This window comes from Amphiura filiformis, chromosome 4 (assembly GCF_039555335.1).
Source record: "Amphiura filiformis chromosome 4, Afil_fr2py, whole genome shotgun sequence".
In the NCBI taxonomy this organism is placed as follows: domain Eukaryota; kingdom Metazoa; phylum Echinodermata; class Ophiuroidea; order Amphilepidida; family Amphiuridae; genus Amphiura; species Amphiura filiformis.
The window spans coordinates 41,056,797-41,200,975 of record NC_092631.1 but is presented as its reverse complement, the minus strand read 5'-3'; the positions used below and the strand labels follow the sequence as shown (position 1 = coordinate 41,200,975).

General features: G+C 36.4%; 2 long non-coding RNA genes across 2 annotated transcripts; both read left to right on the top strand.

Moving 5' to 3' along the window:
• Positions 1-60,673: 60,673 nt before the first annotated feature.
• LOC140149834 (uncharacterized) lies at positions 60,674-112,512 on the top strand. Its single transcript, XR_011858747.1, has 4 exons — positions 60,674-60,781; positions 105,385-105,555; positions 111,682-111,799; positions 112,299-112,512. It is a non-coding gene; the product is annotated as an uncharacterized lncRNA (long non-coding RNA).
• Positions 112,513-114,319: 1,807 nt separating this feature from the next.
• On the top strand, positions 114,320-119,092 carry LOC140149833 (uncharacterized). Its single transcript, XR_011858746.1, has 3 exons — positions 114,320-114,418; positions 117,465-117,593; positions 118,902-119,092. It is a non-coding gene; the product is annotated as an uncharacterized lncRNA (long non-coding RNA).
• Positions 119,093-144,179: the final 25,087 nt, after the last annotated feature.

Here is a 144,179-nt window from a genome sequence, read left to right as displayed (position 1 = left end):
TCATCCCGAAACAAAGTAATACATAAGAAATCAATTTTTCGTGAGTGATGAAATAAAACATCAAAATTGTCATCACGAAACAAAGTAATACATGAGAAATCGTTTGTTTTAAAGCGTGATGAAATAAAACATCACGATTTTCATCACAAAACAAAGTAATAGGCCTACAAAAGAAATACATTTTTCAAGAGTGATTGAATAAAACATCACGATTTTCATCACGGAACAAAGTAATACATAAGACATCGTTTGTTTGATTGCAATCAACCGCGACAGTTCGTCTCACACACATAACAATGCACTGCGATCAAATAGGTTGATGACAACATTTGATTGAATGGACTGCACTGCGCCATGATTACGTGCACCGGTTCAAATCCTTTGTTTGGAGCCTATCAATAATTTCACGTACAGCCTCTATGCAAATTAGAGTTTACACACGCTGCAGCTGGGGTAATCGACCGAAGCTTGTTGCCGTTAGTGATCGAATGCATGAGCTTATTTGCTTTACTGAATCGATTTACTGGATTAATTTCCTGTTAACTGGGTTTAATGCCACAAAGGTCGAATCGCCTTTGCCATGGACCATGACTGCATCATGAAAATAATTTTACAGTGCATGTGTAAATAATGTGTGTAGTATGGCTAACATGATATTAAATACTAGCAAGTACACAGCCAGTTCAAACTTCCCACTTTTAACTACAAAAGATCAAATAGGGCGAGCTAGTGGCCAGAGGTTAACATGGTAACATGATAATGGAATGTGTGTGTACACTGCCATTAAAGGTGCACTAGTTATTATATTAACAGTCTTTAATAATGTTTTAACAGTCCATAAGCTATCTAATCATTGAATATTGTGTAAACAATGAGTTATAAAGGGGAAAGAAGAATAGTACTTCAATTTTTTAGTGGACATGACTACTATTAGTGCATTCTTGGAATATTGAATCTAATTTGAACTCAACCTTTGAATTAGGAACTCTATAAACAGTACCAATTAAAATGAGCTTTGTTTGAGCCAAGTTAATTTCTACCCACATAGCTTCAACAATATCATCATCAAACTTAGAAATATTATGTTTATAATTAATACCATTTTTAATATAACACACAATACCACCATATTGCATACTTGTCCTATCAAGCCTGCATAAATTATATCCCTCAATTATCACATGTTCATCATCTATCATTTAACCAAGTTTCGGTCGCACAAAATACATCAATATCATTATGGTGAAGAAAATAATTAAGATGATCTAATCTGTAACGAAGACTTTGAATATTGGGGTGTGCAAACCTTAAGGGATCTAAAATGAGCGTTTATTGCGTTTTGACAGTATTTTTGTGGGACATGAGAGCACCTCAGACCTATCGAATTGCATTCTGAATACGAAGCATGTCTTTCTGATATCAAATAATTTTCATTTTTTGAAAATAATATAATATAATACAAATTTTATGACAAATTATAAAAATGTGATATTTTTCAAATTTTTGATATATAACAGTCCTCGAAGTAAATTATATAAATCTAATGACATATTCTTAAAGTGTGTGTAGCAGGGAGGAAAAGCCGACGGTCAATTGAAAATTCTGTCCTTTCATATTGAAGATATGGATTTTTTCCCAAAAAGACCTAATTTGTTTTGGTGTTTTGGAAAAAAAATCCATATCTTCAATACGAAAGGTCAAAATTTTCAATTGATCGTCGGCTTTTCATCCCACCTACACACACTTTAAGCATAAATCATCAGATTTATAAAGTTTACTTCAAGTGCTGTTAAAGGAGGATTTCGTGATCCTATCATCCTCTTTTTATGACATTTTTCAGTAGATATCCACGAAAAAAGCTTATTTCCAAAATTTCAGTTGATTCCGATTTTGCGTTTGCGAGTTATGCATGATTATGTGTATTACACTGCTCCATAGACAATGTGTTGTAATTTCGTTCTGGTGCACCAGAACGAAATTCAAATTTAACGATATTTTTGCTAAACGAATTAATCTGCAAGAAATATTTGGTACATAAACATTATGTAGCCAGAGGTATCCAGTGGTGTAAAAATCTCAACTTTTTTGGGAAAAGTGGGGGATGAGGCTGTGGATCACGAAATGCCCTTTAAATATCAAAAATATCAACTTTTAATGATTTGCCATAAAATGTGTATTAAATTGCGAATTTCAAAAATCAAAATTATTTGATATCAGAATGACATTCTTCGTATTCAGAATGCAATTCGATATGTCTGATGTGCTCTAATGTCCCACAATAAATACTGTCCAAACGGTCATACCCCAGCCCTTAAACCCTTTCCAATAAAACAGTTGTGATCAATAAAAGTATCACCAAAAGGCAGCTCATTTAAACATGTACGAGCAAAGCATTGATCACACCACCATGTATTGGAATCATTTTCAATGTTAACACAAGAGACATGAAACTTCAAATCACAATGATCACAAGTTTTGGAACTTTGGTTTAGTGTAATATGCTTAAAACATTGACCACATGAAAGCTTTGGAGCTGCGATATTGACAGGTTTACATATATTTACAGGATTGGAGCAATTTTCACGAACAGTTTTTGGAACATTACTTACATCAAAATTATTGTTTGGTACATTATGATCATCAGAAGATACATCAGCTTTATCTATACTACTTTTGTTATCATTTATATTTGTATCACCAGTATTGCCTTTGTCAATGACATCAATCACACTTAAATGAGAAGAAAGCAGTGGACGATTATGATAATGTTGAGGAGTGACTTCAAGAGTAGTTACACTTGAGACAGGATGGTGAGATGAATGAATAGCATTGATGACATAAGAGTTAGTTGAGTCAATCATGTCATTGGCATTTGTACAATAGTATTCTTATTACTAGTACTACAGGGTGAGTCAAAAAAGTGCAATAGAGAAAATAATCCATTTTTATTTAAGAACCGAGTTGAATCTTTTTGGTTTTAAAACATTTTATAAATAACATATCCATTAGTGATCTTGTGTGAAACAAACAAGGAATTAGCATTTACCGTTTTGTTTTTATGACCCATTTAATAGCCATACCCAATTTTAATGTTTGTCCAAGAGACACCTTAAACTTGAATGTCAGCCCACTCTGTGTAAGGTAGATCTACCAAAAAACGTTGACAACGTAAAGAAAGCAGCAAGTTTAAAAAGCCCCACCTCGGCTCACTTTTTTTGAAACTTGGTCCCATTTGTAAAACGTACTGATTTCCTGGGACTGATTTAAACTTAATTATAATATTATCAACTTCAAATATTTCCAGATGTGTTATGTGTCTTTAATGTGCCGATGCGATATTAATTTGTAAGATGAGAAAGGTTATAATCTTGCTCTTGCATGGTAAGCCAACATCCTATATATGTTTTGTTTTATAATATTAATTTCATGATTAATGATCGAATTAAATGAATAACAAGTAGGCATATAATACCAGTCATGCTATTATTAAAACGTTATAACTTGTTGGAAACGCTGTATTTTGTTTTAAAAAAATAAAATAAAAACGCCGATTTTGCTGTTGATGTTCAAAATGGGACCAAGTTTCAAAAAGTGAGCCGAGGTGGGGCTTTTTAAACTTGCTGCTTTCTTTACGTTGTCAACGTTTTTTTGGTAGATTTCCTTTCTTTTTATGAATGAAGCCGAGTGGCTCCAAGCTTGAAAAGTCATCCGGTTACGAAGTACTCTATAAGACGAATAAAGCGAAAAATAGAAGTTTGAATAATATTATCCTTGATTTATGACAATAAAAAATACGAGTATATGTGGCTAGACCTATAACTAAAATGTACGTGATTCTTTGTAGCCCTGGGGCAATCTAGTTGGATATCCAAATTTCGCCGTTTGTGGTTCTTTGTAGCCCTGCAGGCAATCTAGTTGGATATCTCTATTGAGCGGCGGTTGTTGGCGGTCTTTCGCGGTTCGTGGTATTCCTTTATTCTTCAAGCCCTGTCCTCTATCGGGGCTAATTTATTGTTTAAGCTTGTTGGATATCCATATTTCGCGGTGTGTGGTTCTTTTTCGCTAGTTGGATTTCCAAATTTCGCCGTTTGTGGTTCTTTGTAGCCCTGCAGGCAATCTAGTTGGATATTTCTATTGAGGTGGTTGTTGTAGGTCTTTCGCGGTTTGTGGTTATAATTTTCCTTATCCTTCGAGCCTTGCCCTCTATCGAGGGCTAATTTATAGTTAAAACTTGTTGGACATCCATATTTCGCGGTGTGTGGTTCTTAATAGCCCTGCGGGGCAATCTAGTTGGATATTTCTATTGAGCGGCAGTTGTTGGCGGTTTTTCGCGGTTTGTGGTTTTAATTTGTAGGATATCCATATTTCAAGATTTGTGGTTCCTGAGTCCTGCGGGGCAATCTAGCTGGATATCCAAATTTCGCGGTTTGTGGTTCTTTGTAGCCCTGCGGGGGAATCTAGTTGGATATTGAATTTTCCCTTTAATTTCGGGCCGCCCCCTCCTCTACATCCTGAGGATGCTTTTCAATAATTTAAATTATACGGTGTCAAAATTACTATTACTTGGTATGATAATTTATCTTACCATGTTGACTTATATTGTTTGTTAAGGCAACTTTCGCGGTTCGTGGTTATAATCCCCTAATCCTTCAAGCTATGCCCTCTGTCGAGGGCTTATTTATAGTTAAAACTTGTTGGACATCCATATTTCGCGGTGTATGGTTCATTATAGCCCTGCGGGGCAATCTAGTTGGATATCCAAATTTCGCGGTTTGTGGTTCTGTGTAGCCCTGCGGGGCAATATAGTTGAATATTTCTATTGAGCAGCAGTTGTTGGCGGTTTTTCGCGGTTTGTGGTTTTAATTTGTAGGATATCCATATTTCAAGATTTGTGGTTCCTGAGTCCTGCGGGGCAATCTAGCTGGATATCCAAATTTCGCAGTTTGTGGTTCTTTGTAGCCCTGCGGGGCAATCTAGTTGGATATCCCTATTGAGCGGCGGTTGTCGGTGGTCTTGAGATTTAATTTTCCCTTTAATTTCGGGCCGCCCCTCCTCTACATCCGAGGATGCTTTTCAATAATCTAAATTATACGGTGTCAAAAATTACTATTCCTTGGTATGATCATTTATCTTACCATGTTGACTTATATTGTTTGTTAAGTCAATTGGACATGACAAAATATCCTGCTATGTAGACATTAATTTGTTGCTAAATTGACTCGGCATAATAATATATTTCGCGAAGACAACATCCATTTTTGGTATGTCGACTTAGCATGATAATTTATCTTGCCATGTTGACTTGTTTGTTCAGTTGTCTTGGCGAGATATTTTATATCGTCATGTTGACATAATGCTGGTAATAAGTCGACATGGCAAGATAATGATCTTGTCAAGTTGTGTCACATAGACGCTTCCGTACTATATATGCTTGATAAATGTTATTTTGGGTATTTTTTTTCCTGCTGGCCTCCCATACTAGCGGAACAATTTTCCACACCTACAGAGTGTTTGTAATCAACCTACCGGGACGGTATATGACAATTGTCATGTTCTACGATAGCTGAAGATGACAGAGAGTCAGGTCTCTGAATCGATTCAACAACCATTCATACATATCACAATCATGTTTTATTGTCCTATTATCATGCGAATTTGCCCGTGGTAGGACAAAATATATTTAAATGAGAATAACAATGAGTAACGTCGTATTGCATACCCTATAATACCTGATCTAGTTTCTTGTGTTATTCAGATTTCTTTTGACCCTTGATGGTGTTGTATCACACTATGCTGTGTTTTTAAATAGGCCCTTAACACAATAAACAATTTCCCTGAGAATCAAACAACTTGCTTTAATAAAAAAATAAAAAAATAAAAATATCACAATAGCACTGGATATTTAAAATTATGTTATCCTTGATTAATGACAATAAATTGTTTAATAAAACATTGAAAAAAAATCAGTTGGTCACCGGGTTTCGAACTCGGGATAGCGTATCTGAAGTCAAGCGCCCTAACCATTAGACCACGGGTCTCTGCTGTAAATTACTTTGTCGAAATACAGCATTTATTATATAAATGGATGCGTCGTCCGATAAGAACAAAAGAATTGTGAAAAACTTGATTTTTTGGCGAATGGGGCTCAGAATTTGTGTGTAGGGTATCCAGGAAACTGCTAGGAAATATTTGGAAGTGAATCTGAAAAAGTAGTGTGAAGGTGATAACCAGGTAGACCTGTAGCAGTGTCCAAAAATTCTGGATCAGTATGATTTGCAACTAATTTTCGCTATGAAATATGGAAGCAAAAATATTTGTTTATTACGAGCAATGATTGGCTGTAGGATTGGTGGCCCTTTTGGAATTAATGAGTTGTCACGATATTACACCTGGGACTGTAAATAACATTTAGCATGGTTTTAGATACATTTTGTACCCAGTGTTGAGATGATCCAACGCCGGGCGGCTAGGTTTGTGCTGAAAAGATACCATCACCGAGACAGCGTGACTTCCATGTTGCAAGAGCTTGAATGGGAGTCCCTCGAGAAACGACGCCAAGCAGCCAGCCTCATCATGATGTATAAAATCCACACCAATGCCATAGCCATCAATCCTGCTCAGTATGTAACACCTATGCTAGCAACCAATACCAGACAGTACCACCCTAGCAGATATCAAATAATACCAGCCCGCATCCAACTCTACCAGAATGCTTTCTTTCCACGCACCATAATCTGGTGGAATGCGCTCCCCGCATCACTGCTGACCTCTCCTTCGGTGGAGGCATTCAGGGGAGCTGTCACATCCTTCATCTAAGTGGGTCCGGTTTTTTACTTGCACGATGGCTGTCATCACCATGTATATATAAGCACCGCTGCACAATGGACTTTGCACCGCACCTGAGCATAAGTTACAATTCCTTGGCCGCACGTCCAAATGGATCCTGCCAAGTATCAACGTAGACGTAGACGTAACATCGAACAATAGAAGTCAAGTGTTTTAATGTTAGGTGTAAATATAGTCTCGCGGGAGCATCTGTTAGTCTTCTTTATCAGTCTTTTTTTTTTTAAACTTGCTGGTCACGGCTACCGCGTGACTCTAATGTGGAACAACTACCAGTTTCTTAAACCACATTGGCATTGAAATAAAAGTTCGCATTGGGAATGCCGATTTGCCTGATGTATTGAATAAAGTTTTGAGCAAGTTGCGTGGTGCCAGATCGATTGAGATGTAAGTTGTCTTTCCATGATGCAGTCATGGTCCATGGCAAAGGCGATTCGACCTTTGTGGCATTAAACCCAGTTAACAGGAAATTAATCCAATAAATCGATTCAGTAAAGCAAATAAGCTCATGCATTCGATCACTAACGGCAACAAGCTTCGGTCGATTACCCCAGCTGCAGCGTGTGTAAACTCTAATTTGCATAGAGGCTGTACGTGAAATTATTGATTGGCTCCAAACAAAGGATTTGAACCGGTGCACTTAATCATGGCGCAGTGCAGTCCATTCAATCAAATGTTGTCATCAACCTATTTGATCGCAGTGCATTGTTATGTGTGTGAGACGAACTGTCGCGGTTGATTGCAATCAAACAAACGATGTCTTTTGTATTACTTTGTTCCGTGATGAAAATCGTGATGTTTTATTCAATCACTCTTGAAAAATGTATTTCTTTTGTAGGCCTATTACTTTGTTTTGTGATGAAAATCGTGATGTTTTATTTCATCACGCTTTAAAACAAACGATTTCTCATGTATTACTTTGTTTCGTGATGACAATTTTGATGTTTTATTTCATCACTCACGAAAAATTGATTTCTTATGTATTACTTTGTTTCGGGATGAAAATCGTGATGTTTTATTTCATCATCACGCTCTAAAACAAACGATTTCTTATGCATTATATTTGTTTTGTGATGAAAATCGTGATGTTTTATTTCATCACGCTCTAAACAATAATTATAGTTACATGCATTTCAAGAAAAAAATCTTATTAAAACGGTAGGCCCTATGTTGTTTAGAAAAAAATGTAGAAAGTGATGATGGTGATGATGTCGATGATGATGATGATGATGATGATGATGATGATGATGATGATGATGATGATGTCTCCAAAAGTGTCCCGGTTTGTTTTTCTTGCCCTAAATCGTGCGTATCTATTAATAAGGCACTTCAATAATCAATAATCAGTCCGTGACGGCCTCCACTAACTAGCTACTAACTTGGGTTTATGGGCGCTGATATTTCATGTTCACTGTCACTTATTTATCAGAAAAGTGCGACCATTTGTCAATCACCTACAGTACCCAATTTCGGCATACTATATAAGAAACTCATCATGATGATTGCCAGAGAATAGTTAAAATGTAGCTTGTACCGTTTTTTGTGGCATCCTTCAGAAGTGAGCGGTCCGATACCAATATTTTCGGTCAAATCTCCATTCAATTAACACGGGGAGTTGGCTAGCTATGCCTTGCCCTCACTCATATTTTACAAAAGTGCGACTATTTCTGAACATCTAACCTAGCTGTAATTTTAGGTCATGTTAGAGAAATATATTTGCTAGAAGTTTGGAGAATACCTAACATATTGGCTGGTTATTTTTCACACAGTGATGTTAACTAGGCAGGTGCCCATTCTTCCAACGTAGATCATTTGTAGGGGTCACGCGTCAATGGTGAGAGCACTGTGTATTGTGTATAGGAAAACGGACAGTAACTGCAGTATGCGCGGGATGTTTTCCTGCGATGTTACCATTACATATATGTCCATTTGTGAATTGCACACAATTCATTTTAGTCTGGAATTATGTTCATTAATCCATATTTGATGTCCTATGTCTTTTTGAGCTGTTGAAGTTCAAGTTTCACTTGTTTTAGAATACAAATTAATTGGCACGCCATTTCCACACGCATAAGTTGTGTCTATACCGTTCGTTCCAAGATGAAGAATTACTGAAGTAGGTTGTTCCTCTTTAATAAAAAAAAAATAGGGCCAAGCTTGGTCCATAGGCTAACAGTACTGCCAGGGATACATACATACATGCATACATACATATTGAGCATTTATAAAGCGCTGCTACATTAAGAGCATAGTGATTGACAATACGCATGCGTCTTGACATGCGCCTTCCTGTAGATACTTCGATCAACTAGCTAAAGTCATTCAGGTCAAACCTCTCATACGAAGTTCCTGCCTAAAGAGGAACAGAAGACACCCGTACCTGAATTTGCCAATGCACATTTTGCCAACACATATAACATAATTGATATATTTTGAACGAGCACTGGTAATGTCATTATGATAATTAAATAAAACAATTTCAACAGAAAGCCTAACGTTCTTACCAAGCCTTTGTGTAATAACCCTGTTAGCAAATTCCCAAATAGGAATAGTCTTAAGGGGTTCTACACCCCTGGCCAATTTTGTGCCTATTTTTGCATTTTTCTCAAAAATTATAGCGCATTGGTGACAGGTAAGATATGTATGTTATAGGGGCAAAGACTACAACTCAAGGCAAGTAGTTATTGATTTATTAATCAAAAATTGGTTTTCCATCATTTTTGACTGTAACTCCACAACTGTTGTCTGTGCTGAAATCAAATTTCCAGTGCAGTAGTTGTAATCTTTGCCCCTATAATATACATATCTTACTTGTCACCAATGCGCTATAATTTTTGAGAAAATGCAAAAACAGGCACAAAAGCAGGGGTGTAGTACCACCTTAATACAATAAAAAAAAGAAGTGCTCTGGATGATTACTGGATTACAGCATTACAGGAATTGCACAAATTTGTATCTTCTTTCCCCATTTTACATAATAAAACTTTTGTAGGATAAAAGTTATGAATAATTTTCCAATTAAGTGAAATAAGTCTGGCCTCATTGGTACAAAATGGTATTGAACCCCAAATCTTTTCCCAATTAAAATTGTAATTGGGGAATCTTCTACACCAGTAGTTCATACAGATTGGTGGAACATAAGTCTTATTAACCATGGCATGTCTAAACATCTTCGAAGAACATACTTCTATAGGGACTGCATCAAAGACAATTGATTCAGTCCTAATTTGGTCTAGCATTGGTACATTCTTCCAATCATTTGGCATAGCATTGCAAAGAGCAAAGTACTGAAATAGAATGTTGCCAGTGCGCTGAATGCGGTGCCTAAAATACTCAAGTGAGTAGATTGAACCATCATCATCAAAAAGATCTTTTATAAGAATAAAGCCAGCATCAATCCAGTCTCTATAGAAAAGTGTTTTCTTGTTAGCAGTTACAGCATCATTGTTCCAAATATAAGAATATATCATTAGATTAATAAAATTTACTTCGAGGACAGTTATACAGCCTGTCTCAAAAAAAAATTGTGCCAGTGAAAAGCGCCCTCTCTGGCAAATAGAAAATACCGTTGTGACATAATGCTTACACCAACGTCAAGGGTGTAGTCTTAGCTCTCAAATACCATTTGTTCTGTTCAATTTGCTTGTTTTAATCTCGAGTTAAAGACGAAAGGGTAAAATCACAATTGTGCCACTTTTACTAGGGAAGAGGGCTTTACATGTAACAGTGATAGCATCAAGTTTATCAAGAGTTCCTCCGTGAAATCAAAAGAATGCATCAATTACACAATACAAAATGTTTTGACTGTTTTTACTGTTTTATCACGATGCAGGAATGATGATTCTCTTTTTCCATTTAATAAAAGATTAAAAGATAAATAAATATTTCACATTCTGCTGTAAAAATGAAATACATGTGCATGTCAATGATTTTATCATGGTAAATACTGTTCTCTTAGTCACTTAAGACATGTTAAATGAGACAAAAAATATTGCGCACTTATACATGTTATAGTTTAATGAACGCGCATTACATGTTGGGAGAGATATTAGACAAAATAATGCATCGTCTAATGCATGCGCCCCGTAAGGGGGAGTGCATTAGACGCATCAACATCAGCTATCTTTGATTTACATGTACAGCTCTCTTCCCTAGTAAAAGTGGCACAATTGTGATTTTACCCTTTCGTTGTTAAATAAACACATCTCGAAATTAGAACAAACAAATTGAACAGAACAAACGGCATTTGAGAGCTAAGACTGCGCCCGTTACGTCGATGTAAGCATTATGTCACAACGGTATTTTCTAATTGCCAAAGGGGACGTTTTTCACCTGCACAATTCTTTTTGAGACAGGCTGTATATCAAAAATGTGAAAAATATCAAATTTTAATAATTTGTTATACAATTTGTATTATATCTTGAATTTCAAAAAATTCAAAATATTTAATAACATAAAGACATTCGTCGTATTCAGAATGTAATTTGATATGTCTGATGTGCTCTCATGTCCCACAAAAATACTGTCGAAACGCTCAAAACGCTCATTCCAGATCCCTTAAGAACATTCATAGCAAGTACCTATGAGGACAAAAGCCGATGGCACTTCAACTGTAGTGATGATATGCTCAGGGCAAACCGGACATAAGGGCGGGACTAACTTTTTTGCCCACCGCGCGGATAATTTGAAGATGGCGTCAAAAAACCTGACAGTGGCTTGTTCAAGGAGAGAGAAATTGTTAGAGAATGTGGGAAAAAGGTCTTAACCCAATACAGATATTGTGGTATATTCTAAAAGAAAGGTTGCTGTGAAGCTCCTTATTGCAAAATCACAACAAAACTTACAGATAGAGTCCAGATTGTATGGCCAAGCCTATACAAGAATAAGGAACTTCTTGTGCCAGTAGTGGACGGTAACCGTTAACAGTGTGTTTTGAAGATGATCGTGGTGATTAACCGCCAAGGATACTATGACTTCAAATAAATTGGTTTAACATCTCTACTAATGTAACAAAATAACAAAAAAACTGAATATAGCCTAAACTGCATTGTGCAAGTTAAAATTTAAACACATTATAAATACCGGGGGACAGAACGAACGTTTTGCACACGATATATATCCTGATTCAAAATTATCCTGCGAAGACGATGACGTGCGTAATGTTATATCCTTGGCGTACAAAATCCTTGCAAAGATGATAATTTCCAAAGTGGTGCTGCTTTCACAATTCACAAACTTTTTTAGGAGACATGCTTTTCTCCGCACTGTCCAACTAACATTGCCAAATGTTTTGTTTATAAGAATATAATGATATTCCCTTTTCGGAATGAATACCACTTTATTGAAATCTCCTTCGTTATAGATGAGTTGACTTCTGACGTCAATGCCTGGCAGTATGCGCACGCATCATCACAATTTTCATGTTTTTGCCTGGCAGTATGTATGTGCATCATATTTTGTTCAGGGCTCGTATTTGTGACACGATCTGGTCCATGGGGGCCAAAGGCGGCAAATTTGAAACTGAGATAAAGGTCAAAATATGGAGCAACAAACAATAAAATACATAAGAAAATACATTTAGAACCAAGTAAGCTAGACCTTTGGTGTTTTCAGTAAATGATAGCCTATTGTATGTATAATGTAATAATTACAGTAACTCACTTTTTAAAAATGCCTCCTTTGGCCCCCATGGATCAGATCATGTCACATTTTTAAACCTCCCGCCCCATCACAATAAAGCTATTGAACAGTGTAGTGGTTGCATGGGGCTCACTCAAGCATATTGATATACTAGTTCCTTGCCTTTGTTGATAAACATTGAGGTCAACTCATCTATAGATTACTGGATGAATAGAACGTTATTGGCTGTGCAAATTGACTGGCTTTTTATGTAAACATCTAGTAAGTACCCCCTTTATTATGAGATAATAACTCAAAATCTATGCATTAGGGTGGGCCGAAAAACACTGAATTCTCTATATAGAGTTATACAGTAAAAAATAGCAAAAAAGTAGGGATTTTGTGAAAACCTATACTGCCTGGGTGAAACATGCTTCAATCTTACTGATATTTCAGCACAATACTAGTATGTACCCTAGTAAAATTATCCGAGAGTTCCAAGTCGATCCGAGAAAAAAAGGGTTTTTCGGCCCACCCTACTATGCATCCACATTTAAAACTGAAATAGCAAAAGGAAACCCAGTTGCCTTATTTTTCTTAATAGTCCAAAATGTGTTGCCTTTGAAAGAAAAAACGATGCCTATTCAAAAGTTGAAATTCCTAAAGCCATCGAAAATATTGCATTTTTTGCTAGAGTCGCCTGGTCGTCACTGGTCAGTCATGTAGAGAATAAATTGGTACACTGACTTAAGTAGCTTTTTAGTGCAACTTTTGAAAATGCATCTTTTACATGCAAGGAGTCACCATGATTTTGAGCTACCATGATTTTGAGCTATGCAAATGCACTATATGTTAGTAGGTCAGGATACACTAGGGACTTAACTATCAAAATACTAGTTCAACCTTGACCTACTAATATAATAAATTAGTTCAACTAGACCTACTAATGCTTACTAGGGACTCTACTAATATATTGGGGTGTTCTACTAATGGGCTCTACTATCAAAAACGATGTCAAGTACGACTATTTTTTTTTAATAGGGCATTCTGTACTAATGTTCGACTAGTTCAGCTGACTGAACTAGTCTGTGGAACTAGCCCAATTCTAGCCCGGTAGAAGTGGTCGAAGATATGGAAACTTACGTCTTATTGACCTTTTTTCCCAACCTTGTATTTTTTTAATAACTTACAAACCGTTTTAGCATGGTTAGAATTTGAAAAATAGATTTGGCCCCGTTTTTCGAGCCCTGTTTTCTACTACACACGGCATGATGAAGGTTTCCACGAATTCGGCAACCATGGCAGCCTCAACCATGCATGCACAAACCCACGGTCCATGATCATGACATTTGTGTTCCGATTTACAATCTCATTTCAAATTCTAACGGTTTGTAAGTTATTCAAAAACAAGCTTGGGAAAATGTCAATAAAACATACCTTTCCATTTCTTCGACCATTTCTAACGGGCTAGAATCGGGGCTAAAATGTCCATCTCAAGACGCTAGATGTGCTATGTCTACAGCTGCATCAGACTAGCTCTACTAGCTTTATTTGTCATAAGAGTCATGTCATGTGATCAAATGGGCGGTAAATTCAACTTTAGTACAACCCTTGGTACGGTCCACAACCATGATTCGTTCTACCAATTCGTAAAGCCAGAAAAGTTAGTTGGACCGACTTTTGCGGTGCAACTAATTTTCACTTATTAGTAAAGTACCATAATTTGGCATAGTTCGGCATGTCCGTACTAACAATTTCCCTCACTGCATGCTGTACTAGCCAAGCATACTAGATGGACGTTTAGTCCGACATTAAAAACTAGTTTACCAGGGGAAACTAGTGGTCCTACTAAACAAAAGCTTAGTTCAGCTTACATAATACGAGTTTTTGTTTTCAGTGTGGCTTATTAAAATTTGCAGAATTAACCTGGGGTTTAGAAAATATTTTTGCTATTTCAGTTTATTTAAATTTAAATTTGATGCATAGATTTTAAATTTCGTAATGGGGGGGGTATTACTTTTTGGTAGGTGTTTACTTCTCTTTGAAGTCGCATACATTACATACACATTACAAAAGCCTACAGCAACTTGCTTGGTAAAATATGTTAAGAAAATATCTTGCTTCTCTCATTTTTACCAAAAAAGTAAAACTGGAAAGTACTAGAAAACCACAGTTCTATTAAAAGGTCGTTCTCTTAGACATCATTAGAGTCATGTGGAAATTTCCAAAATATTAATAAATCCAACTGAGTTGTTATTTAATCAACTTAATTACATTAGAGGGGATTCTCATCTCTCATGATATAGTTTTAATGTTAACACACATAAATGATCAAATTAAATTACTCGGATACATCACATAACATACTGCAGTTACTGTCCGTTTTCCTATACATAATACACTGTGCTCTTTCCCATTGACGCGTGACCTCTACAAATAGCCTACGCTAAAAGTATGGGGATATGCCTAGTTAACGTCGCTATGTAAAAAATAACCGGCCAATATTAAAAGTACTCTTCTAAAGTTCTAGAAAATATAGTTTTGTAACATGTTCTAAATTTTTAGCTAATTTAGATGTTTGGAAATATTCGTACTTTGGTGTTTTAGTTAATGTTATAGGTAATAGTACATTGCCTAGTTAACGTCGCTGTGTGAAAAATAACCGGCCAATATTAAAAGTACTCTTCTAAAATTCTAGACAATATAGTTTTGTAACATGTCCTAAATTTTTAGCTAATTTAGATGTTTGGAAATATTCGTACTTTGGTGTTTTAGGAAGGAAAAAATATGAAGAAATTATTTCCAAACCGTGTTAAGTCTGCAAACCACCATGTTTCTCATTTTCAAGAACGCTGGTTAACAATAAGCACGTATTGTCTCATTTCGTAAACAAAGACCACACACAATTGTTCTCTAGCGCTCGCTTTATAATCGTTCACCCAACTGAAACTATAATCACAGCGCATTGCTCCACTGTACGTGTAAAAGCAGAAACATATGATGTGTGTATTTAACCAGAGAAGATATGATTTAATCAGTTGAGCTGTTTTCAATGAGTGTTATCTTGGTTTAATAGCTTTTAATGGGGTTTACGTCCTGCAAAGGTCGAATTGAATTCTAATGTAGACATGACTGCATCATGAGTCACTTGACTTTGTCGTTCAATTTCAATACCCGACACATGCATGACAACAATCGGTATCAAAGAAATCAAAATAAACATGAAATTGTTCACTTACGTATATAGACTCTTGGAAACGTAACAAATAATTTTAGTTCTGATTTCCTCCATTCGAACCTAATACCAGCCTGCCTCTGTTGCTCAGTTGGCTAGAGCGCGTGCTAGTATCACGAATCAGGTCAGATGCACTGGCTTTTTTCATTGATTATTAAACTAATGTTGCTCAAATATTACAAGTCAATTAACGATTGCAGAAATTCTCAATAAAAACATCGAATTAAGACTTTAATTTGAGTTAACGATCAATTAATGGGTTAGAGTAACAATGAGGTTGTAGTAAAATCTATAACCCAGAGATTCACCAGTTTCCAACATCGGCTCAGCGCCATTATTTGGGCTGCACCGTTTGTTGGCGAGACACAGTGTGGGTATCCTCTCATGCTCTGCACCGGCCAATGGCATCCACAGAGGGTGCATTCGGCGACTGTATGCAAAGCCAGAATCGAAGGGAGCAGCATGACATAGTGGTTAAGTTATTTGACTTTGATGCGCAACAGGTTACCAGTTCAGTTTCTGGCGGAGCCAAACTTTACATGATGCAGTCACGTCTACAGTAGAATTCACCTCGACCTTTGCAGGATTTAAACCCCATTAAAAGCTATTAAACCAAGATAACACTCATTGAAACAGCTCAACTGATTAAATCGGATCTTCTCTGGCTGTGCACATGTGTCTGTTTTATATGTGCGATATAGGCTAGCAATGAGCTGCTATAATACAGCTTCAGTTGGGTAACCGATTATAAAGGAAACGCAAGGAAACAATGGTAGTGGACCTTTGTTCACGAAATGAGACAATGGCCTGCTTTTTGTTAACCAGCATTCTTGAAAATGAGCAACATAATGATTGTTGACTTAACACGGTTTGGAAATAATTTCTTCATATCTTTGGTGTTATCTGTCGTTTACATATCCTTCCTAAAACACAAAAGTGCGACCCTTTGTCAATCACCTACAGTACCCAATTTCGGCATACTATATAAGAAACTCATCATGATGATTGCCAGAGAATAGTTTAAATGTAGCTTGTACCGTTTTTTGTGGCATCCTTCAGAAGTGAGCGGTCCGATACCAATATTTTCGGTCAAATCTCCATTCAATAAACACGGGGAGTTGGCTAGCTATGCCTTGCCCTCACTCATATTTGACAAAAGTGCGACTATTTCTGAACATCTAACCTAGCTGTAATTTTAGGTCATGTTAGAGAAATATATTTGCTAGAAGTTTGGAGAATAAGTTAAATATTGGCTGGTTATTTTTCACACAGTGATGTTAACTAGGCAAGTGCCCATTCTTCCAACATACATCATTTGTAGAGGTCACGCGTCAATGGTGAGAGCACTGTGTATTGTGTATAGGAAAACGGACAGTAACTGCAGTATGATAACAAAATTAGTACGTCCTCTCTCCATTACTGCATTGGAATTGTGGGGCAGGTGCAACGGAAGGCAAATACTTTACATCCAGTGACTTCCTATTATGGCAACTACCCTAGGTACCATAGGATAATGTTGTCTAAACACTGATTCGCCAGTGCTGGATGAATAAAAATGCTCAACACTTGCTTTTCTTGTCGAAGGCTTAAATATTAAAAACTTCTTTTTAATTCCTCTAAAACATATTTCCACTCGAACGCTTTGTTTTATTGAAACAGGTGATTGCTGTTGAATTTAAGATTGAAGCAGACTATGCTTTAATATCAGTTTCTATAATTATGAAAACCCGTTTTAAATGACTTGTTAGCCTTTTTATAGTTCAAATGACTAATTCGTCGTTTAAAGTTAATTCACGTGTTATCAGATATAGGCTACTTAACATATCTTTCAGCTATTATTAGTGTGATTTGCACTGAGTAATTTATTTTGACCATTTAACTTTGTTTACAATTAAAAGTTATTACATTAGAGATGGCAACCCCCGTGTCAAGTAATCGGTTTGTGTATAATGGCGTTTCTGGGAGAATCCTGTTTTGATCAGCAAATCGAATTCAATCATAATAATATATTTTTTGGATCTTGGAAATCCCTGTCAAGCTATAGTAAAGTGAATGTTACAGCGTTAGCTATTAATAGCTGGACTTTTTCAGTTTTACAAGTTTGCTATAAAATTGAAAAGCAAAAGGTTTTCCTGTCAGATTTCAATAAACATGATCTATGTGTGGATGTAGTGCAGCAAACGTGTTCACAAAGTTGAGGACTTGGAGTCAGTCAATTTAGAGTCATAACGAGGTTGATTTGTATATATTCAGCCACTGGACGAAGGAGATGTTGTGGATTATGCCAGAAGAGAATAGTCGTAACAAAGAGAGATATTTATTTTGGTCTTCGTCGTCATGCTGATAACTGACTCAATAAGCTTCTAAAATATGTTAAGGGTGGTTTTAACCCTGGCATTATAGATACTTTTGGGCTTTATAACTGCTAAATTATTGGTCTAAAGTATATTAAAGTATACATTGTTTGGAATGGCAAAGAGTTGATAAATCCATCTTTTGAGATCAAATTTGGGCCAAAACGCTCATTTTTGGAGATAATCCTCCCAAAACGGGTTTTGGCCTATTTTTCCGACCACGTTACAAAAAAAAAAAAAAAAATCGTGAGTATTTTAGTTTATTATTTTTTTTTAAACTAGATAAAAATATCTAAGACCAATTTTTTTCATTTTTTGAAACTAATAGTATTTTGTTTTTACTCAATAATTTTTTTGTTACGTGACCGAAAAATTTTGGCCAAAAGCTATTTTTTAAATTTTCTGCAAAAATGAGTAATTACCTCACAGATGAATTTTGCAAGTCTTCACCATTCTAAATAATTATGTATACTTTTATATACATTAGACCAAACATTTAGCAGTTATGAGTCCCAAAAGTATTCACAATGCCAGGTTTTAAACCACCCTTAACATATTTTACAAGTTTTCCAAGACCACCCCTAAAGTGGCAAGGAATTGAGTACTTTTCCTGAAAAGCTACGGGTGAATTGTGAAAGTAACGTCATTTTAATTGTCCTTACTGCCGAATGACTTATAATGGTATCCTTGTAAAATTTGAAAGGTGGAACTGGACAATATGTCCGAGAGACTTCCGGAACATTGAGTGCATCAGAAGTACATAATCATCAACAGAAGTAAATTGCTTGACTAGTAACATTCCTAAAAGCAGTGTATTTTATTGATTCTAAATCAGGACAAAAAATTGCTTGCTTGCACTTTACCGACCGACCCAACGAAGAAAATTATTACCGTAAACTCATTATATCATTTATTAACTGTCCATTCATGCATCAATGTTTCCAATAAATGTTGCGTCTTATGTCGGCAACTATGCAGTCGTTGTAATTGAATCCATTTCTATATTGAAGGTCTGAAGTGAAGTATTGATTTATCTTTTTTGGCCTCATTGTATATACCAGAATATTGTCAAAGTTGCTTTTCATTAAAGATTCATGAACATTTCAGAAATGGATAAGGTGCACTTGGCCTTGAGTCTTTACGGCTCGTAACACCAGAGACTCATCAAAGATAATGTTATTATCACATTATGGCTTAAAGTAAACTTACTTCTTCACAAGAGCTCTCCTCGACATCAAGAATAAATTGGCATTTGCATCACATCAATTACCACCTATCCTTAATGCAGTTTATTATGTTCACAAGACCTAACTCTAACAGACTAGGTCGTTTTTCTTAACCAACGTCTCCAACCATGACTGAAACCAGATAAGCGAACACATTTCACTAATGCCACCTGCACCTATGCATTGGGTTTGTTTATTTTTCTGCCGAAAGCAGTATGTATTCGAATTGGAACATGAAACACGACTATTGGGCGAAATAATGGCCGGATTGCCATGACAAATCATTCTGTCAAGTACATTTGGGCTACGTTTTCCATGTTGCCACGAAGTTCTTACAGTACAAAATGCTCAATAAGTCTGCATTTCGGGCTAATGAATTATGCATTAGAAAAAAAAAAATGGCAGGGACGGTCATAAATTCTTTATACGGGGTTGTAGTAAAATGTTTGCCTTGAAGAGTGATTATAAAAATGTTTGACTTGATTCTGGACTTTGAAAAGAATATAAAGCTTTGAATGTGTGAAGTTTTTATTGTTTTAAAGAAGTTAATCTGAAATAAGGTATCTGTGAAGGATTTTACGGATATTTAGAGGGCCTGCACCCCCCGTCTTACAAAAATGTCGAATTATTTTGTGAACGGTACCTAAATAGTTCAGCCTGATACGAATATTTAGGGGAGACCGGGGCAAAGTGGAACACGGGGCAAAGCGGAATCATCAGTCGGCTGCGGAGCAGGTGACTACAAGCTCCTATTTTTGGCTGCATCCTTTTTTGTACTTTGTGTACTTAACCCTCTATCTTTTTAACCAAATATCCCATAGAGTCGTGCGATATGTCAAACTTTTCCTCTGGTCATAAGGAACAAAAAAGTCAGTGGTCACATCTATGTAGGATCATTGGTTAATGAGATATAGTCACTTTTTTGTACTTTGTGTACTTAACCCTCTATCTTTTAACCAAATATCCCATAGAGTCGTGCGATATGTCAAACTTTTCCTCTGGTCATAAGGAACAAAAAAGTCAGTGGTCGCATCTCTGTAGGATCATTGGTTAATGAGATATAGTCACTTTTTCTACTTTCTGTACTTAACCCTCTATCTTTTAACCAAATATTCCACAGAGTCGTGCGATATGTCAAACTTTTCCTCTGGTCATAAGGAACAAAAAAGTCAGTGATCACATCTCTGTAGGATCATTGGTTAATGAGATATAGTAAATTTTTTCTACTTTCTGTACTTAACTCTCTATCTTTTTAACCAAATATCCCACAGAGTCGTGCGATATGTCAAACTTTTCCTCTGGTCATAAGGAACAAAAAGTCAGTGGTCACATCTCTGTAGGATCATTGGTTAATGAGATATAGTCACTTTTTTGTACTTTGTGTACTTAACCCTCTATCTTTTTAACCAAATATCCCACAGAGTCGTGCGATATGTCAAACTTTTCCTCTGGTCATAAGGAACAAAAAAGTCAGTGGTCACATCTCTGTAGGATCATTGGTTAATGAGATATAGTCACTTTTTTGTACTTTGTGTACTTAACCCTCTATCTTTTTAACCAAATATCCCACAGAGTCGTGCGATATGTCAAACTTTTCCTCTGGTCATAAGGAACAAAAAGTCAGTGGTCACATCTCTGTAGGATCATTGGTTAATGAGATATAGTCACTTTTTTCTACTTTGTGTACTTAACCTCTATCTTTTAACCAAATATCCCACAGAGTCGTGCGATATGTCAAACTTTTCCTCTGGCCATAAGGAACAAAGAAGTCAGCGGTGGCATATCTGTAGGATCATTGGTTAATGAGATAGAGTTACTTTTCCAATTTTGTGCATTTAACCCTCTATCTTTTTAACCAAATATTCTAGAGAGTCGTGCGATATGTCAAACTTTTCGTCTGGTCATAAGGAACAAAAATTCAGTGGTCGCGTATCTGTACGATCATTGGTTAATGAGATATAGTCACTTATTGTACTTTGTGCACTTAACTCTGTATCTTTTAATAAAATATCCTACAGAGTATCCAAATATTCTAGAGAGTCGTGCGATATGTCGAACTTTTCCTCCGGTCATAAGGAACAAAAAGGTTGATTGGCGCGAGGTTCATATTGGTGCGTATGCACCAAATATGTATCTTGTAAACCTTACGTTTTGCCTTGCTTGCTTCGTAATCCTGTTTGGGCTGGACAAAAATATGTTCCACTTTCCCCGATTCCACTTTCCCCGATCTCCCCTAGGTACGGTAATATTCGTCTTAAGCTTACTGATTTTCTTTATTTTATTACTAGTATATTGTGAAAAACCATGTAGCTGTGGTGTTAGCTCAATATGCTAGGAAAATATTATAACCGATGACCCCATGTTGAATTTGGCTAAATCAGCTGTATTTTTGCTGATAAAATAGCACGTACTCGATCGACATCCGCCATCTTGTATTTAAAATGCCTAGCAACTGTCACTCAAACTTACGATGTGTCAACTGCCGTTCACTTTTATACAGGGATTGAATACGAGTGTCACGGCCGGGGTTTAGTGTGCATTCAAATCCTTACTAGCCGTCGGAAATGATTGCAAATTACACATTTGTAATCATTTTGACCACAAAATATGATGTGAAACACAGGTAAGCAATGAGAACAAGTCCTACATTTGAAATTTGTAGCTTACTACAACCTGAGACTAGCATTGACTAGTCTCAGCTGCATGTACTCATCTGAATTCCTACTGACTGAAGACAGCCTGAAGACATAATCATAATTCATATACATGTCAGATGTATAATTGTATTGGCAAATATCCACAAAAGCGTTCATTATCAATTTATTTTGATAAATTGTCACATTTTATGCCATGTATTATATTCTTAAAACTAACCGGTGGATTTGCGAACAATTTGTCGCAATAAATGACGTTCGCGGTGAAACGGTGGGCCAAAATGGGTTATATTTGGTAATATGCACACGAATGGTCAAATTAATAGAAAAATACCTGTGATAAATTTATCTGTACACATTGTCGCACTCCGAGTGACGTATGGTATATTTGCAACCCTGTGGTGGATTTGCGAACAATTTGTCGACATAAATAACGTTCGTGGAGAAACGGTCGCCCAAAATGCATTATTTTTGGTAATATGCAGACGAATGGCCAAATTAATAGAAAAATACCTGTGATAAATTTATCTGTACAAATTGTCGCACTCCGAGTGACATATGGTATATTTGCAACCCTGCTGTGGATTTGCGAACAATTTGTTGACATAAATGACGCTTGCGGAGAAATTATTAGAAAAAAGCTTTTATTTTGCCTAGGCCTGTCCTCCATGCTAGGCAGGGTCTTAGGCAGGATCAGAAGGTTTGGGGGTGTAAATTTAAAAAACTGGGTGTGTAAATTTAAAATTTATGTACAAAGTGGGCAAAAACTGGGTGTGTATATTCCTGCATTAAATACATCAGAATTATTACCATTGCAAGATGGCTTAAATAAAGCTAGTTCACCACGTAAACTTGTATGGCTCAAAATTCGGACCGCTCGCCATTAAGTTTACTGTCATTGCGTATTTTGAAATTGTTGACGTTTTAATGATCCCCGATTTCCGGTTGATTATTTTAGCTGTGTCACGTCACGCGCATGACGCTGGTGGTAACCAGCCTAGCCTAACTTCAGTAAAAAAAAATACGATCGCCGATATCGATGTGATGGATGTGATGTGGGACTTGCATAGGATTACACAGAGATATTTCGTGCCAAAATTTGACCATTTGTAGGCAAGTTGGCCTTACTTTGTCTGCGTTGTGTGAAAAGGACAGTCTTAAGTAAGTATACGTGCAACGCTTTTGATGTTTTGGGAGACAGTGAGGGATCCGAAACAGCGGGTGGCGGAGCTTATTCTTGACTGTTTAATATTCATTCAATACGCTGCCTTACGGTAATAGTCTTATACGATGGACAGATAGTATCAGTTTGTGAATGAGGACATCGTATAAGTTCCTTGTACTAGGCTTAAAGCTAGCATTTCAAGTATCTCTTATGGCAAATAACAGATGGTGCCCGCTGGAATCTCTTGAGGCATTGTCTTTTTTAAAGACATTTCTTGTTTGTCTTTAGTTCACATGGTTCAAAGTTGCGACATTATTTGTGTGCGGGTAGGGTGTGTGTTGGGGTGTGTATGTGGGGGTGGGGTGTGTGTGTGTTCTGAGTTGCATTTCAAAAGGTTCATTCATCCGATGAAATTCCACCACAACTTTCAAAATATGGTGCAAAAGTACACCATAAAAAACCAAATTATTTCGAAGATTATCATAGGGTTTCAGCAGTATATGGCGGTATACAACTGTCACGCGTTTTGGACGACCTGGGGTGAAAGGAAAGTTAACCCGGGCCATATGATGAGTGTCGCCCCTGGTGGGGAATTTTTTTTTTAATTCTTTACTCCTGCATCTTTCATTTGATAGGAAAAGCGCCCAAAACATAAATATGACCAAAAGGTCAGTAAGAAATGCTGCTCAGTAAGAAAGATAGACGCTTGCAGGCTGGACTACATACTGCAACAAAATTCGTGTAAATGTGTATGACTTGCTGTGCTGTTATTCTGGTGTAGGTTGGTAGGTTGGCTTGACTTTCAAGGGGCAAAATTTGACAAGAATTGTTAAAAATCAGTTCAAAATAACGAGAGAGTGCATACGCGACAGTTTAACATTGGTCTTCATAAGATAAGGGTGTGCTGGGGTTGTTTAACTCTTACATAACTTTTCCAAGTGACATCCAGTCCAAAATTGTTATCTATATCTACAGTGTTTTGCTTTCATATTTATCCAAAAGTCCGGTGAAAATACCACACCGGGTTATCTGATTTTATGCATTTTGAGCGGCCATTTTGAAATTTCAAGGTCAATGCAACCATTTGGATTTTTAAAGTTTTTTCCACTTACATGTTATGTCAGAAAACATATATCTAGACACCAAAATCATGGAAATTGGACAATCTAACCGTTTTAGTAAAAATGCACCTAGTCGAAAGTGCGTTGACCTTTGTTACGTTTCTGACCATAACTCTGTAACCAAAGGTCGTAGGTAGGGCAAACTATACCTTTTTGGATTCATTATGACCAAGCGAGAAATTTGGTATACTTTTTAAAAGAATTGGAACAATTTAGAATATTGACCTTAAATGACCCTGTTAAAATGCCAGACACTTTGAAAAGGGCAGCCAAAGCCAAATTTGTTCAGTGCCCTTCAGGCATGCTTCTTTAATTTTAACATATTGAGAGAATTTAAAGAGAATACAGTCTCCATGGCAACGGCCATTAATGCTCATTTCTAAGCAAATATCCCCTGTAAAATAGAACTAATTTCCGAGTTAAATTTAAAAAAATGGGTGTTTCCATGAAAACTGTCTATTCTTTTAATTTTCCTAATAGAAGACCTGTATATCAATAATATAAAGTGTAATTCAAACGTTTATAATGCAAGAAATGTCAACAAATAGCAAAAAGTGGCCCATTTTTTCCCAAAAATGACCAAAGTCACTGTAAACATGCATTTTAGACCTACCTATGAATTCCAAGAGTTCGTAGGTCAAAAACCATAGGTCACAGAAACATGTTGTTGTTGTTGACTTTTCTGATCCAGACATCCATCTTAGTAAAATGGTACACTTTCCAAGATGCATATGGCATTTTTCCAAAACAATTCCCATATGAAAATTACATTTTTGGTCAAATCTGAACAAAATCACAAAAAAATGGCATTTTACCCAGAAATTAAATGTATTGAATTAAGTGATGAATTTGTTAGCATAATTATTAAAAATATCCTTGTGACCGAAATCAAGCATTATATTGGCTCTAATACTGCCTTTGGCGTATTTTAAACTCTCCAACACACACAAGAACTGCGAACACTTCGCACAATAATGGTGACTTACAACACTGGCTAACATCAGTTTCATGTATATAGTTCCCTCTGTGAAATTCCATAGCCGTAGAGTGGCTGCTGTCTGGCTTGATCTGCAATCGACGTTTTAAGGACGTGTACAGATGAAGCAAGTTGGTGTTTGCTGTACGAAGCCCAGGTAGACATATTATAAATCCTGTTCCATCAATCTAACATTCTGCGAGGCCAAAGAAATTGAAGCAGGTTCGAAGTGTGTTGTTTGTGAATCCTCTTTGTAGTGCATTTGAATGCTTAAAACAGTTTAACATGTGCAACGATGCTTACTCAAGAACAAGCAGAATGTTAGAGTTAAGTAAACCGCCCAAACGTTCCTACACACTTGACTATAAAACCTTTGTGCACGAATATCAGACAAATTGTTCACAGAGATTTGAGTTTACCATTACAAGATTCCCTCGACATCCCAGCGTGTACCATTTTCAAGATTGCACGCCAGAATTTAAAACTGCTTGATTTCAAATTAAACAATCAAAAGTGTCTAAACACCTTTCGCCAGGTCTTTAAGGACCGGCGCGTGTTTCATACGGCTAATATCTGGTTGACTGGGTCTTATATTTCTAACGTACAACTTGACGGAATTGACACACCATTAAGTACATATGGTGTTTATGCTTGCCCTGTAAAGCAAGAGCGACAAATATTCATAAACGATTTGCGCTTGTACTTTAAGACAGTGACAACAATTAAGCTTGATTACATAGAAGGCACGTTAGACTTACGTAATGTTTCGTATGTGGAGACCATAGGGTCACCAGGTTTATTCTTTCAATTTTGAATTCTTTCAATTCTTTCAATTCAATATCACAGGTCTAGATAACAGTACTACAAAAGTTCATTTAGATTATTTATTCACACCAGCTTTCATGAAAAACACTTTAAAATCAAACCTCTCTGGTGAAGGAGAAAGGTGCGGCACACCAGTGCTTAACAAATTATTATACATTCTAATTTTATGTGTACTTTTAGGTGTAGTAAGTGAAGCCATTTACCTGTTCATACCCACTACCACAAAACAAAGTATACGTGATCTTAAACTATTTTATAGTTGCACTAACTATGAATTTCACATCAACCAATACAAACATAACTGATATGATACAAAATGTTACAAAGGTGGATCAACGTAGTTCAATTTTTTGGAAATTGTTTCATGTTCATACTAATCATTTTGCTAGTTGTCGGCATCTTTGTGGAAATAATTGAGATTATACGCTTGGTAATATCTCATTTCTATCGGAGAAGACGAACCTACCCGAACGATATCCAGTTGGTTTCTATTAATTATGGACCTGTAAGTCAATCTCTGCATGCTCTTCCACCTCCTCCTCTACCTCCTCCTCGTCATCATAGGGTCTAAGGTCAACTAATATTGCGGTACAGTTGTCTGCCGGATTATGGCTAAATCTCACGACGTCGTCACACACAAATTGTTGGTCCTTACCTGTCGACTGTAAGGAAGTGTGTATATAATGCACAATCTCCTCGTTTGATCTCTTTGCAAACATACCATCGGACCCAACCAAAAGGTGCTGGTGTTCATCTGTCTTTTTGATTACCTGTACGTCTGGTGTGCACACTACCACATTGGGTTTTTTTTGTACCATGCATCACCTAAGGATCTCGAAATATGTAGGCCATACACCGTATCAGTGAAAATGTTGCCATCGGGTGAAACTCTGCCACCAGATCTTATAATACGATTTTTTTCACTCGAGACTACGGGTTTGTGGTCTGAAACAGAAGTTGGTCACCAAACAGCAAACATTTAGAGTTTCCGATATTTATAATAATGATGAAATCTTGGTTGACCAGAGCAATGCAACATGTGCAGCCGGTATCCGGACTAACTTGTCTCATCAACTCCTCGTCAAAATTCTCAATGAATAGCCGTATTTTATCTGCGACGTTTTCCAAACTTAAGTCCACATCCTGATCCAGTGTTTTACATAGTTCCCTGGTTAGAAATTGTTGGGCGTAGACCGCAGCAGAGTAGGCTACATGACCGTCAAATATAGCGTATGCATAGTAACCATTGTTTTTTTTTTTTTTCCGGTGTGGCTAAGTAAAAAAAATCAGTCATTGCAGGTGTCCCATTTGAGAGTAATGTATTCTGACCCTGGGGCACTGCATCTTGTCTTGTAACTTGAGGATGTTGTTGCGCCGAGGAAATGTAAAGAGAGAATGTATGTCGGCAGACTAGACTACCCTTATTTTATATACAAGGCCTGCTGGATCTCGTCGTTATTGTAACACTGTTTTAATTTTCATGAATAAACATTAGTATTATAAAAATCAATTTTCCAATTTTCGATGCGTGTTTTATTGCAGCTTTTCATGATGGAGTCTTAGTTTTAAAATTGTATTGATTAGCATCAGTAACTAAATTAATTCAAACTTAAGTTGTGTAGCCTATTTTACAATACATTATAACATGTATAAGTAAATACAAATAGTTGAAAGTATCATCCATTTATATTTTCAAAACACTAAGTCAGATTGTTTATGCGTTGTAGACATTCCTGCGCTGTTGGCCTTTCTGTATAATCGAAGTCAAACATGTTATTTAACATGTCGATGATCATATCGCTACCAGCATTAACGTAGGCTTTCAGGTTATTTGCAGTGGTATACTTATTTCTTAAATGTTCGAATTCTATGTCTGGAAATAGCCTATCGAGCTTCGTCGGTACCCCCAGGACTTTGTAATGTGCATGCAAAAGCTTCTTCTCAGTGGTTGATAGGAACAGAGGCGTCCTTGTAAACATTTCTGCAAATATAGCGGCAACACTCCATATGTCTATTTGCAAGCTGTATTGGCCTAACGGGCGTGCTAAAACTACTTCAGGTGCGCGGTAGTATATGGTTTGGACAGGTGTTGAATGTCGTGTCTCAATCGCGTTATGCAATTTCGCCATTCCAAAATCACCTATCTTTACCACGTTGGGTGAAGTAAACAGAATATTTTCAGGTTTCAAATCTCTGTGACTAACGTTTCGTCGGTGTAAATAATCCACCCCGTTTAGGATCTGTCCGATAACACCGATTATCTGAGCATGGTTCAAGCTGTTTTTACGTATAAGAAGTCTAAGGTCTGTTTGCATATGTTCCATCACGATGCAAAATTTACCATCGCAAATTCCTGTTTTCACAAAACTGACAATATTATCGTGATGCAAGGTAGAGAGTAGCAAAACTTCTGTTATTGCATATTCATTTAGGGCATATTTATCGAAGTTGAATAGTTTGACAGCAACTACCTGATTTCCTTGTTTAGCTCTATAAACAGTCCCATAAGCACCGGCCCCAATCTCATTCAATACCACTATAGGCTTGTTTTGTGTCATTTTTTAAAGTATTATGCTGTATCTTTGATAACCTACATATAACAAACCAGTGTGTTCTGCTTAGCCCACATTCCTTATTAAAGGCGATGTGTCGAACGTCAGGTCACTGCAGAATATGCAAATAATGTGTTATTTAAAGCAACGTCACACACCAGCCCACCGCATCGACCTGCCACCGCTCGCTAGCGACTGACATAGAAACTCCAGGCTAAAAATAGGATGAAAGCGCTGGCCAAATCATCTCTAAAATTGCCAGATTTTCCTGTAAGGGTGCATTGTCCGGTAGCTTTTATAACACGACGAAAATTTCGCAATTGATTACGCAGATCGTGTAAAATATTATGATTAGGTGGATAAGATTTACCGACACAGATTATGTCACTCCCCAACTTAATTAATTTGGTTTCCATTACAAGCTGAGCTATATGAATTAGATTTCCCTTATTTTTTGTCATTATCCCTGTTCGTTCAATTCCACCCTTACCCACTTCTTATAAAACAACAACATTGATGTTTTCTTTAACGGCGAAATGATTTTCAATTACTTTTCCTATTAGTGATGCGTGGGCATGTGAAGTGTTACGCTCTATGGCCAGATATGCTGTGTTTTGTCGAAGAAGGGGGAACTTTTTGAAAACCTTACTCATAGAATTAATGATTAATTCGTGGTGATATTCAAGTACATCTTCCATATCATTATCTGCTAATGTGACATGATCAAGTGCCAATATCTAGAACAAATGTAAATTGATAAAAACGATCAAAACGTATTCAAACTTATTGTATAGCATGTGCATTGCGATGGATACACTTTTGATACAGAGTTTTCATCCGCAATTTCGAAACCAGAAGCATCTAAAAAAAAAAAAAAAATCGTTTTTCTCCTGGAAATATGCAATTGACAGGGATTATTATAATGCAGCGATACAAGATAGTCCTTATTCAAGTGCAGACGAAACAATGCTTAAATTTGGTGGCAGGGAAAACTTTGAGTTCTACTCTTGCAATACGGAGGAAATAATTGCTTGTAAATTACAAGATGGCATTGCAAATACAGTAAGTAGCTTAATAGATGCTGCCTTACAACCACACGTTACCAATGACTATTCATCTAATATTTTGGAAGCCGATATATGCGGTGTGTTGGAGTTGTTTAGAATAGCGCACATACCTGAAATTTTTGAGAAATACAGATCAAATACTTCTCAAAATTATCTCTGGATATTGGCTTTGATAAAGGATGAAATAGCCACAATTTTCAATAACGACTTTTACCATTTTGAAACAAATTTGAGTAGATCTTTATCGCCGGCGTTTATGATTTGTAATAGAATTAAAAGCACGGTTTTTCTATCTTGGTGTTCTAATCTAAACGTTGCTATCACTGAACCAATTCTTTTAAAATCCCTGGCTGAAAAAACTTCTTTGAGAAAACGTTTTGGCCACATAAAAAAACGCATTATCTTGCCTGTTGCAGGCGAGCGACACGGTAAGAAAACAATTAGTAAAAAGGATGTTTAAACTAGTTCATTTGATGTCTAAGGTCTGTAGTATAGCAAATAGAATACAAATCAAAATTGAACTTACAAATCTACAATGTTTCCTCAAAATACCACCCACGAGACCTATTATACCGGACGCAGCACTGGGTGTTGGATCGATAATGTAAAAAACATGATCTTGATCTTGATCTTGATGTGGTTTCTGCACAAAACGCCCCGGAAGCGGCTGTTGACGTGCAGGTTCCGCACCATGCATTGCTAATTTCTGGTGCTGGTGGCGTCTTGCAGCTTGGTTTTGAAGCTCTGCACAGTAGCTGCTGTCTTAACGTCCGGGGGAGCGCGTTCCATTGGGGATGGTACATGGGTAAAGCGATTTCCTGTAGCAGTCTTTATTTGATTGGGGAATATTGTAGTTGAGATTATGAGATGAACGGGTGCGTATGTTGCCAGAAGGGTATTTGTTGACCTGGAGATGACTAATATTACTTGGGATGAGTCCGTGTGTTTCCTTAAAAATGGTAATCAGTTTATCATGAGTCCTGCGGGTTTCTAGGGTGTCCCACCCAAGTTCTTGAAGCATTGTAGTAACACTGCTCATGCGTCCGTAGTCACTTTTCACGAACCTTGCGGCACGCCTTTGAACTTTTTCCAGGTTATCTTTTAATGTCTTATGGTAGGGGTCCCAGATTTGACTGGCATATTCCAACTTGGGTCTAACAAGAGTTTTATATGCGATCTCCTTTGTTTTAGATGAACCGTTCCACAAGTTTCTCTTGATGATACCGAGCATTTTATTTGCCTTAGTAGCTGTTTGATTTATGTGCTTTGTCCATGCGAGGTCGTTTGAGAGTTCAACACCTAAATAAGGGTGCTGGTTCACTTCCTTTGCTTGTGATATCGGCATTTGAAATTTCACATTGACCATTTTCAATGACAGCATCTATAAGAGTATCTGAAAATACACGGTATGCGCTATTCGACATCTGCTTATCAATGCCTAAACATTCCAGCATATAGCTTCCTGGAGCTATTAATTCCAACATCTGTTGAAGTGCATAGTCGGGTTCGGCATCGATATGTGAAGGTAAAAGATGCTGATTGTGTATACAATCAGACGTCACACCCTTCACTATACAAAGATCGCATACATAACTTTGTATAATAGTTTTCATTAAATATTTTCCTTCAGATTGAATTTGGGCAAACTTTTCAGAATAATGGTGCTTGCTCGTCATTGATGATGTAAAAAGAACTGAAACACCCTTTGGTTGAAAGATTGGAAGTGTGGATAACATGGTTGATTCTTTAATGAAAGAGAACTCATATATCCATGCAAAGTCGCATCCCTCTCCTCTGGATGCATGTAAAGAAACAAACACTGATCAAATATACGTTTTGATTGCTACAGAGCAAATGTCGCCTTTGTCATGAGACAAGGGAAAACAGCATTTCTTATAGACACTTTACATGTTTGTACATCGGACTGTATATGCCAGGATGTTTTTGGAGATTCAAAGTACTTTATATGCCTAAAATCTTTAAAGACACACTTTTGCCAAAGTACTTTTTCTGGCGAAAACACGTGTCCATTAAAAGTTTTTGACAATGCAAGTTATTGTGGCCTTTCGGGTAAAATCATATTAGAAGATAAGGTGGATAATGAACATCCGAATTTTGAAGTTCGTACAAATTATGTATCTGAAAAATGGACATATGGACGAATTAGTGAGGCGAAGTCGAGGAAAGAAGGTGATTTAAGACATTTGAAAGATGCAGTTGGACAGGTCATTTTTCGATTATTTAATTGGAAAAACCGAATTCAGTACAACAGGGATGGCAATGTTAGAAAGAAGTTTCAGGATGAACTTTTTAAGGACAAAAATGTGTTTTAGAAATGGTGATAACTTGTTCGGGCACATGCGACAATATATTGCTGACAGCAGGTATTTTATATGTCCTATACACTATCGACCTTCCAGGCTGCTTCTACTAGAAAAGCATGTTAACGTTGCTTTACTAATCATGCTAATTGCACTATCGTGTATGTCTGGGAAAAAGGTTAGAAAAGTTTACAGCTGTTTGAACTCTACACATGAAGTAGCGTTTTACATCACAAAGTGCATTATTGACGGTTTCAACACACACGATGGCATTGCCTTTACAAACACGGCTTTTCTAGATTTAGCTCCCCTACCTTGCGATAGATACCTGACCCGTTATTTTGATGTCAGAACAACGAATCTCACAAAAAAAAAATTGTTACATGACGTTTTTTTGTCAAAATCATTTATCATCCGTTTTAGAAAACAATTGCGTATAGAGAAAATTGCTGTATAATTTAGCCAATAGGACTAAAACAATATTTATTGATTATTATGTATATAGCCACTGCATGTGTTACCAATATTAAAAAGAAATAAAACAAACAGACATGTGCAAATGAATAAATATTTAATCTGGTTGTTTTTATATAATTGTTTATTTGTCTTTACACCTCCCCCTGCCTATCCTCCTTTCTCCCCAGCCTTTCTGGTGTACATTATAGCTTTTTTGTATGTATTTGCATCTATAGAGGGATAACGACACCTAACTATCCACCAGCAAATCGTAGTGACCAATTGAACTTCCACCACTATAATAAAGCTGTATTATCTTTTTGGCATCTGTGTTAAACTCACTGATGAGATTTAATTGATCGTTTTTCGTTTTTTTTACTATATATTTTCAAATTGTAATTCGTCATCAAACTAAAAAATTCAAGTTCCAAGCCATCCGCAGCCGAGCCATAACCACGCTGATTTCGTAATCTCTGCTCCAATGTTCCTTGAAAATAATCCGACTTGTAAGCATTAGTTTGGAGCAGTAAGTTTCTGTTTTCTTCTTTGCCCATGTAATCGGCAACTGCGTGTCTCAAAGCTATCGTTTCCTGCTCAACTTTAGACAGGGTAGTTTGATCTTTATCAGCGTATTTTGATATTAACTGCGGCTTTTGTCCTAATACACAAGCTCTATAAAAACAAGTTAAACCGGCTCCTGAAATTAGTATTATTTTAACCGCCTTTTGTTTCACTTCAGTGGTCTTTACTTTCTTCTTTCCGGCATCTTTCACTCTAGCCGTTTTTTTTACTCTACCCTTTTCAACTTTTTTTATGCTTTCCTTTGCTGTCGGATCTTAATTGGCTTGCCTTGTGTAATTTTTGGTTTGTTTGTTAGCTTTCCTATCCATAGGACCACCCTTTGCGAGTAATGTGTTGTGCCATACACGATCTGGGGATTTCGTGTTTGCTATCCAATTTCTTGAAACAGTCCAAATACGTGTATTGTTCATGTTGCCCTACCAAACAGTTTATATCGTATTAACTGCATGTAGTAACCTGTTTTTTAATAAACCTTAATACGAGTCTCTTCCAATTTACACTATGCAAAAATCTTCAATAACAAGATAAATAATAAAGAGGCCTGCAAGTCCAGAATCAGAAGATATAGAAAGAGAATTTCGTCTTTCGAAATCAAACACAACAGCTAAGGCAAAACGAAAAAAGACTTTTGCCGTTAATTGTGTATGGGAGGAGCTTAAACAATGTAGTGATTTTAACCTCACGTTATCGAGAATATACTCTACCGCTTTTAAACACGGAATAGTGACAGATGTTCAAACGAAATATAATGCGAACCTCGAAGTGAGATTACGTGATTTTGGCGAAAAGTTTTTACAAGATGTGACTAAAGTTTACATGGTTGATGCCAATATTCTTGGTGTTGGTGAGAGTGAGCATCGTTTGTACAACGCTTACTCAGACCTGCTAAATGTATACAAAAATATTAAATCCAGGCACCAATATACCGTATTTCCAAATGCCGTTAATTACGTAATTTACAGTCTTGTTTTTTGGCTGTTCTTTTCTACTACGAGAAAACTCACCAAAGGCAAAAAGTCTGGTCACCGGCCAGACAAAGGGAAATATATGCGTAGCGCAATGGGGGCTGTGCAGTTCAGCTTTCGAAAATGTGCGGCATACCTGGATTCAGAAATTACAGATATACAAACAATAAGTGGTTCCAGGCTAATGATATTTTTACGGCGTTTTCGGCATTGGAATTCTTGGAGAAAAATTGTGACGTCATAGTTATAAAAAACACTACCAAGGAAGAATATTACGAACTGAAACGAATTTGTGAAGTTGCTATTCAGTATGAGAGAGGCACAACATGGGCATTTATCAAATTTATTAGAGATGTTTTACGTGTGAAAAGCCCAGCATTGTATACATTACTGCACTTGATCCTATTTCTTCCTATCATCCAAAATGCACACGAAACTATAAGAGTTTACCTCTATGAAAGAATGTACATCTGGTCATATATATTTGCAGAACCACTGGCAATTAGAAAACTGAAAACGGAGGCGGAAATTGGAAGGGTATTTGCCGAAGAACTGGAGGCTTTTAAAAAGTCAAATTTTATGATTGACACGTTGAAAACATGTTCGTTTTTATCAGAAGACCAGAATAGTTCACCCGAATACTCGCTTTTACACACAGTTTTGCAATACTCACACCGTCTGAGCGTGAAAGGTTCACATCGGCTCTACGCGAGCCAACTGAGTATTGCAATCCCGCTATCGCAGAATTATTCGCCAAAATGGATATGTCAGACTGGCTAGAACATAGACAGTCTGCAGAGCCAAGCATTGACATCGAATCAATTACGCTGAATGAATCTCCGCTTATAAGCATTGACTGGGCCAATAAACCAGTATCATGCAGCCCAAACCCCATTGTGTACACAAAATGGTCGGATTGTAAGCAGTTGTGGGATTCGCCCGATTTCAGACCCAATAGATGCATGTTGAGTGCGTTCCTTGGGGAATTTAAGCGTATTCTAGAGGCCAGGCGAGTTACGCACCATCCTGATTTGAATTATGCCGGGTTGTGGAAATTAGCGAAGTCCACCGTCCCAATGCCCAAAGAAGATGAGCCGTGGTCTATGACATGGAATGATGCGAAAATATGGCTGGAAAAATGGCGCATCCCGGGGTTGGTAATAGATATTGATGGCAAAGTTAGATGCCGATACGACCCAGTAAGACTACATACACAATCAAACTCGTAAAGGGGCATTTTCTTAATTTGTATGAGTGCAACAATGCCCTGTATTTTATGACGAATCTCTGTCAGTAATTGTTCCGACTGTTGGTCCGTCATGGTCTCCTCCCTTTTTTATTTCACTTTTTGGCTACTTTTTCAGTTATCTGGAGTCAATTAATACTCATATCAATTAAATTTCAAGAAGTGGTGGTAAAATAATTACGTTTGCGTAAACTACCGCAGTAGTGCAGATCGATCGAGGCTTTTTGGTCCACTTGGCCATTCATATCATAGCTCTAATTAGCGGCTACGAGGTGCAAGTACAACGCAGCACTCCTTGAGGACTCTAATAGAGATCATTCTCATCTGCTCTAGCTTTGTCAGGTTCTAATTTGCTTAAAGAGCCTTCTGATGTCCTTGGCTTTGAAAACTATGGCGAACTTGGTATTTTTTTCCGTAAATTTTATTCCCTGTACTTGGAGCTGGTGGTGGGAAAGAAAAAACATACAAAATGGATCCACCAGCTCCCACAACACATCTTACATTACCAATGCTATACACGTATAAAATTTACCGGATATTTTTAAAGAGAAAACATAATATAGCACACACAACAATGACTATTCAATGGTGTACAATGAAGAAATTATTTCTAAAGGCATAAATAATTATTACAAGGCAGGAAAAGAAATGTATTAACATGAAATATATGAAAAGGGTTATACAAGGATTACGTGACATATTCACCCATCCTTCCCAAAGTTTATCAAAAAGTTGTGTTTTTAAATTGTATGAAGCCACACACTTTAGCGTATTATAATAATACTTCAGTTCTTGTTTAAAAATGATTAAATCGGGTTTCCTTTCGTTCATTTTTGATTTGTATATATGAAACTTTCCTAAAACGATAATTAAATTCCTCAGATAATTACCATCTTTACCAAACATAATATCTAGTGGGGTCAATGTAACAAATAGGCTATGGGAGGTATTTTCTGTTACAGATGTTTGTACTTTGATCCAGAAACATGACGAAACAGGACATTTGATAAAAAGGTGGGATAACGTCTCCTTCTCTTCATTACAAAATGCACATAGATCGTTTTGACGTTTATTCATTTTAAACAACATTGCATTTGTTCCGAGAATTATGTGTATTATTCTGTACTGAAACCATCTTAATTTTACACCAATTGTAAATTTAAAATTGCGACTACAAATGTCTTTCCATTCTGTTTCTGTAAAATTGCACATTAACTCACTTTGCCATTTACACTTATCAAGTAATAGATAATTAATAATTAATAGATAATTAATAATTAATAATTAAAAGTCACCTCGTCCTTCATTTTCAAACTTGAAACAGGAAACTAAGATTTAATTGTGAAGGGCCTAATAATGAGCCGCATCAAATTTTTACATAAAAGCATATAAGTTGCTAAAATCTTTAAGTATGTTTCGATATTGGTAAATTAGAGAGGGCAGAGTTGTAAAAAACAAAATTAAATTGTATTGGGTGAGCTGCAATCGCTTGACTCCGCCCATTGTGATTCACCCCGGGAATCACCCATTTAGTCCGTGAAACACGCCGGGTAAAGTAGAACAAAGGACACACAATGCATCCGAAAAATAACGTGAAACACTGAACGGAAGGCCATGATTTCTGTCTTGATTTATCCATTGAAACCGTGAAACACGGACAGGTTACACAGCGTATTTCACGTTTAGGCTTGACAAAAACGTGACAAGATTCCGAAGTTACGGGTGTGTTGCTAAGGAAAATCTATTGTTGTGCGGGGCAAATCAGGACGTGAATCACGCTGTATCCCGGTAAAATTTTTAACTGGGCCATACATCAATTTACACAGCGGCCCTCTACGGTACGTGTCGAACAACTCCAACACCTCATCGCTATACCGTGAAATGCCAGCCTTGGGCATCACTTCCGCGGACAACCTCTCTATCCACTTCATAACATTCTCATGCCTTTGATGGGTCCACTGTTTTCTATCATCGGGTTGGTCCCCCACTATATCGCCATCCAACGCACGCTTTACACGTATGTTTGCTTGCTTTTTATCCAGGAATTTTATGATAGTGAAGCCGTCAACCTTGCCATTCCGGCAAGTTACTTTCCCAGGCTCTATGCCGTGATTTTGAACCAATTCCTTAACGAAGGTTTCTGGTTCTTCCCCGGTAATGATGACAACGTCGGCACTCTTATTGATTGCGTTGTATATTTCCATCAGTTCCTCCGTGCTATCAATGCAATGAAGAATCTGGTCCTTTGTAGACGTTGGACGGGCCATTTATCCGATATGGCATCGGAATTCCTTGGCGTCGGCATTACTGTTTCGACTGGCTTGTCTTTGAACCTATAGCGGAAGCTCTCCACGTTCTTGTTGACCACCCAACCATGCTCGTTGTGCATCAAGATATCACATCTGGGGCTATATTGTGTATGTGGTATATCAACTACTAGTCAATGTCGCTTATCTAAAGCCATCTGCGAATTTGTGAAGAAATGAGAAAAAGAAATTGGACAAAGTGGTATGCAAAATGAAGGGGCAAATCTTCTCGTTCAATTGGTGGCATCAGTATCAATGACGCGTACATGCTTCTAATGGTATAAGCCAAAAAGTGGTACATCACTGATGTTTTAAATTCACTTCATTTTGGAAAGCTTACTATCAACGGATTTCGTTAAAATTTTGGATATGTGTTGCTAACACATTAGGGAAATAATGTTGGAAATATTCAACAAGACAGACTTAGCAGGCCTACAAATTTCTGAATTATAAAAAATGAAAAACAATCAATCACTGTAGTCAGCGAATCAATCAAATATACAAAAACTATAAAAGAAAGGAGCAAGAAAGAATAAAGAAATAGTGAAAAAAAAAAGGAAAGAAAAAAAATGAAAAAAGAAAAGGAGAAAGAAAAGAGGGAAGAACAGAAGTAAAAATGAGAAAATAGGAAAAAACCGAAATTTCAGCCACACGGGCTCGAACCCACACAAATGAATCATAATAGATTCAAGGTCCAACGCTCTATCCGCTCGGCCACACATCAGCTTATGCAATTGATTGTCCTCGAAGGGGATATGTAATTATAATTTGACGCACGGACGTGATTACAATTGCGTCCGCATAATGGCTCTTAGAATAAACACACATGTCGGCGCTGAAATTTTGGACGAACCCGATGGAGAAAAACCTCGTTTTTTGCAAAACTAGCTTCAATCTGGAGTGAAAATCAAATGGAATAGCAATTGGCAGAATGTTGAGAAATAATGTAGGTATTCAGATGTCTAAATTAACGTCCCGTAATCAAGATATCGATAATTTCACAAACCAGCTTTTCTCAAGCAAATTCTCCAAAATTTCCCCCAAAAAACGGGCTTTTAAAATTTAATCGGTACTGTATTTGGTTCTTCCCCATGGCAACATTATTTCTTTGATCGATTTGTAGTACAATACGAAAAAGAAGAAAACAATCACTCGGGGTGGATTTTCGTTAAAATTTTGGATATGTGTTGCTAACACATTAGGGAAATAATGTTGATATGTAAAATGGGAATAAGTGGTCCCTGATTTCTTTCATGACTTCATGAACTTGGTGCTCCACAACTATCAAAAACGAACCGGTTAAAATGCTTCTATTTTCAATGTTGAGCTATATTTTGTATTTTGAACTTGCGACACTATGTCACTGAAACTTAATTAAGCCATAGGTAACAGGTTACCACAAACACACTACAGCAATGTTGCACAAGATCATATTAGGTAGTTTTCCGTAAGCTTCATTTTTGTGATTTTGGTAACTATTTTATATTTATTTGCCCAATCCATCTCAACTAGGCAATCTAAATTGTACTCACCATTTACATCCCAAGGTATTTTAGTATATCCACCTCACACATTTCCATTATATATCCAGTAACAGACAAAATATCAAAATTGATACCTCATTATGACATGTATGATATCACAGACTATCACATGTATTCAAAATTGATGCCTGAATTTGACCTGAACCAATTGACCTATAACCTGACCTTTGATGACCTTATAGCCTTTTTTAATCTCTTTTCCTAACAACACATTATACTAGATACATACATGATGTAGTATTAAATTGTCTATGTGGAAGAGATTAGGCCTATTTAATTTATTCAGTGTTATAATCAGTGAGTACATTTCTATAGATAGTATAACAAAGGATTTAATGTATTCTATTCATGTATTCTACTTGGACATGTTCAATAGAATAAATTATGGTTTGTTATGAAACACACATCTCAGTTACCAGGATACAGTAAACAAAAAAATATATAAGGCTAAAATGATTTTCTAAAATGGTTTAAAACCACTTGGTATGTAGAGATATTTTATAAGTTCAGGACATGAGATGATGAACATATTTATATACTTCATAAATTTGCAACAAATAAAAGAAGATGGGTAATGATGAAAATCAGGGTATTATATCGCCTTAATTGACTTTTTAATTACTTTTATTTGCTAATATCTGTTTTTGATCATCTCAACTTTGATTATGAATATAAAACAAGAACATTGTAGGGTCCCCTACTAATATTAATGTAAAAAATCAATTATAAAGGTAAAATAATTAAATCCGTAGTCTTAGTCAAATGACCAAATGGACTGTTGATAATAGTCACGACCACATTTTCAAAATAAAGAAAGTAATAGATAATTAATAATTAATAGATAATTAATAATTAATTATTAACACTTATCTGTAGGAGATCTATATTGAATTTTCAACAAAATATCATAAAATAATCTACATCCTTTTTGTTTGACTTTAACAGATCCATTACAATTGGAGTGGAAAAACGGAAAAGATCATTACAATTGGATTTACAAAACCATCTTGCTTCAAAAGTGTGTGCTTAAATTTAAAACCACCTTCAATTGCATGAATAATACTGTAATATTCTATAAAATTTGTATGAATATCATAGGTTTGCACAAAAGAATCAAATGTTTTAAAGCCACCATTGTCACCAAGAAGATCATTTATCACAAGAATTCCTTTCAAACTCCAATGTCTATAATGGACCGGGTTTACAACCAATGATTATGTTATCATTCCACCAGAGATATTGCCTAGCAATCGAGTTATAATCCAAATTCTGGTTATTGAAAGCACAAATAACCTGCGACCAGGAGCATAATGTATCATACCAGAATTTATTTGAGATTCTATCCTTAATGTCTTTAAACCTATATGTACCGAACATGAAAATTTCTTCCCGAGTTATATTAGCTGTGAAGTAAAAAAGTTGCTTCCATTTTTGCTCCCCAAAGGCAATTCTTCTGATCCAAGATGTTTTTAAAGCATTTAAATGGTTTTCAACATTAGGCATTTTAACACCACCATTTTCATAAGATTGCGTCATTTGCTCCCTTTTAATTTTGTCTGGTTTGCCTTGCCAAATAAATTTGTAAATTTCCTCATTTACTGTTTTAAAATAATCAGAATTTGGATTTGGCAACATTTGACCAATATAATTTAGCTTTGCAAGTACGAATGATTTTACTACGACTACACGACCAAGCACAGTAATATTACGTTTTGACCACATCAAGATTTGATTTCTCATTGATGTCAATGCTTTGTTAAAATTAACATCCACCATATCAGATTGGTTTGTACTAAACGTAACTCCCAACATGTCTACGATACCATCAAAATGCCAATTTAATTTCAAATTCTTGCATATTGGCTCTTTCCTGTGCTTATTTGAGCCTATCCAAATTGCAGAGGTCTTTTTTTACATTGATTTTGATTTTGAGACCGGACATATCTTTAAAATTATTCAATGTATTCATCGCATGCTCTAATGATTCGGAAGTTCCATCGAGAATTAAGGTTGTGTCATCGGCATATTGGTTAGCCGAAAGGTTTTTCATGCGCTTGATTTCAGAGGGGCGTAAGTTCATAACAGAAACAGCCATGCAGAAAATGAACAAGCGTACCGGGAGGTATAAGCCTACTTTAATAATTATAATAGAATATCGATCCACGGTCAAGACATCTCGTGCCCGGAGCTCGTGATGCCGGGGGGCACAAGCCGTTTTCGGCAATTTTCATGAGGATTTTATAAATTTTAAAATCGATTGGGGGCACTTCCTCTGGCCCCTATGCCCGCCCCATGAAGATACGCCACCGTCTAGAAAATGTGTTGATATTAAATTTATTGAGCCTAGATATCTTTGATGTAATAAATAAATAATATCAACAACAACATCACAAAGCAATTATTTGTAAATCGAATTTGGAAATATTCAACAAGACAGACTTAGCAGGCCTACAAATTTCTGAATGATATAAAATGAAAAACAATCAATCACTGTAGTCAGCGAATCAATCAAATATACAAAAACTATAAAAGAAAGGAGCAAGAAAGAATAAAGAAATAGTGAATAAAAAAAAAAGAAAGAACAAAAAAAAAATGAAAAAAGAAAAGGAGAAAGAAAAGAGGGAAGAACAGAAGTAAAAATGAGAAAAGAGGAAAAAAACGAAATTTCAGCCACACGGGGACTCGAACCCACAAAAATTAATCATAATAGATTCAAGGTCCAACGCTCTATCCGCTCGGCCACACATCAGCTTATGCAATTGATTGTCCTCGAAGGGATATGTAATTATAATTTGACGCACGGACGTGATTACAATTGCGTCCGCATAATGGCTCTTAGAATAAACACACATGTCGGCGCTGAAATTTTGGACGAACCCGATGGAGAAAAACCTCGTTTTTTGCAAAACTAGCTTCAATTTGGAGTGAAAATCAAATGGAATAGCAATTGGCAGAATGTTGAGAAATAATGTAGGTATTCAGATGTCTAAATTAACGTCCCGTAATCAAGATATCGATAATTTCACAAACCAGCATTTTCTCAAGCAAATTCTCCAAAATTTTCCCCAAAAACGGGCTTTTAAAATTTAATCGGTACTGTATTTTGATTTAAACGGGCGCACATTTGAAAAAAACGTCATGGAACGTGTTTTAATCTTGTGAACATGGTGCGTAAAAATGCTTTAAACGAAGAATTTTCAAATTTATTCTAAAAATTTGTATATAACACACACAAAAATGTTAAGCTACATCCAATGCACCAACATTTCACTCGCTGCGATATTTGATTACTGAGAAAACTCTGTTTTAGAGAACAACTTTATACGTCTTTTATACGTTTTGTATACGTTTCTTCGTGTAACCTTAAAAGACACATCATTTATTACAATTCCTTTAATTGACTCATTACATCGGATCATGGAACACAAGATTTCAGCACATAAAACAAAGATATAGGGGGACATAGGGTCCCCCTGCCGGCACCCGGCAGAAATATTAAATGAATTAGATATATGGCCATTTACTATTACAGATGAAGTGATTTTACTATAAAATGTATTAAACCATTTAATAACATCTTTACCAAAATTAAAAAGATTAAGAGTCTTTCGGATAAAATTGTGGGATACCGTATCAAAAGCTTTTTCAAAATCAATTAATAACATCATACCTGGAATATTGGCGATTTCAGTATAGCTAAGTAAATCATATATCAGCCGAATATTTTCACCAATATATCTATCTGCCACAAAGCCAGTTTGATCTTCATTAATAACAGTTGGTAAAACAGTTTTAATACGGGTTGCAATACATGATGAAGCAAGTTTGTAAGAAACATTCAATAATGAAATTGGTCTCCAAATCCCAATAAATTGCCTAGGTTTATTTCCTTTCGGCAAAAGAGAAATATGTCCATGCTTTTGACTTTCTGACAAGTCACCTTTTTCAAAACCATAATTTATAGAACGAAGAAGGAACACACCTATATCAGACCAAAAAGTTTTATAAAATTCGACTGTAAAGCCGTCGGAACCAGAAGATTTGTTATTTTTCATATTCTTTAGAGCTAAATTTAGTTCTTCTTGGGTAATCTTACCCTCCAAAGCATAAGACTCTTCTGCCGAAAGCTTTCTAATCGGAAGATTATCACAAATGGAACCTTCAAGATTTTTTGCTTTATACAAGTTTTCATAAAAAGATTTAACTTCATCCATTATTTCCTCTTGAGTATGTACTTGAATTCCATTTACCTTTTCTAAACTACGCATTTGCTTATTGATGTAATTTCTTTTTTCCAGGTTACAAAAATATTTGGTCGGTTTTTCACCTTGTTCAATCCAAAGAGCTTTTGATCTCATAAAAGAACCCTTCAAACGTGTATCTCTTATCTGTTGTAAATCAGAGTTTCTTCTTTTAGCCTAGTCCTAATGTTATTTAGAACATCAGCATTGGGATCAGCAATACTTTTTTCATCAAGTTCAGTTTCCAGGTCCTGAATCAAATTAGTCAAATTCACCTCTGTTTTGTCAAGATTTCTTTTTCGCCTGGAAGAATAAGCTATTGTTGTGCCTCTAATTTCTAGTAACAAGGCTTCAAAAAATAACTGATCATTAATCATAAGCTCCAATTCCACTGGAGAAATATTATTAAGTTCATAAATATTGTATGGAGTAACTGAATATATCTCTCTAACATTTTGGATCGAAGATTTTATTGTTTCAATATATTCAGCCTCTTCCAGTAAGGAATTGTTTAATTTCCAAGAACCTTTTCCATGTTTAAAACCACCGCAGTTTAAATCAAGAAAAAACAAACATGTCGGCGCTGAAATTTTGGACGAACCCGATGGAGAAAAACCTCGTTTTTTGCAAAACTAGATTCAATTTGGAGTGAAAATCAAATGGAATAGCAATTGGCAGAATGTTGAGAAATAATGTAGGTATTCAGATGTCTAAATTAACGTCCCGTAATCAAGATATCGATAATTTCACAAACCAGCATTTTCTCAAGCAAATTCTCCAAAATTTTCCCCAAAAACGGGCTTTTAAAATTTAATCGGTACTGTATTTTGATTTAAACGGGGCGCACATTTGAAAAAAACGTCATGGAACGTGTTTTTAATCTTGTGAACATGGTGCGTAAAAATGCTTTAAACGAAGAATTTTCAAATTTATTCTAAAAATTTGTATATAACACACACAAAAATGTTAAGCTACATCCAATGCACCAACATTTCACTCGCTGCGATATTTGATTACTGAGAAAACTCTGTTTTAGAGAACAACTTTATACGTCTTTTATACGTTTTGTATACGTTTCTTCGTGTAACCTTAAAAGACACATCATTTATTACAATTCCTTTAATTGACTCATTACATCGGATCATGGAACACAAGATTTCAGCACATAAAACAAAGATATAGGGGGACATAGGGTCCCCCTGCCGGCACCCGGCAGAAATATTAAATGAATTAGATATATGGCCATTTACTATTACAGATGAAGTGATTTTACTATAAAATGTATTAAACCATTTAATAACATCTTTACCAAAATTAAAAAGATTAAGAGTCTTTCGGATAAAATTGTGGGATACCGTATCAAAAGCTTTTTCAAAATCAATTAATAACATCATACCTGGAATATTGGCGATTTCAGTATAGCTAAGTAAATCATATATCAGCCGAATATTTTCACCAATATATCTATCTGCCACAAAGCCAGTTTGATCTTCATTAATAACAGTTGGTAAAACAGTTTTAATACGGGTTGCAATACATGATGAAGCAAGTTTGTAAGAAACATTCAATAATGAAATTGGTCTCCAAATCCCAATAAATTGCCTGGGTTTATTTCCTTTCGGCAAAAGAGAAATATGTCCATGCTTTTGACTTTCTGACAAGTTACCTTTTTCAAAACCATAATTTATAGAACGAAGAAGGAACACACCTATATCAGACCAAAAGTTTTATAAAATTCGACTGTAAAGCCGTCGGAACCAGAAGATTTGTTATTTTTCATATTCTTTAGAGCTAAATTTAGTTCTTCTTGGGTAATCTTACCCTCCAAAGCATAAGACTCTTCTGCCGAAAGCTTTCTAATCGGAAGATTATCACAAATGGAACCTTCAAGATTTTTTGCTTTATACAAGTTTTCATAAAAAGATTTAACTTCATCCATTATTTCCTCTTGAGTATGTACTTGAATTCCATTTACCTTTTCTTAACTACGCATTTGCTTATTGATGTAATTTCTTTTTCCAGGTTACAAAAATATTTGGTCGGTTTTTCACCTTGTTCAATCCAAAGAGCTTTTGATCTCATAAAAGAACCCTTCAAACGTGTATCTCTTATCTGTTGTAAATCAGAGTTTCTTCTTTTAGCCTAGTCCTAATGTTATTTAGAACATCAGCATTGGGATCAGCAATACTTTTTTCATCAAGTTCAGTTTCCAGGTCCTGAATCAAATTAGTCAAATTCACCTCTGTTTTGTCAAGATTTCTTTTTCGCCTGGAAGAATAAGCTATTGTTGTGCCTCTAATTTCTAGACAAGGCTTCAAAAAATAACTGATCATTAATCATAAGCTCCAATTCCACTGGAGAAATATTATTAAGTTCATAAATATTGTATGGAGTAACTGAATATATCTCTCTAACATTTTGGATCGAAGATTTTATTGTTTCAATATATTCAGCCTTTTCCAGTAAGGAATTGTTTAATTTCCAAGAACCTTTTCCATGTTTAAAACCACCGCAGTTTAAATCAAGAAAAAACACACATGTCGGCGCTGAAATTTTGGACGAACCCGATGGAGAAAAACCTCGTTTTTTGCAAAACTAGCTTCAATTTGGAGTGAAAATCAAATGGAATAGCAATTGGCAGAATGTTGAGAAATAATGTAGGTATTCAGATGTCTAAATTAACGTCCCGTAATCAAGATATCGATAATTTCACAAACCAGCATTTTCTCAAGCAAATTCTCCAAAATGTTCCCCAAAAACGGGCTTTTAAAATTTAATCGGTACTGTATTTTGATTTAAACAGGGCGCACATTTGAAAAAACGTCATGGAACGTGTTTTTAATCTTGTGAACATGGTGCGTAAAAATGCTTTAAACGAAGAATTTTCAAATTTATTCTAAAAATTTGTATATAACACACACAAAAATGTTAAGCTACATCCAATGCACCAACATTTCACTCGCTGCGATATTTGATTACTGAGAAAACTCTGTTTTAGAGAACAACTTTATACGTCTTTTATACGTTTTGTATACGTTTCTTCGTGTAACCTTAAAAGACACATCATTTATTACAATTCCTTTAATTGACTCATTACATCGGATCATGGAACCCAAGATTTCAGCACATAAAACAAAGATATAGGGGGACATAGGGTCCCCCTGCCGGCACCCGGCAGAAATATTAAATGAATTAGATATATGGCCATTTACTATTACAGATGAAGTGATTTTACTATAAAATGTATTAAACCATTTAATAACATCTTTACCAAAATTAAAAAGATTAAGAGTCTTTCGGATAAAATTGTGGGATACCGTATCAAAAGCTTTTTCAAAATCAATTAATAACATCATACCTGGAATATTGGCGATTTCAGTATAGCTAAGTAAATCATATATCAGCCGAATATTTTCACCAATATATCTATCTGCCACAAAGCCAGTTTGATCTTCATTAATAACAGTTGGTAAAACAGTTTTAATACGGGTTGCAATACATGATGAAGCAAGTTTGTAAGAAACATTCAATAATGAAATTGGTCTCCAAATCCCAATAAATTGCCTAGGTTTATTTCCTTTCGGCAAAAGAGAAATATGTCCATGCTTTTGACTTTCTGACAAGTTACCTTTTTCAAAACCATAATTTATAGAACGAAGAAGGAACACACCTATATCAGACCAAAAAGTTTTATAAAATTCGACTGTAAAGCCGTCGGAACCAGAAGATTTGTTATTTTTCATATTCTTTAGAGCTAAATTTAGTTCTTCTTGGGTAATCTTACCCTCCAAAGCATAAGACTCTTCTGCCGAAAGCTTTCTAATCGGAAGATTATCACAAATGGAACCTTCAAGATTTTTTGCTTTATACAAGTTTTCATAAAAAGATTTAACTTCATCCATTATTTCCTCTTGAGTATGTATTTGAATTCCATTTACCTTTTCTAAACTACGCATTTGCTTATTGATGTAATTTCTTTTTTCCAGGTTACAAAAATATTTGGTCGGTTTTTCACCTTGTTCAATCCAAAGAGCTTTTGATCTCATAAAAGAACCCTTCAAACGTGTATCTCTTATCTGTTGTAAATCAGAGTTTCTTCTTTTAGCCTAGTCCTAATGTTATTTAGAACATCAGAATTGGGATCAGCAATACTTTTTTCATCAAGTTCAGTTTCCAGGTCCTGAATCAAATTAGTCAAATTCACCTCTGTTTTGTCAAGATTTCTTTTTCGCCTGGAAGAATAAGCTATTGTTGTGCCTCTAATTTCTAGTAACAAGGCTTCAAAAAATAACTGATCATTAATCATAAGCTCCAATTCCACTGGAGAAATATTATTAAGTTCATAAATATTGTATGGAGTAACGGAATATATCTCTCTAACATTTTGGATCGAAGATTTTATTGTTTCAATATATTCAGCCTCTTCCAGTAAGGAATTGTTTAATTTCCAAGAACCTTTTCCATGTTTAAAACCACCGCAGTTTAAATCAAGAACAATCAAAGAGTGATCAGTTCTGTAACCAGGCAGAATATCAGAATTATTCCTGATTGCGACCTTCGTATTGGTGTCCACTTCATTTCTGTAGCATGTTGGCATTTTTAAAGGAGGTACTACACCCATTGCATTTTTTTGCATTTTTCGAAGAGATGAGAGAAAAAAATTGGACATACCACTTGTATGTAAAATTAAGGGGGAAATCTTCTGGTTCTATTGGTGGCATCGGTATCAATGTAGCTTACATTGTAGAAGCCACTTTTTGGCATGTAAGCTACATTGATCCGCAAAAAGTTGGCAAGGAACCTCCGCAGATATGGCGACGCTCAATCATTGTTGCGATCCCCAAAGGAAATAGCGCTCTCCTAACCAACCAACGCGGTATTATATTATTATTTGATATCAGAAGGACATTCTTCGTATTCAGAATGTAATTCGATATGTCTGATGTGCTCTAATGTCCCACAATAAATACTGTCCAAACGTTCATACCCCATCCCTTAATACAAAGTATTTCACCACTTCTTGCTGCCTAGACTTCCATTTGAGAGCTCCTACCTCGGCTTCTTGTTGTACCTCCTTCTGGATTGTTTCTCAGTTTAATTGCATTCCCTTGTAGAGTTGACGCTTCCTAGTTTGATCCCACTTGCAACAGGAGTCAAACCAGTCGTTTGGTGACAAAATTACTCGGAATGTATATAAATTGCATTATGGTGTCACTAACATTGCTGCATGCCAGTCCAGTACACAAATCCAAATGCAATACCGTACTTGGTCCAGTTTATTATGTTGTACTTATTTTTAAGGAGAACAAATTATGACATTGGCTGGATGGACGCTCAAATCACTCACAGGGAACGTACAAAATAAAAAAATTGCCGTAGATATGATGATGTAATAGAATCAACTACTATTTCAATAGGTTAAAAATAATTTTTTAATATATCCCACTGCACCAGTATACGTTCCCGCGGTACCTCTACATTGAACCGTAGATGTCATAGATATCGCACCTGTAAGATTAGTATCTTTGACATGAGCGGTATTGTTTTCAATCTATGATTACAGATATACACAGGTGATGAAAGCAACCCGGGGTGCAACCTGCTTAATATATAAATAATATTTCCGAGTTCCGACTGATTTTGCTTGATCGCAACACAAATCATATTCGACAGCGAAGTGATTACGTTGGAATCTGGACCACGCACATTTCATATAAACGATAGTAAATGCCATAGACTTTGCGTGGCGATCATCTTGATCATGGTTCAGGACTCGAAAGCGTGATCCCGACGCGTTGACAAAGTGATTATCGGATTACATGTAACACTTCAATTCGCTTCTACACATGTTAGTAACATGAAAAGTGTTTATCATTGTTGTACAATTGGGGTGGGGTCACGCCACGTGAATAAAGTGGTATAAAAAATCCCAGGGGAGGCACTTAACACAAATGACCATACCGGAAAGACTCCCCTCTTTGGATTTCGCAGCTCCGAAAGACCCGCTATATTTGACCAAAATAGAGCCTTAGAGAAAGACCCTTGAATTTGACTGTTCGCAGCTCCAAAAGTCCCCATTTTACTTGTTTGGCTGGAGCCCTTTTACCGGTCAGCTCCCAAAGACTCACCTACTCAAAATTCCGGGGAAACATACCTACCTTTCATGTGCCCCCCGGGATAAAAAAAAATAATGTTTATGTGTCTCTCACTTTCAAGAAGATTTGTGTATTTTAGAACAAAAAGACTTTGTAATAACTCATCAAAAATCAGAAAGACAGCAATTCCTGACATTTTCAGTTATTTTTACACTGTTTTATTAACGTAACCAGACGCAGTTAAGGGCTGAGGTATGAACGTTTGGACAGTATTTATTTTGGGACATTAGAGCACATCAGACATATCGAATTGCATTCTGAATACGAAGAATGTCATTCTGATATCAAATAATTTTGAATTTTGAAATTCGCAATTTAATACACATTTTATGACAAATCATTAAAAATTGATATTTTTGATATTTAACAGTACTTGAAGTGAACTTTATAAATCTGATGATTTATACTTAAAGTGTATGTAGGTGGGTTGAAAAGCCGACGATCAATTGAAAATTTTGACCTTTCGTATTGAAGATATGGATTTTTTTTCCCAAAACACCAAAAAAAATTAGGTCTTTTTGGGAAAAAATCCATATCTTCAATATGAAAGGTCAACATTTTCAATTGACCGTCGGCTTTTCCTCCCTGCTACAAACACTTTAAGAATATATCATTAGATTTATATAATTTACTTCGAGGACTGTTATATATCAAAAATTCGAAAAATATCAAATTTTTATGATTTGTCATAAAATTTGTATTATATTGTGATTTTCAAAAAATGAAAATTATTTGATATCAGAAAGACATGCTTCGTATTCAGAATACAATTCGATAGGTCTGAGGTGCTCTCATGTGCCACAAAAAATACTGTCGAAACACAATAAACGCTCATTTTAGATCCCTTAACAAGTAGCGCAACCACCGAAAAGTCACTTCGTACAATTTGGATGAGATTTTCCAGAGCGATTGTAAAAAGTTCTTTCCGTTTCCGAAAAAGGTGATTTTTGTGTCTGTCACTGTTTCTGTGCCGAATTGAACATGTTTGTGTACAGAACGTATTCGCATGCCGTCTCGCTCGTTGTGTGGCCGATTGAGATCGAATTTTACTGGGACGAGATTTTCCATAGCTTTTATAAAAAAAACCAATTGAATCAACCAAGAAAAAACATTGTGAAGTTTGACCATAAAAGGAGATAAGACTAAACTGCGCCTTAAAGGAATTGACTGATGTTGCATTTTTACAGATGCTATTAGGAATTGTGGTCCACAAAAGAGAACCCTGCCTTCTAATTGAATTCCTACCAAGGTCAGTGGTAAGGACAATATTTTCCATATATATTTAGAGATATACTAAGATGTTTCAAGTATCCATGTGCGCATTGTGGAAGACATTGAAAATATGCACTATTTTGTGTGCGAGTAAAAGATGCTAATGATATTTTTACATAAATTTATTATGTCTCCTACAACATTGTTTCGAGAAGATTTTGACACCTCCTCTCATCAGGGAGTGGTCAATAAATAAAGTTCTCAAAATAAAGTTCATTCCTGTGAGCGTCGGCGTCTATTTATGATGGCACGGGATGCTTCAACAAGTCTTCCATACAATGTAAATTGGCTAAGAGAAGGGCCATTTTTCCCCAACCCACACTTTCAAGATTAGATGCAATGAATACATTATCAAAACAATGCGCAAGATTCTCAACAGCTCTTTTGAAATTTGGTTTAGATTTTAAGTCTACATGTATGCAGTACACATTTTGAGGTTGGTATATGCTCCGGAACAATCTCTCCACCTGAAAGAGTAAAGAAAAATATCTCGATTATCTATTATAGTGGGCCCACAAAATACATCAAGGCCGCAGGGCCGGCGACTCCCATACGACGACTAAATTGGGACCCCAATATAAGGGCCCCGCAGGTCAAGAAAGCAAGAGTAACCTTAAGGGTGAGAGACTTAGAGACAGCCCGTCGCCCAATTCAAGCTTTTAACAGAAACGGTGGCACATACTCGTATACCTTCAACCATCGAGACCCCCCCCTCCCGGTGATTTATATAACTACGTTAACAGGTCCCTAAAAGAATTATGTGAGAACGGTTTTATTTCAGTTAATTTTGAACAAAATCGCTACCTCTACGTTAGCAATGATGATCCCCTGCCTTTATAGTCTCCAGCCAGCGGCACTAGCTTTGAAGTTCAGCGTGTTCTGCGTTATCGTAGTGTTAATTGGTACGTTTACTGTGCGCCACTTTTACGCGCGCGATCGAAGTGGCGCACAAGTACACGTAAGAAGCAACGCCTAGCCAACGCACCTCAGGCTGAACTTCGAAGTTAGTGCAGCTGACTGGAGGTAGATAAATAGACTATAAAGGCAGGTGATCATCATTGCTAACGGGGATCATCATTGTCACAAGACAATTCTCAAAATAAAATATTTTGATATTAATCCGCGATGTTATAAGGCCAGCCGATTACGAGCTGATCAAAGTATATCTGTGCCGCATCCTTGTGAACCAATATGCCATAGGCGATGGGGAAATCCGCTTCTTCCTTCGACAAGGGTGTTTTAGGATAGTCACGATACCGCTTATACTCCAAGCCAATTATCAGTTACCTGAATGAGTTTTTGATATAAGAATAAAATGGATCTGCAGTTAATAAACAAAAACAACGTTCATTTTTATTGATATATACACATCGTGTATTAGGCCAGTAGGATCCCGTAACCATCATGTAAATCATGTTAAATTTGCCCTGATTTGCCAGAGATATAAAGTAATAGTATAATACAATAGGCCAAAAAAGTCTGTATCAGATACCCGCGGGCAATTAACGCTTAGAGCTACTCGCTGACGGTAAAATTCAGATATTTCAGCTCATTTTAAAAAAGCACCGTGCTTAGATTTTGTACCAAATGTGTCTCTTCTCTTCTCTTCTCTTCTCTTCTCTTCTCTTCTCTTCTCTTCTCTCTTCTCGTCTCTTCTCTTCTCTTCTCTTCTCTTCTCTTCTCTCTCTTCTCTCTCTCTCTTCTCTTCTCTTCTCTTCTCTTCTCTTCTCTTCTCTTCTCTTCTCTTCTCTTCTCTTCTCTTCTCTTCTCTTCTCTTCTCTTCTCTTCTCTTCTCTTCTCTTCTCTTCTCTCTCTCTCTCCCTCCCTCCTCCTCCCCCCCTCTCTCCTCCTCCCTCCCTCCCCCCCTCTCTCTCTCTCTCTCTCTCTCCTTTCTTCTCTCCCACATATGGCCATAATCCACCCACCCCGTCTCTCTCATTCCCTCTCACCTCCACTCTCTCCCTACGCCTACGTCTCGTGTGGACACACAGTCGCAAGTTACTTTCGAAATTAAACGAACTTGTAAACACACCCACTTCTCTGGGATTAGGTGAATGACCGCCAAGGTACCTCCTTTGTTAATATATGCTAATTCTCCGTTGGTAGATACCGTACGTTTGATTGTTCCGGATAAAGGATATGACCGTAACCATGACTACTCGGTACCTTCATTGTTATGTATCACGGGTACCATGGCTACTATGTACCTCCTTTGATAATATGCTAATTCTCCTTTGTTAGATACCGTACAATTGATTGTTCTGGATAAAGAATATGACCGGAACCATGGCTACTCCGTGCCTTCATTGTTATGTATCACGGGTACCATGGCTACTATGTACCTCCTTTGTTAATATGCTAATTCTCCTTTGTTAGATACCGTACATTTGATTGTTCTGGATAAAAAACATCACAACAAATTACATAAATCAAAAACGCTCTTTTGGAAAAAATTAAAAATTGGCAGGTGAGTTTTTTCACCCATCTCCACATTATGTATCATTTTAAAGCAAATCTGAGCATGACACCGTAGCCGTTAATACTACCTCTGTTTGTGTATTTGTACCAAACGAAAACCGAAGGGGTTATGTGAGTTGATTTATAACTTGGCTTCTTTAACAAAGATTTGCTCATCAATTTATCTTTTTTAAATAGAATTCAGCATGCTGCCAAATACTGATATATATAGGGCTTATTATACTGTCATTGGAAGTGGTCAGGCGCCCCCACCATCTCTTCTCTCTCTCTCTCCATGCTCTCGTTTTTTTTGGGGGGGCGCTTTGGGGCGCCAGCCCCCGGGGTCAAGGTATGGGGCGGCCCAAAAGAAGGGGCGGAAGAAGAAGGGGCGGCAAAAAGAAGAAGAGGCGGCAAAAAGAATTAGTAAAGAAAAAAGGGCGAACAAATTTGAAATAGTATAAAAAATGGTACTATACATTTGTTTTACGGCGCTAACGCTAAAACTTTTTTTTGCTCTTCACTTTTCAAACCACCGAAAAATAGTGGGTCAACCTTTTTGGGCTGTTGAGGAAGCTAGGGGCGCCAAAATTTAATTTTCTTCACCCCCCCGGGGGTAGGGGTGGCCACGGTACGCCACTGCTCTCCCTCTCTTTCTCTCACTCTTGATAATAATAATTAAAATTATCACCATTTGAACCAACTCGATAGTATGAGTTAAGTTGGGAACTTGATCCATTTTAAGTTTTCCCTTCCCCTCTTCACATGTCCCTCATCTCCCGGTCCCTTTCTCATCCCACCCTTTCTTCTCTCTCCACACACAATTTTTACTCAATGAAATACATACACACACCCTCTTTCCCTCTGGGCGTGGGGGGGGGGCTGACCGCCTTTGATTGAAGTTACCAACTACAATGGCAGAGTCCGCTTCCCTCCTGTAACATTACTTCTTCCTCCTCTCCCAATCCACACACTTTCCGTATCTGCTCTCTCTACCTTTCTTCTCTCTCCCACATATGGCCCCAATCCACCCACCCCGTCTATCTCATTCCCTCTCACCTCCACTCGCTCCTCTCCAGAGAGTGAACTTACAAGTAGGCCTACGTCTCGTGTGGACACACTCGCAAGTTACTTTCGAGATTAAACGAACATGTAAACACACCCACTTCTCTGAGATTAGGTGAATGACCGCTCAGGCACTCCCTTTGTTAGTATGCTAATTATCTTTTGTTAGATACCGTACGTTTGATTGTCCTGGATAAAGGATATGACCGGAACCATGACTACTCCGTGCCTTCATTGTTATGTATCACGGGTACCATGGCTACTATGTACCTCCTTTGTTAATATGCTAATTCTCCTTTGTTAGATACCGTACGTTTGATTGTTCTGGATAAAGGATATGACCGGAACCATGACTACTCCGTGCCTTCATTGTTATGTATCACGGGTACCATGGCTACTATGTACCTCCTTTGTTAATATGCTAATTCTCCTTTGCTAGATACCGTACATTTGATTGTTCTGGATAAAGGATATGACCGGAACCATGGTTACTCCGTGCCTTCATTGTTAGTTTCCGTAAAGGATTAGAGAGCGCAAGTCGCTTGTTATGCTAATTCTCTTCATTGTTTGTTACGGAACAGGTTACTCACCTTAGTTAAAGTTTAAACTCAGTCGCTACGCTATCGCGACGATTGATTGACTTTTATTGAATAAAACCGCTGTTCCAAAGGCGACTGGGTGTAATCCTTTACCTGAGGTGTCTAACATGTACGGTAAAACAATGAAGAGAATTCGCATAACAATGAAGGGCTTGCGCAGCTGAGCAGTCTCTCTAATCCCTTACGCAAATTAACCATATCAGTGGTGGGGTGGGTGTGTGTGGGGGGGGGGTGGCAGTGGCGGCTGCAGACATTTTTCGTGGGTACAAGGGTGGGGAGGGGGCAAAGTGAATGTCAGGGGGTGGGTAGAATCAACCCATTTTGCGCAAAATTGGAGCAAAAAGTCAGTCTGAACCCCGGGGTCTGAACCACCGTCAGTCAGAACCACCGTCAGTCAGAATTGTTTAGGGTTCGGGCAAAGTGAATTTCAGAGGGTGGGTAGAATCAACCCATTTTTGCGCAAAATTGGAGCAAAAAGTCAGTCAGAACCACCGTCAGTCAGAACCACCGTTGGTTGTCCTGCGTAGAGACTGAATGGTAAGAAGTGATATATACAGCTTGGGGAACTCTGTGTAAAAAAATATGTTAGCCAGTATTGGTACAAAGTTACCATTACTGTGTGAAGTTTTCGTGTTTCTTGTACGTACGTGTGTTGGAGAGAATAAAACACGCCAAAGGCGGTAATAGAGCCAATAGAGCTCGATTTTTAGAGCTCGACTATCCATCAACGAACTGTGACATTTTGCTGGACTTAAATAGTGTGTTATCTGTCTGTCAAGTGGAGTAGAAAGCTTGCTCAAGAGATCTCCGAGAGAAGAGCTTCCCTTGGAAAACAGTAGCACAGCAGCTAGGATAGTGAGAGCATAGTCTTCCGGACGTGGAACAGAAACTGCAGTATACAGGATCTTTGACATTTCCGGATATTTGACATTTTCCGAAGAACCGAGATTGTCAAAGGAATCGCATCAGAAAGCCAATATAGATCTGAAGGCTTAGCTAAGTAACCATAGCATAAAGAAATCTTTGTAGTAAATTTAAGTAATTATTGTAATACATGTATTGTATATAAGGATTTGATTGAGCCATATTGCACTAATTAATAAATGATTTTGGCCTAGGTCATTTAAGTAACCATAACACTATATTATTTAATAAAGACTCTACTATTAAAGTTTACTTTAGCTTTGTCACTTCCATATTTCCATTTCACAACGTAAAGGATGAAACACCATATTTTTGTTATTTTTCTCCTCATTTTCAACTCGATCTCTCCCCCACCTTTTTCCCCTCCCCTCTCTTCTCCATATTCTTACCTCCCTCTCGCTCTCTCCAACTTTACCCCCTCCAATAATGCCTGGGGTTTTTTTTGGGGGGTGCAAACGGTGGGGTGGGGCTCATAAAATATTTGCTACCGAAATAGGGGAGGCCGCAATTTTACTGAAGCCGACCTTTTGTAAATTTGGGACCCCCCCGAAGAAAAGAATAGCATGATGATGGGAGCCATTGTTATTGTATAAAATGCGATATAGAGCTAAGTCTACTGTAAAACGGGACTACTTTGTAAAACTGAAATGATAATAATAATAATAATAATAATAATAATAATAATAATAATAATAATAATAATAATAATAATAATAATAATAATAATAATAATAATAATAATAATAATAATAATGATGATGATAATAATAATAGAACCTACATAAATACTAAATTGGTCTGAATTTGGGACTTACCGCATTGTCTGTAATTTTTCTAAAGAGGGGCGTTTATCTTATCGGAAGTGAATTTGCAGTGAAAAATAAATAAAATTGGGTTACATTTTCTGATGGTGCTCATGTAGAAAGAAGGGATTTATGACCGGTAATATGCTTATCGGACATAACACGTCGGACATACGCTGGCGAAGTGACGTAATTAATCGGAATAATTACCATAGCAATAGGTGAAAACAATTTTGAACATATCGCGCTGTACTACAAGCATGTTGCATTCATCACCTGTGTATGTCTGCAATCACAGATTGAATACAATACTGGTCTTTTCAAAGATACTTATCTTACAGGTGCAAGTAATCAGCATGATTCACCTATTGCTATGGTAGTTAATCCGATTATTACGTAACTTCGCCAGCGTATAGACTCTGGTATAGCGCTATTGCCGACTAATGTGGACGGGCTAAGGGATTAGCGGAAATATTTAATTCGATCGGACATAAGTCTAGATAAAATATTACCGGTAATATGTGCATGTGTGAACACAGCTTTAGAACTGTCCACCAGCATGGCTGCCATTTCAATTGTTATACCGTTCCGGTTGGTTTATTGCATACACTCTATACCCTAAAAAAGTTCAATTTGTGTTCATGAGTGCGTTGATGAACGAGGCCAATGTTTACTTGATAACATTAACTCGATCTCTGCTGCAAACCCAACATTTTCACACATTTTAAAATTATGTGCATACTTTACCATTGTGATCGTGAAAGTAAGTGAATGTTTCAATATTCAGATAGGCCTATTGTAATCACAGTCACTTGATGCATAGCCATGTTTGATGTGATTTCTTTCCATGGAGGACGCAAAATTGATAATTTGTCTGCGGAACTTGCCAACGATATCGCGAGCTATTATTATATGAAACAATGCAAATTCCCTATTTTGGTATTAATCATGTTAATATTAATGATATGCTTTCTGAAATTAGGATCTAAATAAATTACTCAGTAGAGGTTACAGTTATCTTTAGCTAGACCTCTGAAGATAGTATTACAATGATGCGCTGAATAGTTTACTGATGAATTTGTAATAATTGTATTTAAAACATCTGTACTTTCTTCATACATTATGCACATATCAAATGCATCCTCGGCCCCTGGCGACCCGGGGATGGTCCGGAATTGAATTCATGTGACCCGGGATTTCACTCAAAATGTGTCCCGGGGGGAGCCGGGTGTTAGCCGAGACTGGTATAAGAATTGACATCCGCCAAAACCCCGGAAAATTGGGCTGGGACTTTATCCGGGCGAGACCCGGGATTATGTCGTAACTTACCCGGGGTTTTCCAACCAGTAAAATGGGTCGTGAACATGGCCGTGGTTTACTAGTAAGGATGCCCGCATTTATGGGCCTGGTAATCCTATCACTTGGCCTTTGGATGTATAATAATCCACTGAGTCGCCACATTATTGTTAAAACTGTTCATAATCCATTCCAAAAACAAAATCTTGGCTGCTGTTTCCAAATTTTGCAGTAGGCCATGTATCTGCTATTTAACAGGGCTCTAGAGTTAGCATGTTTAACCAGACCACACTGGCTTCTTATTCATGTGCAAACGAAAGCCTGCTATACGCTTATTTATGACGAATATAATTGTTTTTGTTTTTTTTTTTACTCACGGTGAGTAAACTCAAGTAAGTACTACAATAAACATTAATATAAAGGTTCTGAGTAATGAATGGCAAACCGCAGAGCAAGGAGATGGCAAGATGTTGCGAACTCGATGTACATAACTGCTCGCGAATTCGCAACCAGCCGCAGGAGAGCCATCGAAATGCTCCGAGACGACGCAGAGGTAATCGGCAAGATTAAGCACCGGGGCCTTGCCAGGGGCAACCAAAGACATATTAGACCTTATATCTAAAAATAATATGCACCATGATGCAGTCATGTCTACAGTAGAATTCAATTCGACCTTTGCAGGACTTAAACCCCATTAAAAGCTATTAAACCAAGATAACACTCATTGAAAACAGCTCAACTGATTAAATCATATCTTCTCTGGTTAAATACACACAACATATGTGTCTGCTTTACACGTACAATGGAGCAATGAGCTGGGATTATACTTTCAGTTGGGTGAACGATTATAAAGCGAGCGCTAGAGAACAATTGTGTGTGGTCTTTGTTTACGAAATGAGAGAATACGTGCTTATTGTTAACCAGCGTTCTTGAAAATGAGAAACATGGTGGTTTGCAGACTTAACACGGTTTGGAAATAATTTCTTCATATTTTTTGGTGTTATCTGTCGTTTACGTATCCTTCCTAAAACACCAAAGTACGCATATTTCCTAACATCTAAATTAGCTAAAAATTTAGGACATGTTACAAAACTATATTGTCTAGAATTTTAGAAGAGTACTTTTAATATTGGCCGGTTATTTTTCACACAGCGACGTTAACTAGGCAATGTACTATTACCTATAACATTAACTAAAACACCAAAGTACGCATATTTCCAAACATCTAAATTAGCTAAAAATTTAGGACATGTTACAAAACTATATTTTCTAGAACTTTAGAAGAGTACTTTTAATATTGGCCGGTTATTTTTCACACAGCGACGTTAACTAGGCATATCCCCATACTTTTAACGTAGGCTATTTGTAGAGGTCACGCGTCAATGGGAAAGAGCACTGTGTATTGTGTATAGGAAAACGGACAGTAACTGCAGTATGCCAGATATATTCTTCCAGAAGTATGCTACACTGGTCGTCAAGTGAACAACATGCCATTTATACCGGATCTTAAGGGGGTACTACACCCCTGTGGTAAATTTGTGACTATTTTTGCATTTTTCTCAAAAAATAATTACACACTGGTAATAAAAGTTATGTATATTATTGGGGCAAGGAATCCAATTACTACACTAAAATTTCAGTGACTCAAGACAAGTGGTTCAGTATATATGATAGAAAATGAGGTACATCCTAGCTGTACCTTATTTCTTATCATAAATAACAAACCGCTTGTCTTGGGTCACTGAAATTCCAGCGTAGTAATTGGATTCCTTGCCCCTATAATATACATCACTTTTTTTACCACTGTGTTATTAGTTTTTGAGAAAAATGCAAAAATAGACACAAATTTATTGAAGGGTGTAGTACCCCCTTAATCCCCTTGCCATTGAAGTTTTCACAGAACGCGATTTTATGATCACACACAAAAGTATATACCAAGTTTGACGTTTGGAACAAAGGAATATTTAACTAATTCAATCACTAATTTTCAACAAAATGAGATTCACCTCTGTGAGAAGTCTTGGGAGGGGGGAGGGAGGAAGAGGGGGAGGAGGGGATATGGAAAATGAGAGAGGGCTGGAGGAAGGGAGAAATAAAAAGATATAACAAAGACATAGATAAATAGAAATATAAAGAAATGATGGGAATGAGAGAGGGAGGGTGAGAGGGGACATTGAGAGCGAGGGAGTGATAAAATGTAGGCCTAGGAAAGAATAAGTACAGAGAAGGGAAAAGAAAGGAATGATGAATACATTTAATAATAATTATTAGGCCTATATAATAACTAAACACATAACAGCACTGGGCAGCCATGCGACTATGTCAATGCCTTTATTCGTTACGTAATTAAAACGCCCAGTCAGATGTATTTCACACCTACCAAACACAACTCACCCAATTTCGCAAACTGGACGTTGAATGTACACTCTCATGAATATTGATTGGCAACATTTTCCAATATGTCAGCGCTCTAATCGGAAACAATAGAACAATAGACCCTGCAGAGCGTTGTTTGACACAATCTTCTATAATCATCTAAACGCTTAGCTGCATGAACTGTATTTCGTAAACTCTCTATTATTGACCCATGAGGCAGTCGAACTCGAATTCATGAACCGAACCTGTGTCAGTTTTCTGTCAATCTTGATAGACTAGAGCTATACACGGAATAATATTTATTATGTTATGGTTTTATCTATTAAAGCCATTCTTCTATCATCAAAGCTGAATGACTATGCTAGGAAACTGAACTTCGACATCAAACTATTTCAAATGGAAACGCGAATTGGTTCAGTGCAAGCAAGAAATCTGGGAATGGCGAAAGCGACGGGTGAAATTTTAGTGATAATTGACTTTCACTGTGAAGTGACTGAAGGCTGGTTGGAACCATTGGTATATAGGATAGTACAAGACAGGTAAAAATATCGAGAATTTAATTTTTATTTAGTAGAGTATAAAAAAATAAAATAAATGTAGACATTTATATAGCGCTTATGCCGTAAACAGCCTCAAAGCGCTTTACATTTATTCCGCCGTCATTAGAATATGTCGGAACCACGTTTGCAGCCTACAAGTGGCGCAGGATCCATCAGTACAACGACTGTGACTACTCCTAACAGCTTCCCCTTGCACCTGGGTGGGGTGAGGCAAGCGAGGCAAAGCGCCTTGCCCAAGGGCGCAACACGGTGGTGGGACGGGGAATCGAACCCACGCACGCCGAGCAAGCTCTCAGATTATGAGTCCAAGGCCGTAACTACTGAGCCACCGTGCCCTTGTATGGTCGATGAGTCTCGAAAATTCTCTCATTCTTCCTCCAAATCAATCGAAAATCTGATATTTCGAATTTAAATACCAAGAAATAATTTTAGTTTGTATAAATAGGGTAGCATTGTCGAGTCTGGAAAATGCTCGCATCTTCCACTTCCATATTGTTATTTCATACTACCCTCGCATATCTGAACGAGTTACGAGCAATATTAGATTCAGGGTAACATCTGTTGGTGATTGTTTTGGTGTAATTAATCCAATCGTAAACCCCATTTGTATTGTTACGCGAGTTGTTGATAATATCCATCCTGAAATGTGCATACTTGTACTTGTAAAATGTGCATACTTGTACTTGATGGGCACGTGTATGCAAATAATGATCTGTGGCATTGTGGCGATCGCCACATGGGCCGAATGGTTTTGGGCCACTCTGGGCCAGTTGCTCATAAAGAAGAGAAAAAGAGGAAAAATGAGGGAAAAGAAAGGAAACTAGAAGGCTATATATTTGTACACAAATACGGCTATACCCGCATGTTATCGGTGTACCCAAACTTACAGTCCTTATTTGCTGAGGACTTAAAATAAATAAATTGTAAAAAGTCACCCAATTGAGCAGAAAATGTGTAAAAAGTGAAAGTCCAAGTTACAAGCTTTAATTGAATGTAGGTTGCACTGTCGTAGCACTTAAAATAAAGAAATTGTAAAAAGTCCCCTCCCAGGGGAGTCGTCTCTCTTACTCTCCATAGGTTGCTGTTGTCAGTATCTCGTACTCACAGTGAGGCTATGCAATATGATTAGGGGGAAACTATTCCAGAGGGAGTATGCAGATTAAATGGAACAGCCATTTCAGAGGGAGTATGTAAATTATACGGAACAGCCTTTTTTAGGGCCATTTCAGAGGGAGTATGTAAATTAAATGGAACAGCCAATGGGTATGTAATTTAACTGTAACAGCCTTAACGCTTCACGCTGGTATTTCCAATTATGATATAATACGATTTGTCTGTTTAGTCCTACGTGTGTGGGGTGGAGGGGTGTGTGGGTGTTAGTAACAATATAATTCTCAGGTGCTCTCTCTGTACATATTCTGAGCCCGGAAGCTGCTTTCTTTGATGAGAAACGGCACGCCCTTTGTTTTAACATTTGGGGCCCTGGGCCCATAATATTTGACTATTAGTTTAATTCTCTAGTGCTATCAGTAGACTCAAGATGGCCACTGTAGCTACTTTATTTACTGAGTAACGGCCGGCCCTATGTTGTACCTACAGGTAACACAACTTCTAAGTTCCCCCTAATACTTTTTAAAATAAGTCGAAAAATATTTTGGGAAATGTAAAAATATAAAAAGATATGTATAGCCCAGTTTGTTTTACCCCTGTGGACCAATTTATAGCGTCACACATTATTGCGTTCAGTCACAATGGTTAATTATGTAAGAAAAAAGTCCGTTTTAAAAGTTGCACCTGAGCCCATGGCAGTCAGGTTTTCTGTAATTAGGGATTCAATCATATTTCACCGTTGTTCATCACTGATTAACAACGATGCGTTTACGTCGTCTGCGTGGTTTACTTCGCAAGGGCAGCTTTAGCTTTAGCTGCCCTCGCGAAGTAAACCACACAGTCGTCTGACGCAGACGCATCGTTGTTAATTGATGATGAACAACGGCGAAACATGATCGAATCCCTTTCAACAACGAAAACAAAGCTAAATATCTTCTAATTCACCCGATTATTTCATGAGGAATGACCAGTTTAGTCATTGCCACTAGACACAAGAAGATCGAGGCTTTCCTGTTGATAGCAGCAAAAGAATTACAGAATAAAAGAGCAGTATTTAGCCGCTTCCTCCAAAATAATGAAAACAACATGTAGCGAACACAAGTTCCAGGTATGGCAAATTTCTGACGCGTATCGCGTATACGCGCTTCCATTAACTTGCGTTCGCGTATACGCTACTGGCAAATTGTGGATTCATCACGGATTAACAACGACTGGCGCCTGTACAAAGGTATAGGAAAAGTTGTTGAACAAACACATGAATAGGCCTGGCCTGCTCAATTGTTTGAGAGTTGACTCCTATGGACTCAGATGCAACTTTTAACACAGTTTAAAGCGGTCTCTTTTTTTACATAATGAATCATTGTGACTGAACGCAATGACGTGTGACGCTATAATTTGTTCCATAGGTGTAAAACAAATAAGGCTACACATGTCTTTTTACAAGTTTGCTTTTTGTCAAATATTTTTCGATTTATTTTAAAAAGTATTTAGAGGGAACTTAGAACTTGTGCTATGGGCTCAGGTGCAACTTTTAAAACGGTCTCTTTTCTTACATAATTAACCATTGTGACTGAACGCAATAATGTGTGACGCTATAAATTGGTCCACAGGGGTAAAACAAACAGGGCTATACATATCTTTTTATATTTTTACATTTTGTAAAATATTTTTCGACTTATTTTAAAAAGTATTAGGGGGGAACTTAGAAGTTGTGTTACCTGTATATGTACATATGGGGCTCATATGTACATATAACAAAGTAATTCTTAGGTGCAATCTGTGTACAAACTCTGAGCCATAAAGCTACTTTATATGATGAGAAACGGCCGGCCGTTTGTTTTAACATTTGGGGCCCTAGGGCCTAATATATAGGACTTATGGGGTTCACGCACATATGTTAACGCGGCTGTGTACTCTAGACATTGTTTCTTTCGCGAAATTGAGCTTTTTTTAAATGTATTTACTTTGTTATGTTTTTTATAAATACAAGGAAGGAAAATCCAGATTTGTTAACTCCAACTGCTCTATTTTATGGATTTTATTTCATTATTTCACTCGTTTCCGCAATTTAAAAGGAAAGAAAATCTTTGTTGTACTATTGGGGTATACGCGCGCAACAACGCATCGCGTTTTGTAGACGCGCAATATGTTAACGCACAGATACGCTACGCATACGCAACGTTTATCTGCATGCGCGGCACATCTTATGGAAGCGCCACGAAAACACTGATTTCATAAAAACCTAGCGGTCAAATGGCTCCGTTTTAGCTGATAAAATGTGAATTTTTTCAAGTTCTTTCCCCCAATTTAAACATCAAGATATGAATAGATTTCGCCCAAACTTCTCAAGGGGCTGTGGATTTACCTAATGTTCACGTAATGTAAGGTAGAAAAACGAGAACTGCCGCATTCTCCTGTGAGCTTCGATCAAAGTGCAAAATGTGACCACTTTAAACTTCAACGGCCTTTATTTCAATGTTCATTTTCTCGGTAAAATGACGATTTAGGTACACGATAACTCAATAAATACAGCATCTATAGGTAAGCAATTATACTCATCATAAAAAGCATGATCGACTTAAGAAACTGTTTTCTCATTTTTTATATTTTGGTCTATTTCCGATTTTAGGCATCATTTTGTGCAAATAGGCGTTTGTGAATTTTAAAAGTTCATTTTGAAGCCTTATACAGGGTGTCCCAAAAAAAAAGAGGCCCCTCATTGCGCCCTCTTTTCCCCCTATTTCTGAAAAGTTGATTAAATATATTTTGGTATGTAAAGAAACCTTTCATCGTTAGCTTTAATAAACCACAACAATTATTTCAATCGGCCCACAACTGTTGAAGATATGCCCTTTTAAATAAAAGTACCCGTTTTTCACTCTGTCCACGGATAGCAAACAGAGTGGTTGGGATGGCTCATGCTGTGGAGTGGCCTGCACGATCACCTGTGTGGCAAAATCTAAGATGTTCGCAAACGTATAACTGAATGCATTCGCAAGTATCCGGCGCACAAGGATGGTACGCAACGCAATTGATGCAATGAGGACCAGGCCTGAAACCTGTATTCGCCAAGGAGGCAACCAGGAAGAAGGCAGAGCAGCACAGTAAACTCACTGCAGAAGAACCAAATACAAACCAAACAGTCTTTTAGGGCTACCCTTTATCCTAAAAAGAGAAATGACTTATGTTGTAAATTAAAAAGAGAAAGCAAGAAACAAAGTAAGAAAGTAAGAAACATAATAAAACAAAAAGGCATAAATAACCAAGAAAAAAATAAGTAATTGCAAGTAAAGCAAAAGAAGTCCCATTCGGCATCCATTTTACCCACAAATTAATGACACTATTAACAAAATCCATTGCCCATAAACCCACCGGTAAAGCCCATTCCATAAATAAAGTTATTTTATAAAGTTATCATAGAGGAATGTTTGATATACATGCATGGTATGTGTACTCCTTTTCAATCTTTGAAGTAGCCAAACCTTCTCCGCGGAGAGAGTGAAAAACGGGTACATTTTTTTAAAAGAGCATATCTTCAAAAGTTGTGAGCCGATTGATATAATTGTTTTGGTTTATTAAAGCTAACGGCTCAAGGTTTCTTTACATACCAAAATATATTTGATCAACTTTTCAGAAATAGGAGAAAACGAGGGCGCAATGAGGGGCCTCTTTTTTTGGGACACCCTGTATGGTCAATATCTCAAAAAATAAGGTCAATATCAAAAAACTAAAAAAACCTTTTTGGAATGGTGTCTCAAGATTAAGAAAAAAACAAAACAAAAATGTTTGGAAAGAGTGTTTTTTTGTTATGATGTACCAACAAAAAATTGCCAAAAAATCACTTTTTTGTGATTTTCTTCATAATTATTGTTTTTACACCAAATCTGTATTTATATTAAGATTCAGTGATGTATTGCCTTTATAAAAATGTATACTTTTATATGTCTTGCGTGAATAATTACAAAGTTATGGCACTTTTACTACATGCATGTCTGAGAGTACACAGCTGCCTTAAAGTATGATTCTCAAGTGCTATCAGTAGACTCAAGCTGGGCATTGTAGCTGCTTTATTTACTGATTTACGGCCGGCCCTATGTTTTAGCGTTTGGGGCCCTGGGGCCCATATTATGTGACACATGGGGTTCATATATACATATAACAATATAATGCTGAAGACCTATTAGTGTACCAAATCTAAACCCTGTAGCTCCTTTATTTGCTGAGAAACGACTGGCCCTTTGTTTTAACATTTGGGCCTCTGGGGCCCCTAGCCTAAAACATTTGGGGCCAAAATGGGCAAAAGGCAATTTACAACTTAGGGCCCATATATGTGCCACATATGAGCTCTAGTGCCCTTGTAGTTTTATAGCTAGCCTTGTCAATCTGTTGTCCCTTATTTTAACATTTGGGGCCCTGGGGCCCATAATATATGACATGTGGGGCTCATGTATACTTGTTTATATAGAGTACCCCTGGATCTATCAGTGTACCAACTCAGGGCCCTGGGGCTGCTTCATTTAATGAGAAACAGCATGCTTTGTATTTTTACATTTGGGCCCCTGGGGCCTGTGACCTTTGACCTCTGGGGCCAAGATGTGCAAAGGATAAATCTACGGGGTAGGGCCCATAAGTGTACCACATATGGGCCCTGTGGCCCTTGTAGTTTTAGCACTAGCCTTGACAGAATGTTGTGTTTGATGGAGGAGGAAGAGGAGGAGGAGAAGGAGAAGAAACCATAGAATGGCAATATACCCGTTCATGCTTCGCATGCGGGTATAAGGAAAAGGGGATTAAAAAGGAACAAGAAGAGAAAGAAAAGGAAAAGTGGTGAAAAGGGGAGAGAAGTTGGAAGGGAGTAGTCATATAATTACTTTAGTGTTATGGCTTAAGGCATAGGCCCATTGGGAATAAGGCATAGGCCCGAGGGCCTAAGGTATAAGGTCTGAGGTACAGTCCCAAGGGCTTAATGCATAGACCTTAAAACTAAACAATAGGCCGGGCCACTAGTTTCAATCTTTGAATGAAGTAGCCAAACCTCCTCCGTGTACAGAGTGAAAAACGGACCCGTACATGTCTTTAGGTTCCAGCGGCACACCCTGCCAAAATGTAATTCGAGTACTTCCCCGGAGCAATTAGGTTCCGGGCGGTTCCGTCCGGTTATCAGTGGTCATTGGCATAATTATATTCAAGAATACATGAGTAGCAACCGCTGGTTTAAGGGGAGTACTACACCCATTGCATTGTTTTGCATTTTGTGAAGAAATTAGGGGGAAAAATGGACAAAGTGGTAAGCAAAATGAAGGGGCAAATCTTCTCGTTCTATTAGTGGCATCGGTATTAATGTAGCTTACATGATTTTAAAGGTAGAAGCCACCAGGTGGTACATCACCGATGTTTTAAATTCACTTCATTTTGGAAAGCTTACTATCAACGGATTTCGTTAAAATTTTGGATATGTTTTGCTAACACATTAGGGAAATAATGTTGATATGTAAAAATGGGAATAAGTGGTTCCTGATTTCTTTTATGACTTCATGAACTTCGTGCTCCACACCTATCAAAAAACGAACTGGTTAAAATACTTCTATTTTCAATGTTGAGTTATGTTTTGTATTTCTAACTTGCGACATTATTTCACTGAAACTTAATTAAGCCATTATAGGTAACAGGTTACCACAACCACACTACAGCAATGTTGAAAAAAAAATTATTTCTTGTCACCTATACCACCATATCAGGTAGTTTTTCGTAAGCTTCACTTTTGTAATTTTGGTAACTATTTTATATTCATTTGTCCAATCCATCTCAATTAGGCAATCTAAATTGTACTCACCATTTACATCCCAAGGTATCTTAGTATATCCACCTCACACCTTTTCAACATATATCTAGTAAAAGACAAAATATCAAAATTGATGCTTCATTATGATATCACAGACTATCACATGTACTCAACATGGATTCCTAAATTTGACCTGAACCAAGTGACCTATAATTTTTATTGTATTACATAATTGAATTTTATCCGGTGTTTTTAAAGGGCAGGTCTATAGCAAAAAAAAGTTTATCTCTATTCGAAGAGAATAATTATTACATTACAGGTTGACACTTGTTGCAATTTTTGTGCGTATTTCTCCTGAAAAAGGTGAAATTGTGTGGTTAAAGTTCAGCCTCGTACGTGTTCTTCCCCCGTTTGAAGCGTACGTGTTCTTCCCCCGTTTGAAGCGTACGTGTTCTTCCCTCCCCGTTTGACCGATGACGTAGGTAAATGAAGCGGGCACTTTATTTGTACTATCACTTACCATAACAATGCTGCATAACAATATGCACACTATTGTTCTCTTTCGGGGACAAAGCCCACACAGTAATTGTTACTATGCGTTTGCTTTGAAATCAGATACACGAGTTTGTGGACTTAAGACGGTTTATATGCTAGACTCAGATGGAATTCTAAGCTCAAATTATGTATTTATTTTTAGGCCTAATATTTCTCATGATATTGATATACATATGAATTGTAATATCACAATTGTCAAATATATATAAAAAAAGCGGCTGATTTTATCCATATGTTTAAAAACCATGAAATTTGTAATATTTAATTTGGAATTTTTTTTCTGTGAACAACAACAGTATACGTTCTGTCCATTGAGGGCGTTTTTAGTCCCTTTTCTCACAGCGGCCACATCTCATTTCATGACGTCACCGTTTTTCTAGGCTAAATCTGTCTCGTTCGAAGGAACTCACCGCTTAAGTTGTTTTTTGCGGAATATCAATTTTAAACGTCTTATTTTCTCAAAAAAGGAGTTATTTTCATTGTCCTTATGATATTAGCTTGCCAATGATATGATGTTGTTTTTGCTATAGACCTGCCCTTTAAAATTTATGTTGACTTGAAACAGTTTTTCTCCTGCCATCGCTTTGTGTAACGTCTAAGACGTGGATTCGTCATTCTGACAGAAGATATTTTCTTTAGTGTGCCAAGCATATCTCTGTGTATTAGATTTGTTATCTGATGACAAGATATACCATTACCCTCTAACTGGATGATGGGTCACGTGTCATGCTGTCAAGGTGCTGATTGGTCATCTAATGGCGGAATATCCCATTGTTGCATGTCCATAACCCATCTTTGTGTTTCTGATGTTTGGTTACATTTGTTTAAATAAACCACGCTATTTTGCGATCCATTAAAATCTAAACACCAATCATTCTGGCTTATTTGCTGTGTCTGAATAAAAAAGGAGAAAAAAAAACACGCTTTCAGGACAGTCGACACCTACGCCCTCCGTAGGCAACAGTAATTGTGCGTCGTTGTTACACAATTGGCGGTAGTCATTTTAAAGTCATTGTTGTTATTTTATGATATTTGAAAAAAAAACACGTTTCTTTTTTTTTGTAAGAAAGTCTTGTACCATAAACGTTTATGAATCAATCCATTAAGGGTAGACGAGGTATTGTTGGTCGAAGCACCTTAAAATCGATTTTCTTTATCTAGGTCAATATATTATTGAAAATTAACATCTTGATGTTTTGCAAAAGTTCATTTTACAAATCGTATACTTTGCAAACTTGCTTAATTTATTGCTGTTAATTAGTTATGTACATTTTACAAAAGTGTTGTTGTTTCGGCTCTCTTTACAACGTAATTCAAGAACCGCAACATTTATATATCTGTGATATTTTAATTCTTCTACACGCTCGCTATTAATTGAGCAATGCAGTTTTTGCCAAAGCTCAATACCATTCGTAAGATGCTGTGAACTACCAAATCACAACAGTTTAAAATAATTAATAACCTTAAGTGTAATGGGGACGAATGTCATAATAAATATATGCGCTGAGATAGTATATTATTCGGCAATCCGCATCAGGAAGTATTGTCCAGTACGTTATGTTACTATTACAAAAATGTGAAGATGAACTAAGATTCTCAGAACACAGGCCCAGTTTAAATTAATACAGTCCTTGCGTATTTATTTATTTATTTATTTATTTATTTATTCATTTATTTATTTGGGCTGTCCCATTTGATTTGTGAAAAGATCACGAGCCCTTTTGGTGGACCCAAGTAACTGCCTATAAAAATTAGGCAAAATTGAAAAGAATTAGAGTTTCAAATAAAGTTTGGTATTTGAAAAGTGTAAATCAAGTTGGATCTAACACTTTTCTTTGGTGACTTTGACCATATTTTTTTATTTTGTCAAGAATCTTAAAACAATAACAATAATCTAAGCTAATTAAGCAAACAGTAAGGTAAAATTAATTCATAATGTGTCAACCTAAGGATTCTAGTCGGGAAATGAAATTTGTGTGTCTCCTAAATTGCGTTATGCGGTATATTTTAAACGCGATGGAATAAGTATAAAATCTAAGGAAACTCAGTTATCCTAACCTGTTAACTTGGCAGAAACACCAGACAGAAGGAAAATAACAAAAAATAAGCACGACGTTTCGATCAGACAAACTATGCTTTATCAAGTAGAACTGGAGCCTTCATGATTTTTAAGCTTTCTAAGGCTAAATGTTGGTACCTTATTATCGTAGGTCCATTGATGTTGCGCCACACCATAGTTACACATATTCACTAGTGCATACTGAGATGTACTATCTAGGCACAGGTCATTATGTTTCATTTCTCCATGCTGTTTTAATGACCAGAGCTGTCAATGCAAAATACCATATAAGTGGTTATTTGTTTCGTCATAATATAATATGATATATATATAAAATAAAGAAGTATAAACATTTAAAAAAAGTAACTAACCCCCCTTAAATAATGGCCATTATTCAAAAATGGGCTATTGTATTACAAATATGTAAAATGCGTTGGAAGCAGAATTTATTTCTGCGCATTTTGACACATCAATTGATACGATAGCCCAGAAAAATAAAATACCGGTCAATTTAATGTAGTGAGGTCCAGATTTGAAAGTTGCACTTACATACACATTTTTACCCTATAAAAACACTCAGGTATCATTACGCAGATTTCCTTCCATAGTACACTGAATACAAAATCAATACAATTTATTGCAACTTTCAAATCTTGGGTTACATTGATTTAAATGTACGCTGTGACGTCAATATTTAGTAATTGCTGCAATTTGTAACACAATCACCAGTATTTGAATAATGGTCATTATTTAAAGGGGTTAGTTACTTTTTTTTTGAGATTTTGATATATAATATACATAAGTAATTGAATCACCGTTAAAAAAACGGGCGATCGCCCTCAAGTTTGCGGTATGTCACAGACGAACACTGCATAGGTCTAAAACTCAATGGTTAAAGACCACTAATAGGCCTGGGCGATACATTGAAATACGACGAGGAACTATTTGTTTTCATGGCATTCGAAAAGACTGCATTAAAATCGCTGAAATTGATCAAGTTATATAGCCAAAAAGTACTTTTTAGAGTTTGATGCTTCAAAATGGTACATTTTCTCTCATTATATGACATTTTGATGTAATATTACCAAAATTCATACGCACGGCTTCGGTTTTTAGTGAATAGTCGCCCTATCATGTTGTAACTTTCAGCTTCGATGGCGCACTGTCATTTTAATGTGTTTACGGTTCAGTGCGTTAAAACAAGAAAATTCTCAGGTCAACCTATGTTGAATTTTTTGATCATTTGGCATCTAAATCATATAGTTTCACCTGATATTGGTGGCATTGAACTGTGAGAGTTCTGAATATGAGAAAATTCCACCCGAAATTAGGCATTTTCCCATTGAAACCCGTGTAATACATAATTAGTGGTCTTTAACCCAATCCTCGTCACTAGATGCTGTCATAGCTAAGTGGTAGAGCGCGGTGACTAGTAATGCTGAGGTCGCTATATATAATTGAAATGAAGTACTGGTTAGATATTTTAGCAAAAAATATATGCTGACAAACTAATAATACAAAGACCCACACGATGTGCCTTACAGAGGTGGGAAATATCTTTTTTAGTTTGAAACGCAAAATTAATTTCGAAAATTAGCGCGACTGTGCATAACAATAGAAGCTGGTGGTGACTATACAAAATATTTTGTTTTTTATAAATAAATTGGCATCCGTGACATGGACACATTATGTTAAATATTATTGCTGTTTTCACCCAAATAAGGTCAAAAATGGTTTTCACTTTGTTAAATGGGCGGGGGGAGGGGTCTTTTTTGATCAGTGAATGAAGGGTCAAAAAGGTTTTGACACCTCAAGATGTGTTAGTACTTGCCTAGCACCACCAATGTATTTCTGAACACTCCCTTAATAAAAATAAAAATAGAAATAAGAATGATAAATAAAATAAAAATAAAATAAATAGGTTGCAACCCCCTAATTTTCAATTATAAACGTTACACACCGTTATATGTGGTACCAACGCATAGCTAAGGGTCTTCTCTCTGTCCAGTGATACCATAATATCGCTATGACGTCATAATGTGAGCACACCCATGAAAATTCGGGAAATTCTGGCTATGTACAAAAGTATAGGCAAAATTGATTTTCAGCTAAAAACTTTACATACCTGCGATTTTCACCGAATTTTCTCTTAAATATAAAAGGAAATGACTGTTTCAACATAACTAACAAGAGTAGCTCTAGTAATAAATTATTTTGTAATAATTTTACAACAGCGTACAGTAAATCGTTGGTTTGCATCTTTTATATGTGATCGTACCACCAGAGATCACATGCTGAAATATTATCTTCCTCAGGGTTCCATTATCGGCCCACTGGGGTTTACGTTGTATACTACCCCTGTTGGGGATATCATACGTGACCACGGTATTATGTGTCATGTGTATGCTGACGACATACAGCTATACCTTGAATTTGATCCAAAGATCCAGGGTGACTGTCAGCGAGCCCTAACTAGCTTGACCTCTTGTATCTCAAAGATCAATGATTGGATGGTTGCTAATACACTCCAACTCAATCAAGCCAAGACCGAGTTAATTGTTTTTGCTAGCAACCGTATTTTGCCAACTCTTGCCCGGGTCTCTTATCAATTTAGAGCTCAGACTTGGCGATGTCTGCATTTATCCCTTTGCAACAGCTAAGAACCTGGATATTTTTCTTGATTCTCCACTCAACATGTCTGACCAAATCAGCTGTTGATCTGTAAATTTTCATATTATAAGGAACCTTGGAGGATTCGTTGCTTTATTACCCGTGAAGCTTGCCACAATGCTGTTTGGGGGCTGGTCCTCTCACGCCTTGATTACGCAAACTCTCTGTTGCTGGGCGCACGTGCAGTAGATCTTAAGCGTTTACAGCGTCTCCAAAACAAGGCCGGACGGTTAGTTTTTAGTTGTGACCGAGACCAGCCCTCTGCCGGCCTGTTGCAAGAATTACATCGGCTCCCTGTTAATGAACGAATTCAGTACAAGATCCTGGTGTATATGTACAAATGTCTTTATGGTGAAGCTGCTTCCTATTTGGAAAAGCTTATCTGTTTACAAAGAAGTAATGGTCCCCTTGGTGCTAGACACCGACTCCGCTCTCACGCCGACTGCACCCGCCTGTCCACTCTGAGATCTCACAAAAAAGCGGGTGATTCTTCCTTTGCTGTCGGTGCTCCTCGCATTTGGAACAACGTGTTTCTTGCTTCAAGCGTATCTTGAAAACATTTTTATTCCCATGTTGATTTTTTGTTGCTCACTTTTTTTTGTGCATTGATTTGTATTTTCCTGTTGTATTATATGTTTTTCATCATGTTCATTGTAAAGCACTGTGTTCTTTGTAGAGCGCTAATAAATGCTTGTTTAGGTTAGATAGATTAGATTAGAAATGAAAATCATTGATTTTACTGCAGAAACCCATGGTGGACCTTACCACCCTCCCCCTTCTATAGTCATCTTTGATGGATGGCGGGTCCTACCCCGGTTAAGGTGCTGGGATTATGTTATAAAACCATATTCTCTACAAACATTGTACATTGAGTTTCAGCTACCTTTCACCGTTTTCTGAAAAACGGCAAGTAAATAATTCGATCCCTTTAAACGTAGAAAACGTAAGGGACACACTGGAATACTATTGTCGGTCGTAAGGTATGGCAGGAGAGATGTGGAGTTTGTCAGGGGCCCACGAATCCGTTTCCTGATTGCAGTTTTTAGAGGGTGTAAGCTTCATAAAAGGCACGGCTTCAGTCATGTAAAATGATTTGAAAGTCCCCTTTGACACCTTTCGTGGTAATATTAACGTTGTATATATAAGTTTGGTTATGACAAATATAAAACATCTAATGATTTTTACCTGATCGACATTCGGTACGATACAAGTCAACGTTTTAAGCGCATTGTCAGGTTGCTTTGTTTTGTTCACGGCATTATATGTAGCTAAACATAGTTGACTTGCCAGATGTGTTACCTATAAAAAAAGACATTTATTGAATCAAAACATTTATTGAATCAATTACTTTACTGTAGCTCGTATCAATTTAGTGAGTATGGTATATTATTTTTAATTACGACCAGTAGGACCCCCATAGCAAAATAAAATCAGGCATCGGATGACCACTGGGTGTAAAATGATATAAAATTTCATATGCAAATTAGAAGGCATCGGGTGGTCACCCGGTGACTTTATTGTTAAAGGCATCCGGTGACCATCGGTAACCACCCGGTGACTGCTCGGCGCCTATTAGAAACACTCATCCATCTACACGGTGTCTATGAATCATACAAATATTTGGGGTCAAAGGTCAGTAAGGGATCACTTCAGGCATAAAACGATATTAATTAAAAAAACGAAATTCATTCAGCCAAGAAAAACATAGCACAGTGACGGTATGTTTACACATTAATTATTATTACCCAATGTATACGTGGTATTTTTTCATTTGGAGTCAAGGGTCATTAACGGGTCACTTCCGGTCTAAATCGAAATACCGTCAAAAATTTATAGCACAGTGACAGTATGTTGTTCCCCAATGTATATGTATATAGTTGTTTTATCTGGTATGAAAGGTAAATAATAAAGGGTCCTTCAAAATGCGTCTTCTGGCACAAATAACATATAGATGCCATGTGCACGTATGTATCGACATTAGCCAATGTCTATGGGGTGTCTAGAAATTTGGAGGTCAAAGGTCATTAAGGGTCACACAACGGCTGTGTTCGTGGTCTTAGACAACAGTTATATCTAGTTGTCATTACATCTCAAAACAAGGTATATAGGTCAAGGTACACAGGAGATCAATAGGGGTTGGTCTATTATTTAACCATTTTTATGTGTTACTTAGGTACGGAAGCATCTGAGACAGTGCAATCTATTCTAATTTTGAGATGTAATAACAACTCGAACAATTTTAAAACTATTTTGAGCAAAATCGGAGTAGTTTTTACGTTTGACCCGTGTGGAGCCCAACATTTGACCTGACCTCAATTTGATATTTTCCGTCATAACCCATGAACGGTACATCCTAGATTGCTAAAACTTTACATTTTCTGAATACTCATGATTAGATTAAACCAATGATGTAGGTTTTGATAACATTTGGACGTTTTTCAAATTTGACCCCGTTTTTGGCTTCCATCTTGAATACATGCATTGGGACCACTTTTTATTTTTGATAACGTCCTGCTTGTGTCTTAGGATCATAAAAGGAACATACAACGTTGGTTTGGTTGGTTAAGTTCTTGTGGGTGTGTGCAAAGGATGACCTCTCAGCTACCTTAGTAATACTTTCATGGTCGAAAACCTTTCACACTTACCTGGCCAAATACCACACCTTTATTTAAACTGCTTGGTAAACTGCTCCATGGAAAGACATTCTCTATATACCATCCAAACGACTTACAATTCAGCCGCTTTCGTAGAGCTAGTCTGTCCGTCACATCACCAGCGTCAGCTTCTTTCATTTTCGGATTGTAAAAGTAGAAGAATTCTTTGTACTGGCCATCTATCCATACTTCGGCTAAACGTTTTTGGTTATCAGCAAAAACGGATATGTTGCTCTAGCACGAGAGATATGACCCACGTGTGAACAAGGCATGATCTCCATTGAACCGCCACACATCCAAGTCTATGCAAAATGTAAAAATTGACGAGGTAATTAGAATAATACAAAACCGCACAAAATATCTAGTGAATGATATCAGTTAATTTTGTAAACAAGCAAAAATAAAAAAATCCATTACACCTCTTTTATTAAATGAAGTACTTCCGCCGAATCGTGGATGCTAAGCTTCTCATAGAGAGATCACAAAATAATTGACAATAAGATCTCTAGCTTGCCACTAGGAATCTCTGCTGGGGTGCAGGTGTTCCAGAGGCTTGTCACTACATATCTTCAGGTTGTCATGTCGGTCTGTAATCTTCTCTTACGACCTCTAGAATTGTGAAAAGCCGCGCAGAGTGGTCTTTGATAAGATGTTATTACAAACCAGTGGATTTGCACCGTTAGCACTAGTTAACAGACATTCGCCTCATTGACAATCAACTCATCTGGCGCTCTGCTGTGGCTGACTTCCTGGCTTCCCAGCGACCTAACGGTCATGGGAAAGCAGGACTACATTTTACCTTGAATGAAAGTTCCAGATTATCACCACCCCAGATCTTGAATCCGTCATCAAATGCTCCAAGTTTATTCCAAAATGATTTATCGATAGCGAAAAGCCCGCCACCTATTGTGGGAGTTCTGGAATAAATGCGAAAAAATATCCTTGACATTTTAGGTTATACTCGGGGAGATTAGACCACATCCTGAGCAATTTTCACCTGGCAGATTCTAATACACTCCTGGCTATCCAAACCAATAAAAAGTACATTAGAGTCACGCGGTAGCCGTGACCAGCAAGTGTTTTTTTTAAAAAGACTGATAAAGAAGACTAATAACAGATGCTCCCGCGAGACTATATTTACAGCTACCTGCAGAACTGACACCTTTAGTACAGGTTTGACGATCACGTGACAATTCGAATCATCATATCGAAATATCACGTGCTCTGTAAAAATATCAATATCGATATCGATACTATTCGTCAATTCAGCCCCAAACCAAATCGCCCACATGCCAATTCGAACCCTGTATATTGATGTACAAAAAAAGTTGGCCAAATTGAACTATTTCGTGATTTTCTCCATAACCGTTGTTTTTACACCAAATCTGTATATTTAGATGAATTGATGTCTTGCATTCGGTCACAAACCAATTCGTTGTACTTTGTGCAATAATAACCCTCTATCTTTTAAACCAAATATCCTAAAGAGTCGTGCGATATGTCGAACTTTTCCTCTGGTCATAAAGAAGAAAACAAGTCAGCGTTCGCGTATCTGTACGTAGCCGCAGTTTGTGGCCCTCACAACACGGGCTTCCAGTCCTATGAAATGGAATATTACTGATAAATATATAAAGATGGCAAAATCAGTAAACCAGTTTAATTTACAAATAAAGAAAAGTCTAATAAAAATTACATCTAATATTTAGGGATTATTTAATGACCTCACCCATCCCCCCACCCCCCATCTCCACTCCAACTATCAATTTCTTGTGTGGACTGTGGAATGTCTATATGAAATGTTATAAATATTTATATTGGAGTCTTTCTTTGCATGTTCTTCTCCTCTTTCTTTTTTTTTTTATTTGTTAACTTTGTGTAATTGTATGTTGTAACTTAAGGCAGTGTAAGGGGGTGCTCGCTTCAGGCCTTTGGAGCATCTCCTCATTCAAATGTTGTGTCTTTTATATTTTGTATGTTGATTTGAATGAAAATAAAATGATGATGTATGATGATGTACATCATTTCCTACAGAGTCGTGAGATATGTCAAACTTTCCCCTTGGTCATAAGGAACAAACAAAGTCAGTGGTCGCATATCTGTAGGATCATTGGTTAATAAGATATACTCACTTTTTTTTAAACCAAATATCCTAGAGAGTCGTGCCATATGTCAAATTTTTCCTCTGGTCATAGGAACAGAAAAGTCAGTGGTCGCATATCTGTAGGATCATTGGTTAATGAGATACAGTCACTTTTTTTTTTAAATTTGTGCACTTAACCTCTATCTTTTTAACCAAATATCCTCGAGTCGTGCCATATGTCGAATTTTTCCTCTGGTCATAAGGGAAAAAAAAAGTCAGTGGTCGCATATTTGTAGGATCATCGGTTAATGAGATATAGTCACTTTTTTGTACGTTGTGCACTTAACCCTCTTTTTTTACTTCTGGATATCGTTTGGAGTCAAATGATTTTTCATTTTAAAGCTTATGATATATTTTCTAAACACGAAATAAAACAAAATTGACCGCGAGCCGACTTTACAGCTGTTTAGAGATGGACGGTCACATATATTCATTAACATATTAAATCGTTTATCTCTTTTGGTCAATATCGAATTGGTTTGTGGCTGACTTAGCTTGGGGCCAAATGCATGAATTGGCATATGGCCAAGTCAACTGTGGACGAATTGATTTGGCCGAATCGACCTGTATACCAGGAAGTGCCGAAAAATTACGTACTTTTACAAGGCAAAATGCAACTTTTCTAGGCATTGTTGACATGGTGCCTTCGCCCAAAAAGGTTTCCTACTATAAAGACCTAACTTTTGATATGGTTTGTATGTTTGAAGGTGCAAGATTAACAATAAGCTTAAAATCATGGCCCGGTTTACCGCCGAGTTTTGCAAGTCATCAATCAACAACTATGACAGATGACGTCAGACACTTCAAACATAAGTTTTAATAGTAATACGCTGTTTTACTTAGCCTATATCTGGTGGCAGCAGTATTTTTCTACAGTCACGGGATAATGGCGCCGGCGGATAATACACGGGGGAACTGACGGTGTCCACATCTTTTTTTTTTTCTTTTCTTTCTTTCTTTTTCAGTTTTTTGTATTTTATCAGTACTTGGAGCTGGTGGGGGAGAGAAAGCATTAAAATACATTCAGGAAAAAATACAACTCGAACCAATCGAATGATGAAATTCGCCATCTTCCTGTGAAAAAATTTGAAGAATAGAAGGCTGACGTTGCGCCAAAACACGCACGCTATAAGTGTGTAATTAGGCCTATTTAATGATAAAATGAACTACCACTAAATGTTCTTGTCAGTGCTGCAGTGCAAAACTTTTCTTTAACATTACATTAAAATAATAGTTACATTGTAAATTGGAACAGACACCAATTTTTTTCAGGAATACTTGTTTTATCAAAGCAAGATGTTACCAATATTTTTCTCATTTTTAGTTCTGTCCTACCACGGGGCGATTCGCATGATAATAGGACAATAAAACATGTGATATGTATGAATGGTTGTTGAATCGATCTAGAGACCTGTCCCTTTGTCATCTTCAGCTATCGTAGAACTGTATTCCAACATGACTGTCATTTCAATTGTTATACCGTTCCGGTTGGTTTATTGCATACACTCTATAGGTGTGAAAAATTATTATAGTATGGAAGGCCAGCATGGACAAAAACGTATCCAAAAAGATACAACCAAATATGGAAGGCCACTAAAGTCATAGTTACGTAAATGCAAATTAGCAAAGCGGCAAAAATACCCAAATGCCTATTAAAAGGAGGGAGTGTCCCCACCACAGACACACGGAACCCCCGATAGAGAGCAGGGCTTGAAGAAAGAGGGAAATTAAAACTACAAACCGCGAAAGACCGCCAACAACCGCCGCTTAATAGGTAAATCCAACTAGATTGCCGCGCAGGGCTACAAAGAACTATCAACCGCGAAATTTGGATATCCAACTAGATTGCTCCGCAGGGCTACAAAACCACAATCATGGTTGACATGAAGAATGAGGGAAATTAAAACTACAAACCGCGAAAGACCGCCAACAACCGCCGCTTAATAGCGAAATCCAACTAGATTGCCCCGCAGGGCTACAAAGAACTATCAACCGCGAAATTTGGATATCCAACTAGATTGCCCCGCAGGGCTACAAAAACTACAATCATTAAAACATAATTATCTTGCTAAGTCGTGGCACTTAGACGCTTCCGTAGTATAAGCCTTGCTACATATACACGCATTTCTCAGCTTCAATTTGAAGAAAATCGCACTGACTCTGTGTCTCGCTTGCATCGTCAACATTGGGTATGTGTTGTTCATATTTACATTTTCTTAGTTGCCTTGAATAAATTTTATTAAAGTGTATATGTATCCCTATTAACATTACAGTCACGCGGTAGCTGTGACCAGCAAGTTTTAAAAATAAACGGCTGATAAAGTTTTATTAAATTATTCACTGTCATAAAACAAGGATAACATAATAGTTTCAAACATCTATGTTTCGTTTTATTCGTTTTATGGAGTACTTCGTAACCCGATGACTTTCCAAACTTAAAGCTGCTTGGCTACATTCATAAATAGAAATAAAATCCACCAAAAAAACGTTGACAACGTAAAGAAAGCAGCAAGTTTAAAACGCCCCCACCTCGGCTCACTTTTTGAAACTTGGTCCCATTTTGAATATCAACAGCAAATCGGTGTTTTTAACTTTTAAACAATAGCATCATTGCCATTAACATGCCTACTTATTATAAAACAAAACATATATAGGATATTGGCCATGAACAACATAATAACCTTTCTGATCGTTCCAGAATGCTAACAACTTAATATCGCATCGGCACATTAAAGATAAATAACACTTCTGGAAATGTTTTAAGTTGATAATTATGACAAAGTTTAAATTAGTATCTTTTACAAATAGGACCAAGTTTCAAAAAGTGAGCCGAGGTGGGGGCTTTTTAAACTTGCTGCTTTCTTTACGTTGTCAACGTTTTTTTGGTGGTACTCATTAACACCTTAAACTAAATATAATGTTTGGTTATAGCCAATTTGGCAACTCTCTTTGCCAGTCATTAAAAAATCCATATCTACCAGACTAGTGGAAAATACAACTAGGTGGACATCCTTACCAAAGTTGATGCTTTTGAGATCAAAGGTCACAAGAACATTCACGTTGGCAAGGATGTCCACCTATGTTGTATTCCCCTACACTTCAGGGAAGATTTTGGTATATAACTCCCTGTGATAGCAAACCAGGATCGAAAATCCACCCGCGTTCCCCAGCTAGTATTTGTTTTTTCTTAAAATGTGTATGTTGTAAATATTACATGGTTTTATAATACATCTATCAACTTTTTGTTACTTTACCTTTTTGGCTTTGTTGCGTTTTTATTGAATGATGCAATATCAGTTGGTTGCATTAATTGCCACATGTAATCCAAACTCCACTGTATGCCACCAACAAAACGAGGATCAACTTCTTGGTATTCGAAAGTATCAGCATGGATATTTATAACAACTGGCGTAACAATACGAGTTCTAAATTAAATGGTGAATAAAGGCACAAATATTTTTAGATCTACTGTATATTTGACAATATAGATTCATAACACTAACATCTTACAAGGTAGGTTTAAGCAACGTTAAACAACGGTATGTAAAATCAATCAATCAATCAATCAATCAATCAATCAATCAATCAATCAATCAATCAATCAATCAATCAATAAATAAATCAATCAATCAATCAATCAATCAATCAATCAATAAATAAATAATTTTTTTAAAGGAGATTATGGGGTATATTCGATTTAAAAAGGGACATATTAAGAGGTATATTACTCCTCACTTCATATATAAGTGAAGTCAAAATGGCCACAATATTGAAAATATATGACTAGATGCGTAGTTATTGTCCCTATTTACTTTTTATTTCCATTTTATTTTCAATATTGGGGCCAATTTGACTTTTAAGCCTTCCAAATTCGGCACTTTTGCAGTACATGCAATCATAAGAAAATGGTCAACTTTGGGCTTGTCGTTTTATATGAAGTCAACCTGTACAATTACTGGGATTTAGCAAAGTTGTAATTTAAGACTAGTAGTATAAAAGTGATGTTTTATAGATTTTGAAGGTGGACCATATCGACTTTGGGCCCCCTGAAAATGTTGAATTTGCAATAAATTTCATCTACGTGAGGGCGCTGTTCGAAATGTAAATGGGTTGTAACCTCAATTTTTTGGATATGCATTATATTTATCATATATATAGCATCAGTGATAACAAAAAATAATTAATCTGACAAAAAATGTAAATTTAGGGGCTAAACTTGCCAGTTTACAAAACATTACATTTTTCTTGCATATTTAATGACCCCGTGACACAACGCATAATTACATAAATGTTTTTTGTTTGTTTGTTTTTTTTGACAAATTAGGCATGTAGTTAGTCTGTGTACAAAGTTTCATACCTCTATCTCTTTTTTATAAAGAAGGCACAGACTCCCAAAGATGAAATTTAGGGCAACTTTTGGGTCCAAATTTAGACCCCACTACTCGAACTTTAAATGGCTGCCACAGAAAATCCGTAAGAGCTACAGACCTCAAATTTGCAGGTTTTTAATATTTTTACAGGTACAACATATGACTAAAATATAAAGCAAATCTAAGGGGGTCAGGTGGGGCGCCTCCTTTGTTTTCATATGGAGTGACCCTATATTAAACTAAAAGTATAATGGCCTATAACCATTCGTATATAATAGCCTATTGTGCTAACATTTTCATTATCGGATATCAATCTACGCGGGCGACAGTTGATGCTCTCTGCCGTAGGTGGCATACTTTCATGTCACCTTATAATTACACCCGAGTTCTACGAGGCCTATTATGTAGAAATCATATGCATACATTGAGGTGGTGGGGTGGGGTGTTGTGTATATTTGTCAGAAATATAAACGATACATGATGATGTAGATGATTTGATTATGAATTAGTTTATTCCCCGGAAAGCACAACCCATACCTCTTACCTATGCTCCCTCCGCCACCTATATAACCTCCTCCCTCCCCCTCCCCACACTCGATATCGACTCTTTCCTATTATTCCACTCCACGCTTGAGCTCTCCTCGACCTCCCCGTCCTTCCCTTCCCACTTCCAATGCTCTCTCCCTTACCATTATCCCCTAACACACACACACCCCCTTTCCCTGTCGGATCTCTCCTCTGTTTTTTCCCTCTTTCTTTAAATCTAAGTCTAGGTCTATCACATCATGCGATACCCAAATTAATAAATAAATTGAATAAAAGTCCATTTAAACCAGCTTTCTATCATATTGATCTTCCGTCATGCGATATGCACATACATATAGTTGTGAATAATAGTGTTTATATCACTGAAGTGTCTATTAGTCGGGTATCTACCAGGTTTTAATGTGCATCCCCCCAGGACTCTACCAAACCAACTTTTTTAGCTTCCTTTTATGGTCATGTAACACATTCAAGATGTTAACAAAAATATTTCCCGGCACTCCGGCCATATTCAAGGTTAAAAGGTCAACACAGGGTCAAATTTCAAAGTTGCTCAAATCTGGTTAACAAGCACACCAAATTATTCCTCTCATTGCAAGGATTCATAAAAAAGTATAGTTTGACCTACCTGCGACATACCGTTCTTGAATTATAAGCAAAAAGGTCAAATTTGGGGCGGCGGTCAGTTTGTTTGGCCACACAGGGGCCAAAAATTAAAAATGCTCCAATTTGAACGAAATTTGTCTCAAATTGCTTGTTATGTAAAAATGCCCCTGTGTGGCCAAAAAAACTGACCACCGCTCAAAACTTGACCTTTTTGCTTATAACTCAAGAACGGTAAGTCGCAGGTAGGTCAAACTATACCTTTTCTGAATCCTTGCAATGATTGTTAACCAGATTTGAGCAACTTTGAAATTTGACCCCTGTGTTGACCTTTAACCTTGAATATGGCCTGAGTGCCGGGAAATATTTTTTGTTAATATCTTGAATGTGTTATAGGAAGCTAAAAAAGTTTGTTTAGTAGAGTCCTGGGGGGGTGCACATTTAAACCTTGTAGATACCCGACTATATTATATCACTCAAGTATATAATCTGTCAAGTGTCTATTGTAATGTCGGTGGAAATATTTCGATGGTCTATATATTTTCACAGTAAAATAAGCCATGGCTATTTCGTAGTCTCAAGTCAATGCTTTCAAACTAAATCAATGCTTTCAAATCTAGACTACTTTGTTCGACTTCTCTGCTCGTGAATATTGCATATAGTCCAAGTATATCATGCACTTTTGGTTTACACTTTTAAGGAATCCATGACTCTGAAGTGTATATTGTCGAATCCAACCAAAAGTGCCAAAAATGAAAGTCCAAAATAAAAATGTCTCCACATTTTTTTCCTTTTGCCCATTGATTGAAGACATGTTGGAACCGAAAGTGCCATTACTAATCTTGAAAAATAAATCCAGGACGTGTGATAGTAAATGTGACACCATAACCCAATGTTACCTACGAATACCACAAGGATATTTTCACTATCGCAATACGAATCCACCTAAAACAAATTAATGCTTTTTTCATGTAAAGTAGACCACAGGGTGTCAGGAAAATGCTAGCTCAACAGGAAAATATTTGTTGTCATTTTTATAACGCGACCAATATGATCTGATTCAATTTATGCTAGTTTATTTTTGAAAACGAAGTTAGGGTCAGTTTCTGTATTTTATTTATCAAATGAGTATGCATCAATTTACATATTGCATAAGAAAGAGTGGGATATCTGTTTTCAGGAATATTATGAACTATACGCATACACCTAACGCTTTATAAAATGATAGGTGAAGAAACCCGGATATTCGTAGGTAACATGATCGATTTAACAATATCTATATTGAGCACAATGAATACAATGGTAGTTTTTAGATCTGTTTCAGATGGTACGTCCAAATGAATAAATGTTATTACCTTAGATCAAAAAAATTTGATGCTTTTAGCAAGATTTTGAACACTTCATCTTAATATACAAAGAGTTAAACAGCAAATTTACATAATAAATAATTGCTGAATGAATCCGTATATGGGTAATAATATTGTCTGGGGTACCGCTTAAAGTTGTTGACAATTAATTTCCATTGGTAGGGACACTTCATTACACATGTGATGTATTATGCTGTATTCGTAAGTAACATTTCAGTATTTGTAGGTAAGAATTAGACATTTGGTGGATATCGCGATCAAATCTTCAGTTTATAAAGCACTTTGAATGTATTATTTTCTTTATCTGCGTTTATTGATACTAGAGACCCTATCATGTATTGATAATGTCGGTTCACAGCGGTTGAATGAGGATTGAAGTAAGAAACAAAGACTTGTGAAGTCCATCTTGGAGTCAGTAACGTCTTGTAGCCTTTCGTTTGAGGGCAACTACAATTAGCTTTATACTAGGGTACATCACTGTGTTGTCTAGATCATGAGACGTAGGTAACCTTAGCAAAAACGTCAAAAGTTACCTCCGAATAATTCAATTTGGACACAAATTACTCAGAAACCAGAAGGTCGGTAAACGTTTAAAATGAAGCACACATGACAGCTGACATATCCAAGTATTTATCCACTTCTAATCTTCATCGAATCTGATTTTCCTTTCAAATGAGCAGACCGTCGTCTATTTCAGTACATATTTCAACAATTAAGCCGTACATTTCGATTTGGATTTGGAAGATACCTTCTCTTAAATAACAGTATTGCGAACCACCAGCATACATAACTCGATGTAGAGAGTCTTTCCTATTCAGAGGAAATATTGAAATTACACATCTTATTGCCTTTTAACAATAACCATTGACACTAGCACATATCAGAGAAGATGTAAGAAAAGATGGGAGAACAGAATTATATCCTTGAGATAATCCCGTAGGTAATCCTGTTGCACCTATTCATAGTCCTTTATTCTCAAGTGGTGGGTTAACCAACAATTAACAATGAGAGGACATTCCTGACCCTCGTTCAGTTGGGTATGATTTGAAGTGACCGCCAATTATGACCATTTGATATTTAGCAATGTGAAAAAAAAAAGAACTAATGTAGTGCCAAAATAATGTACCCTTTTACGAAAGGAGCAAAGTTTAACAAGTTATAACTCAGCTTCTGCAGTACGAATGTCAGCGGCGAATGCCAGGTTATTATTTCCCAGTCTTAAAAAAAATGCAGGCAGAGGTGGGAATCGATCTTGGTACCTCCCGGTTAAACAGCACTGTGCAAGACCACTAAGCGTACTAAATATATGTTGTGAGATGTGTGACATTAATCTTTGATATTGCTTAATGGAACAAATCGCGGAATTAAATCAGTAATAAAAGAAGTAGATTCTTATATAGCGGTCAAATTGGATAAAAGGGAAATGTTTGTCCCTGCTCTAAAGAAAATATAGGTTAGAAAATTATCAAATAAATTTAAATTAAAAATTGAGATTTTATATTTATTTCTTTCACGAGGCGGCATTATCACAGACAAACACTTTATAAGCTAAAAACTCGACACTCATCACTAGATGCTGTCATAGCTCAATGGTAGAGCATCACACTGCTGATATCAATATCGTTGGTTCGAGTCCTCCTGCCAGCAATGGTTATATTTATGATTTTAATGCTACGCTAAAATTTGTTTTTCGTTAATTAATTAATTAAAAAATTAATTAATTAAAAAATTAATTAATTAATTGATTTATTTTTGTTTATTTATGTAAATAATTTGATATATTTGAAAGAGGTATTTGAGCAATTCGAAATTTTGATTTTATAATCCTATGGGGTCATTTTGAACCCCCCCCCCTCCCAAATTGCCAAACGCACAACACCTATGAGTTTGCATCATGCATAATGATCAGTACGTCCATGTCATCATCATAAAAAACCATTCTATGTATAGACGAATCCAACGAGCCAAGTCATGGTCAGGATTTGGTCGGCCATCTTTGGTTTCCCGCTAGCACCAACCTGGGGTTTTGAGCGCCCGATTGTGCAAATCAAAGCCGCCTAACACCTGGAGAAGATGCAAAGACGAGGAGGGTTGATAGAATAATAATATACAATAGAGGTAATCCTGTCGCATCTATTCATACCGTGATAGTCCTTTTGTTCATCCATTTGTACATCTATGAATAGATGCGATGGGATTACTAGTACCTGCGGAATTATCTCTATTGTATTATTCTATTAACCCTCCTCGACCTTCCCTAGGTGTAAGGCGGCTTTTATTTGCATAACTGTTGGAACTGTATTGTGTTGTCATTCTTTTGTCTACCTGTGTTTTCGCGGAAGGTGTAAAACAGGTGATGGAATGCAGTTTAAAATTTCCGCCAATGCCGAATCATTTCACATTTTGGATGCATTGTAGCCGACGGGAACCCAACTAAAGGCTGCTAGTCAGGTGTAGGCATGCGTGTATTTGGATTCGTCTATACCTGACGCCGCGCCTGCAACTAGGCTACTAAAAAAACTATAATATCACATATTTCCTGCTCAATCAAAATAATACTTGCAAATAGACCATAGTTTACTAATCAAATCCTGTATTATATAGACCTGTAATATCACCTGTAATATAGGTGATCATTGTTTACATGGTTTGTTATGGTTGGGATTAGTGTCCGATCTCTGTAATGTAATGTAAATGAAGCACATTGATATGCAGGAAGAATCGATCAGGACGCTAGCTTTATTGTCCTATGAGATGTAGGGCCTAGTACGAACTGTCCAAGCTGATTGTTCATTTAGTATCATAATCTATTAGGGAAAGATAAACACTATTCAAAATATCAATAGATAAGAAGAAAGGGATTTAGAGATTTGTAATTGAGTCATGCATGATTTAACAGAAGGTTCTTTCCAAAACCCAAACGTAATGTATTCAGTTCTGCATGGCAGGCATGCATGTGAATTCGCAACTTTCATTGACATATAATTTGATAGAGAACGTACGGGCCTTCTTTATGTACAGATATGGGCATTGACATGAATGGCGGTGTTTCACAATAGGGTCATGATGTCAAATTGTATTTGTAGGCAACATTCGGCTACCGAAATCTACCTACGAATACTTACTTATTTTGTTAATATCACAGAAATGGTTAAATACATGCTATTGAAACTTGGTAGTATTAAAGAGTGTATTACCCTGCACCTATTGCTTAAATATAGTTTGCTATTCTCTCAGTTTGTGGAAATGACACGGCTTTTAACAGTATTCTGAGATAATGCACATTTTTTTTTTTTTTTTTTTTTTTTTTTTTGACAGCCATGGTGTTACTGTCTATGGTTTATTCCTGTACTTGAGTCCGGTGGGGAAGAAAACATACAAAATAACCACCGGACCCTTCACAAAACTTTCCTAACAGCAAATACTATAATTGTCATATATTATTATACATTATATATTTATACATATACTATAATTATTACACATATTTTGCTTAAATAATTAACAAAAAAGATTAACAAAGGATTTTTATTTAACCAATTAACCAGTGCAGAGACTTCGCCATAGTTGCCATTTTTTCGAAAACTTGTTAAGCTCTAAATTACATGCTGCTTGATATTTCAGGATATTATAATAATGTTTAATTTCTTGTTTAAAAGCTTTTAAATCTGGGTATTGTTCCATCATCTTTGCTCTATAGATATGGAATTTTGCCATTGTCATTATAAGGGTTAAGGTCAAATCAAATTTAGAACCAAATAGAATTGTCAAAGTAGACATTTCCAATTCCACATTAGTTTGTTCTTTTATCCATAATTTAATGGTATTCCAAAATATTTGGGAGACCTGACAATTTACAAAAAGATGCTTAATTGTTTCCGGATTACCCTTACAAAATGTACATAAATCATCCTCCCTTACATTAAATTTCAGCAACAGACTATTTGTTCCTAAAATCCTTTGGTTAATTCTATATTGGAACCATCTATACTTCGAATCAACAGAAAACTTGAAATTTAAAAGACATAATTGTTTCCACTCCTCATTTTCTATACCAACATCTATTTTCCACTTATTACCCGATTGTTTCATTCTCTTAGCCCCTACAAAGACATCATAGAATAACTTACAACCTTTACGATATTTGAACAATAAGTCCATATTACTAGATCTAAAAGGTGAAACTAATTGTGTCCCTTTTAACTTGCTAATATTGAAATTTGTCTGAATTGCTCTTATAATACCATTGTATTCAAGGAAGTTTGTTTTCACCTTATACATTTCTTCAAAATCATCTTTTGACATAAAAGTCCCATTTTCTGACAGTAAATCATTTATAAAGAGAACCCCTTTTCCTTCCAATGAACATAATGAATTGAATTACCCCAATTTTGATTTTATCATTCCACCACAGGTACTGCTTTGCAATACGATTGAAATCTAATTCACCATAATTAACAATATTTATCAATGAGGACCAAGAAAAAAAACGTCATACCAGAACTTATTGTCTACCTTATTTTTCATTGCATTAAATCGGAGTAGACCTGTACAGCAAATATCGTTAGTCTTCACATTCAAACATAAATTTGACAATTTTATCCATTTTTTGTCACCTTGAATAACCCTGCGTATCCAATTTATTTTTAGTGCATTTATATGAGATTCGACATCTGGCATTTTAACTCCTCCATTCTCATAATCTTGTACAAACTGAGATCTTTTTATTTTGTCCGGCTTCCCATTCCAAACATATTTAAAATGATGTCATTAACTGTTTTGATAAAATCTTTGCTCGGATTTGGAAGAAACAACGAAAAATAACTGATCTTGGGAAGAACCAAAGATTTTACCACTACAACTCGACCCAATACAGTAAGATTCCTTTTTTCCAATTGGAAATCATCTTTTTCATCAGTACAAGTGATTTTTCATAGTTCTGTTTAACCATCTGCACCAAATCAGTATTGAAAGAAATTCCTAAAAAATCAAAATTGCCCTCAAAATTCCAAGTTAGTTTTTTATTTTCACAAATTTTTGTGATTCTATTTTTATATGATCCTATCCATACTGCCACTGTTTTATCAGTATTAATTTTCAAACCAGATATTTCACGAAAAATATTCAAAGTATCAAATGCGCTTTTTAGCGACTTTTCTGTGCCATCTAATATCAAGGTTGTGTCGTCTGCGTATTGTGTAATTTTAAAATCCATGTCATTTACTTTTATTCCTTTTATATTCTTATTTTCTTTTATCATTAAAGCTAAAATTTCCGCACATAAAACAAAAATATATGGCGAAAGCGGATCGCCCTGTCTACAACTACGCTGAATTTGAAACGGTTTTGAAATATTCCCATTTATTATTACTGAGGAAGAAGCATTCTTATATAGGGTTTCAAACCATCTACAAATATCTGTCCCAAAATTAAAAGCTTTTAGAGTTTTAAATATAAAATCATGTGATACCGTGTCAAATGCTTTTTCAAAATCTATGAGTAATAACAGACCAGGTATTTTATGAATATCTGTATAATTTAACAAGTCATAGAGAAGGCGAATATTTTCGCCTATAAATCTGTTTGGAACAAAACCAGACTGGTCTTCCGAAATTAGATGGTTTAAAACTGATTTTACGCGGTTAGCAATACAAGCAGATGCTAACTTATAGGAAACTTTTAAGAGTGATATAGGCCTCCAGTTCTTTAGGAAATGACGAGGTTTATCCCCTTTGGTAGAAGAGTAACATGACCAATTTTTTGTTCTTTTGTAAGAGAACCTTTCCTAAAACCTTCATTTAACGACCGAAGAAGAAAAATGGAAATGTCGTCCCAAAACATTTTATAAAATTCTACTGTAAAACCATCTGGGCCAGGAGTTTTATTATTTTTCATATTTTTCAAAGCAATTGAGAGCTCAGACAAATCCAGCTCACCTTCTAAATTATTTGACTGCATTTGCGTTAGTTTGTTGAAACATAAATTTAGATCATCAATATTGAGATTGATTTTTTCTTCCTTTTCTTTGTACAAAGTTTTGTAAAATAACAAAATTTCTTTTTCAATCTCCTCCTGAGATGTTGCCTCTGTGTTATCTTTCTTAGTAATTTTACATATTTGTTTATTTACAAAGTTTCTTTTTTCAAGGTTAAGAAAATATTTGGACGGTTTCTCCCCTTCTTCTATCCATTTAGCTTTTGATCGAACAAAACAACCTTTAATTTTTCTAGTACGCAGCTCTTCAAGCTCTTGTTTAGCGGCATTAAGTTCCCTCATTACTGAATCGACGTTTTGGTTATTTAAAGCCGTTTCTGCACATATCTTCTCCAGATGTTGTATCAAATTGTCAAGTGTTTCTTCTGTTTTATCTAAGTCTTTCTTTCTTTTGGATGAAAATGCCAAAGTAGCACCTCTAATTTCCAATAATAATGTTTCGAAGAACAGCTGGTCATCGATAGTAAGAACTAACGTCAACGGATTAATATCATTTATATATTCTCTATCATAAGGAGAGGCCGCATATATTTTCTTCACCTTAGTAATCGAATCTTTAACAATATTTACATATTCCTCTTCTTTAAGCAATTCATTATTCAATTTCCAAGATCCCCGACCCTTGTTAATATTATTACCTTTACTTAGGCCAATGATCACCATAGAATGGTCAGTTCTGTAACCAGGTGTTATATCAGCAAAATCGATCAAATTTAGCAATTCAGAGGAAATTAAAAAGAAATCTAATCTGGCTTGTTTTATTGGATTATTTTTTCTCCAAGTAAAACGTCTAATATTTGGATTCAGAACTCTCCATGGATCGCATATTTCCATGTCTTCTTTTATATTAAGAACCATTTCTTTTGCTTTCGGGTTATTAATATTTACATAATTGAAAGTATCCATTTCTTGATTCTGGACTAAATTAAAGTCTCCGCATATAATAGAGTAAGGGTTTCCAAAAGATTCCACAACCTCCTTTACATGACTATAGAAATATGGCTGATCATCATTTGGCCCATATAAACAACATAAAGTAATATCTATGGATAACAAAGTAATATCGAGCACAATCCAATTTCCAACATGATCACGCTGTATATTCCGCACCTTAAAATCAAAATTATTGTTCATCAGAACTGCCACACCTCTTGAGTTGGTAGTGTGACCCGCTATATAAATCTCATAACCCCATTCAGACCTGACCATATTTTCAAATTTTTGGTCCCAATGTATATCCTGAAGACAATATATCGAAAATTTCTTTTTCCTTAGATAATTAAAAACATCACGTCTCTTGACTTTATCATTCAATCCCCTGCAGTTTACAGAACATATTTTAACTGAGCTATCCATATGCAAAACATTTATTTAATTTAGACTGATCATGTATAAGAAGCCAAAACTGCGCATAGTACATTTCATATAAAATAAGCTGTCGCTTTCTGATACCAGAGAAAAAATAAATAAATAAATAAATAAATAAAAAGGAAAAAGAGACAATGTCAAAATACAAATTGAACCCAAAATCAACTGACAATTATCAAGGAAAGTCTGACCGTCAAAATGAGCGTACATTAAAAATTGTCGCTATAAGCGACTGTTAATAAAGTATTACATGTAAACATCTAATTCATGCATATCAAGATTGCATCAAAATATGAGAAAACGTTTTGATCATCTTCAATTTTTGTATCCCTTTTTTCCTTTTTCTTTTTTTTTAAATCCTCTATAGGCACGCATGCATATACCCAAAAATTATATATTCAAAACATCATTAAAAGAGCTTCAAAAACAATATGATTACATGGGTAGCTTTTACGCTTACATAACTTCATATTATAGCTATCAGCGACTGTTAATAAAGCATTTCATGTAAACATCTAATTCATGCATATCAAATTGCATCAAAATATGAGAAAAACGTTTTGATCATCCCAATTTTTTTTTTATCCCTTTTTTTTTTTTTTTTTAAATCCTCTATAGGCACGCATGCATAAACCCAATAATTATATATTCAAAACTTCATTAAAAGAGCTTCAAAAAACAACATAATTACATGGGTAGCTTTTGCGTTTACATAACTTTATATAATAGCTATAAGCGACTGTTAATAAAGCATTACATGTAAACATCTAATATTCATACATATCAAATTGCATCAAAACGTGAGAAAAATGTTTTTGATCATCTTCAATTTCTTGTATCCCCTTTTTTTCGTTTTCTTTTTTTAAATCTGTAGGCACGCATGCATATTCCCAAAAATTATCTATTCAAAACCTCATTTAAAAAGCTTCAAAAAACAATATGATTACATGGGTAGCTTTTGCGTTTACATAACTTTATATTATAGCAAATATGACATCAAAATAAGAAACCAAAAGCACATCAATGCAATAATTCATATCGCAGACATCATATAGGGGTATATGAAGTAAATTGTTCACAAGTTTAAACCATTATATTCACATGACTGAGTTTCAACTGCCCCTTGTAGAAAAGTCTTATATTGAGCTGAAACCTAAGTTTGAAAGTTTTCTTCATTTAGTTATCAGGAATAAATCGCTTCCAATCTCCTCTTCTATTTCCCTTGCCCTTATATTCCAGTATCACATCCAGTCCGATGGTTCGTATACGTGTAAGATTTCCTTCTCGACGTAAAGTCTTTCCATGTTGGACCAGTTTACCTCTGTCTTGCTTCATACTTCTTGGAAGATCTGTGTAAGCCATAACAGGTTTCCTATCCTTAAAAAAGGGCCTGATTCGCTGTTGAAGCAAGATCCCATCCCTGTCGAACATAGACCCGAAACGGATGATCACAGGATCAGGTTGATGACTTCGGTTATCTTCACCTTCCCCATGCTTTCGTGGTATCCTATGTACCGCAGCAAAGTAGATGTAATCAATCTGTTCTTCCGATACACCGAAGTCAGTTCGGAATATATCTCTCATCTTATCTCCCAGCTCCTCTACTGTCTCTCCGGGATTTTGCGGCACACCATAAAACAGCAGATTCATTTTTCTGTCGTGTAATTCCTTCAGCTTGCTTTCATTGGCAAGCTTGGCGACAAAATCTTCATGTGTTTTTTTAGTTGTGGTATAACATTATTCACAATGTCATGTACTTCATCTGCGTTGTTTTCCACTGATGTCTTCAAGTCTGTAATGTCGCTCTTGTTTTCTTCTACTTTCTTATTCATGTCACTCATTTCTTTTTGCAAATCGTCCATTCGCTTTGTCAAATTTGACTCCATGCGTAACATTATGTCCTTGAGTTCTGAATTTGACACGGCAGCCTGTTCATTGTTCATATTACCCGCCATAACGCCTTGTGCTGTACCGTTGCTGTCTATTGTACACGTATTACCTGTATTCGTGGTATTATTCGGTGCGAAGTGTTGTAGAATTGTCCCTTTTTGTGTCGTTTTACTACTTCGTGTCTCCATTCTGGTATAATCAATGTTTCCACAACAGCCTACATAATCAAATCCATATAGTTATTTCATATTTGAATAACAATTTCATGTAAAAAAGGGTAAATTTCTGCTCGAAATGACGGAGCGATAAAGATTACCGACGTTCCATGATGGAGTCCGGGTTGCCAGCCGATAATGCACATTTTTACCGAACTTATCTTTGTGCCATTTAGAATTTCTGGCAGCTATACACAATAATAAAGATGTCTGAATGCAATGCATTTCAATATTGGACATATCAAAGCTTGTATCAATCGCGCATTTATTAGTGATTTCCATTTTTTAAACATATATCTAGTGCTATGCAAAATTGTATTCGTAGGTAATGTAAAACAATACCACTCAAAATGAATCGTTTGTTTCCAAAAGGCGCTAAATCCAAAGGCTTCTTTATGTAAAATTCAATTGCAGATATTCGTAAGAGTAGCAGTAACCTTGCCAATCTGATAACATTGGACCACTAGTATAGTTATAACAATTCTTTGGATATCTTTAAAAATAATTGCAAATCTCTTTAACCTCCCACGTGCGAAGACGAAAACAATAAATATAAAAGAAAAATATATTTTTTTTGTTCCAAAAGGAGCTAAATCCAATGGCAGACATTTTAAAATTTTGCATTGGAGAATTTTTAGGGGACAAAATTATTTTGAAAATAGTTAGAAAATAAGCTAGAGTTACAAACATATCCATTCCAGTCGTTGAATGTCATTTAAACTTTAAAAATGCTAAAATATACCATAAAATGTGACACAAGACAGCTATTGGATTTAGCGCCTTTTGGCAACAAACTCTTCAAATATTATCACAAAAAATTCATAATTATGTACCGATGTGTGAAAAATTGAACAGGCAATCTTTGAATACATACCTTTCAGGAAATCAATTTAGATTCAATCCAATGACTGATTTTCATAACTGATGTAGATGTTTTTAAAAATAACTTGCATGTTTTGGGGTCTCTGTGTCTAAGAAGGGGGCGCGAAGCGTATGATCAAGGCGAATAAACACAATACAAAAACTAGGATTCGACCATATATGTGCTAGTGTCATTGATTATTGTTAAAAGGGCAATAAGGTGTGTAATTGCAATATTTCCTCTGAATAGGAAAGACTCTTTACATCGAACCATGGATGCTGGTGGTTTGACTTAGGAGAAGGTATCTTCCAAACCCAGTTCGAAATGCGGTCGAGGGACGTCATTGGTGAAACAGGGCTGGCGGTACTCCTACTCTCATTCCAGTGTGTGCGGACTTTTCGGTGGTTGGACATAGGGGTGGTTTGGTGAGTGTGGCCCTTCATCACTGTTGCTGGCGTTAGCCCAGCTCTCTTCCAATCGATGCTTTGGTTTTTGATGTGACGCGTGATCTGTGATGGTGGACTTGTTTATGAAGGGACATGACCACTAGAGTGGAGGTGGGAGTGGGGGTGTTTCTGGTTCATCGTGTTGCTGAAGGGGTCCTCCGATCGGAGGGCGGGGCGTCTGGAGAGGGAGTAAAATGTTGGACTCGTGAAGCAGTTTACCATTGGTATGCTATCTAACAGTCCTGATGAACTTATTCAAGGGGCTTATATAATCGTTTTTAAATACATTACATTTAAATGTGCAATATATGTATTTTAGAATGTTTTTTCGGGCGAATAAAATGAAATGAAATGAAATGAAATGAAATGAAATGAAATGAAATGAAATGAAATGAAATGAAATGAAATGAAAGAATGAGCCTCCTCAGAGCATTGGTAATTTCCGTCTTCCTGTATGGGTGTGAAACCTGTGCGTTCCAGGTCCACTACTCTACGCATACTACCAACAAACAAGTAAGGGCAATGATGAAAAGTTTCATTGGAGAGCATGAACACATGATCTCCATTGTGAAAAGAAGACAACTCCAGTGGTTTGGCCATGTGATCAGATGGAAGAAGAGTCTAGCATACACCATTCTGCAGGGAGGTACAGATGGGGTAAGGAAGAGAGGAAGACCAAAGAAGACTTGGATTAACAGCATCAAAGACTTGACTGGATTGAACTTTTACCAGCTCATACGATCAGCTGAGGACAGATGACTTTGGAAATTATGCATATCTAAAGCCATCACTACGTCACCCCAACGGCCTCCTAGCTATGGGATACAGATATAGAGATAGATAGATAGATAGATAGATAGATAGATAGATAGATAGATAGATAGATAGATAGATAGATAGATAGATAGATAGATAGATAGATAGAGTACATGAATAGAATACAGCAAATCCTTTGTTATACTATCTATAGAAAAATTATTCAGCGATGCATGCTAAATAAGACTGATCTGAATAAATTAAATAAGCTCTTCCATAACGGATGCATAGTCAATTTAATACTATGTACATTCTAAAACGTGTTGTTAGGAAAAGAGATTTAAAAAAGACTATAGGTCATCATAGGTCAAGTTATAGGTCACTTGGTTCAGGTCAAATTTAGGAATCCATGTTGAGTACATGTGATAGTCTGTGATATCATAATGAAGCATCAATTTTGATATTTTGTCTTTTACTAGATATATGTTGAAAAGGTGTGAGGTGGATATACTAAGATACCTTGGGATGTAAATGGTGAGTACAATTTAGATTGCCTAATTGAGATGGATTGGACAAATGAATATAAAATAGTTACCAAAATTACAAAAGTGAAGCTTACGAAAAAACTACCTGATATGGTGGTATAGGTGACAAGAATTTTTTTGCTGTAGTGTGGTTGTGGTAACCTGTTACCTATAATGGCTTAATTAAGTTTCAGTGAAATAATGTCGCAAGTTAGAAATACAAAACATAACTCAACATTGAAAATAGAAGCATTTTAACCAGTTCGTTTTTTGATAGGTGTGGAGCACGAAGTTCATGAAGTCATAAAAGAAATCAGGAACCACTTATTCCCATTTTTACATATCAACATTATTTCCCTAATGTGTTAGCAAAACATATCCAAAATTTTAACGAAATCCGTTGATAGTAAGCTTTCCAAAATGAAGTGAATTTAAAACATCGGTGATGTACCACCTTTTGGCTTCTACCTTTAAAATCATGTAAGCTACATTAATACCGATGCCACTAATAGAACGAGAAGATTTGCCCCTTCATTTTGCATACCACTTTGTCCATTTTTTTTCCTAATTTCTTCACAAAATGCAAAACAATGCAATGGGTGTAGTACTCCCCTTAAACCAGCGGTTGCTACTCATGTATTCTTGAATATAATTATGCCAATGACCACTGATAACCGGACGGAACCGCCCGGAACCTAATTGCTCCGGGGAAGTACTCGAATTACATTTTGGCAGGGTGTGCAGCTGGAACCTAAAGACATGTACGGGTCCGTTTTTCACTCTGTACACGGAGGAGGTTTGGCTACTTCATTCAAAGATTGAAACTAGTGGCCCGGCCTATTGTTTAGTTTTAAGGTCTATGCATTAAGCCCTTGGGACTGTACCTCAGACCTTATACCTTAGGCCCTCGGGCCTATGCCTTATTCCCAAATTAACAGTGATGAAGGGCCACACTCACCAAACCACCCCTATGTCCAACCACCGAAAAGTCCGCACACACTGGAATGAGAGTAGGAGTACCGCCAGCCCTGTTTCACCAATGACGTCCCTCGACCGCATTTCGAACTGGGTTTGGAAGATACCTTCTCCTAAGTCAAACCACCAGCATCCATGGTTCGATGTAAAGAGTCTTTCCTATTCAGAGGAAATATTGCAATTACACACCTTATTGCCCTTTTAACAATAATCAATGACACTAGCACATATATGGTCGAATCCTAGTTTTTTTGTATTGTGTTTATTCGCCTTGATCATACGCTTCGCGCCCCTTCTTAGACACAGAGACCCCAAAACATGCAAGTTATTTTTAAAAACATCTACATCAGTTATGAAAATCAGTCATTGGATTGAATCTAAATTGATTTCCTGAAAGGTATGTATTCAAAGATTGCCTGTTCAATTTTTCACACATCGGTACATAATTATGAATTTTTTGTGATAATATTTGAAGAGTTTGTTGCCAAAAGGCGCTAAATCCAATAGCTGTCTTGTGTGTCACATTTTATGGTATATTTTAGCATTTTTAAAGTTTAAATGACATTCAACGACTGGAATGGATATGTTTGTAACTCTAGCTTATTTTCTAACTATTTTCAAAATAATTTTGTCCCCTAAAAATTCTCCAATGCAAAATTTTAAAATGTCTGCCATTGGATTTAGCTCCTTTTTGGAACAAAAAAATATATTTTCTTTTATATTTATTGTTTTCGTCTTCGCACGTGGGAGGTTAAAGAGATTTGCAATTATTTTTTAAAGATATCCAAAGAATTGTTATAACTATACTAGTGGTCCAATGTTATCAGATTGGCAAGGTTACTGCTACTCTTACGAATATCTGCAATTGAATTTTACATAAAGAAGCCTTTGGATTTAGCGCCTTTTGAAACAAACGATTCATTTTGAGTGGTATTGTTTTACATTACCTACGAATACAATTTTGCATAGCACTAGATATATGTTTAAAAAATGGAAATCACTAATAAATGCGCGATTGATACAAGCTTTGATATGTCCAATATTGAAATGCATTGCATTCAGACATCTTTATTATTGTGTATAGCTGCCAGAAATTCTAAATGGCACAAAGATAAGTTCGGTAAAAATGTGCATTATCTCAGAATACTGTTAAAAGCCGTGTCATTTCCACAAACTGAGAGAATAGCAAACTATATTTAAGCAATAGGTGCAGGGTAATACACTCTTTAATACTACCAAGTTTCAATAGCATGTATTTAACCATTTCTGTGATATTAACAAAATAAGTAAGTATTCGTAGGTAGATTTCGGTAGCCGAATGTTGCCTACAAATACAATTTGACATCATGACCCTATTGTGAAACACCGCCATTCATGTCAATGCCCATATCTGTACATAAAGAAGGCCCGTACGTTCTCTATCAAATTATATGTCAATGAAAGTTGCGAATTCACATGCATGCCTGCCATGCAGAACTGAATACATTACGTTTGGGTTTTGGAAAGAACCTTCTGTTAAATCATGCATGACTCAATTACAAATCTCTAAATCCCTTTCTTCTTATCTATTGATATTTTGAATAGTGTTTATCTTTCCCTAATAGATTATGATACTAAATGAACAATCAGCTTGGACAGTTCGTACTAGGCCCTACATCTCATAGGACAATAAAGCTAGCGTCCTGATCGATTCTTCCTGCATATCAATGTGCTTCATTTACATTACATTACAGAGATCGGACACTAATCCCAACCATAACAAACCATGTAAACAATGATCACCTATATTACAGGTAATATTACAGGTCTATATAATACAGGATTTGATTAGTAAACTATGGTCTATTTGCAAGTATTATTTTGATTGAGCAGGAAATATGTGATATTATAGTTTTTTTAGTAGTCTAGTTGCCGGCGCGGCGTCAGGTATAGACGAATCCAAATACACGCATGCCTACACCTGACTAGCAGCCTTTAGTTGGGTTCCCGTCGGCTACAATGCATCCAAAATGTGAAATGATTCGGCATTGGCGGAAATTTTAAACTGCATTCCATCACCTGTTTTACACCTTCCGCGAAAACACAGGTAGACAAAAGAATGACAACACAATACAGTTCCAACAGTTATGCAAATAAAAGCCGCCTTACACCTAGGGAAGGTCGAGGAGGGTTAATAGAATAATACAATAGAGATAATTCCGCAGGTACTAGTAATCCCATCGCATCTATTCATAGATGTACAAATGGATGAACAAAAGGACTATCACGGTATGAATAGATGCGACAGGATTACCTCTATTGTATATTATTATTCTATCAACCCTCCTCGTCTTTGCATCTTCTCCAGGTGTTAGGCGGCTTTTATTTGCACAATCGGGCGCTCAAAACCCCAGGTTGGTGCTAGCGGGAAACCAAAGATGGCCGACCAAATCCTGACCATGACTTGGCTCGTTGGATTCGTCTATACATAGAATGGTTTTTTTATGATGATGACATGGACGTACTGATCATTATGCATGATGCAAACTCATAGGTGTTGTGCGTTTGGCAATTTGGGAGGGGGGGTTCAAAATGACCCCATAGGATTATAAAATCAAAATTTCGAATTGCTCAAATACCTCTTTCAAATATATCAAATTATTTACATAAATAAACAAAAATAAATCAATTAATTAATTAATTTTTAATTAATTAATTAATTAATTAATTAACGAAAACAAATTTTAGCGTAGCATTAAAATCATAAATATAACCATTGCTGGCAGGAGGACTCGAACCAACGATATTGATATCAGCAGTGTGATGCTCTACCATTGAGCTATGACAGCATCTAGTGATGAGTGTCGAGTTTTTAGCTTATACAGTGTTTGTCTGTGATAATGCCGCCTCGTGAAAGAAATAAATATAAAATCTCAATTTTTAATTTAAATTTATTTGATAATTTTCTAACCTATATTTTCTTTAGAGCAGGGACAAACATTTCCCCTTTTATCCAATTTTACCGCTATATAAGAATCTACTTCTTTTATTACTGATTTAATTCCGCGATTTGTTCCATTAAGCAATATCAAAGATTAATGTCACACATCTCACAACATATATTTAGTACGCTTAGTGGTCTTGCACAGTGCTGTTTAACCGGGAGGTACCAAGATCGATTCCCACCTCTGCCTGCATTTTTTTTAAAGACTGGGAAATAATAACCTGGCATTCGCCGCTGACATTCGTACTGCAGAAGCTGAGTTATAACTTGTTAAACTTTGCTCCTTCCGTAAAAGGGTACATTATTTTGGCACTACATTAGTTCTTTTTTTTCTTCACATTGCTAAATATCAAATGGTCATAATTGGCGGTCACTTCAAATCATACCCAACTGAACGAGGGTCAGGAATGTCCTCTCATTGTTAATTGTTGGTTAACCCACCACTTGAGAATAAAGGACTATGAATAGGTGCAACAGGATTACCTACGGGATTATCTCAAGGATATAATTATGTTCTCCCATCTTTTCTTACATCTTCTCTGATATGTGCTAGTGTCAATGGTTATTGTTAAAAGGCAATAAGATGTGTAATTGCAATATTTCCTCTGAATAGGAAAGACTCTATACATCGAGTTATGTATGCTGGTGGTTCGCAATACTGTTATTTAAGAGAAGGTATATTCCAAATCCAAATCGAAATGTACGGCTTAATTGTTGAAATATGTACTGAAATAGACGACGGTCTGCTCATTTGAAAGAAAATCAGATTCGATGAAGATTAGAAGTGGATAAATACTTGGATATGTCAGCTGTCATGTGTGCTTCATTTTAAACGTTTACCGACCTTCTGGTTTCTGAGTAATTTGTGTCCAAATTGAATTATTCGGAGGTAACTTTTGACGTTTTTGCTAAGGTTACCTACGTCTCATGATCTAGACAACACAGTGATGTACCCTGGTATAAAGCTAATTGTAGTTGCCCTCAAACGAAAGGCTACAAGACGTAACTGACTCCAAGATGGACTTCACAAGTCTTTTTTTCTTACTTCAATCCTCATTCAACCGCTGTGAACCGACATTATCAATACATGATAGGGTCTCTAGTATCAATAAACGCAGATAAAGAAAATAATACATTCAAAGTGCTTTATAAACTGAAGATTTGATCGCGATATCCACCAAATGTCTAATTCTTACCTACAAATACTGAAATGTTACTTACGAATACAGCATAATACATCACATGTGTAATGAAGTGTCCCTACCAATGGAAATTAATTGTCAACAACTTTAAGCGGTACCCCAGACAATATTATTACCCATATACGGATTCATTCAGCAATTATTTATTATGTAAATTTGCTGTTTAACTCTTTGTATATTAAGATGAAGTGTTCAAAATCTTGCTAAAAGCATCAAAATTTTTTGATCTAAGGTAATAACATTTATTCATTTGGACGTACCATCTGAAACAGATCTAAAAACTACCATTGTATTCATTGTGCTCAATATAGATATTGTTAAATCGATCATGTTACCTACGAATATCCGGGTTTCTTCACCTATCATTTTATAAAGCGTTAGGTGTATGCGTATAGTTCATAATATTCCTGAAAACAGATATCCCACTCTTTCTTATGCAATATGTAAATTGATGCATACTCATTTGATAAATAAAATACAGAAACTGACCCTAACTTCGTTTTCAAAAATAAACTAGCATAAATTGAATCAGATCATATTGGTCGCGTTATAAAAATGACAACAAATATTTTCTGGTTGAGCTAGCATTTTCCTGACACCCTGTGGTCTACTTTACATGAAAAAAGCATTAATTTGTTTTAGGTGGATTCGTATTGCGATAGTGAAAATATCCTTGTGGTTTTCGTAGGTAACATTGGGTTATGGTGTCACATTTACTATCACACGTCCTGGATTTATTTTTCAAGATTAGTAATGGCACTTTCGGTTCCAACATGTCTTCAATCAATGGGCAAAACGAAAAAAATGTGGAGACATTTTTATTTTGGACTTTCATTTTTGGCACTTTTGGTTGGATTCGACAATATACACTTCAGAGTCATGGATTCCTAAAAAGTGTAAACCAAAAGTGCATGATATACTTGGACTATATGCAATATTCACGAGCAGAGAAGTCGAACAAAGTAGTCTAGATTTGAAAGCATTGATTTAGTTTGAAAGCATTGACTTGAGACTACGAAATAGCCATGGCTTATTTTACTGTGAAAATATATAGACCATCGAAATATTTCCACCGACATTACAATAGACACTTGACAGATTATATACTTGAGTGATATAATATAGTCGGGTATCTACAAGGTTTAAATGTGCACCCCCCCAGGACTCTACTAAACAAACTTTTTTAGCTTCCTATAACACATTCAAGATGTTAACAAAAAATATTTCCCGGCACTCAGGCCATATTCAAGGTTAAAGGTCAACACAGGGGTCAAATTTCGAAGTTGCTCAAATCTGGTTAACAATCATTGCAAGGATTCAGAAAAGGTATAGTTTGACCTACCTGCGACTTACCGTTCTTGAGTTATAAGCAAAAAGGTCAAGTTTTGAGCGGTGGTCAGTTTTTTTGGCCCAAATTTGACCTTTTTGCTTATAATTCAAGAACGGTATGTCGCAGGTAGGTCAAACTATACTTTTTTTATGAATCCTTGCAATGAGAGGAATAATTTGGTGTGCTTGTTAACCAGATTTGAGCAACTTTGAAATTTGACCCCTGTGTTGACCTTTAACCTTGAATATGGCCGGAGTGCCGGGAAATATTTTTTGTTAACATCTTGAATGTGTTACATGACCATAAAAGGAAGCTAAAAATGTTGGTTTGGTAGAGTCCTGGGGGGATGCACATTAAAACCTGGTAGATACCCGACTAATAGACACTTCAGTGATATAAACACTATTATTCACAACTATATGTATGTGCATATCGCATGACGGAAGATCAATATGATAGAAAGCTGGTTTAAATTGACTTTTATTCAATTTATTTATTAATTTGGGTATCGCATGATGTGATAGACCTAGACTTAGATTTAAAGAAAGAGGGAAAAAACAGAGGAGAGATCCGACAGGGAAAGGGGGTGTGTGTGTGTGTTAGGGGATAAGGGTAAGGGAGAAAGAGAAACGGAAGGGAGAGAGCATTGGAAGTGGGAAGGGAAGGACGGGGAGGTCGAGGAGAGCTCAAGCGTGGAGTGGAATAATAGGAAAGAGTCGATATCGAGTGTGGGGAGGGGGAGGGAGGAGGTTATATAGGTGGCGGAGGGAGCATAGGTAAGAGGTATGGGTTGTGCTTTCCGGGGAATAAACTAATTCATAATCAAATCATCTACATCATCATGTATCGTTTATATTTCTGACAAATATACACAACACCCCACCCCACCACCTCAATATATGCATATGATTTCTACATAATAGGCCTCGTAGAACTCGGGTGTAATTTTAAGGTGACATGAAAGTATGCCACCTACGGCAGAGAGCATCAACTGTCGCCCGCGTAGATTGATATCCGATAATGAAAATGTTAGCACAATAGGCTATTATATACGAATGGTTATAGGCCATTATACTTTTAGTTTAATATAGGGTCACTCCATATGAGGCGCCCCACCTGACCCCCTTAGATTTGCTTTATATTTTAGTCATATGTTGTACCTGTAAAAATATTAAAAACCTGCAAATTTGAGGTCTGTAGCTCTTACGGATTTTCTGTGGCAGCCATTTAAAGTTCGAGTAGTGGGGTCTAAATTTGGACCCAAAAGTTGCCCTAAATTTCATCTTTGGGAGTCTGTGCCTTCTTTATAAAAAAGAGATAGAGGTATGAAACTTTGTATACAGACTAACTACAGGCCTAATTTGTCCAAAAAAAAAAAAAAAAAAAAAAAAACATTTATGTAATTACGCGTTGTGTCACGGGGTCATTAAATATGCAAGAAAAAATGTAATGTTTTGTAAACTGGCAAGTTTAGCCCCCTAAATTTACATTTTTTGTCAGATTAATTATTTTTTGTTATCACTGATGCTATATATATGATAAATATAATGCATATCCAAAAAATTGAGGTTACAACCCATTTACATTTCGAACAGCGTCCTCACGTAGATGAAATTTATTGCAAATTCAACATTTTCAGGGGGCCCAAAGTCGATATGGTCCACCTTCAAAATTTATAAAACATCACTTTTATACTACTAGTCTTAAATTACAACTTTGCTAAATCCCAGTAATTGTACAGGTTGACTTCATATAAAACGACAAGCCCAAAGTTGACCATTTTCTTATGATTGCATGTACTGCAAATGTGCCGAATTTGGAAGGCTTAAAAGTCAAATTGGCCCCAATATTGAAAATAAAATGGAAATAAAAAGTAAATAGGGACAATAACTACGCATCTAGTCATATATTTTCAATATTGTGGCCATTTTGACTTCACTTATATATGAAGTGAGGAGTAATATACCTCTTAATATGCCCCTTTTTAAATCGAATATACCCCCTAATCTCCTTTAAAAAATTTATTTATTTATTTATTGATTGATTGATTGATTGATTGATTTTACATACCGTTGTTTAACGTTGTTTAAACCTACCTTGTAAGATGTTAGTGTTATGAATCTATATTGTCAAATATACAGTAGATCTAAAAATATTTGTGCCTTTATTCACCATTTAATTTAGAACTCGTATTGTTACGCCAGTTGTTATAAATATCCATGCTGATACTTTCTAATACCAAGAAGTTGATCCTCGTTTTGTTGGTGGCATACAGTGGAGTTTGGATTACATGTGGCAATTAATGCAACCAACTGATATTGCATCATTCAATAAAAACGCAACAAAGCCAAAAAGGTAAAGTAACAAAAAGTTGATAGATGTATTATAAAACCATGTAATATTTACAACATACACATTTTAAGAAAAACAAATACTAGCTGGGGAACGCGGGTGGATTTTCGATCCTGGTTTCCTATCACAGGGAGTTATATACCAAAATCTTCCCTGAAGTGTAGGGGAATACAACATAGGTGGACATCCTTGCCAACGTGAATGTTCTTGTGACCTTTGATCTCAAAAGCATCAACTTTGGTAAGGATGTCCACCTAGTTGTATTTTCCACTAGTCTGGTAGATATGGATTTTTTAATGACTGCCAAAGAGAGTTGCCAAATTGGCTATAACCAAACATTATATTTAGTTTAAGGTGTTAATGAGTACCACCAAAAAAACGTTGACAACGTAAAGAAAGCAGCAAGTTTAAAAAGCCCCACCTCGGCTCACTTTTTGAAACTTGGTGCTTTCTTTACGTTGTCAACGTTTTTTTGGTGGATTTTATTTCTATTTATGAATGTAGCCAAGCAGCTTTAAGTTTGGAAAGTCATCGGGTTACGAAGTACTCCATAAAACGAATAAAACGAAACATAGATGTTTGAAACTATATGTTATCCTTGTTTTATGACAGTAAATAATTTAATAAAACTTTATCAGCCGTTTATTTTTAAAACTTGCTGGTCACAGCTACCGCGTGACTGTAATGTTAATAGGGATACATATACATTTTAATAAAATTTATTCAAGGCAACTAAGAAAATGTAAATATGAACAACACATACCCAATGTTGACGATGCCAGCGAGACACAGAGTCAGTGCGATTTACTTCAAATTGAAGCTGAGAAATGCGTGTATATGTAGCAAGGCTTATACTACGGAAGCGTCTAAGTGCCACGACTTAGCAAGATAATTATGTTTTAATGATTGTAGTTTTTGTAGCCCTGCGGGGCAATCTAGTTGGATTTCGCTATTAAGCGGTGGTTGTTGGCGGTCTTTCGCGGTTTGTAGTTTTAATTTCCCTCATTCTTCATGCATGTCAACCATGATTGTGGTTTTGTAGATTTGCGGGGCAATCTAGTTGGATATCAACATTTCGCAGTTGATAGTTCTTTGTAGCCCTGCGCGGCAATCTAGTTGGATTTCCTATTAAGCGGCGGTTGTTGGCGGTCTTTCGCGGTTTGTAGTTTTAATTTCCCTCATTCTTCAAGCCCTGCTCTCTATCGGGGGTTCCGTGTGTCTGTGGTGGGGACACTCCCTCCTTTTAATAGGCATTTGGGTATTTTTGCCGCTTTGCTAATTTGCATTTACGTAACTATGACTTTAGTGGCCTTCCATATTTGGTTGTATCTTTTTGGATACGTTTTTGTCCATGCTGGCCTTCCATACTATAATAATTTTTCACACCTATAGAGTGTATGCAATAAACCAACCGGAACGGTATAACAATTGAAATGACAGTCATGTTGGAATACAGTTCTACGATAGCTGAAGATGACAAAGGGACAGGTCTCTAGATCGATTCAACAACCATTCATACATATCACATGTTTTGGGTGCACACCAGTAAATAGCTCCCATTGACTTTTTGTACAAACAGGGTCCAGGAAAACGTCATTTTCTTGACTCCAGAGCGACTCAGTTCTTCAAAACTTACCCTTTCTGCAAGTCAAAGGTCAGATGAAGTCATCTATTGTAGAAATTATATACGGAGTCCAGCATTTTTTTCCAGAAAAATGCCGACTAGATCACCCTATAGCCCATACAGCGTACGCCACCTTACAAATAGCTTGGTGTTTCTGAAATGTAACACATTTTGAAATTTTGGCCAAATTGTAATAAAAAGTCAGATCCTGCTCATTTTTCACAGACAATCTATTTCCCAGGCCTAAATGAGGATTAAATATGAATCAGGACCTAATAGTTGAGTTTTAAGCCTTTTCTAATGGATTTAATTCAGTCATATTGCACGTTTCCTCGTTTGAAACACTGATTTTTTTCTACCAGGGTGTAGGAGACTTGTATTTACTGGTGTGCACTCTTTTATTGTCCTATTATCATGCGAATCGCCCCGTGGTAGGACAGAACTAAAAATGAGAAAAATATTGGTAACATCTTGCTTTGATAAAACAAGTATTCCTGAAAACAATTGGTGTCAGTTCCAATTTACAATGTAACTATTATTTTAATGTAATGTTAAAGAGAAGTTTTGCACTGCAGCACTGACAAGAACATTTAGTGGTAGTTCTTCATTTTATCATTAAATAGGCCTAATTACACACTTATAGCGTGCGTGTTTTGGCGCAACGTCAGCCTTCTATTCTTCAAATTTTTTCACAGGAAGATGGCGAATTTCATCATTCGATTGGTTCGAGTTGTATTTTTTCCTGAATGTATTTTAATGCTTTCTCTCCCCCACCAGCTCCAAGTACTGATAAAATACAAAAAACTGAAAAAGAAAGAAAGAAGAAGAAAAAGAAGAAGAAAAAAGATGTGGACACCGTCAGTTCCCCGTGTATTATCCGCCGGCGCCATTATCACGTGACTGTAGAAAAATACTGCTGCCACCAGATATAGGCTAAGTAAAACAGCGTATTACTATCAAGACTTATGTTTGAAGTGTCTGACGTCATCTGTCAAAGTTGTTGATTGATGACTTGCAAAACTCGGCGGTAAACCGGGCCATGATTTTAAGCTTATTGTTAATCTTGCACCTTCAAACATACAAACCATATCAAAAGTTAGGTCTTTATAGTAGGAAACCTTTTTGGGCGAAGGCACCATGTCAACAATGCCTAGAAAAGTTGCATTTTGCCTTGTAAAAGTACGTAATTTTTCGGCACTTTCTGGTATACAGGTCGATTCGGCCAAATCAATTCGTCCACAGTTGACTTGGCCATATGCCAATTCATGCATTTGGCCCCAAGCTAAGTCAGCCACAAACCAATTCGATATTGACCAAAAGGGATAAACGATTTAATATGTTAATGAATATATGTGACCGTCCATCTCTAAACAGCTGTAAAGTCGGCTCGCGGTCAATTTTGTTTTATTTCGTGTTTAGAAAATATATCATAAGCTTTAAAATGAAAAATCATTTGACTCCAAACGATATCCAGAAGTAAAAAAAATAGAGGGTTAAGTGCACAACGTACAAAAAAGTGACTATATCTCATTAACCGATGATCCTACAAATATGCGACCACTGACTTTTTTTTCCCTTATGACCAGAGGAAAAATTCGACATATGGCACGACTCGAGGATATTTGGTTAAAAAGATAGAGGGTTAAGTGCACAAAATTAAAAAAAAGTGACTGTATCTCATTAACCAATGATCCTACAGATATGCGACCACTGACTTTTCTGTTCCTATGACCAGAGGAAAAATTTGACATATGGCACGACTCTCTAGGATATTTGGTTAAAAAAAAAAGTGAGTATATCTTATTAACCAATGATCCTACAGATATGCGACCACTGACTTTTTTTTTGTTCCTTATGACCAAGGGGAAAGTTTGACATATCTCACGACTCTGTAGGAAATGATGTACATCATCATCATCATACATCATCATTTTATTTTCATTCAAATCAACATACAAAATATAAAAGACACAACATTTGAATGAGGAGATGCTCCAAAGGCCTGAAGCGAGCACCCCCTTACACTGCCTTAAGTTACAACATACAATTACACAAAGTTAACAAATAAAAGAAAACAGAAAGAGGAGAAGAACATGCAAAGAAAGACTCCAATATAAATATTTATAACATTTCATATAGACATTCCACAGTCCACACAATAAATTGATAGTTGGAGTGGAGATGGGGGGAGGGGTGAGGTCATTAAATAATCCCTAAATATTTAATCTAATTTTTTATTAGACTTTTCTTTATTTGTAACTTAAACTGGTTTACTGATTTTGCCATCTTTATATATTTATCAGTAATATTCCATTTCCTAGGACCGGAAGCCCGTGTTGTGAGGGCCACAAACTGCGGCTACGTACAGATACGCGAACGCTGACTTGTTTTGTTATTTATGACCAGAGGAAAAGTTCGACATATCGCACGACTCTTTAGGATATTTGGTTTAAAAAATAGAGGGTTATTATTGCACAAAGTACAACGAATTGGTTTGTGACCGAATGCAAGACATCAATTCATCTAAATATACAGATTTGGTGTAAAAACAACGGTTATGGAGAAAATCACGAAATAGTTAAATTTGGCCAACTTTTTTGTACATCAATATACAGGGTTCGAATTGGCATGTGGGCGATTTGGTTTGGCGCTGAATTGACGAATAGTATCGATATCGATATTGATATTTTTACAGAGCACGTGATATTTCGATATGATGATTCGAATTGTCACGTGATCGTCAAACCTGTACTAAAGAACTGACACAAAAAATAATATCATAATAGCACTGGATGATTAAAATTGTGTTATCCTTGATTAATGACAATAAAATTATTGTTTAATAAAATATTGAAAAAATAAGTTGGTCATCGGATTTCGAACTCGAGTCCCCGGATTAGGAGTTCAATGCCTTAACCATTACACCACGAGACTCGGCTGCGAAATAGCGTGTCGATGTACAATATTTATTATATGAATTGATGTGTCGTCCGAAAAGAACAACAGAATTGTGAAAAACTTGATTTTTTGGCGAATGGGGTTCGGAATTTGTATGTACGGTATTTCAGAAATTGCTAGGGTATAATTGGAAGTGAATCTGAAAAAGTAGTGTGAAGGTGATAACCAGGTAGACCTGTAGCAGTGTCTAAAAAATTCTGGATCAGTATAATTTGCAAACCATGATGCAGTCATGTCTACAGTAGAATTCATCTCGACCTTTGCAGGACTTAACCCCATTAAAAGCTATTAAACCAAGATAACACTCATTGAAACAGCTCAACTGATTAAATCGGATCTTCTCTGGTTGTGCACAAGTGACTGTTTTCATGTGCGATATCGCAATAAAGCTGGTATTCATAGCTTCAGTTGGGTAACCGATTATAAAGGAAACGAAAGGAAACAATGTTATGTGTGGCTTTGTTCACGAAATCAGACAATGGCGTGCTTTTTGTAAACCAGCATTCTTGAAAATGAGCAACATAATGATTTTTGACTTAACACGGTTTGGAAATAATTTCTTCATATTTTTGGTGTTATCTGTCGTTTACATGTCCTTCCTAAAACACAAAAGTACGACCCTCTCCAAACACCTAAATTAGCTAAAAATTTAGGACATGTTACAAAACTATATTGTCTAGAATTTTAGAAGAGTACTTTTAATATTGGCCTGTTATTTTTCACACAGCGACGTTAACTAGGCAATGTACTATTACCTATAACATTAACTAAAACACCAAAGTACGAATATTTCCAAACATCTAAATTAGCTAAAAATTTAGGACATGTTAAAAACTATATTTTCTAGAACTTTAGAAGAGTACTTTTAATATTGGCCGGTTATTTTTCACACAGCGACGTTAACTAGTCATATCCCCATACTGTTAACGTAGGGCTATTTGTAAAGGTCACGCGTCAATGGGAAAGAGCACTGTGTATTGTGTATAGGAAAACGGACAGTAACTGCAGTATGCTAATTTTCGCTATGAAATACCGCGTGAAATGGAAGCAAAAATATTTGTTTATTACGAACAATGATTGACTGTAGGATTGGTGGCCCTTTTTGAATTAATGAGTTGTCAAGATATTACACCTGGGACTGTAAATAACATTTAGCATGGTTTTAGATACATTTTGTACCCAGCGAAAAATAACATCGAACAATAGAAGTCAAGTGTTTTAATGTTAGCTGTAAATATAGTCTCGCGGGAGCATCTGTTATTAGTCTTCTTTATCAGTTTTTTTTTAATCTTGGTGGTCACGGCTACCGCGTGACTCTAATAGCTGTAAATATAGTCTCGCGGGAGCATCTGTTATTAGTCTTCTTTATCAGTCTTTTTTTACAAAACTTGCTGGTCACGGCTACCGCGTGACTCTAATGTACTTTTTATTGGTTTGGATAGCCAGGAGTGTATTAGAATCTGCCAGGTGAAAATTGCTCAGGATGTGGTCTAATCTCCCCGAGTATAACCTAAAATGTCAAGGATATTTTTTCGCATTTATTCCAGAACTCCCACAATAGGTGGCGGGCTTTTCGCTATCGATAAATCATTTTGGAATAAACTTGGAGCATTTGATGACGGATTCAAGATCTGGGGTGGTGATAATCTGGAACTTTCATTCAAGGTAAAATGTAGTCCTGCTTTCCCATGACCGTTAGGTCGCTGGGAAGCCAGGAAGTCAGCCACAGCAGAGCGCCAGATGAGTTGATTGTCAATGAGGCGAATGTCTGTTAACTAGTGCTAACGGTGCAAATCCACTGGTTTGTATAAATAACATCTTATCAAAGACCACTCTGCGCGGCTTTTCACAATTCTAGAGGTCGTAAGAGAAGATTACAGACCGACATGACAACCTGAAGATATGTAGTGACAAGCCTCTGGAACACCTGCACCCCAGCAGAGATTCCTAGTGGCAAGCTAGAGATCTTATTGTCAATTATTTTGTGATCTCTCTATGAGAAGCTTAGCATCCACGATTCGGCGGAAGTACTTCATTTAATAAAAGAGGTGTAATGGATTTTTTTATTTTGCTTGTTTACAAAATTAACTGATATCATTCACTAGATATTTTGTGCGGTTTTGTATTATTCTAATTACCTCGTCAATTTTTACATTTTGCATAGACTTGGATGTGTGGCGGTTCAATGGAGATCATGCCTTGTTCACACGTGGGTCATATCTCTCGTGCTAGAGCAACATATCCGTTTTTTGCTGATAACCAAAAACGTTTAGCCGAAGTATGGATAGATGGCCAGTACAAAGAATTCTTCTACTTTTACAATCCGAAAATGAAAGAAGCTGACGCTGGTGATGTGACGGACAGACTAGCTCTACGAAAGCGGCTGAATTGTAAGTCGTTTGGATGGTATATAGAGAATGTTTTTCCATGGAGCAGTTTACCAAGCAGTTTAAATAAAGGTGTAGTATTTGGCCAGGTAAGTGTGAAAGGTTTTCGACCATGAAAGTATTACTAAGGTAGCTGAGAAGTCATCCTTTGCACACACCCACAAGAACTTAACCAACCAAACCAACGTTGTATGTTCCTTTTATGATCCTAGGACACAAGCAGGACGTTATCAAAAATAAAAAGTGGTCCCAATGCATGTATTCAAGATGGAAGCCAACAACGGGGTCAAATTTGAAAAACGTCCAAATGTTATCAAAACCTACATCATTGGTTTAATCTAATCATGAGTATTCAGAAAATGTATAGTTTTAGCAATCTAGGATGTACCGTTCATGGGTTATGACGGAAAATATCAAATTGAGGTCAGGTCAAATGTTGGGCTCCACACGGGTCAAACGTAAAAACTACTCCGATTTTGCTCAAAATAGTTTTAAAATTGTTCGAGTTGTTATTACATCTCAAAATTAGATAGATTGCACTGTCTCAGATGCTTCCGTACCTAAGTAACACATAAAAATGGTTAAATAATAGACCAACCCCTATTGATCTCCTGTGCACCTTGACCTATATACCTTGTTTTGAGATGCAATGACAACTAGAGATAACTGTTGTCTAAGACCACGAACCACAGAGGAGTAAGATAGACAGAGCGCGTACCACCAGTCAAAGTCCCCGTGTATTGTATGCTACCAGTTCTCGCATATTCATGAGGGCCGATTGTTCGATCGTGCTGTGTCTAACAATCACGCCAGCGCTGCGTGCCTTCGCGTATACGCGATAGAGCGTTGCGTGTTTTCGCTATTACGCAATAGACCATGAAAATACGCGGTAATTGCGTAGCAGTCTCGCCTGTCGCATTTCATGGAACAATCGGCCCTCATTATCGGACGAGGCGGAGACTTTGACTGGTGGTACGCGCTCTGTCTATCTTACTCCTCTGTGCCACGAACACAGCCGTTGTGTGACCCTTAATGACCTTTGACCTCCAAATCTCTAGACACCCCATAGACATTGGCTAATGTCGATACATTGCATCACTCTACTATATGTTATTTGTGCCAGAAGACGCATTTTGAAGGAATTTCGATTCAAACCGGAAGTGACCCTTTATTTACCTTTTGATACCAGATAAAACAATTATATACATATACATTGGGGAACAACATACTGTCACTGTGCTATAAATTTTTGACGGTATTTCGATTTAGACCGGAAGTGACCCGTTAATGACCCTTGACTCCAAATGAAAAAATACCACGTATACATTGGGTAATAATAATTAATGTGTAAACATACCGTCACTGTGCTATGTTTTTTCTTGGCTCAGCCTGAATGAATTTCGTTTTTTTAATTAATATCGTTTTATGCCTGAAGTGATCCCTTACTGACCTTTGCCCCAAATATTTGTATGATGCATAGACACCGGGTAGATGGATGAATGTTTCTAATAGGCGCCGAGCAGTCACCGGGTGGTTACCGATGGTCACCGGATGCCTTTAACAATAAAGTCACCGGGTGACCACCCGATGCCTTCTAATTTGCATATGAAATGTTATATCATTTTACACCCAGTGGTCATCCGATGCCTGATTTTATTTTGCTATGGGGGTCCTACTGGTCGTAATTAAATATAATATACCATACTCACTAAATTGATACGAGCTACAGTAAAGTAATTGATTCAATAAATGTTTTGATTCAATAAATGTCTTTTTTTTATAGGTAACACATCTGGCAAGTCAACTATGTTTAGCTACATATAATGCCGTGAACAAAACAAAGCAACCTGACAATGCGCTTAAAACGTTGACTTGTATCGTACCGAATGTCGATCAGGTAAAAATCATTAGATGTTTTATATTTGTCATAACCAAACTTATATATACAACGTTAATATTACCACGAAAGGTGTCAAAGGGGACTTTCAAATCATTTTACATGAAACGGAAACGGATTCGTGGGCCCTGACAAACTCCACATCTCTTCTGCCATACCTTACGACCGACAATAGTATTCCAGTGTGTCCCTTACGTTTTCTACGTTTAAAGGGATCGAATTATTTACTTGCCGTTTTTCAGAAAACGGTGAAAGGTAGCTGAAACTCAATGTACAATGTTTGTAGAGAATATGGTTTTATAACATAATCCCAGCACCTTAACCGGGGTAGGACCCGCCATCCATCAAAGATGACTATAGAAGGGGGAGGGTGGTAAGGTCCACCATGGGATGCTGCAGTAAAATCAATGATTTTCATTTCTAATCTAATCTATCTAACCTAAACAAGCATTTATTAGCGCTCTACAAAGAACACAGTGCTTTACAATGAACATGATGAAAAACATATAATACAACAGGAAAATACAAATCAATGCACAAAAAAAAGTGAGCAACAAAAAATCAACATGGGAATAAAAATGTTTTCAAGATACGCTTGAAGCAAGAAACACGTTGTTCCAAATGCGAGGAGCACCGACAGCAAAGGAAGAATCACCCGCTTTTTTGTGAGATCTCAGAGTGGACAGGCGGGTGCAGTCGGCGTGAGAGCGGAGTCGGTGTCTAGCACCAAGGGGACCATTACTTCTTTGTAAACAGATAAGCTTTTCCAAATAGGAAGCAGCTTCACCATAAAGACATGTGTACATATACACCAGGATCTTGTACTGAATTCGTTCATTAACAGGGAGCCGATGTAATTCTTGCAACAGGCCGGCAGAGGGCTGGTCTCGGTCACAACTAAAAACTAACCGTCCGGCCTTGTTTTGGAGACGCTGTAAACGCTTAAGATCTACTGCACGTGCGCCCAGCAACAGAGAGTTTGCGTAATCAAGGCGTGAGAGGACCAGCCCCCAAACAGCATTGTGGCAAGCTTCACGGGTAATAAAGCAACGAATCCTCCAAGGTTCCTTATAATATGAAAATTTACAGATCAACAGAGGGAGCTGATTTGGTCAGACATGTTGAGTGGAGAATCAAGAAAAATATCCAGGTTCTTAGCTGTTGCAAAGGGATAAATGCAGACATCGCCAAGTCTGAGCTCTAAATTGATAAGAGACCCGGGCAAGAGTTGGCAAAATACGGTTGCTAGCAAAAACAATTAACTCGGTCTTGGCTTGATTGAGTTGGAGTGTATTAGCAACCATCCAATCATTGATCTTTGAGATACAAGAGGTCAAGCTAGTTAGGGCTCGCTGACAGTCACCCTGGATCTTTGGATCAAATTCAAGGTATAGCTGTATGTCGTCAGCATACACATGACACATAATACCGTGTCACGTATGATATCCCCAACAGGGGTAGTATACAACGTAAACCCCAGTGGGCCGATAATGGAACCCTGAGGAAGATAATATTTCAGCATGTGATCTCTGGTGGTACGATCACATATAAAAGATGTAAACCAACGATTTACTGTACGCTGTTGTAAAATTATTACAAAATAATTTATTACTAGAGCTACTCTTGTTAGTTATGTTGAAACAGTCATTTCCTTTTATATTTAAGAGAAAATTCGGTGAAAATCGCAGGTATGTAAAATTTTTAGCTGAAAATCAATTTTGCCTATACTTTTGTACATAGCCAGAATTTCCCGAATTTTCATGGGTGTGCTCACATTATGACGTCATAGCGATATTATGGTATCACTGGACAGAGAGAAGACCCTTAGCTATGCGTTGGTACCACATATAACGGTGTGTAACGTTTATAATTGAAAATTAGGGGGTTGCAACCTATTTATTTTATTTTTATTTTATTTATCATTCTTATTTCTATTTTTATTTTTATTAAGGGAGTGTTCAGAAATACATTGGTGGTGCTAGGCAAGTACTAAAACATTTTGAGGTGTCAAAACCTTTTTGACCCTTCATTCACTGATCAAAAAGACCCTCCCCGCCCATTTAACAAAGTGAAAACCATTTTGACCTTATTTGGGTGAAAACAGCAATAATATTTAACATAATGTGTCCATGTCACGGATGCCAATTTATTCATAAAAAACAAAATATTTTGTATAGTCACCACCAGCTTCTATTGTTATGCACAGTCGCGCTAATTTTCGAAATTAATTTTGCGTTTCAAACTAAAAAAGATATTTCCCACCTCTGTAAGGCACATCGTGTGGGTCTTTGTATTATTAGTTTGTCAGCATATATGTTTTGCTAAAATATCTAACCAGTACTTCATTTCAATTATATATAGCGACCTCAGCATTACTAGTCACCGCGCTCTACCACTTAGCTATGACAGCATCTAGTGACGAGGATTGAGTTTTAGACCTATGCAGTGTTCGTCTGTGACATACCGCAAACTTGAGGGCGATCGCCCGTTTTTTTAACGGTGATTCAATTACTTATGTATATTATATATAAACATCTCAAAAAAAGTAACTAACCCCCTTTAAATAATGACCATTATTCAAATACTGGTGATTGTGTTACAAATTGCAGCAATTACTAAATATTGACGTCACAGCGTACATTTAAATCAATGTAACCCAAGATTTGAAAGTTGCAATAAATTGTATTGATTTTGTATTCAGTGTACTATGGAAGGAAATCTGCGTAATGATACCTGAGTGTTTTTATAGGGTAAAAATGTGTATGTAAGTGCAACTTTCAAATCTGGACCTCACTACATTAAATTGACCGGTATTTTATTTTTCTGGGCTATCGTATCAATTGATGTGTCAAAATGCGCAGAAATAAATTCTGCTTCCAACGCAATTTACATATTTGTAATACAATAGCCCATTTTTGAATAATGGCCATTATTTAAGGGGGGTTAGTTACTTTTTTTAAATGTTTATACTTCTATATTTTATATATATATCATATTATTTTATGACGAAACAAATAACCACTTATATGGTATTTTGCATTGACAGCTCTGGTCATTAAAACAGCATGGAGAAATGAAACATAATGACCTGTGCCTAGATAGTACATCTCAGTATGCACTAGTGAATAGGTGTAACTATGGTGTGGCGCAACATCAATGGACCTACGATAATAAGGTACCAACATTTAGCCTTAGAAAGCTTAAAAGTCATGAAGGCTCCAGTTCTACTTGATTAAGCATAGTTTGTCTGATCGAAACGTCGTGTTTATTTTTTGTTATTTTCCTTCTGTCTGGTGTTTCTGCCAAGTTAACAGGTTAGGATAACTGAGTTTCCTTAGATTATATACTTATTCCATCGCGTTTAAAATATACCGCATAACGCAATTTAGGAGACACACAAATTTCATTTCCCGACTAGAATCCTTAGGTTGACACATTATGAATTAATTTTACCTTACTGTTTGCTTAATTAGCTTAGATTATTGTTATTGTTTTTAAGATTCTTGACAAAATAAAAAAATATGGTCAAAGTCACCAAAGAAAAGTGTTAGATCCAACTTGATTTACACTTTTCAAATACCAAACTTTATTTGAAACACTAATTCTTTTCAATTTTGCCTAATTTTTATAGGCAGTTACTTGGGTCCACCAAAAGGCTCGTGATCTTTTCACAAATCAAATGGGACAGCCCAAATAAATAAATAAATAAATAAATAAATAAATAAATAAATAAATACGCAAGGACTGTATTAATTTAAACTGGGCCTGTGTTCTGAGAATCTTAGTTCATCTTCACATTTTTGTAATAGTAACATAATGTACTGAACAATACTTCCTGATGCGGATTGCCGAATAAATACTATCTCAGCGCACATATTTATTATGACATTCGTCCCCATTACACTTAAGGTTATTAATTATTTTAAACTGTTGTGATTTGGTAGTTCACAGCATCTTACGAATGGTAGTGAGCTTTGGCAAAAACTGCATTGCTCAATTAATAGCGAGCGTGTAGAAGAATTAAAATATCACAGATATACTTTTATAAATGTTGCGGTTCTTGAGTTACGTTGTAAAGAGAGCCGAAACAACAACACTTTTGTAAAATGTACATAACTAATTAACAGCAATAAATTAAGCAAGTTTGCAAAGTATACGATTTGTAAAATGAACTTTTGCAAAACATCAAGGTGTTAATTTTCAATAATATATGGACCTAGATAAAGAAAATCGATTTTAAGGTTGCTTCGACCAACAATACCTCGTCTACCCTTAATGGATTGATTCATAAACGTTTATGGTACAAGACTTTCTTACAAAAAAAAGAAACGTTTTTTTTTCTTCAAATATCATAAAATAACAACAATGACTTTAGAATGACTACCGCCAATTGTGTAACAACGACGCACAATTACTGTTGCCTACGGAGGGCGTAGGTGTCGACTGTCCTGAAAGGTGTTTTTTTTTCTCCTTTTTTATTCAGACACAGCAAATAAGCCAGAATGATTGGTGTTTAGATTTTAATGGATCGCAAGATAGCGTGGTTTATTTAAACAAATGTAACCAAACATCAGAAACACAAAGATGGGTTATGGACATGCGACAATGGGATATTCCGCCATTAGATGACCAATTAGCACCTTGACAGCATGACACGTGACCCATCATCCAGTTAGAGGGTAATGGTATATCTTGTCATCAGATAACAAATCTAATACACAGATATATGCTTGGCACACTAAAGAAAATATCTTCTGTCAGAATGACGAATCCACGTCTTAAACGTTACACAAAGCGATGGCAGGAGAAAAACTGTTTCAAGTCAACATAAATTTTAAAGGGCAGGTCTATAGCAAAAACAACATCATATCATTGGCAAGCTAATATCATAAGGTCAATGAAAATAACTCCTTTTTTGAGAAAATAAGACGTTTAAAATTGATATTCCGCAAAAAACAACTTAAGCGGTGAGTTCCTTCGAACGAGACAGATTTGGCCTAGAAAAACGGTGACGTCATGAAATGAGATGTGGCCGCTGTGAGAAAAGGGACTATAAACGCCCTCAATGGACAGAACGTATACTGTTGTTGTTCACAGAAAAAAAAATCCAAATTAAATATTACAAATTTCATGTTTTTTAAACATATGGATAAAATCAGCCGCTTTTTTTTATATATATTAGACAATTGTGATATTACAATTCATATGTATATCAATATCATGAGAAATATTAGGCCTAAAAATAAATACATAATTTGAGCTTAGAATTCCATCTGAGTCTAGCATATAAACCGTCTTAAGTCCACAAACTCGTGTATCTGATTTCAAAGCAAATGCATAGTAACAATTACTGTGTGGGCTTTGTCCCCGAAAGAGAACAATAGTGTGCATATTGTTATGCAGCATTGTTATGGTAAGTGATAGTACAAATAAAGTGCCCGCTTCATTTACCTACGTCATCGGTCAAACGGGGAGGGAGAAGAACACGTACGCTTCAAACGGGGGAAGAACACGTACGAGGCTGAACTTTAACCACACAATTTCTCCTTTTTCAGAGAAATACGCACAAAAAAATTGCAACAAGTGTCAACCTGTAATGTAATAATTATTCTCTTCGAATAGAGATAAACTTTTTTTTGCTATAGACCTGCCCTTTAAAAACACCGGATAAAATTCAATTATGTAATACAATAAAAATTCCTTTAAAAGGGAAATGGGCGTACCAAAGAAAGTGTGCATGATGTAGGGTATTGTAAATGTTTGACATATAAATATTGGAATTAATAGTAGGAATGAGTGCACTGGGATAAACAAGCAAGCACGTGTTAAGGTGAAAAGGTTAAGTGTGATTAAAACGCATTATTTGTATATTGCAAACATACCCCTGTTTGTAAGTATATGCACACAAGGATCCCATTTCGCATAGGCTTACTATATGAACATGGGGATGCAAACTAATAAAGATACCTTAAATCACGGTAGACCTATCTCACCTACACCCCCCCCCCCCCGGGGGGCACTCCAACTTTAGAGGTGACGCGTATGTAGGGCTGTTAAGACCCCCCTTTTCAGCATCGCTGTCACCCAAATACCCCTTTTTTTTCGAACACGTGCTCTGTCACCCAAAGACACCCTATTTTTCCATTTGATCTGTCACCCAAAGACCCTTACAAGTTCAATATGAACAGCAACTTTCATTTATCACTGATTTTGTTACTTATTTTGAAAAATCTGAAAAGGCGCTGTTTCGGTTCTTACCCAAAGATTACGTTTAAAAAGGTCATGTTCTCACCCAATGACCTAGCCTTGTTCAATTCCTTCTAAGATCTCCTCCCATCCCTCATGACCATTTTCGGGCTCGCCAAGTCAGTGAGGGCCACAGATTACTGATACTAATGACAGTGCATACGTTGAAAATCGAGCTCGGACTGAGTTTACGAACCGCCAAAACGAAGGTCTTATGTAAATTGCCAAAATCCGTTGCTATTTCAACGGATTCTTATATATTTTTTATTTATGGCAAAAAATGGATTATTCGTGGGGGTATATGGCAACTTATGAATATTAAACATTTATGATTAGGCCTACAGATGACGTAAATGATACTCCAGATCTGATCAGCTGTTTCAGAGAGTTACGCGATGTCGATGTTGTTGAGATGGAGATCAATTAAAATTTTAAATTGTAATTTTATTATTATTGAAGCAAGTATGGCATTTTCCCACCATTATTCGTGATTCGTCTGTCGAAATAGGTAGATGCTTGCTTTCGGCTGCCGAAGTTGGCATCACAGAGTTTCGTCCCTGCAATTGAAGCTTACCTGCTTGGACACGATGTGTTTGTGAACTTGCACACCGTGTACGGAAACTCTGTTATTTTCCAAGCAGCCCCTTTCTGTTGGGATTTTCTTAGACAGGGGAGTATTCCCAGGGAAAATTGCTGTTGTCATTTGTCCCCTGACCCGGGGGAAGCACATTAATGTGAAATGGAGTAAAAGTATGCAACATACAGTAGTAGCAACTGAGAAGGCACTTTGCAAGCAGAGTTTTTGGATTTGTTTTTTATAATTGATAACATTGCGAACTGCTTAAAGGGCTGGGTAAAGGGCAAACTTAAAGTACTGGTAGAGAGAAAAAGGGACGAGGAATCCCAAATCACAGCGCAATTTTGGAAGGTTCATCTTTGTTTTAAATTTTGGGGCGTTTTTTTCCGAAATTTGATATTTTGGTGGTATTTCAAGAAGGCGACATGCCATTGACAAATCTTTTGCACATACTTTGTTATTGCTACTACAACTCTCTTTTGCATACCTACGTTACGATTCGTTTTGGTGATTTAGTAATATTATAAATTTTGTGACTGCATTTTGGCGTTTTCGATGCGTTTTTAGGGTTACCTGGAATTAACGTTGATTTCTGGTCCTGGTCGTTATTTATTTAGTTTTATTTATTTATTCATTTATTTATTTATTTATTTCCATATTTATTTACTTAATGACGTTTTGGGGCTCGAGAGAACTCATATTTATTTATTTTATTTTATTTTATTTTATTTTATTTTATTTTATTTTATTTTATTTTATTTATTTTATTTTATTTTATTTTATTTTATTTTATATTTATTTTATTGATTTATTCCGTTAAGCATTGTCAAGGATTAATATCACAGGTTGTAGAGCAGATAGGAAGTTGGTGTAGTGGTATTATCCGGGCTTCAGAACCAGGAGGTACCGGTTCGATTCCCACCTATGCCTATTTTTTTTTTTAAAGATCAGGAAAATTACTACATGTTACAGTAAGTTTATTTGGCGCGCGATCTCGATTATTCATTTCTGATGGCTGTGCCTCTTACAGACACCCTCCCTCTGGAATCCAAACCACGGTTCGCTCTTCTCACATCCCTTAAGGTTATCATTCAATAAATTCCGATTCACTAAGGCACTGTTTTAAATTACGATGTTTGGTTTAGGAATATCATAATATATTAGCGAACCTCGTAAGGCGCCAGAATCAAATTTGTTCAATCTTTAGATCGGCCGTCCATGCTGCTTCGATGCTAGTTATTAATGAACTAACATTTAATTAATGAGAATTAATGCTAAATTCATATATTAATACATACCAAGATTCATAACAAGTATTATTTTTCAGGTGACTAACTTTGGAATTAAAAGTGCATAAATAACAAGGATCTACCAAGCATCGAATGTCGATCGAAAGATCGAACTATATAATTTGTTACTATTACCTAAGCTATAGTACTCATTATTTCAAAAACATTTTATAATGTATTTAACTAAGTTATATTCTCATTAACAAGCAAATTTGTTATGAAAAAAAGAATCAAACTCAGTACTTCTCAATGTAACTTATAAATAACTAATGTTGATATAATTAACAATACACGGAATGTATACTTAATTTGTTCAAGCAAGAAAGGTTTGTAAATAGCGATGTAAATCGTTTTTCATTGCACATTTAGTCTCTAAAGAATAATAATATTTTACTCACACTTTATTTTGTTTGTTTTAGAAATAACCGAATCATTCAGATCTCTAATGGTTTTATTATTACAACATAATGATAATAAGTGATTTGCTCTCACCTCATTACAAAGATTTTTATGCTTGTTTTGTTTAATAACATATCACTGAAGTCAAATGATTAATTTGTTGATTTGCATCATTCATGCATTTTCCATTGGGGTAGAAGTACTTTATAACCAAATCAAGCAGTTTCAGAAACAATTTCAAAATCATTCAACGAAGAATCTCAAATAATGCATTTATCGTTTCCCAAATTAAAGCCATATTATAACATTTGCTGAGGAGGACGCCCTCACTGATTTTTTTAAATTAATTTTTTTACACGATTATATTGTACTTTATTAAACCAATATACCCTGAAAAAATCAAGACGCTAGGTGCTGTAGTTTTGTCAAAATCCGAGATTTTGAATAAAACGCCTGAATCAGCGTTTTATTATTACGATGGAATTATTAGTCGAACGCATACACGATGTTCATAACACACAGTACGTACACGGCGTGCGCGACGGTGATCTACACAACAAAGGGCCGTACCATAACATGACCGAAGGAGTGGTACGTATTGGCGACATATATGCGCTGGTAGTAAATTCCAATTTTCTTTGCTCTGCCGTAGTTGTTCGGCTCAAAAATAAAAGGGATATATCTGACAGTAAAACTAACATTTTATGGCAAAGAAATGCTAATCTATTTTGTATGAAAATGTTATAATATGGCTTTAAGTGTAGAAAACACGAACAACAAGTTTATGCGTGTAAGACATTTATTGAGTGTCTCCATATTATTGAACATACAAATATATTTTTTTAAAGTAACATGTGGATTGTATCTTTAACCCAGAAATCAATGTTTCAGCTAAAGAAAGCAACCTACAGGCTGAAATAATAGCTTAGTCCAGATGTTTTTACTCGTTCAAAATATAACCTATGGACTAAAATTCTAGTCCAGAGGTCAAAGTTTTAACCCTAAAATTTAAGATAATCTATGACTAAAATTCTAATCCTGAGGTTTGATTTTTTTAATTCTATAATTTTGTGTAATCCGTGGACTCCACTTTTGGTCCAGATGTGCAGGGCATTTATTAAAAGATTTATATTTGAGCCCCACCCCAGGGGGCACTTAACACAAATGACCATACGGTATGTTCCCCCGGAAAGAACCCCTTTTTGGATTTCGCAGCTCCGAAAGACCCTCTATATTTGACCAAAGAAGAGCTCCGAAAGACCATTGATTTTGATACTTTCAGCGCTGACCGACCCCAAAATTGCTCATTCCTCGTATTTCTGGTTTTGTTCAGGCGATTTTCAACCAGAAAGCCAAGAAAGTACCTTGAATTTGACTGTTCGCAGATCCAAAAGTCCCCATTTTACTTGTTCGCAGCTCCAAAATACCCCCTTTACCGGTACGCCGTCAGCTCCCAAAGACCCACCACCTCAAAATTCAGGGGAACATACCAACCGGATTTGAGCAATATACAAGCTAAACAGAATATTAAAACAGTTCAATGGAAGTGCTAAACCTGCAAAAACAACAAAGATTGTTGTCTTTATCATGTTTATTGTTGTCGTTTTTGCAGGTTTAGCACTTCTGTGGGCCTTGGTATTGGTAATTTTTGGCTATCGAACTTTACCTATTATCTAATCTGTATTCTACATGTTTCCCCACGTCAAGTTGGTGTACCTTGTTCCATTTCTTTCCAGAAATAATATGAGCTTTCTTCTGATATCAAAATCTCAGTTTGATAAAGACAAATGGTGAATGAAGCTGTCGATCAGGTCACACCCTTTTAAAAATTATATAAATTATGTGTCTAGTACTATCACATGTGTCAAATGTACAAATTGTCATTTCGTAGATTTACTGCTGTTCTTTATTTGTTATTTTCTAAGCGTCATCTCCATGATCTCCAGTAATAATTTCAAAAGCAATAAGTATTCAGTTGGAATCCAACAAGATATTATTGTAAAGAAAAATAACGCTTCTTGTGGCAACACGTACACAGAAGCAATAATTTCATACAACTTCACAATCACAAAACATGATTGGGCTACCAGAGGCTTCGTGCTGTAGTATCAGGTATATTTTGTTGTGCTGTAGCGTAATGCAGCACTCAGGACGGTTTAGGCTTAATGAGAAAATAAGAGTTTTGATAAAGTCAAATGGGGGGTGAAGCTGTCGATCGGGCCACATTCCTCTAAAAATTATATAAGTTAGGTGTCTACTGTCTAGTACCATCACATGTGTCAGATGCACAAAGTGTAACTTTGTTGACTTACTACTGTTCTTTCTTAGTCATGTTGTAACCGTCATCTCCAGTAACAATTTCAAAAGTTTTCAGTCTAAATCCAACAAGATGGCTATGGGATATTATTGTAAAGAAAAATAACGCTTCTTGTGGCAACAAAGCAGTAATAATGTGTAACTTCACAATCACAAAACATGGGACGATTTAATCCTTAGGGTAAGAATACCAAACTTTCGATGTTGTCGCCCTTTCTGTCTGATCGAGAGAACAATATCTGACAAGCTTAGAAACTTATTAAAGTATATCCAATCCAGAATTCAGGATTTGCTTTCTTAAAGGCTGAAGAGGCTAAAATAATCCGGAAAATAATCATCGTAAACTATTTTGACTCACATACTAGCAATCATTGCTATGGTCGTTATCATTATATCAATTAAACAAACACCAGCAGTCATAACTCCCGATACCGAAATTGATCTAATACCATCCATGATTCCATCAGTCAAAATTTTAGCACATCCTTTTATGTAAATAGTCTTCCCGCTTCCAAAGAAACTGCTGATACATTCGTATAATAACATGAATCAAAGTTTGTCTTACAGCACGATTTTGGGACACAATGCGGTCCAGATGATTCGGTGTCGCACTTGTATGAAGCAAACCAATCCGTGTAGCCTTTGTAGCCGCAACACTTTAACTGGTGTTGAATCTTGTCCGCCTGTATATTCATTCGAACATTGGTATCATACTTAAGCATCAAGTTTTCAGTAAATTCTTCGATATTGCTTTCCCAAACGGCCATCTTTGTAAATCCAACTATACTCGTGATCAACAAAACCATAAGTATAATGATCAAAGCTATTTGATTACAGAGTAGAAAACTCACGAATGGCTTCTTCTCACTGTCGCCTTCAATAAGATCAGTGAAGAAAAAGCAAAGTGAGGCTAGTAACACAACAACGCCTAGTGTGATATGGGTTGCTGCAACGCCTTTGCCACCATGTACGTTTATAAAACTATAGTCACTTAGATGGTTGTTGACTACTGCTCCGCCGATTATAAGTCCAATGCCACAAAGAAATAGAATGAAGTTAAAGATTACGCGAAGAGTTGCCATTTCTTGAAGATTTTTTTTTACACTAGTATTCCTTTGAATATTATGTAGTGTTATGGTAAGTAAAATGGAAAAAGAACATTGTAATGTGAAAGTCAGTGTGTTCAAATTGAATGAAAGTGATAAAATGTCAGCCTTTTGTTTACTTTGCATAACACGGGAAGTAGAGTATGTACTACGTGAAGAACACAAAAATGCACTTTGGACCTCCTGATTAGCTTAGATCTAAATACAATACTTATCTCTCAGAAATGCGCCAAAATATAATTTGTGTAGTATCGGTAACTATCACCATTTTCTTATATTTAGGAGCGTGAACAGAAACCTTTAACCCCTGAGGCATGGATCGTAGGGATTGGGGAACGTGTGTTGGCTGAAGACTGAAATACACCCAAAATGGCTGGGGTTGGCTGAGGGCTGAAATACCTGCTGAAATACACCCAAAATAGAATGGTCGTTGAAGAGGAAAAACAGTGGCTACCCGGAAAAAATTGGTAACAGCTGATTTTTGCACCAGACAAGCAGAATATATCATATATAGAACATCATATCCAAAATCCGAAAAAAGCGGCGTGTAGGGAAAGAGTGTTTATCCAAGATGGCCGCCAAAATGGCCGCCACAACATATAATTAGCTGTATCTTAGCTTCTAAAGCAGATATGATAATGATTTTAGTGTCTTTGAATAGGTTTAAGAGGTCAGAGAATTCAAATTTGTACAAATCTAACACACTGATGTCTTCAATCACACTGAAATCCAAGATGGCCGCCAAAATGGCCGCCACAACATATAATTAGCTGTATCTTAGCTTCTAAAGCAGATATGATGATTTTAGTGTCTTTGAATAGGTTTAAGAGGTCAGAGAATTCAAATTTGTACAAATCTAACACACTAATGTCTTCAATTACACTGAAATCCAAGATGGCCGTCAAAATGGCCATCACCACATATGATTAGATATATCTCCGCTTCTGAAGCAGATATGATATTGATTTGAGTGTCCTTGAATATATTTCAGAGGTCAAAGAATTCAAATTTGTACGTATCTAAAACACTGAAGTCTTCATTCACACTGGAATCCAAGATGGCCGCCAAAATGGCCGCCACCACCACGTGTTATGTTTAGGTATATTTTGGCAGATATGATAATAATTTTAGTGTCTTTGAATAGGTTTAGGAGTCAATTTTGTATTTATCTTCATAAGTATATGTCTTTACTGACACTGCAATCCAACATGGCCCTCAATATTGCTAAAATCAAACATGATTGGCTAAATATCGCAGCTTCTGAAGCCAATATAATGGTGATTTTCATCTTTGAATAGGTTTTTAAGAGAATGTAGGTTTTAAGGGTCAGAGAATTGTTGCAATTACTTAAAACCCGGACTTATAACACTGAAGCGCAAGTCGCAATAGAATCCCAAATAGCTGCCACCACATGGCATCTGAAGTAAAAGTAGCTGTCTTCGTTCTCATCTACAGGTATAATCGCCTCAGCGTTTTGGCAATGTTTTCCTGTGTAATCTTCACAGGCTGTGACACATTTAAGTCCATTTGTGCGACAGGATCATCCGTTATTTACACAAGAATTCCTGGAGGAAAGTTTACAATTGTATTGTACAAGCTTAAGCAAGCTATGTGGTGCTGCATCTAAACTCGTAAGGACCGGTGCTAGAACTATGTCAGAGTATTTCCAGCCCCATGCTTTAAATTGGATTCAAGTCATTGTTTGTTAGCTTTCTCCAAAGTATGACCTGTAAAAGAACCCGCAGACTGAAAATACGCTGCTCTTTCAGTAGGTGAAAGCTTTTGTAGATAGCTGTGTATCAAATGATGCTTTATTTGATGATACCATCGCCATGGATTAAGCGAACCGTAGACCGTTTAAAGAGTCTTCTTCTCTGCCACCATATAAACCAACAAATAATGCCAGTACCAATCTGTTCTAATGTCACCTCACGATCGCTCATCTAGGATGATATCTGCTGCAATTCTTTTATCTTCTTCAACAAACTTGTCTTTCCATGTCCAAATGTTGCAGAAGTTGAGTCGCAATCACTCCATGCATGGATAAACAGGAGGTCTTGAACTTTCCAAACCACCAACCCTTTCTTCTCTGAATGGAAGTAGATAAGATATCAGCCATAGTCTGGTCTCAGTGGTACATCAAAAGGACAAGTATATCTGTGTCATCTGCTACTACAGGTACTTCCCTTCCTTGTCTTGCAAATTGAAGAGTACATTCCACTATCAAAGTGTCAGGATCTCCAGTACTATTGTGTTTCCAAGTATCGACTCAGCAGCGAGATAAACTGACTGTTGTTCTTCTCATTCGAGAGGAAGGTCTGCTGGTCATGATGAGAACCTTCATAGATTCTGTGAGCTGAATATGATAAGAACAAATGCCAGTTTATCTCGCTGCTGAGTCGATGGATGGTGCACAATAGTACCGGAGATGCTGACACATTGATAGTGGAATGTACCATTCAAGACTCTTTCAATGTTCAAGACAAGGAAGAGAAGTGCCACTGGGGACCAGAATATAGCTAATATCGGTGGGTTGGAAAGTTCAAGACCTTATTAACAAGGTTGGTGAAGTATTGACATTCCATCTCAGGTCCTGTTTATCCATGCATGGAGTGGTTGTGACTCCACTTCTGCAACAGTTGGACATGGAAAGACAAGTATATTGCAGAAGATAAGAAGAATTGCAGCAGCTATCTTCCTAGATGAGCGATCCTGAGGCGACATTAGAACAGGTTGGTACAAATGGCATCAGATTATTAATTTGTTGTCTTATGTGGTGGCAGAGAAGAAGATTCTTGAAACGGTCTGCGGTTCGTTTAATTCATGCGATGGTATCATCAAATAAAGCATCACTTGATCCACAAAAGCTTCCACCTAGTTAAAAAGAGCAGCGTATTTTCACAGTCTGAGTGTTCTTTTGCAGGTCATACTTTGGAGAAAGCTCACAAACAATAACTTGGATCCAAACCAATGGGGTTGGAAACTCTCTGACACCGTACTAGCACCGGTCCTTACGGATGTAGATACAGCACCACAAGGCTTGCTTAAGTTTGTATGATACAAATGTAAACTATCCTCCAGGAGTTCTTGTGGAAATAACGGATGTTCCTGTCGCAAAAAGGGATTTAAATGTGTCACAGCTTGTGGAGATTGCAGAGGAGAAAATTGCCAAAACGCTCAGGCGATTATACTTGCAGATGAAGTCGAAGATAGCTACTTTTGCTTCAGAAACTGAGATATAGAAAATCATGTGATGGCAGCTGTTTTGGTACTGAGCACTTACTTCCGTGTTTTAAGTAATTGCAACATTGAAATCTGCAATCCCTAAAAACTACATTTTCTTAAAAGCCTATTCAAAGATTAAAATCATCATTATATTGGTTTCAGAAGCTGAGATAACAGTTAAGCATGTTTGATTTTAGCCATATTGAGGATCATCTTGGATTACAGTGTGAGTGAAGACTTGACTATACTTTAGATAAATACAAAATTGACTTCTGCGTCACCTAAAACATATTCAAAGACACTAAAATCATTATCATATCTGCATCATAAGCCAAAATATACCTAAACATAACACGTGGTGGTGGCGGCCATTTTGGTGGCCATCTTGGATTCCAGTGTGAATGAAGACTTCAGTGTTTTAGATACGTACAAATTTGAATTCTTTGACTTCTGAAATATATTCAAGGACACTAAAATCACCATCATGTCTGCTTCAGCAGCGGAGATATATCTAATCATATGTGGTGGTGGCGGCCATTTTGCGGCCATTTTGGCGGCCATTTTGGCGGCCATCTTGGATTTCATTGTAATTGAAAACATCAGTGTGTTAGATTTGTACAAATTTGAATTCTCTAACCTCTTAAACCTAGCTATTCAAAGACACTAAAATCATCATCATATCTGCTTTAGAAGCTAAGATACAACTAATTATATGTTGTGGCGGCCATTTTAGCGGCCATCTTGGATTTCAGTGTGAATGAAGACATCAGCGTGTTAGATTTGTACATATTTTAATTCTCTGACCTCTTAACCTATTCAAAAACACTAAAATCATCATCATATCTGCTTTAGAAGCTAAGATACAGCTAATTATATGTTGTGGCAGCCATTTTGGCGGCCATCTTGGATAAAACAAATTCCCCAAGGAGGATTTCTTTGGATTTTGGATATGATATTTATGATGTATTCTGCTTGTCTGGTGCAAAAATCAGCTTTTTACCAATTTTTTCCGGGTCAAAATGTCCAACGACCATACTAAAATGGCTGATTCGTTGAGTGGTTGCAATCAGGAGGGGTCGAACAGCAAAGCACCCTAGGCACGTACTTGATATTATTAGAATTGTCACTATGGGTTTAGCTTCTGCCGCAGCGGCTGTTTGCGAGTCATAAAATAAGCCTTGAACTATATTATACATAAGTCATTTTTTATTTTACTAACATACTTTTTTACCAACCTAGTCATCTCACTAAAATGATCATATCAATCATTCTACATCTGGTCTTAAATCATTTTAGTGCAGTGACATGATGATAGTGCCATCTCTTGTTTTTCAGTGTATTTATCTTTATACAATGTTTTTTGGAATGGCAACATCACCATCATCATAAACGCTTCTCGTCAGCAGTTTGACATAGCGCCATCAATAAAGTTATTCCAGGTAGGTCTCTCTCTCTCTCTCTCTCGAAAGTTCAGTCGCTTTCTTTATGGTTAAGTCTTCTTTGATTTCTTTCAGCTCATTTTGAATTGCTGATATCCACGTAGTTTTTGGTTTCCCTCTTGGTCGTTTTACGTGTCGTTCGTATTCTTGAAGAGCTTGCTTTGCTGGGCTGGGGTATCATCAGGTAGTCTCAGGAGGTGTCCTAACCAAAGGAGCCGCCTTTTCTTGATTTTATTACTCCATTTTGTTTCCTTGGTTTTCTCGTAAAGTTCTTGATTTGAAATTGTCTTTGGCCATTTAATCTCTAATAGCCTTCTCAGGAGAAATCTTTGGAAAGTGTCAATTTCTTCCTCGGTTGATTTTTTTTTTATTGTCCATAGTTCGCCGTTGTACACGAATATACTTTCTACGTGCGTGTTGAAAATTCTCAGTTTGTTTTTGAGCGTTACATTCTTATTTTCGAAAACTTGATTTAGGTTATTATAAGCTGCTATGGCAATGTTATTTGTTAATTTTTTTTTAATGAAATACTTACAGACAGCTCGTCACCCATTGCATACTTTTACCTTAAATATTTACCCCGCAATTATTACCTCATACTGCAGTTACTGTCCATTTTCCTATACACAATACACAGTGCTCTCACCATTGACGCGTGACCTCTACAAATGATGTATGTTGGAAGAATGGGCACTTGACTAGTTAACATCACTGTGTGAAAAATAACCAGCCAATATTTAATTTATTCTCCACACTTCTAGCAAATATATTTCTCTAACATGACCTAAAATTACAGCTAGGTTAGATGTTCAGAAATAGTCGCACTTTCGTAGAATATGAGTGAGGGCAAAGCATAGCTAGCTCATAGCTAGCCAACTCCCCGTGTTAATTGAATGGAGATTTGGCCGAAAATATTGAGTTATATTGGTAACGGACCGCTCCGTTCTGAAGGATGCCACAAAAAAACGGTACAAGCTACATTTAAATTATTCTATGAAATTCTAGAAAATATAGTTTTGTAACATGTCCTAAATTTTAGCTAATTTAGATGTTTGGAGAGGGTCGCACTTTTGTGTTTTAGGAAGGATATGTAAACGACAAATAACACCAAAAATATGAAGAAATTATTTCCAAGTCAACAATCATTATGTTGCTCATTTTCAAGAATGCTGGTTTACAAAAAGCACGCCATTGTCTCATTTCGTGAACAAAGGTACACATACCATTGTTTCCTTTCGTTTCCTTTATAATCGGTTACCCAACTGAATCTATAATACTAGCTTTATTGCGATATCGCACATGTAAAACAGACACTTGTGCACAACCAGAGAAGATCCGATTTAATCAGTGGAGCTGTTTCAATGAGTGTTATCTTGGTTTAATAGCTTTTAATGGGGTTTAAGTCCTGCAAAGGTCGAGATGAATTCTACTGTAGACATGACTGCATCATGTGGCATTATTTTGTTTCTATGTAGCCCTGAGGGCAACCTTGATGACTATTGTTTCTTTGTAGTTTACCGTGTTTTTTCGCTCAGGTGCACCTGAGTGAATATATACATTCAGTTTAGACCTTGAAATAAAATTTGACCCTTGAACCTAAGTAGCTCCAAGTCGAGCTTCTTTTGCAAATGCTCTTGCTTTGTAATCACTAAAATATTTTGTAGAATAATAATGCATGGTATCTCAGTAATAGAAATGCACTAATGCAGACTACTGCCAGCTCCTAAAATAACCTCACTCCTCATGACATAGTTCATAAATATATGCAGCAGTGAGATTTCTAGTTTGAGGTGGGGATAGGATATTAGCTTCATTCCACATGAAATTATTTATAAGACTGTGTTCTGTAACCCATAGTGGAGGGTTTTGTTACCTGGGAATGATAATCAGTTTCAATATTATGAGTGTTGACAGATTGATAGTGTAGTGGTCTGGAAGTTGCAGTTGAAGTTTAATATCAAGTTACAAAATGTCCATGAACTTCTTAAATTTGCAATGAGAGATAAGTAAGGTGTTCTGATTGTTCTGGATTTGCCAGAAGTTCACAGTGGTCATCTCATCCACACTATATACACAGTAGTCATCTCATTCACACTCTACACAACAGCCTTCCACAGCATCATCTTCAAGAATCAAGACCAACAGAAATTGGAATATTCCGCAGATACAAATTTATATCCAGCAGCATCTTCAACGCCAACAGATTGAAATATCCCACAAACACAAATGTATCAAGTTTAAACCATTTTGGGTAAAATGGCCTCGAGGGGGGGGCACTTCCATGACAGATATGCATCCGGCTTGTACCCAATGACCCCCTTTTTTGTGTTATGGTCCTACCTATTACCCAATGACCAATTTTAAAAAAATTCATGTACTCAATGACCCCCTTTTTCTATTTCCTGCTATTCCCAAAGACCCCCTTTTAATTCCCAAATTTAGGTGGTATTTGTGTTCTCCTCCAGAAATAAGGTGGCCAAGTTGTTTTTACGCAGTTTGGCACTTATTTATGTGTACTTAATGATACTCTTTTGGCAATCCTGTACTCAATGACTCCCATTTTACTTTTTGTTACCCCAATGACCATCCTTTTTTTTTTTTTTTTTACCGAATGACCCCATTTTTATTCAGGTTGTGTACTGAATGACCCCATATTTTTGTAATTGTACATTTGACCTGAATGCCCCTACTTTTAACATGGCCGAGGCACATCCCTGCCATTTCAGATAGGAGTGCCCCCCGGGAAAATGGCATCTGAAATACAACAGAGCACATTGGAGCTAAGGGCTTAAATTACTTTTTTTTTGTAAAAATGATGCATTGGTGATAAAGTGGTGTAATATTTAAATTGTATTATTTAGATCGTTAACATGTACAATTTAAACTTTACTTTTTATTTTCATGGGTAACATTCAAGTGCATGCATAGGCCTACATCACTAAATGTGACATAATATGTTAAAGGAGTATTTCACAATCCTATAGCATCCACTTTTTATGACATTTGTCAGTAGATATCCAGGAGCAAAAGCTTAAATCTCACAACTTCAATTGATCAGATTGTTTGTTTGCAAGAATAAAATAAGCATGTACGCTTATCAATCAACATCAAAATTGATAAGTACTGGTATCATTTTGATACAGCCTCTATGTGTATTTATATGCCCCATATGCCACTTGCTGTGTTGTAATTTGGCGAACAAGTTTGACGATATGCTTGCTAAATGAATTAATCGGCAAGAATTATTTTATACAGAAACAGTTCTGCCAGAGTTTTCCAGTGGTATAAAAATGATAAAAATCTGAATATTTCTGTACAAAGCGTGGATCACGGAATACCCCTTTCAAATTGTGTTGAATTGGTGTCCAAATTAGTGCACATTGAAATTACATACATGTTTGTAAATTACTTTAGTATAACTTTGTACATGTTGAAATGTTTAAAAAAATCCAATATGGGGTGGGGCCTACATATACACAAAATAGACCTACGTACACCATCGAAACCTGTTTCTTACTTCATGTATGTTGTGTTATACTCTGATCAGCTCATAATAGGCGGGACTCATAACATTGTGGATTGATATACATGTAGAATGGCATACACACACAGCTGGGCGCAGCACCTACGCGAACTGCGCTTTGCATATTGCGTGGCGTGAATGACACATGCTTTTGTGAATTTACGCGTTGCGTAATTTGGAACTTTATTGACTTGCGCAGTAACAAAAAATAATTCCCGCCTATTAAAGGGCCATTTCGTGATCCACAGCCTCATCCCCCCCCACTTTTCTCAAAAAAAAAGTTGACATTTTTATATCACTGGAAACCTCTGGCTACATAATGTTTATGTACAAAATATTTCTTGCAGATTAATTCGTTTAGCAAAGATATCGTGAAATTTGAATTTCTTGTCTATGGAGCAGTGAATACACATAATCATGCATAACTCGCGAACGCAAAATCGGAATCAACTGAAATTTTGGGAATGGGTTTTTTTCGTGGATATCTAATGAAAAATGACATAAATAGAGGATGCTAGGATCACGAAATACTCCTTTAAGAGCTGATCATAGTATAAATATATAGAATAACATTAAAGCTATGGTACACTTTTTTATAACAAGAAGTTTATTAGTAGGCCTACATGAATTATCACCGACCTACATTGTACAACCATGTTTTCCAATCATGCCTGAGCACTCCCTTTTAAAGGGTTTTTTATTCCAGCCTCCCCTCCGTCACACTATCAAGATGAAATTAACAAGTATATCATATCAATTTGTAAGCGCTCTTTTTTAAAAGTCATAGTACAACTTTTTGCACAAGATTTGCAATTTAAAGAGAATTGACCATTGCTCGTTCTAGTGACTCTAGTATGGACAATATAAGTGTGCTTTTTCATTAAATGACATACAATTAGAAAAATTTTGTAAAGAACACTTGAGGTTTTGACTTTTAAAAAATAAATTTTGGTTAAAAAATGTGCTTGGATAGGTAGTTTTTGACAGATTTTCCACATTCGCCTTGCTATAACATTGAATTGCCTTATCTGTTGAGCCAGTGACGAAAGTGTTAGCTTTTGTTTGATATTTAAAAAAACGGTGCACAGTTTTGGAGAAATTGGGCATTTCATTTTTTCTACCCAATTATTTTCTTTTTATAAAATGTTGATAAAATGTGATGCAATCAAACAAAATCAGTCGGTAACTCGGAAATATTAAAATTTCAGTTTCATATAAGATAGTAAAAAGCATTTACAAAGCTGCATTTTGCAGAAAACCCCATTTCAATTGAACAACCAGTTCCAAAGACATGAGCAATTAAAGAGTTTCCAAAGCAACAGAAACCAAAAGAACTTATTTCCTTTTTTTGGCTATACAGGGTGTCCCAGAAAAAATTGCCGAGTAAATAAAATTGAACCGAAATCGAGAAATATATATCAGAATCAAAAAATTTAAAATGTAGCGCAAAGCCTATTTTATTGTGCATCACATACGAAAATTTTATTTGATTCGGTTTACTGGTTGCAAAGAAATTAACGATTACATAATGCGCGCATCAATGCAGTTCATTCCAAGTTTGATAAACAGGCACTTTTTTCATACTCGCTCACCGCTTCCTAAAGTTTGTGTATCTCATTAAATTTAGTCCACATTATCTATTTTATAATCCGACGGTGTTATGCTATTCATGCTTTCACTGAAGACGAATAAAAAATTTTATCGAACATAGTTATATAAGTTATATAGTAATGTGAAAGTAGTATTTCTAGTATTTGAGCGTGCACGTATTATCTAAAATCTATTGTTTGGCGTGCGGGTTTTAGATAATGTATTGTTTAGAGGTTAATAACTGCGCATCGGTTATTTGGAGGCATTGTGAAAAATCTAAACATTTTGCCTTTGGAACCGAGGAATATCCGAGGGGCGTAGCCCCGAGGGATATTCGAGGTCCAAAGCAAAATGTTTAGATTTTCACAATGCCCGACATATTACCGATGCAAAGTTATTAACCTCATTCATAACCGTCACTTTCATCTCTTCACCTTACAAAATTACACAAAATTTTGCTCAAAAGTTTATAAAAATAGATGATTTTTACATCTTCCCTTGCCAAAAATCGATCAGGCTAAAACAGAACGACCAATAACAAAGGTGCGTATCACAATCTGTGCAAATATGGTAGCGCGCAATCCAAATACGGCAGCCAGCGCGCGCGCAGTTTGTTGGACGCACAATGCCGCGTACGCAGAAGTCAATTGTGTGCGACATTGGAACAATTACGCATTTTGCGGTCAATTGTGAGATATTAATGACCTCGATTTACGTTCGCGTTTTCGCAAATAATAAAATATGATTGGATCGCACGTATCGCGTTTATTAATGAGGTTATGAATTAGCGATAAACCTGCACGCGAAGTAGTTCGCGAAAATAATGCACGGGAGAAGAATACATTACGATGAATAGAAACGGGCACTAGAAGTATATGGATAGTGAATGGCCTTGGGCGAATAATTATACTCCTCACCAAAAACATTCAATTCATAACATGCATGTACAGTGATTCTAATTGGCATATTTATTCTTAGTGTATTTTCGTGATCATAGCTGTCCATCGGCCAATTACAACAATTCGGCGCGGTATTTGAATCTTCTTCTGTGCATGCTTGTGGCTTGACCCAATTCTATAATAAATACAAATTGTATGCCCAATGAATGCTCTGATGTTATTGGTGGGATTATAATCCACAATACACTCCAGACGCATAATAAACTGCCTTATCATTTGTTATGACAGAGGGTTCTTAATACAGGCCATCCGGCCTTCCGAGAATCTCCTCATTCAATGTACGTGTTTAATTGTTGTGCTGTTATATTTTATAGTTGAATGAATGAATGAATGAATGAATGAATGAATGAATGAATGAATGATTGAATGAATGAATGAATGAATGAATGAATGAATGAATGAGTGAGTGAGTGAATGAATGAATGAATGAATGAATGAATGAATGAATGAATGAATGAATGAATGAATGAATGAATGAATGAATGAATGAATGAATGAATGAATGAATGAATGAATGAGTGAGTGAGTGAGTGAGTGAAGTGGATAACCTCTAATAACGCAAACGTTCGCCTAATCAAATTGCGCTATGAACTTTATAGAAATGAGAGAGCGCCATCCTTGCAAAATTCAACAGCATTAAGGATACATGTAGTTAGAGTCTGCAACCTCGATTCAGAAACAAACTTTCGTGACGTGGTCAAACAGTTAGGTCACTTGGAGCGTGATTATCATGATTATAGTGGCTGCATGCGGAAAGATTATATAGGTTTCACGCTTTACACGCGCCCTTAATTTTCAGTGATGATACTGGGCTTTTACAGGGAGGGCGCTCTCTCATTTCTATAAACTCCATATAGCGCCATTCGCCTATTGCACGGTTGGAACCGCCATATGCGAGGTGAGCCTCGAACTGGCGAATAGACATGAAAGGAAGTATTACTTAACTTTACGCAATGTTACATGACTGGTTCAATTCCCATTCATGTATTCTGCCAGATCGAGGCTTTCCTCGCATCAGTGCCCGGCATCAGTGGCAGCACCGTGCAATGGGTGAATTAGGCGAACGTTTACGGTAAATGATTTGAATGTTAAAGAATATGAGTGACATTTGACAATGATCGCCGGTATCCAAAAACTTAGGATGTACCGGTAACTGGTTTGAACTTTTCAAGGGTCTCTTGCACTACCGTAAACGTTCGCCTAATGGCGCTTTGGGCTCACTTGACATAACTGGAATTTTAGACACAAATTAAAAGTGCCCTCCCATAAAAATCCCACCAGCAAATAAGGGCACATATACCCTTAATTCTTGTTGGGATTTATAGAGGAGGGAGCTCTCTATTTGTACATGAAATTTACCCAAAGGCAAAGGAGCCCAGGTGCGAACGTTTAGGGTATTTGCAGAAGTTGCAGTATTCATGTGGTTTCGCTTCGTAATACAGTGGCTTAGGAAGATTGTCAACATTTTTTTTGGGGGGGGGGGGGGGTCTGACCAAACTGAATTTGGTTGATAACCCGTTGTGGGGTGCCCAAGGGGTCCGCCTCGCACCAAAATTATTGAGGGGCTGAGCTCCCTTTAGCTGGATCCTAAACCAATATCATTTGGAACCTTGACCCTTACCACAAAATGGGTGTTCTTCCAGCATGTCTCGATTTTCCAGCAATTTGATTCTAAGAGCATAAAATAAAATGTTTTTCCTGCAAAAAACACGACACGAGAACTTTTTATTTTATTTTTACATCATCAGAACGTTTTGCCATGTTTTCGGCTATCGTTTACATCTTCTGTATTACTCAAGAAATAACAACTTCAGCATATCAAGAAAGTGGTTCTTTAAGGGGGTACTACACCCATCACATTTTTTGCGGGTTTTTTGCATTTTGTGAAGAAATTCGAAGAAAGAAAAATGGACAAAGTGGTATGCAAAACGAAGGGGCAGATCTTCTCGTTCTATTGGTGGCATCGGCTTACATGCTTTTTTAGGTATAAGCCAAAAAGTGGTACGTCAGGCGAAATTCATAACCAGGAGTATATCTTGAATTTCAGAATTGCTACCGTGAATCCGTTCACACACACTTATTTAGCACCAATGTCCGGCTCTAAAAGTATTAAAAATTATTTTTTGGGGAAATTCACTAATTATACACAGCTTTGAAAACACAAATATGCATCAATTTCATGTTATCAATGAAACTAAACGTATTTTTTCTCCTTCCAGTTGACAATGATATGCAAAATTTGTGTTCGAAAGCAGCACATCTGTTTCAGGTTTGAAACAGTAAAATCTGAATGATAATATTATGGTTGGTTTTTAGTAATAGGCGATTTTTAGGGCCGCCATCTGACAATGTCTGAGTAAAACACCAACACTGAATTATAATGTAAAACGCTACATAATCACATGCGTTTGGGACAAACACGTTAATTTGTGGCAACTTGTTGCACAAAATCAACTAAAGTGGGAACGTTGACAGTGTATGTTAAAGCATAATTAATATGCCACCGAGTTCAATTACATCAGGCACGTTAATCCGGTCCATTTCACTTCAAACAACTGTCTCTACCAGCTAAATATTCCTGTACTGGAAGTCGCCATTTTTTAAATTTTGATTTCGGTGCTGGGCGATACTCGATACCGCCGGATGGTCGATACCATTAATTGGTATCGGCCATACGATAAACCACTTTTGATTTATTTTTTGAAACTTTTTGACAGAATATAGAAAAAATAAAATGTATTATTATGAAACGTATTGAAAACAAAAAAATTCGAAAATTGAAAACAAATAATCATAAGCAAATATTCTAATCTTTCATTCTCGACTTCAGGTAGAAAATAAATTGTGTGGTAGGCCTATAGTGATCTCCAATGGATTGTCCCCGGGATTGTCTATGGGATATACACTCAGCGGCATACCATGGCGTGATATGTGCGAGATATTTCGAGTGATAGAGGTGAAATTTATGTGGTTTTTTTTGTTGTTGCAAATTTCCAATGTTTTTCGCCTCCGAATGTATTGGGAACTTTTATAATGATTGCATATTAAAGACCCATTCAGTAATTCAGCGCAAGTGTAAAAAAATAAAATTGTTTGAAGGATAAGTCATTCAAATTGTCATTTGGTATTTTTGAAATGACAAATTTGGCAAAAAAACGGAAAAAAACCCAGCAGTACTGACGAAGTTGAAGCCACATTCAAATACACTTAGCTAATTTAGATACTGTCAGTATCTAAATTACAGATTCGTGTAAAATGTCTTTCGGCTGAACCACTCGCAGGCTATCTTTAGCACATCTATGACAATGACAAAGGTACCAAAATCTGAATTTTGATGATTTTTACTATCGTCCGGATGAGCAAATCACTGAATGGGCCTTTAACTATTTTATCATTTTGGAAGAAAAAAAGAAAAATCTATAAATTTAAAACGATCGTACATTAAGGCTTTAAAAAGAAAGTTGTAAACTTGTTGCATCTAGTTGATTAAAGTGATGTTTGCTACTGGTTTTATTATCACCTGTGTTGTTTGTGTTTACGATTCGTAATCCCACGAAGAGTAAGTTTAGTTCATTAATGTGGTAGGCCTACAGCCACACGTACCCCGCATTCCCTACTCATTTCAGGCGCGGATTCACGGGGGAGCGCCGACTGGCTCGCTATTCAAAGAGAGGAAAGGCGAGAAGAGAAGAGAAAGAAAGGGGGAAGGAGAAGAGAAAAGGGAGAAAAGGAGGAGATAAAAGGAAGGTTAAATTTCACGTAATTGAGTAGGGCTATGCTTAATAAAAACCCGCAGTAGTCGGGTCGATTGGAAGTAGGTCCTATAATAATGGCCTGCGATTATTTTAGGCATTGGGCTTGAAGGCGGGTCCGCATCCTAAAAGCATGTGAAAATTACTAGTGCGGCCCCGCCGATACAGGGTCCGTCACATTTTGCCACCAAAGTTATTATTCCTACCGACTTCATCCCGGCGATTTATGCACGGCTTTAACCATGTTTACGAATCTCAAATTTTGCAAATTGAGTTCGGTCTGGCCCTTTTTTTAAGCAATTGTTTTGAATGGTGTAAAAATGATGCACCAAATGGCTTGAATTGGGCCTTCTTTTTGCAAATTTTTCAAACTTCGCAGGAGGGAACATCCGTCCTCAGACAGCGTAGTGGATAAACATATGACCATTTTCGCTCTTCTTTCGACATTTGCAAATTTCCTATGTTAACACAATTTATAGGGAATTTATTTTACAAATTTGTGGCTTTTTCAACTAAAATTTTACACTATAGCCTAATAGTGCCAAAATTGTCCACCACTCAATTCATTCATTCATTCATTCATTCATTTATTTCCATATATAAAAATATACAACTACATCAAAAATAAAGAAACACAATATGGCGGAAAAGGCAGGAAGGCCAATAAGGCCTGAGAATTGCCTTTCCCTTAAAAAAAAAACAAAACAAAGATTATGAAATCAACAAAAATAAATAAAATGACTAACAGACATGACAAATTACAGTGCTCGAGAATGGCCTAATTGTACTTAGAGATAAGTTTTTGTTTAAGGTGTTTGCGGAAATGTTTTATGGACTTTGAGTCTTTAATTTTTTTATCTAGAGAGTTCCAAAGTATGGGCCCGCTCGTTCGAATGGAATGGTCGGAAAAAACTCTTTTATTTTTTGTTAACTGGAGATCATTATTTCGTCTTGTCTGGTAGTCATGGATGTCAGAACGTTTTGTAAAATACTCATTAAATGAATTGGGTAACTCATGTATGGAATTTTTGTACATAAATACACCAAGTTCAAGAGAATACATATCTTCTATATTTAAAATGTTGTATTTGGCAAATAAAGGTCTGGTATGACTTCTATAATGACTATTAGAAATTGTTCTTATTGCCCATTTTTGGAGTTTGGTCAGTTTATCTAAATAAAGTTTACATGTATTCCCCAGATTAGAATTCCATAATTGAGGTACGGCAAAATAAAAGTACAATATAAGGTATATAATATTCGATCAGGAATAAAGTGTTTTAATTTGTTCATGATACCAATATTTCTCGACAAAGTTTTGGAAACGCAGTCAATATGACATTTCCAGGTGAGGTTTTCATCTATTAAGACACCTAAAAATTTGGTATGTTTCACTCGGTCCAATAGTGTGTTGTTTAGGACGATGTTTAAATCTTGCTGCACTTTGACTGATGTCATATGAGGCGTTCCTAATAACATATAATTTGTTTTGCTTGCATTTACTGATAACTTGTTTGCTCTAAACCAATTGCTTACTTCTTTCAATTCAGCATTCACGACATTTGTTTGATTCTCAATATTTTCATGCGAGTAAAGGATAGTGGTATCATCAGCAAATAGTATAAAATCCAGAATATTAGAGGTACTAGTGATATCATTAACATATAATATAAAAAATAGTGGACCTAATATTGATCCTTGCGGAACACCACATACAATATCTTTAAGTTGTGAGTCACACGTGTTGTAGGATACATATTGCTTTCTATTACTTAGATAATTTGTAAACCATTCCAATACCACACCACGAAATCCATAATGCTCTAATTTATGAAGAAGTATTTTGTGGTCAATTGTATCAAACGCTTTTGATAAGTCTAAGAAAATTCCAATAGTTGCTTTATTTTTGTCCACTGCTGTATTAATTTTATCCACCAGCTGTAATATAGCCATATAGGTAGAGTGGTTGGATCGAAATCCAAATTGTTTGTCATTAAGGATTTCGTGAGTATCTATGTAGTTAACACATTTATCAAATACAAGTCTTTCTAAAATCTTTGAAAAACATGGTAAAAGTGACACTGGTCTATAATTGGAGAAGACTTCAGCTTCTTGTTTTTTGTATATTGGTATAACCTTAGCTATTTTTAGTTTTTTCAGGAACAATACCTGTTGAGATTGACATATTAAATATGCTTGTAAGAGGTTTTACGATTTCCTTAGCTACTCTTTTTATAATGAAATTTCCTATGTTATCATTACCAGCACTTTTATTTTGGTTAAATTTATCAATAATTTTATAATATCCATTTCCACAATTGGGCTCATGTACATGCTACTAAATCTTGGATCATGAAGGTAATCATAATATTTTTGTCGGAATCTTGAATACTGGATGCAAGTTCCGGGCCTACATTACAAAAAAAAAATCATTAAATTGATTTGATATATCGTCAGAGTTTGTATATATGTTGCCATGACCATCCTTAAATTTATTCTGGGAAGATTTCTGCTTTCCTCGTCCAAGAATATTATTTATTGTATTCCATGTTTGCTTCATATTATTCTTGCTATGTTCGAATTTCAAGAAATAATATTTTCTTTTAGCTTTACGTATAAGCATGTTTAATACATTTTTATAAGTTTTAAATTTTGATGTCCATTTTGACTTGGGGAGTGAAGATATTGTTTGTATAATTTATTTTTCTTATTGATACTTTTTAGTAGGCCTTTTGTGATCCAGGGAGACATTGGTTCCTTCTTTCTATTATTAGTGCATTTCTTAAGTGGTACGCATTCGTTATATAACTTATCAAAAGTTTCTAGGAACTTATTGTAATCACCATCTACATTGTTGTTATCAAGAACTTCCTGCCACTTAACTTCTGATAACCTCTTTTTAAATTTTGCAATATTATCGTCAGTGTGATTCCTTTTGTAAGAAATTCTTTTAGAATTATTAGATGGACTAGTTTGGGTATTACGAGTTGTTAACACAGTTGGTAAATGATCAGTTATATCGGTAACTATTATGGAGGATTTAATAATATTTTCATCATTGGTTAAGGGCTGGGGTATGAACGTTTGGACAGTATTTATTTTGAGACATTAGAGCACATCAGACATATCGAATTGCATTCTGAATACGAAGAATGTCATTCTGATATCAAATAATTTTGATTTTTGAAATTCGCAATTTAATACACATTTTATGGCAAATCATTAAAATTGATATTTTTGATATTTAACAGTACTTGAAGTAAACTTTATAAATCTGATGATTTATACTTAAAGTGTATGTAGGTGGGATGAAAAGGCGACGATCAATTGAAAATTTTGA